This window comes from Perognathus longimembris, chromosome 2 (genome assembly GCF_023159225.1).
Source record: "Perognathus longimembris pacificus isolate PPM17 chromosome 2, ASM2315922v1, whole genome shotgun sequence".
Classification (NCBI taxonomy): Eukaryota; Metazoa; Chordata; class Mammalia; order Rodentia; family Heteromyidae; genus Perognathus; species Perognathus longimembris.
In genome coordinates, this window is record NC_063162.1 from 107,546,789 (window position 1) to 107,690,967 (window position 144,179).

Here is a 144,179-nt window from a genome sequence, read left to right on the forward strand (position 1 = left end):
CTTTCTCTCTTTCTTTCCTGGGCTGGCCTAGAACTGGAATCCTCCCAATCTCAGCCTCTCACATAGCTGGGATGAAAGACAGGCATAATCAACTATGCTCAGTGATTAGTTGTGATTGCTTCTTGGAAATGTGTTGCCCAGCCTAGCCTACCACTCTCTGTCAAAAGTAGGTTTGTAAAAGTAAAAAGAATAAAGAAATTTTAAGTGGCCACATTTTACAATTCATTGATCAGCCTCAATGATATTTTCATCAATAGAATGATTCGACACAAATTCATCTGTATGACCATCCCTTATTCTAAAACTATGGTCCCAAATTCCACTGTGGTTGTTCAGTCATTAAAGTTAGTGATTAAAAGAATATTTCTGATAATACTAGATTTAGCTTTGTTTCTTTTCTGTTTCAAAATCTGAAGCTCTGAGTTTTTATATTGCAGGTTTACTTTATCAGTACCTGAGAAGCAGCAGAGAGAAGTTCATTTTAAATTTTAAAAACATGAATAAAAGATTAGTTTATGTCTATCAAATCTCCAAACTGTTTCGGGGAGAATAGTTGTGACGGAATTAACACCCACCAAGGGCATTTGTGTCTGTAGTCTTTAATTCATCTCCAATGTTGGAGGTTGCCTACAAATTAAATTGAATGCATGGTTTCTGCCTTTTCAATTCCTGATGTGTCAGTGCTCTTCCTGCAAACCGTACCTTTATTGTCTTCATTTCAGCTATTTACTTTCTCTTTGTCTATTCCTTTTGTTAGGTTTATTTGTTATCTCTCCAGTAATCAATTGTGCCCTAAATCAAGAAATACAATTTGGTGGCTAACACAAATGGATTGTTTGGAGCAAAGAAATAGAAGATTGTCATCACCACCCACCAACTCCTAAATAGATTTTTCAGAAAAGACACCCATATGAAGTGTTTATATTATATGACTTAATCTTCTTAAGGATACTTTTAATATTCTCAGTAATTTGTGTATTCTAATTCACTTGTTTGATTGCTTTTTGTGCTCTTTGAGGAGGAACAATTCAGCCTGTTTTCTCTTAGTGTTTTCCGATAGCAATTTTATTTCTTTAGACCAGGCTCCCAAATATCTCCATTAACACAAAAAGCTCTATTCTTCCATTGAAAGTGAAAGAATGGTACAAATAACCACCCATTGCACATCACTAAATTGTGAAGAATAAATAGCACCATGAAATATCAAACACATTCTTTCAAATTATGCACATCAATCATTTAAAATCTATTGTCTCACTTCAAACTTTTGCCTTGGAAAATGTAAGCATTGACATTTAAAGAATAGTAATACCGTGCCCATCCTAGATGATTTTCCATCTTTGAAACATTACTTTTAGAGTCTACTGATTTCCAGAAAACTTGATATAATTTTCTAAAAATTTTAATTATTTTCGAAGTAGAAATTAGAAAGTGTCCACTGATATTATATCATATTTGTGAATTGATAACATCACTGCAAGAAGTAAATGAATTGTGCCCTGAAGAGATACCCAGTCATACATAATATTATAGTTCATTTATAAACTTCTTTACTCAGTCAGCAATAAGTTGGAAATAACATTGTACATATCTATCATGCATCTATTATATTTATATTTTAGTTAACATATAACTCAATTATTCTTAAAAGTATTCTGTTTGAGCATAATTGTATATTAATTTTTCAAATGAGCCAAGTTAGATTTAAATTTCTGTTAACAAAAATCTTGCATGTAAAGCAAATATTAGAGTAAGTACTAATTGTGTTTGCTTTTCAATTAGGAGCTGGATAATCTTTATGAATATCTCCATCATGTTATAAAGTGAATGGATTGTCCTTTAAGGTAAATCTCTTCTAAGAGACTGTAAGTTCCTCGATGTTCTGAGTTTGTGGCCTAGTGACTGAAAAATGGGAGATAGAGGCATATCGACTCCACCATATCTAATTAAATTTGTAATAAATATTTTTGAATATATTCTGAAAGGTCTTCTAAGTTGTCACAAAACCATAGATGTATTGTAATGTATATTCCTACAATCTTAATCTAGATCTCCAGGGAATAGGAATCAAATCTGTTTCCTGGTTTTACTGCTAGATTTCTGTAGATGAAATTAATAACTGCAGGAAACAGACAAAGTGTATTTGATAATGTGAACACATTCTGGTTTGTGTTGTATGTATTATGTTCTTGCCTGAGTCCCCCATTCAGAAACTGAGAAGTCAGTATACCTGAAGGAAGCCCATTTCCTCCATTGACAAGCATATTGCTTTGACAGAAATCACAAGATTCCCTGTGCTCAGGGTAGGCCTGCTTCACTTTGGTCAGGCAGTAGTTTCCAAAAGCAGAGGTCAAGTGAAATAGAATGCACTAGGACTTGACTGCAGAAATCTGTGCCTTCATCCATATAAGAGGAATGACAGCTCAGAATAAACCTTGCTCCCCATCAAAACTCCTGCCCCTAATTCTCACAGCTAAACTACCTTGTCTTCCTTGGAGACACCAAATCTGAATCATCATTCATCTTATACCAGTTAATGTCCATTGCCAAAAGAAATACATGTTTTTTCCTGGTGTGTCAGGCTATGTAGCACTGCCCACTGCCTTTCCTGACCCAATATCTCAATCTTCCCATCTTCTATCCCTGAATAGCATTACTGGGGTAAGTCTTTCAGGGGAAAGCATGGAAAACTCTATATATGAGAACCAGCCAATGGGAGTATGGATACAGATTTTTTTAAAAAAAATTCATGATATTTCTTACCAATCCTTGTTCAAATTGCACTCTAAGAACTTTCCTGTACATCTATATTGTTGTTAGGTCCCTATGAGAGCTTCCAGCAGACCAGATCACATGCTCAACAGCAATAGCTGTGTACGTGCAGGTAGATTTGATGGCCAGTGTCTCTTTAATTACCAATGGAACCTGTCTTCTCTCAGCAAGGAGTACTACCTATGCTTTATTTTAGCACTGTCTATGCTTTATTTTAGACTAGTATATATCTATTGTTTCTCAAATGAATATCAGCTTAATAATGGGCTTATAAAGTAAAATAGCCTCAAGATTACATAGGCATGCTGGTCCTTAAGCTAATCCTTTCACACATGTTTACAGCTAGAATTTCTGAGTCATTTCCTAAATTATTTCCCAAATTAGAAAGTGCCTAATACTATATTTCATTCTAATTGTACCTTTCAGTCTCTTTGATGTTTGGAATGTTGATGACTAAACTGAATTACTCATTTAAAAACAACATTTTTTCCTGCATTAAGATCCAGTTTGCACTCCTGCAGCAAAGATATTTCCATCATTTCTGATTCTACTATTTTAGTAAGGAATAAGTAGCATAATATTTTATGTAAATTACTTTGTGACTTCTATATGGATTTAAAAATCAATATCCATGTTAGAAAGCTTTTATTGGCATGAATTTTATTTCAGGCTATTACTTATTTGTAATGTTATCTCCCTTAATTACACCAAGAACAAATCAGTCTATCTTGAGTCACTAAAGCCCAGAAATAGTTACAACCAGTGTTAACAAAATGAGGAATTTTTAATTCTTGGATAGATAGATGACCAAAACAATTTCACAATTTGTCTTACATAAAAGTAATTGAATCATCTGTAATTAGAAAGGTATAAAATATGTAGTAAATCTCTAAGTCAGATGATGTGGTAATTTGACTATATTTTTTAAATATTTCAAAATTAATTCAATTTAAGATATTATTATTAGGCCTAGAAATTTCTAAAAGTGATTATGATGTCAAGAACTTTCTAAAAGCAAAATCTCAACTTTCCCTCCTTAGATTCTTAAATGTAAATTTTATTAATGTTTATATATCTGTGTATATATATACATTTACAAACTATGCATAGTGGTTATTCAAATTACAAGTTATATAAATCAGTGAATATATACAATGTGTAGTCAGCTTCTAGTCAAAGGACAAAAATAATACAGAAGACACTTCTTTTTAATTAAAAATATGGAAGTCAATATTCACATGAATATGTTTAATAAGAATAATATGCTTCTGAGTTCATTTTAAGTATCATCATTTAAAATCATTTTTATAGAGTACAGTGATAGGGTTATCTAAATTTCACATTTATTGCTCAGGAGTGAACAGAATGTTCTCAAACATAAACTAAATCCCTGTACTTGAAAGCTGTCTCATTTTTATAATCTTTTATATGCTAGATCAAAACTTATCATTTTGAAAGAAAAATTTATGTAATTGTTACTAGTTAACATGTTTAAATAAAACAGCAAATTTTCATTCCTCTTCCTTAAGCCAACCTGGAATATTCAATACTTATTAAGAGTAAGGTTTTTGTTTTTTTAATAGCGTAGGCATTCTTTTAAGAGAACAAGTGTCTCCCTGTACTCTAGGTTGGGTTTGAACGTTGATCTCCCTGCCTCCACCTCCTTAGTACTGAGATTGCAGACATACAACACAATATGGCTCAACATCTTTATTCTAATGAGAAGTATGTAAGAAAAATTTGGAGCAGCAAGTTGATAACATAATGGTCAGGTTTGTACACTATTACACAATGGTTTCAACTGAATCTTCATATACTATTATTAATAAGCAGCAATAAAATAGTTTATTTTATCCCATTCTGCTACAGAAATTAAAAGGCAAACCTTATTGCTTCCAAATCTGAGTCTCCTTTAATAGTTTTTTTGCTATAAGGCTTTAATAAATGCACAAAAAGCAATGTATCTATTTTTGTAGTAGTAGCTCATTATCACTATCTGCATACAAAGATCTATATTAGAATAACTGTAAAATTAAGAATGGGACTATAGACAATAGGCTACATTACTGAGAAATAAGTGCTCAACTTAATATTATAAAATATTAAGTCTGTAAAGCAAGAGATTGAAATAAACTTAAATATCAATTGAACTAGTTGTAGGCAACTAATGCAGATGCAAATAAAGCATATGAGAAAGTTTGCAAGATGGTTTGTGAGAACCACTAGGGGGCACTGTTTTGTGATAAACTCCTTTAATGAAATAATTGGTATCTCATTTATATTCTTTTATGTCTCTTTCATAGCCACATATTGAATTGGGATGCTACCTAATTATATTTATTAAGTTAATTATATTTTACCTGGAATAAGTTAAACTAACATAATAATGAAAGTAAAAGTATTTGAAAGAAGTGATAAAGCAGAATTGATTAATATCAATGTAAATTTGAGGCTGTTAAAACCAACCAATTATCGATCAACAATCAAGGGATTTATGAACTGAAACCTTCAGTAGTTCAAAGCATGCAGTAAAATTGTCTCCAAAAGCATGTTGAAAGTGTTTATTTACTTGATTCCAAAGTAACTTCTTTACCTGCAAGCGTTTATAGAAAGTGAGAAGTGCAAACACAAAGGGGATGATACAAGAGAACTTACTGAACAAAAATCTCCTTCATTTGTCATTTGTCATTAGGTATAAGTGGGTCTACATCAAAACTAAAGTATTAAATTTTCTTCAGATGCCACCAACTCATTGATGCATGATACAAAAGACACTTTTCTTCTTAAAAAGATAGGTTAAAGGTTGATTTTATTAGTTCCCTAAAATGAACCTAAACAAAAGTATTAATATAATCTTTTAGTGTCAGTGAGAGTTGATGCTCCATTGGACTTATATGTAACATTTTCTTAATACCAGTGGACATTTGGTAGAAAGTTGACAGTATATGAGGTTTTCTACTTTTTAACTAAACACCAAAGTTTTTAATAATTACTAAATAGTCCTTTGAATGCCTAATAAGACATTCAAAGGAGAAAGCTTTAAAGTCTAAGATAATTAATGCTAATAAACTATTGTAGTATTGAATCATGATTATAAGTTATCCTCTGATATCCACAATAATATATTGTCATAGCACAGGGTACTTGTATTTATTAGTTATCTCTTTCTGTATAATATCTTAAAATTTGGCAGCTTAACAATACGGACCATTTGTCTTTATCACTCCATTTCTGAATCTCAGGAATGAAGGAGTGGCCTAGTGGTGCAATTCTAGTACACATTTTCTCACAAGGTTGTTAAGCTGTCAGCCAGGGCTGCAGTCATTTTAAGTCTCAACTGGAACTAAAGGATCCACTTTCAAGTTCATTCACATGTTGTTGTTGTTGTTGTTGTTTTCAAGCATCTATTTTATAGCCATCTTTGGCTGTAATCCAAAGGCTTTCATTTCTCAACAGATAAGCTTCTCTATTTTGTTTGAGTACAATACAGGTAGCTTGCAGGCTTGAAAAGAAGCAACCTGAAAGGCGGTGAGCACCTGACAGAAGGTACAGGCTCTTCATAAGTGGCCTACCATTGTCACTCAAGGAAGATGCCTACACCCTGGTACAAATATCCATGGGTGTGGAATTTTGAAAGTCATCTTAGAAACTGCCAAGCACATCAACAACAAAGTCCTCATGTACATCCTAAAGTTAACAAGTGGTTTTCTGAAATGAATATTGTTTTATCAGCCTTCAACTGATAATGACACAACTGATTCAATTTTTTAAATTCATGTAATACTAGCATAGCACCAGGCTACTGATTTTGTGAACTATTAAAAGAACAATGAAGAGATTCTGTAGTATTTTATATCATTCAGGAAGATTTTCTGACTAATAGAAATGAATCACTAATAGAATAGTTCATTGACATGGTTTTCTAAAGTCATTTATTCCTTCTAATTATAATTGCATATGTTGTATAAAACATAACCTTGTCAAAGAGAGGGCCTATTGTGAATTTGTCTAAATGCTTTTCTTTCATAAAAAAATACTTTTCTTGATTTTGTTTTTCTTTCCTATGCTTTATCCCCTATTGTCACTGCATTAGATTTTGTTACCTTGGGTATTGTGTGTGTGTGTGTGTGTGTGTGTGTGTGTGTGTGTGTGTGTGTGTGTAACTGAATTAGAAAAGGGAAGGGGAACATGAAAATGATGAGACAAAGGATAAAGGGTGAACCAATGCAACAGCAACACTCACAAGGCAATATGTTGGAAATTAACTGTACAACTTGGGGTTGGGGGAGGACTGTGGGGGAGGGAAGGTGGGAGAAAAATGAGGGAGGGGTAACAAGTATGACAAGAAATGTACTCATTACCTTACATATGTAACTGTAACCCTTCTGTACATCATCTTGACAATAAAATTATATTAAAAAATAAAAATTCCCTGATGAGTCTTGTTAAAATAGGACTGTTTCAGTTTTACTTCTTAGTACACACTGAAATGTAAAAGAGATTTGGTTGCATTATTTATTGCCCCATGATTAGTTTTGCTGATAAAACTAGTGTGCTTTTTTAATGTCCCAAGTATGGACTTCTCCATATCATATACAATTGACACATATAATAAAATTCCAGATACTGCCAATTAAAATTTTCCCATTACAGTTTAATATCCTCTAGTGACTCAGAAAATAATTCCCCCAGAGCCATTTAATACCTGATAAATGATTTTGGTATCTAATTGATAAACAGTCATAAGTAAAATACTTGAATGTGCAAAGGGAAGGACTAATTTGACCACACATATCCTTTACTTTCCTTCCTTTTGTAGATCACTTACTGCCCTTTAGAAAGCACAGTATGCTTTTTTCTTTGTTGTTTCTTTGTTAGTTGCAATACATTGGGAGTATATTCTCCCAAAAGTAGTTGATTATTACATTAGACCCTGTCACATGCAACATGATTATGGTAGAATTTCTGTGGCTTCTTGGGGAAGTGTTTGGATTAGAAAGGTTGCAATCCAAACAAAGTGTCAGTGTTAGGATGTCATACCCTCAACCTGGTTATTACATCACAAAAACTAAAATTAGCAAAGTCAAAGGAGAAGCACCTTTTCCCTTGTCCTTACCTCTCTTACTTAAACTAGTTGTGGTATGTTTGCATCCAAAATTAGCAGAGTCTATTCAAGTTCAATCCAGAGCTATGATGACAAAATTCAAATTAAATCAGAGCTAAAGGAGACTTCTCCTATGCATGCAGAATTTACAAAAGCATTTATTTGCTTGTCACATAAACAAAGCTGTCATAATTTGAGAGGAAACTCTGTAAAGAGTTTCAATTCCCTTGAGAAGAAAGTAGAAATATGTGACTTCTTTCAGTCACAGGATATGAAGGTCTAACATATCCATGCTATAGTTAAGGAGCTGAAAGGTAAAATTATTTTACTCTGATTGGAACCCAACTGACGAACTAGAAATATTAGTTTTGAATAAAAAATAAGCAAGCCATAGAGCCTGAAAACATCCTTGAAATTTAAAGACAATCACAATGAGTAAAATCAAAGATCCAGGTTACCCTTGAAAATACACACACACACACACACACACACACACACACACACACACACACCCCTTATATTTCTAATCATTCCTTGGTTACCTATAAGAATATAAACATGTTACATAATCTTTTTCTTCCTCTTCAAAGAAAGAACACCAAATTAGTGTAAGTATTCTATTACATTTAGTGTTTCAGAGGTAAACTATTTACATGCCTCCCATAGCATTCCTTCTTCGGACTACCAAATGGTAGCCTTATTCCTCTTCTAGGAGCTATTTCAGAATCAGTAGGAAGCTCATCTATGAGTAAATTTTCCATGTCTGTTAATGATATAATTGACCTTCTCTTTTTGTGAGAAAGCTAGCTTTTTCTCTATTGAAATTTGTCTCAAAATCCCTTCATAACATAATGATTTATGAAGTTCTGTCTTTTCCTTTGAATCAATAGTAACATCTACCTGATATTTTCATACTTTATAAGAAAAACACTCATTACAATGAGTACAACAATACGTGCTTGTTTTTATATTTATGTGTTATAATTATACTTTTCCAAAAGTTAGCTTCTAATAATATAAGGAGTAAGGCCCATACTTCTAGAATTAGAAAGTCTAGAATATAAATTCCATTCCTGCTTTTATGCTCTCTTATTTTATTTTTAATTCTTAACATTATATTTTCATAAAATAATTTGTGAACATATTTTAATATAATATCATGGTATGCAATGTATATTAGTGAGTCACAGAAATATTCTGTCTCTCAAGTCCTCACCTCCCACAAGGCATGAGCCATATTTATAACTTTTTTTCCTAATATTTACCTCTGAAATTTGTGTGGCTATTTCATAGCATCAATTTTTTAGTTTCTATTGTGTTCATGCCATAATGAATTCAAATCCATAACTCTCCTATTGTTAGTTCATTTATCCTACCCAACTGATCATTATTAGTTCAATATTACTCAAATATTATTTAGGCCAATTTGGTATTTGTCATTGAAAGTTGTGTGAATGGTTCTCCTGTGGGTCTGTAAGGTAGGACTAGAAAATAAATCATTTTCTATCATACAAGCATTATTTATTTTTCTACCAAACAGTGCACTTCAATTATTGCGTCTTTATTCACATTGTATTTTGTTATCTATTACTGCTTAAAAAAATGACTTGGAGCAGCAGTAAACATTTATTACATTACATGACTTCTGTGGGTCAGGATTTCAGAAGTGACTAAACTTGCAAATGTGGTTTGGAATCTCTCATGGAGTGACCAGAGGCTGGTCAGGGCAGAAGTCACCTAAGGACTTAAAATGAGGCTAGCGGGTGTTACCTCACTTACGGGGCATCTTCATTGTCTGCTTGAGCATCTTTGTTACATGATGGTTAGCTTTTTGCAAAGTAAGAGAGCATTGTAAGAAGGAACAAGGTGGAAAGCAGAAGTTTTCATGATCTAAGTTCAGAAATTGCACTATCATATCTTTAGGAAGCAAGCAAATGGATGAAATTTCTTTTTTTTTTTTTTTGGCCAGTCCTGGGCCTTGGACTCAGGTCCTGAGCACCATCCCTGGCTTCTTCCCGCTCAAGGCTAGCACTCTGCCACCTGAGCCACAGTGGCACTTCTGGCCATTTTCCATATATGTGGTGCTGGGGAATCTAACTGAGAGCTTCATGTGTAGGAGGCAAGCACTCTTGCCACTAGGCCATATTCCCAGCCCCTGGATGAAATTTCTTGATATATACCACATAATCAACCTATTAAAATGATTTTTCTTAGAATGAGGTCTAACTCTGTAATTTTAGTCTGCCTTTAACTCATTGTCCTCCTTCCTTTGCCTTCCAGAACTAGCATTAAAATGTTCAGCACTATACCTGCTAACTCACCCTTCTACCACATGCAATTGAATGATTTTTTTAACATATTCAAAGATATTTGCCACAATCTTCCCAGCCACTCCCCACATATTTCTCTCTCCTTTTTATTTCCCTACCACAAGGCAAGTGGTTTGATGACATACTTCTAGGCATATCTATAACAAAATAAATAACTAGCATAGACTGCATGCACTTATGCACCATTAATATGGAATTTATATCCTTAAGTCATAAAATGTGTGTACTCTTGGTAATTTATTGTCTTTTGTCTTTCATCTATAATGTAATAAATAGTTGCTGAACCTCATTAATTTATTCACTAATTTTCTATTATTTATGTGTGTGTATTAATCTTTTGGCCCTTTATGTTTCAATTATTTTATTTCATTTATTTTTATATTTTTGATCTCTTGGATTTTTTCCTTTTTAGTTTTCTAATTTTGTTACATCTACTTGAGAATAGTAAATTTTTCACATTAAAATATTTTTTCTGTAGCTGGGCATCAGTTGGTGGCTCACCCTTGTAATCCTAGGTACTGAGGAATCTGAGATTTGAGGATTACAGTTTGAAGGAAAGCCCATGAGACTCTCATCTCCAATAAAAACTACTCAGAAAAAACTGGAAGTAGCACTGTGGCTCAAGTAGTAGAGTGCTAGCCTAGCAAAGAGGCTCAGGGGCAGCACCCAAGCCCTGAGTTCAAGCCCTAGAATGGGAAAAAAAAATCTGTAAATACTGTTTAATATTCTTAATATTATTTGATTAATCGGGTTTTTTACCTTTGCTATAGTATCACTTTTTTCTTGTCTTACTTTTTAAATTAATTTATTTTTAAGGCATTTTATTAGCTCACATTAGGAAGTTTCATTGTAACTTCTCCAAACATGCATAAAATGTAGCTCATCAACCTCATCCCCTCTATCCTCCTCCCTTACTATCTCCATCCCATCTTCAAAACAATTTCAACTGGTTTCATTATTCTATTTTCATACATCTATATAATGTGTATTGACCATAGTCACGCTATCCATTTACCTATTCCACTTCACATTGGCACTATTCCTTAACAAAGCCTGTTACATTTTCTTGTATTTTCTCCAAGGTCTTTAGGTAAGCCTATATTATGTTTTGATTAAAATAATCCCTTCTGTTATTATCTCTTGCTCTTTTCCTCTACCCCATTTTAAAGTTTTCAGTGTAATTTCTTACATAATTTTCATATATAGGAAAATGTATTTTGATACTATGTCCTGTTCATTGTTAAAATACAACAAAATGACAGGAAATATAACACTTAATATTAACACTAAAGTCAATAGTATCAACTCTCCAATCAAATGACATAGAATAGCTAGTTGAGTTAAAAAGTAAGACCCAGTGATTTGTTGTCTAATAGAAACACAGCTCACTGACAAAGGCAAATGTAAGCTTAAGTTTTAAGGATTAAATGAAAATGTCTAAGTTAATGAAATAGATAATAGGCAAGTGAGGCTACATTTATTGATTCTTTTGCTATAGCTAAGGAATAACAAGGATGTTGATGAACACTAGAACTTAAGAGACAAGGAAGTGATCTTCCCTTGAAGCTTCAGAGTGAGCCAGGTCCTGCTGACAACCTGATTTCAACTTCTGCCCTTCAGAACTGTGAGAGAATAGACTTCTAAGAAGTCAACCAGATTTGGTACATCATAAAAGCAGCCCTAGGAAACAAACACACCACTTGCACATGAAGATGAATGTAGACTTTAGCAGAGGCAGAAAGATTAACTTGCTTTTGAGTAAACTTGACTCTGATTGCTACTTCCTTCTTTAAAAAAAAAAAAAACTTGTTTGTTTTTGTTTTGTTTTGTTTTCTTTTGTTTTGTTTTTTTGAGTAACAAAAAACTCACACATTTCAGAGCCCAGCACCTCATCCCTGTGATCGTAACAGTTCCAACTGAAAAGGGCCTAAGTGACTCCATCTTAAAAATCTAAGCTTGCTCTCCCCTAAATCAGGAGGTTACACAGAAAGCGTGCACAAAACATTCTTTTGAAAAAAACTGCTGAATGTCTCAAATGGAGGATGTATGTGTTAGATATAAACAGAGATGGAAGTATAACTTTAGAAATGCGGTTTAGCCCTCTACTAACAAAGTTTTACTATAGCCCTCTGCTAACAGAGTTAACTATGACCCTCTGCTAACAAAGTTAACTATAGATAAGATTAGCCTATTTCCCTCTGCTTGCTTAGTGTGATGTATTGTTAATCAAACATATGCCTGGCTGTGTGGAAGTTTCCCCAGATTGCTTAAGAGTTGTTTGTTTCATGATATAAAAAGACTGCTAGATTGTGACTCGAGACCTCTGAGTGTCATCAACGGAGGTCCGAGCTAGCTCGCAATAAACGCCTCTTTGCTGTTTACATCGGTCTTGGTCTCTGGTGGTCTTTTCCGGGGTCCTGAACGCGAGCACTACATTGGGGGCTGTCTGGGATACCATCCAAGCCCACCCAGACTCCTGATCCAGAGGCGGTGAAAATCCAGCCGATAAGTGAAGGGAAGGCATTGCCTATCTGTGAGATTCTGTACTTTGGCCAATCTGTGAGATTCTGCACTCTGGTTCTGAGTGGATTGCCTCATTCTAAAGGCACCCGTATTTGTGATTGACAGATTCTCCGTCCACAACTGCCTTTAGTCTCAGGTTAGCAATCCACGCGCGCAGCGAGTTCTTTGTCACATTTGTGTTTTTGTGTGTGTGTGTTTGTGTTTGTTTTTGTTTTTGTTGTCTGGCTGTTTTGGTTGTCTCTGGCTGAGGGGGAAGTGGTCCCCTCAGAACTTAAGCAGGTCCCAAACTACCCGGAGAGCCTGGTGGCAGAAGCTTTTATTTTAATATAAGTATTGTATTGGGTGTTGCATATTTTGTGGTAAATGTTTTTTGGATTGATAGAAAGAACTGTTGAATGTTGGCTTGAAGGTGAGAGGAAGTAAAAAGGAAAGGTGAGGAGTTAGGATTAGCAGCAGAAAGTGGAAAGGATTGAGTGGATACTGTGAGAGCTGGTTTTGGGTGTTAAGTAAAAAGAGATAAATGCTGTCAGGTTGTATTACTGAGAAAATAAGCATAATGAGACACACTCAGAGCACCTCCCACCCTTCCAGCTAAATTCCTCCTAGGTATCGGGCCTGAACTGAGAACGTGAAACAGAAGACTTCCAGGAGTGACTCCAACTTCTCTTTCTCTTTAGGTCCCCAGCGGAATTCTCCTCCTTTCCTTTTCTTAGCTGTGTTGCTTCTCCAGATTTGTCAAACTGCTTGCCACTTTTGTATGTTTGTCTGGTTTAGGTCAAATGCTCTGAGTTGTCTGAATTATGTGGTTAATTGGTCTGTGATTTAAGAGAAAAAGTGAAATTGAAAAGAGATTGAGGAGATTAGGTTTGGTGGTAAATTAGAAAAGAAAGTAAAAGTGAATCCAATCAGATACTAGAAAAGATTGTGTTGCAGAAAAAAAAATTGCCTGTATTGTTATAGGACTGGTCTGGACTGTTCTTCTTTGTTTTCTGTATCTCCTGACTGTGATTGACGAAATGGGACAAACTCCCTTTACCCCCCTGGATTTATGTTTAGCTCACTGGAAAGATGTACAGGCGACAGCTCACAATCAGAGTGTGAGTGTCTGCAAAAAGAACTCTCTGGAACCCCCCACCCAGCCTTCTTCAGCAGAAAATTATTTGGTGTGCTAAAATGTTTTGCTAAAACTATCAAGCCCTGGAAAATGAGGCTGGAGAATGCTAAAAACCATTTGTTAAAAGTCTTGTCTTAAAATTTGGGAGTTGCAGGAGTAAGATTGGCAAAAATACATCTTGCCACTGGAAAATGTACAGCCGGTATTAATTTTGAGCACTTTTAAGTTGTTAAACAAATATTTGTGTATGAGTATGTATGCATGTGTGTGTGTGTGTGTACGCATGTGTGTGTATGTATGTGTATAAATGTGACTGGGTGATGCAAAAATGGGTGAGTTTAAGCTTAACCTGCAGAAAGCCATCAAGTTCGGGCATTATCAAATGTTTTAAAAGATTAATGCATTGTTTTTACAAAAAACAAACAGAAACTAGAGTAAAAAATGGAATTCTAAGGGTTCTTTAATTTGCAGTCAAAAAAGTGTGTATCTTGGCTGGGGATATGGCCTAGTGGCAAGAGAGCTCACCTTGTATACAGGAGGCCCTGGGTTTGATTCCCCAGTACCACATATACAGAAAACGGCCAGAAGTGGCGCTGTGGCTCAAGTGGCAGAGTGCTAGCCTTGAGCAAAAAGAAGCCAGGGACAGTGCTCACGGCCTGAGTCCAAGGCCCAGGACTGGCCAAAAAAAAAAAAAAAGAAAAAAAGAAGTGTGTATCTTAATGAATTAAGATGTTTGCACTGTCATCAAGTAAACCGATTTGGCAAAGGGAATTGGGAACTTAAAATTTATTTTCCTTCACTGCTAAATATCAGAAATGTGGATATAAAGGTTTGTCACTGTTAAAAAAACAACAACTGCTTGTGTAGCCACTCCACGTGGTGGGACCGTCATGGGGGTGGCCATTCATGGTGGAAGAGGGCAAGCTGGTATGAATTCATCAAGCCCCAAGGAGTCAGGATGGAGCCAATAGAGGGCTTTCTTTTGTCTCTTTGTTTTCAGATGAACATTGGAAACCTGGTGGTAAAAATAAATGATTTGACAGGAATTTCTAAAACTACCCCTTAAGAGGTACTAAGAATTGGAAAGGTTTTTTAAAATGGTTAATGTGATTTGATGTGATTTGATTCCCATGCTATTTTTGCAATTCGGATGTATTGAAAAAGCAAAGATGCTGAGACTGGATTTCTTGTGTTTGTAATTCTGGTGAACACTGTTAAAAGTACTTTTGTTACAATTGTTTTGGGTATTAGTTTAATGATTTAAGTACTGAATTTTATGTGTATACTGTGATGTAATAGTAAGACTTAACTATCTTAAGTTACATATAATCAGGCAAGTATTTTAAAGTATATATATTAAACTAATGGGGATAGAAGTAAACTCTCATTTACTCTCTGTATGTAGGAAGAAATGGCAAACGGGTTAATGTTTCTCACTAATTTATTGGAAAGCTGAATGGATAAGTATTTCTAATTTTGTAATTGTAATTCTTGCATTAAGGAAAAATTGTCTTTTGAGTTTAAAGGTCTTCATGCAGTAGCTGGGACTGAAGGAAAAAAAATGTCTCTTTTAAAACAGGCAGCCAGGAGGCTGGATGCCCCCTGGGTTTCAGAGTTTTTGGATGCAAATAAGGCTGAGGCAAAGGTGTAAAAGCCTCTATTTTAAAGGTTTTAAAATACATTTCTAGATAAAGAATTTGAGCAGCCAGAGTGCTAGAGAGTAAATGTTAAGGCTTTAAATTTTAAAAAATTGGATTTCTCAATATGAGATTTGGAAATAAAACTTGTCCTAAATGTCTGTTTTAAGTTGGATAAAGAAAAATTATGGTTACCAAATGTTTGTTTAATTGTTACTCCAGTTTACTTTGCAGGTTTTCTGTAAAAATTGTAGACAGGTTCATGGAAGACAGACGATTCCTACAGGTTCATCAGATGTAACTTTGTTCCTTAATAAGTTTCAGGTAAGATCATGCTTAAAAACTCTTTCTATGTGGACCACCTTGTTGCTTTAATTGGAGTATAAAATGGCCTTACAGACTCATGATCTGTGTTTCAAAGCCAGCCCAGGCAGAGAAAGGTCCCTGTGAGAGTCTAGTCTCTAATCAGTCAGCAGAGTGCTGGGAACAGAGTTGTGAGTTATGTTAGAGCTCAAAAGTGGCAGTGTTAGCCTTGAGCTGGAGAGCTGAGGGACAGCACTCAGGCCCTGAGCCCAAGTCCAGCAACTGACCAAGAAAAATGCCAAAGGTGCGTTTACCTCAGAATGGAAAAGTCACTCCTGGGACAAAAAGGATGGAGCATCCAGATGCAGTAAGCCACTGCTTAAATGGTAGAGATGGTGCCAGATCCTAAAGTCATGTGTACTTGGCCCTTCAAAAGTTAATCAGAGCCAGGAGGTCCTAGAAGAATAGTTTATAAGCATGCCTTTCTAATGCCCATGTTTGATACTGGGCAGGAACTTGCCATCCATCTGTAATAGTGAGTAGTAGTGATAAGATTGTCTCATGGGGGGATAGTTTAAAATCCCAAACCATCTACTAAAAGTTCTAATTGGCAACGAGAATTCTGAGCTAGCATATTTGTTCATGAAAGAAAACTTGTGGAACTAAAATTGTCTTTATTGAGATCTAGGCCTACAAAGGTAATTTAGGCATTGTTAGGTTTCCTCAGCCAGTCAAAAAATGCTTAAACAAATTAAAATGGTAAGAGGCTACAGTGCTGTAGCCCAAGAGAGGGTTTATATATATAATTGTTAAAAGTTAAATGATTAATAATTTCCAGTATGGAGTAAAGATCCTAAAGGACTTCTGATCCTGCTGCCCCTTGGCAAAGTAGTTTAAGGTAATAGGATCCTAACTAGGTAAGCAACATGAGTCAGCTTGAAGAAATTACAGAAGATGGATGATCTTCGTCCATCAGCTCCCCTTTGAGATCAAGGGATCAGAGTGACTAGGTAAATGGTAAACAGTGTGAAAACTGCACTTGTGAGAGATGATTGCAGGCCAAATCTTCAATGTTGGCCTATAAAAAATAATAATAATTTAAAAGGTTTAGTTACTGGAAGCAGTAAGTGGTTCAGTAAAATAGTTTAAGTTATTCAAGGAACATTATCTTCCTTGAAAGAATAATTTAAGCACATGGAAAAGATTCTGGATTTTTGTTTCCTGTAAAAACAGTGCTCTTTGCTGCTAAAAACTGTTTCCTGCTTACTGTCAATTTTATTGTGGCTTGAGCTCAGTGACTGTGTGTGGATGAAGCTGGACAGCTGCTGATCAGTGGCAAATAGTACATCATAATTAAACTGCTTTTCTTTTTCATATTATAAAAGATATCTAAGATTTCCTGTAGTGTCTTTCAGATAATGCCAGTTTAAAATGTCTTCTAACTTTTGGCCAAGGATTCAGGATTTTCCAGCTAACTTTGGAATTTACCACCAAAGACTCTATGCAGAGTTGCAGGCAGCCCAGCAGGAGGTGTGACATTCTGTTGGAGCCACTGGGAAACACTGCTGCCTGCTGCTGCCATGCCCCCTGCCTGACAATCATCTGACTCTATAACATGCAGCTGATTTCTTCTGGAAAATGCTTTGGATCTGCTGAAACTAAAATTTTGGAGGGACATTCTTGAGTTGACTGGAGTTAACTAGCTCTATTAAGAAAATTGGATATTGTAAGAGATTTTCAAATAGGCAATTCCATGGAATTGATGGCCTGCTGCTTAACCCAAAGCATGTATGACAGGCTGGAGAGTCACTTCCAGGCAATGTCTGGGGTGGGAGGCGTGTCCAAGTGTATTGGAGTGTGTCCAGATGGATTAAGGTGTGACCTCAGAGAAAAGAGGGAGGTAACTGCCATCAGTTGTGCCAGTTACCAAGGTAACTGGACAGAGATTTAAATTGCTGGGGCATCTTCATGGAGCCCTCCTGGGGGTGGATCTTACAGATGCCACTGGCCAACGTTAGGCACTTAGAGGCACTGGAAACTGGAGAAAATCCACTCTAAAATAGTAACTCATGATAATTGGGTCTGGTCTGGTTTCTTAGGAGCAGCAGTCCCATCAGGCTGACCCTGGCCCCATCTTTGTTTTCTGCAACAGTAAATTACCTTGGTGTAGTTGAGGTAAACCAGATTCTACAAACCAGAGGAAAAGAAAATGTAGACAGTTTAAAACTCTACCAGCTAAGAAGCCCCAGGAAATATAAAGAGGAAAGTTAGTATAGAAAGCCTTGGAAAAAGGGAGAGTGGAAACAAGATGGTTTCCTCTGGATAAGAAAGAGATTTGGAAAGTAAGGATTGTCAATTGTCACAGAATGTTCAAGTAAGTTGCTGATGGTCTGAGTGAGTAGAAGAGGGCATGAATGGGGATAAGGAAAGACTTGAAAAAGAAAGTTGGGGAAGACAAATGATTCCCTTTAGGATAGAAAAAGGAAGACATTCCCTAGAAAGTTTGAGTATGTAGCAAATAGTATCAATATGTCTTAAAATTAGAGCTTATGAGTAAAGTTGGTATGTAATCAAATTGGCTATAATATAAATAGGGTCAGAATTGGGGTTTTGGTGTGAAACTATGTTTATCTGTACCTGCATCTGCAGGGGTAAGGGACTTGTGTGATGTCATCTAAATGTAAACCAGAAAGATCTCATGTAAATATCTTTCACTGCTTGATTCCCTTGCTGAGATGGTTTTGCAAAGTAGGTGAAGCCTGGATTTACTCATTATGTGCGCAACTTCCCTTGGATACCTTAATTTTTACCCTTATGGGGCCCCTAATAATACTTATGCTTGTGCTTACTATTGGACCCTGTGTAATTAGCAAACTTATTGCCTTCGTACAAGATAGAGTTAATGCTGTTCAATTAATGGTGTTGCGGGCCCAATACCAACCTGTATGCTATGGTGAGGTAACATCTTATAAACCAACCCAAAGGATTGGTTTCCAAGGCTCATAAAAGATATGGGGGAATGAAAAGGGCCTAAGTGACTCCATCTTATAGATAAGATTAGCCTATTTCCCTCTGCTTGCTTAGTGTGATGTATTGTTAATCAAACATATGCCTGACTGTGTGGAAGTTTCCCCAGATTATTTAAGAGTTGTTTGTTTCATTATATAAAAAGACTGCTAGATTGGACCTCTGAGTGTCATCAGCAGAGGTCTGAGCTAGCTCACAATAAATGCCTCTTTGTTGTTTACATCAGTCTTGGTCTCTGGTGGTCTTTTCGGGGGTCTGCGAGCATAACACCAACAATGTTAGCAGCACCACCAACCTATACAGTGGTCTCTCCTGGCCAGGTCAGCTCAGGCAACAATAGCAACATATACTTCTTTTTCCTAGAAGAGAAGGATAAAGCAAAACTATTCTTCCAATGATGAAAACTAAAGATAAAATTACAGTTTTATATCTTTAGCTAATTAGTAGTGTAGATAATGACTGTTCTCATATATAATTTTGGAGCCTGGAAAGTTTAATGCCTTTTTCTCTGCAGCCAGATTGACATCTAGTTTTCTTCTATGCTTACAAATTTGTCTTGCTGTTCTTGTAATTTTACAGATTTTTCTTTTGTCTCAAGACTAGTGAATGGTAGAAGGAAATAAAGAAAACAAGAAGACAAGCCCAGAAAATGACTAGGTCAAGAAGAAAAGAGTCCACTCTATCAAATGTCATAGAGTCCAAATAAAACACTGGGTGGAGAGTGTTTTTTTTGTAAAGGGAGTCTTCGAGAGGGCAAATTGCTTCAGGCTTATAACTGAATTATAAGTCAGGAAACATGTAGGTGTGGAATTCTCTGCTCTGTCAAGTAGTTTGGTTTTGACAGGAAAGAAAAGGGTTGTTATAGTGTAGTATTTTTAGAACAAAAAACACTGGGAGTGTTTACATTCAGAAGGGAAAGAAACAGTCTGATAGGAAAGAGTCTGTGAAGATGAAGTGGAAGACATAGGAAACATGGAAATTAGATAGAGAAGAGGGAGTGATGGACTATACAAATGTAGAGAGTTGATAGAAGACAAAAAGGAGAGAGTAAAAATATAGACATGGATAAATGAGATAACAAATTGTTAGATATTTTCTGAACAAGAAAGACACCCATATGTGAAAAACTTGTAATGTTATTAGTTTTGTGCACAAACAAGCCTCTAAGACTAGAAATAGGAGTTGGTTAGATGCCAATTGGTATAGTGGGAGTGAAGTGCACAAGAACAAGAAAATGAGAACTCTTATAGGAAGAAATTAATTTAATAACCTGAAACTTTTATTTTATGTCAAAGTCAATATAGGAATAAAATTATCAAGTGAGCAAAAAACTCCAATAACTCTCTTTAAAGCAAAAAGAAGAATCACTGAGCAACACCAAGTGTCCTAAGCACATGGGTTCTTAGGGCACCATTGTCAGAAATTATAGATAGAGCCCAGCCCTCTTTTATTTTTAGTTCATTTACAGAAGACTTAATGACAGGTCCTGACTGTGGTTTCAGATGCTAAGAGATGAGGAGGTTCTGTTATTTAACTCTGAAGGCTTTAAGTATCCTGTTTCGATTGAAAAAATAAAAAGTGCTCTTCTAAAAGACATCCATTGAGGATGTGGCTTCAGAAGACAAAGTTTTACTATTTTTGCCTAAGTGCATGCTCTTAAGGATCTAAGAAAATGCTCATGAGAATTATATTTAACTTTCCATATAGAAGCATTGTTTTATTTCAGAATAAAAAAAAACTAGTAAAAGAATTTTATGGCATCTGTAGAAAAAATAAAACTTTGTAACATGAATTTCAAATATCAGTAAAAAGTTACTTAAAACTTCTTATGTGAAATTGCTTTCTGAGAAAAGGAAGTATAGTCATCAGTTAAGCTGATGATTTATTCAATCTTCTCAATTAAATGAACACATTTATAATTGAACATCACACAAATGTTCATCAGAACATCGAGACACATAACAAGAATGTTGTTTATGAAGAAAATTTTATAGAGATCTTTAGGAAGCCTAAAAATTGAAGAAACATTGTGGAGGTATTTTAACATTTGTGTTTACATTAATAAATTTCCTCTTTGATATTGTGATGTAGATAACAATATTTCGGATAGAAGTGGGAAGACATGGCACAGGTACTTTTTTTTTTTTTTTGTATTGACTACTGGCATATGACCGAGGTAACCAATTTCATTTCCAAGTGAAATTACAAAGTAATTTGTGCAAATCAATCCATCTTGAATGAAAACTCTGCCTTCTATAGCAGATTAAGAGATGGGTAATAATGAAAGAGCAAAGTTGCATTAAATGTGTTGCCTGATGTTTTGGCTTTTACTTTTTTCTATTGAGGATTATTTCTGAATGAAATTTAGTTGTGCAAATTAAAACATAATGTCAGGTTCAAGAATTCTTCAAAAATTAGATACAAATTGAGGGTTCTGATTGCCACAAAAAAAGAATTGGATTTTTAAATGCTGTTTTTTTTTTAATGTTACAAGGTAATATAAGGTGTCTCAAGACATAATAAGAAAGAAGTAGAGTGTGCGCAATGAAAGAACTGTGTTTCGATTCAATGCATTATTAATTTATATTGAACAATAGTAAGGTTTACAATAAAATTGAAAGTTACTTTACAGATCAGGAGAAGAGAAAAAGTTATGCACAGGGTTAACAAGAGTCTGCGTTACTATTAGGATTTTAGGATTAGGTCTATAGGTAAAATATAGGTAGGTAGATAGATATACTTATGGTTTACATTGTATTTCTATTGAATAACACCCATACATACATAATATATACATATGAATATATATATAACTATTTTAATAAACTATTTCTATGGCAAAGTTACTGAAAGTAAATCCTTCTAATTTTCCCTAGTATTCTATATGGAATATGCAACTAGTCACCTTATCATATCTATTGTCCGAAGCATAGAGTTATTCTCTATTTCCATTTTAAAATCTTTACTCTCACCTCTATCTTCACCACTTATTTTTCTTAATTTCTACTTATCTTCCCAGAAAAAGCCTTTTGCTTAATCTAACATAATTTCTCCAATTATTCCACCAAATCTTTCATATTTAAATCTGCTCTCTTTTATCCTCACTCTATTCTTTTCAAGGTCATCAAGCTCAGACTTGACAATTCCGTAGGATTTTCTCTGCCTTCTACTTGGCCTTTGGTCAGAATCCCACACTCTGTCAATGATGATCTTCTGGAAATATCTCCTCCTGGATGCCTGCACATATCTTTGGGACATTTTCTCTTACCTCATTATCACTTCAAACTCAATCTCTGATTTGTGTCCTCTTTTACTTTTTTCCAATTTAAGCTTTCATATTCATATTAATATTCATATTTCCTTCCTTCCTTTCTTTCCTGTGTCTTTAAAGCATTACTGTTCTCTCTTACCTGAATCTCTTCCTGAGTTAAGATCTACCCTCTCATGTGTTAAACTGCTTGTGTGACATCTTCAGATAGATACCTAGTAGGATTGAAATGCTTACTCTTTCCTCTTCTTTTGTTTTCTATATTACAATATGGCCTTGGCCAGTTACTCAAACAAAACAAAACAACAACAAAATTTTTTCACAATCATGCTTGATTGTTTTTTCCCCTCTAGACCATACAATTCCTGGCATCCAAACTGATCATCAGATCCTCCTCAATCTAACTCTAAGTGACCTCTGCCTTATTTTAAATTTCTTTCTGATCTTTTCTAAAATATAGCAAGAACATTTAATTTACTATCCTTGCTTCCTTGAGTGTCCTTATAAAATAATAATTTAGGTTCTGGTCAGGTGTTTGCTAAGATGTGCAATGTAATATTTCTCAGAGCAGCTACACGGAGGCCTTTACATCCTCTTATATCCACTCCACATGTTCATAATCTACTATAATATGCTCTACAACAGAGGAGATAGAGTAACACTTTCTCTCCTGATTCTTTCAGTGCTTTGAGTGTACTATATGCTCAATATTTCCATATTGAACATTAATATTTCAGACCTCAATATTCAGGATCTCATAGTACTATTTGGAAGTCTTTAGAGGAACATAGCACAGGATTTAAGTTAGTCTGAAGTAGAAAATAAACATACTTATTATTGCTAGGCAAAGTTGTTTTAGAATTTAAATAGGTCATTACTGGAAGGGAACAACCATAAAAACAGTCTTGGATTATGAAAACTGGCCAGCAGAGTTTGAAGGAGGCAATGAGACCCAGAATGACACATCCAGATGCAGGGTTACACAAACTGCAATTGGGGTCATATGGACAGAAGCTTGTCTTGAACAGCAGCAAGACTAATAATCCACAAATCTAGGAGAGAGAAAAGGATCTTGTATGCTGAGCTTGACAGCTCAACTTAAGACCTGAAAAATTATAAAACATGGGCAAATTTACTTAGAAACTGCTCGGTATGCCTGGCTGCTCAATTACCATACCACACTCATCTGACTATCTCACTGACTGCATTTGTCCTAAAGGGTTTAAGAAATGGGCCAATACAACATGAAGAGCAAAATAGTAATTATGACCAAGATGGCTAAATTCAATCAACTGGATTCTCCACATTTATGCTACTTCCCACATAAAACTAAACACTATGATTTTCTTGAGTTGTATAGTTCAGTAATTATCATATATTGGTTATTATTTCCCAGGTTCTTTATAAAAAAAGTTTTGTATAATGTTAACCAAGCTTAAATAAATAATAAGTGAAACCTAAACAATGTTCAAATTCTAGTGTTTGATCCTTTTTTTTATAACTTTGTCAGTTTAAAGACATCCTTTGTATGGCTAGTGAAGATCTTCTTCCAATCTGCAGACTCTCTATTTCTCTTGCAAGCTATGTGTTCTGCCATGCAGAAACTCAGCAGTTTAATGCAATCCCATTTGTCCAACCTTTCTTTGGTTTGTTGTGTTTCTGGGTCACAGGGCTCTCATATAAAAAATGTACTCAAGACATTAAGTTCCCCCAAAACAAACTGTCAAAGAAACAACTATCCATTTAATAACTAGGCTAAAGACTTAAATAGATAATTCTCTGAAGAGGAAATGAGAATGGACAAGAGGCACATGAAGAAATGCTCAACATCTCTGGCCATACAATAAATGCAAATCAAAACAACATTGAGATTCCACCTCACCCCAGATAGAATGGCCATTATCAGGAAAACTAATAACAACAGATGCTGACAAGAATGTGGGGAAAAAGGAACACTACTACACTGTTGGTGGGAGTAAACTTGTTCAACCAGTCTGGAAAGCAGCATGGAGGCTCCTCAAAAGACTAAACATAGAGCTCCCCTATGACCCAGCAATTCCACTTTTGAGCATTTATCCAAAAGAACACAAACAAGGCCACACTAAAGCTACCAGCACAACTGTGTTCATTGCAGCATTAGTTACCATAGCCAAGTTATGCAACCAGTTCAGGTTCCTCTCAGTATAGGAATTGATCAAGAAAATGTGGTATAGATACACAAAGGAATTTTATGTTTCCATGAAAAAGAATGACATTTCTTCATTCAAAGGAAATGGAAGGACGTGGGAAAAAATCATATTAAGTGAAGTGACCCAAAGAAACAAAGATTACATGATTTCTCTCATTGGTTATAATTTGTATATATCCAGGAGAGTCCTAGCAGAGGATTACAATAGCTTAATAACTATGCATGTATGATTATATAAGATGATGGTATATGAACTCCAAGATATGGAAACATGAGGTTTTTCTTTGTTGTTGTTGTTGTTTTTAATGAACTATGTAAATTTTTTTTCTTTCATTTTTTCTTTCCTATGCTTTATCCTCTGTTGTCATTGTATTTGATTTTGGTACCTTGGATATTGTATATACATTATCTGAATTAGGAAGGGAAGGGAAGGGAAACATTAAAATGGTAAGGCAGAGAATAAAAGGTGAACCACCCAACAGCAATATTCAGAAGACAATATGTTGAAATTTAACTGTAAAACTGGGAGTGGAGGGCTTAGGGGTGAGAGAAGGTGGGAGAAAAATGAGAGAAGGGGTAACAAGTATCACAAAAAAATGTACATACTACCTTATGCATGTAACTGTAGCTCCTCTGGATATGACCTTGACAACAACATTAAATAAAAAAGACCCCTACAATCTTTGATTCTTTTTCTTCCTTTTGCAATACTGATTATATTAAAAAAAAAGATATGCCAATTAATTCCTGCAAAAGACAATTTCATCACCTATAATTTTGGTTCAATAAATACTTTACTGTCTACTTCATGGAATTGTCATGAGAATCAAGACAAAACAACTAAATGCATTTTCTAAAAGTCAGGGAGAGAGGAGTCGAGAAGAGGAGAGCTAAAATATTAAGAGAGACAGAGAGAGAAAGAGAGAGAGAGAGAGGCAGAGAGAGAGACAGAGAAACCATTCTTGGAAGCCCAGAGAAATTTTAATAATAACAATTACAATACACTCTACAATTGATGCTGAACAACTATTACTTATATTAGTAATCTTATATTCTTATATTACGAGTCCTAAAATTGCAAACAGTAGAACTGAATTGAAATTATCTTAAAAGGAACAAAAGGTAGAGAAAGGATTGCATTGTAAAAACACAAAAGCCTTTCTAGGGACATATCAAGTTTTCCCAAAGAATGGAACTGATTATTTCTTCTTTCTTCCCTTTTATTTACTCTCTACACAAAACATTGTGTAAAGAAAGAAAATTAAAAATGGATTTTTTTTCTGTTTATTAGTAAATGAAATTTTGACTGCTCACAAAGTCGTAGTGTTTTACAGGTCTACCTAAAAACACTTGCCTTTATTTCTACCTACAAATTCATAGTTGATCAGGCTAAGCTAAATGTGAATAATCAATAATGATGAAATAACCATTGGTCAAATGTAGCTGTTCTCCCATGTATTAGAGAGACTTCCTCTCACCCTCCCCCAAATGGCTTTTTGAACATAAGCTCCCCTATGTATCCAGTACTTTTTTCATTCATATTCCCAAATATCTTTACATGGGAGTGAGATGAAAACAAATGTATTAACTCAACAGAGAGAAGGAAAATTTCTCTGAGGGATGGAGTTATTTAATTTAGAGGGGAAATGATACTTTGGCAAAGCATTTGAAAGAGAAGTGACATCTTGAGGGCATGGCTATCAACTGAGTTTCAAGTGGAAAGTAGTGCTTAAGTTGCTCTGTGGTAGAAAGTAAAAGGCACTGAATATTGCTCCTAAATGCATTGGGGAGGAAAGAAATGAGAAACAGTGGGAAAGAAAGGGACCAGACCTGCTGTGCATTAGATCTACATGGCACAAAGGACTCATACAATCTGCCTGGTGGTGCATTATTTCCCCAGTGCTTCCCATGTCCCAAGTTTAAGAACAACACTCTATAAGTAATTTTTAGTTTCATCTATATAATTTTTGTTATTTTTTTAACCTTACTTGTGGACAATATTTACAGACAACAGCTGAATGAGGCGAGTATCTGAATGATGACAGAGAGAGAGAGAGAGAGAGAGAGAGAGAGAGAGAGAGAGAGAGATGGACACAGAGACAGAGACAGAGACACACAGAGAGAGAAAAAGAGAGAGAGAAAGACAGAGAGAGAGGTGTAGAGGGGAGTTGACCTATCTGGACCACATCAGTAAGGAGTAGAGGGAATGTGTGTTAAAGCAGAAGCAGAGCATATAGCACTCAGGATCTCAGGATGTCAAAGGGCTGGTAGGCAGCAGCTGATCTGAATTGTAAATGCATTTCCTGCCCAACAATTAATCAGAAAATTACAATAGATATCATTACTGTTTGACAGATGAGGAAGATGAAGATAATCATTTACCCAAATTAGCATCAGAGCAGAAACAATGCCTATATTACTCTTTCCTCATAGACACATGTTTTTGCACTAAATTTCCTTCCTACATCTATTATGATAGTGACAGGGCAGTAGCAGAATAAGTTAGTGGCAAAAATCAAGAAAATATTTCTTTACATGAAATGAGTTCATGAAAACAACTAAGATTGCCTTTTAGTCATTTTTCCATTCATCAAATATCTAGTTGTTTAATTTTTACTCTGTAAGTAGTGAGAAGATAAGTGAAAATCCTTTGCTATGAGTAAGAGTAATTTGAACAAAGAAACCTTTAAGTCAGGAAATCAAAGAGTAAATACAAAGGAAGGACTTACAATTCACAGAATTCTGAAGGTTCTTTTAGTTTATTTTTCCTGAAGCTCCTGAAATTTTAGTAACAAACAAAGTCTGATTATGGTTTTAGCAGTCAAAGTGACTAAGGAAGAATTCAAGATTAGCTATATCACTCTCAGATAGTGAGAGTGGGAATGCAATGACCTATCAATCTTAAAAAATATCATGGCAGTGTCATGAAAATGTTAAAAAAAAAAGCAGAGTTAACATATGACCTAGCAGTTCCATTCCCAGTGATACGGTCAAGAGAAGTTACAGCTATTTAAACCACTACTGTTACATATTCACATCAGCACCACTCACAGTAGTCAAAAAGTAGAAACAATCCAACTGAGAACTAAACACATTGTAGCATATTAATATATAGAGAAACTCTATTAGGCAGTAAAAGGCTATTTTTCTGCCATGCTACAATAAGGTCACATATTGTATGACAACAATTATATGAACAATCCAGAATAGGCAAGTGTCGTGTTCAGGAGTTGATACCTATGAGGAATTGAGCATGATTAATATGGGGATAAGTATTGCTTGGAAGAGGATAAAATGTTTCAGGGTTAGTATAATGGGCATACTATATTATGTCTATATTTTAAAAATTCTAAATTCTTCATTTCATAATGGTGACATTTACCCCAATTGAATAAAACTAATCACTGTAATTAGTTTATAAACCTATAAGTAAGCATATTGAGTGGCATGCAAGACGTATTAACTGAAATATGGTAGATTCAATGGAGAATTGAGTGTAATTCTTTTAGAAAGGCAAAATCAAAGTTCAGCAAAATAAACCGTCAGGAAGCAAGTACTCAAACAGGGCCAGATGAATCAAGGGAAAAGGGGTGGACAGATGTTGAGAAGGCAAAGAATGCAGACAAGAATCCAATGTACATCTGATAAAATTAAGAAGACTGAATGGGTAAGAGAGGGATGGTGAGAATGTTGAAAAGGGTGGCATTGATCAAGAAGTGTTGCACTCATAAACTTCTTTGTTAAATGGTAACTTCATTGTACAACTACTTAAAGATAATTTTTTAAGTATAGAAAACCTAATGACATTGCATTTTTATTCATGTACAGATGTAGGACAATAAAACCTGTGTCAAACTAAGCACTAAACATGCTGCGATCACAGTACTTTCACTGCTGCATTTTCCTTTCAAATGTATCTCCATGTTTGCCAGCACCTGCCTCACTTGCTCCTTTACCACCCTAAGGAAGTTGATCTTCTAAGAAAGAACCATGCCTTGCTTTACTTTTCCCTTACCAATGTTCTTCTTCTACTTTGTGATCTTCCGGGCTAGTGTTCTCAAATTTTTTGTTTTTGAAAAAACAACAGAACTGTTAGCAGTGTCATTGCCCATGGTTGGCCCCTTTTTCCTTTGTGTTTCAAAATTATCAATGCAGTGGCGCTGTGGCTCAAATGGCCGAGTGCTAGCCTTGAGCTGAAAAACTCAGGGACAGCAAACAGCCAGGTCCACAGTTCAAGCCCCACGACCAACCAAAAAAAAAAAAAAAAAAAAAAAAAAAAAAAAAAAAAAAAACCCGCAAAAAATGATCAAGTGCTTAGAGTAAAACTTGGAGAATTTTTTTTATCTTTTCCTTCCTACGACCAAGAAAGTGCCCTCCCAATTAAAACCTTCTTTCTCTTCTCAGATTTTTGTAAAAGGGACAGAATAAGGATCACAAAGCCCTTTGTCAATCACTTCGCAGCCACAAACACCCTCACCCAGCCAGGTAAAGGGAAGAAGGTGACCCTCTCTGGCTGGAGTCGTTGAGCTAAGCAGCAGCTTCTAATATGAATCCATTCCAAGTGTGGGAATCAATGTGCTTGGATGAGCTTGTGGAACCCAGGCCAGTTCTGAGGTCAATTACCCACCAGGGCGCCTCAAATCAGAAACTCTCTCAGAAGACCTACCTGAGTCTGTGTCCTCATGGAACTCCAAAGCAGGATATGCAAGTAAAGCCAAGGGGCTTATAAGTCCACTTTCAAGAAAAAAAAAAAATCAGAATTCTGGGACCTATTTTCTGTCTAGGGCTCAGGCTGATAATAGAAGTGTTAGGATGATGCTAGACAAAGAAGACATGAAGACATAGTTCATTCTGTTACATTTATTTTTCTTTACTCAAATATCCTGCATGAGATTTAGGATCTGATCTCTTTCCAAGTTTGGCTGATTGACTCATTTTTTTATGCTGTGTGGTTGGGCATTGAAAACAAATACTTTCATGTCCCAGTGTTTGGCATCCATGATATTTTTTTTCCCATTTAGTGACCTGGAACTCTTAAAGACTTTTCCTCAAAAACTCAATGTAAAACATATTTTGTCCCTTTTAACCTCTAGTTCATATGTAGCCTAATAAAATATTGCTATTCAACAAATGTGTGCCAAATTCCTTGATACCAGTAGTTGGAACAATATGGCTACCAAGAGTAATTAGAACAGAAATGCTCTCTGATTTTTTCTGAATCCTGGTCTGGCTCCTACTCCCAGTTCTCCTGTCAGCCCTGCTGTCGAAATTCCTGCTGAGCTGAACAAGAGACACACATGTCAGCTTCACAGCTAGAACAGAGAACTGCAGTGAAAGAGAAACAGCTGAGCCAGCAGGAAGCATAAACAGAGGGGGAGGTGACAACAGAGCTATCTTTCAATCCAATGTAGTAAACAAACGTGTAGACTTTAATAAAACCAGGTAGCTCTTTCCTTGAGAAGCCAGGCTTTGCTCCAATGTTGGCTCAAAGTTTAGAGTGATCTTATACTACAGTAGCATTTTTGACATTTTCATGGAGTCCAACAAACATAGGAACATGTCCTTATTTTAAGCACATGCTCAGCCTCATGAAAACACAATGCATATGGGAATCACCAAAATATGTATAAAATTTTATTGTTGTTCATCAAGCTATAAGTAGATATTGCTTCATGAATTTTACTGTAAACTCATTTTATTATTTTGAATCTTATCCACTCCATTCATCTTTGCCCTGGAAGCCCTCAATTTCCCCTGCACCTTAACCTCTGTCACAGGCCTGTTTAGTTTTTATGCTTTCATCTCACAGAGCAGAAAGAAAGCTGTACTGTAATTATGGGAACACGATATGATAGAGACTGTATTTATTATGCATGTTATTTAATAAAATATTTTAGACATCTCCAATTTTAAGGAAGAAATGGACACATATATCAGTTTAGAAATAAATATGGAATAACTTAAGAATGAAAACTGATCATCAATCCAATATCAATGCTCAAGGATCTAGGATCTAGCCCTATCTACTTTGAAACCCTTTTCTGTCTTGTCTCCTACCTCTTACATATTATTACTTAAGTAAACCTAGCTTCTGATTATTTGGGTTACTTTGTTACTTTCTTCAGTCCAACATCAGTTCTACTCTAGAGACTTTGGATGTAACACTCTGCCAGTGAAAGAAACTGGAATCTATACCCTCTTCCCATAGAATCTGATGCTCAGCTCAAATACTTCATCGCCTTTGCATCATCTCCCTAAACATTCCACTGAAAGGAGCGAGCTCTTCCTCAGCTCCCTCGCTGTGGCTTTTGAGATGAATCCTTGAGATCACCATTTAAGAGAGAGTAGTTAACTGAGGGACTCCACTGTACTATATTTAGATCAACTGCAGTGTACACACCTTCATTTGAGGCCTCACTTTAATGCGGGTGTTCTCAGCATAACACTGAACAAGTTGGAGCAATAGACCCAAGCTATTGTCCTCATTTCTGCCCAATTTAGGACTCTTGAGCAGTATTTGCTCAAGGTGCTCAAAGCTGCACCATGGTTTAAGTTTCTTCCTGCAACAGATTTCCTCTCCATGTCTCCTTCTCAGGTTTGAGAACTGTGTTATATTCAAGTGTCTCCAAATCTACTACTGCTCATAGTCTCCCTTGTTCTTCACAGAAATTTCCCCCCAATAAATTAGAATAATATAATTCTGTCCTGCTACCGTCCTCTCATTATACTCAAGTGGTTCTTTGAAAATATTTTCATTATCTGCATAGCACATAGAGCTATTTTAATTTTTATTTCAGTTAACTGATATCCTTACATACTTATTTAATGTTTCTCTCTTATCACAACATCCATCTCTACCGCACCGTATAGCCTTTCTAATTCACTACTTTACTTCTAGTTGTTGTGAATAGTTTCTGGCTCATTATAAATCTCCAAATGGTATTACTGACTCTACTTCTCTAAATTCAGCTTCTCCTTTTGCTTCGTTTTATAAACAATAAAACAGGCAAAGTATCTTCTCTTTTGAATTATTTTCAAGTGAAGACAGGTAATAACCTCCACAAAAATATATGTGTTACATGATAAGTGTTATAAAGAAATTATAGTGTGTAGTAAAAGAATAAAGAGTGATGGTGGGTGGAAAAGACTTCCCTCTCTGATACAGTGACATTTGAACAGAGATTTGAATGAAATAAGGGAATGAGTCAAGCAGTTATGTGGCTGGTTAATGTTTCAGGTAGGTAGAATGCAAATGCAAAGGCCCAGTGTTGGCATATATTTGGAAACTTAACGAATAGCCTAGAAGTCAGTAATGCTGAACCACAGACATCAAGAGCAAAAGTGGTTGGAAATGATATAGGCATATATAAGTGGACATGGTGAACTGGGTAATTCCTTACATGAGATTCTAAGAAATTGAGATGAAATTTTTTAAAGATGGAAATTGTATGACATAAGAAATTTAGATGTAATTTTCCCAAGAGGGGAAACAAATAGATACCTCCAATTGACATTTCAAAAGCAAAACTGTGGTTACTATGTGAACAATAACACAGAATAAGGTGGAAGCAGAGGAAACAGAGAGCAAGCTATTACAATATTTCACAGGTATTTTGAACTAACCCAAGCCATACCCATGTTAGATGAGATGTGAAAGACTCTGGCTTCATTTGATGGTAGAGTTAATAGGAATTTGGGGGAAGATTAAATACATAGGTTTTGTGGGAAATAAAAAAATGAAGGATATTTCCAAGTTTGGGACCTGAATAAATGGAAGGGCAGAGTTGTTTAGTATTGCTCAAGGTAAATTTTGTTTCTGTACAGATAGAGTTGCAAGATAGGCAAAGAACAGATTCAACCAGATTTCATTTTTTTTTCCCTGTTGAATGGAATAGTGGATATTTAAAGGTATAAGAAAGGGAATGATGAGGCTGGGAATATGGCCTAGTCAGTAGAGTGCTTGCCTTGGGTACGTGACTAGGTTCGATTCCTCAGCACCACATATATAGAAAAGGCCAGAAGTGGCGCTGTGGCTCAAGTGGTAGAGTGCTAGCCTTGAGCAAAAAGAAGCCAGGGACAGTGATCAGGCTCTGAGTTCAAGCCCCAGACTGGTCAAAAAAAAGGGGGTGGGGAATGATTGTCCTGATGAAAGTGGAATGAAAGCTGAATAGACACTACCACATGACAGGGTATGAAAGACAAGAAGCTGACATAAGATGGGTGAACAGAAGATCTCTTTGGTATTGAAAACAATGATAATTATGTAATAGAAGGAATGTGAGGAAGCATTAGAGGTAAAGTAAGAAAGTGGGGTAGCTATACTCTTTCCTATGTACTATAAGAACCTACTTTGCTCTCCTGCCTAATGTTTAAGAAATCATGACAAAAATGAATAGTAAATTCTAAACCTACCTTTCCAACTGGTATCTCATGTGCCTACTATATTCTATGGTTAAATTTGTGGGTCTTCTCAGTCAACATCTTTATTCTCAGTGTTTGCTTACTTCTTGGTCCTAGATGGTAAGGCCTCTGTTCAAAATAGCATCTCAAAATACTTTGCTACATGTGTCCACCATCTGTCATTTAGAAATCCATTAGTACTGGAAGCTTTTGTATAATCTAATTCAATACAATTATGTTTATATCTTGATATTACATTAAATGCTGAAGGATTTTCAAATATGTTTGTAGTGAAAGACAGACATGTGAATTGCTCTAAGGCTACTTGATTATATGCCTAGAACTTATAATTGCTACTGAGAGCTATTTTTAATTATATCTTTCCCACTGCATTTTTTTATGTATGAGATAGTGGGGAGGGCGAGAAATACATATATATGTGTAGATCCTTTACTTATATATTATTGTTGTCAGTGGCCTCTTGAACTCATCAATAATAATCTCAACATTGACTTTAGCAGGAAATTACAACTCAAAAATTAATGTTAGTTAGGGGTAATTCAAATTTATATCTCTAAGTTGGCATTAAAATCACATGTGCTCACAAACTAGTTTGATTCCCAAAGTTGGAAGTGATCTTAAAAATTCATACTAATGGAGGTTGTGCCCAATATGAGATCAACTAAAATTGATTTTCACATTTTAATTAAAAATGAACAAGCTTTTGAACTTACCTATTTCCTTTTGTTGGAATTATATATATCTTTTCTTTACCCAAAGCAAAATTATACTTTCCATGGTGTTTAAAAAATTTTATTGTCAAGGTGAGGTACAGAGGGTTTACAGTTACATACATTAGATGGTGAGTACATTTCTTATCCGATTTATTTTTAATACTTCTAAGTTTGTGATATAAAAGTAAGACACAAAATGTCTATTGTTTCTGACTTCTGGCCTCTCAGTTATGTGGAAATAACTATGCGGTCACTTGTATCTTCCCATTCCTAAGTGAAATTTCACTAGTTTCTCCAATTGTACTTTCTGACAGTTTAGATTTCCTTTAAAATCTGATGCTCTCAGCTAAATATGTCCTAATTTGTGTCATAACATATGACTGTCTCTTGACATATGATGCTCAGAATTATTCAAAGAAAGAATGAGACACTACAACTTGGATTAGTTTGAAAATATGTTAAATGAAAAAGTCAGTTATACAAGACTGCATACTACATGGTTCTTTTATTAAAATGTACAGAACATGAAATTATGACAAAAAAATTAGACTAGTAATTGCCTTAAACTGGAAGAATGGAAGAATTGGTGATGATGACTGAGGGATATGGAATTGTTTTTGTGGATGCTGAAAATGTTTGACAACGGATTGTGACCACGATTGTATAACTCTTTGATATATTAAAAGACACCCATCTGTACACTTTAAATAGGTAAATTCTATGGAACACCATTTATATTTCAATAATGTTGTTATGACAAATATGACATTCAGAAGGTAAAACAGTACTCTGAATAGAGCACTTTAACCTCTGTAATTTAAATTGCACTCGTTCACTCTTTATAAAAGTGATGAGTTAATAATGTCTACTCCACCCCCTTGACAAGGTTATTGAATCATAGTTTGCAGCTCATAATTATGTAAGTTATTAGTCCTCGGAATTACCCTCTTACCACCTGATACTCTATCACCACCATCTCCTTTTTGCTACCTCATTTGTTTTACACATGATGATTAAGAGATTTTTCTAAACTGACTTCCTAACCTCTGGAGAACTAAGGTACAGTTAGTAATCACTATATTAAATCCAACTCTTCATTTTAACTTTTAAATCTCTCTTTTGATTTTGTTTCACATGTCATATCAGTATCAAAGTACATATCACTTTTAGCTGTTATCTTCTATCTATACATTACAATATGAATTCATTAGCTGGTTATTCCTCTGAACCAAAATATTTACTGGTTTAGATTGAATTCTTATGTCTCCACAAAACTCCTAACTTGATGTCCTAACACCCAATATGATGGTATTTGGAGAGATTTTTGGTATCTAAGTAGGTTTAGATGAGATTCTAAAAGTTGGACCCCTACCATGAGATTAGTGACCTGTAAGAGGAAGAGACCAAAGCAAATGTCTTTTTTCCCTCCGTGGCCTGAGGCTTGAACTCTGAGGCTTGGGCATTGTCCCTAGCACTTTACTATTTGGGCTGTAGCACCACTTCCAGATTTTTGTACTTAATTGGACATAAGATTCTTATGAGCTTTTCTTCTCAAGCTGGATTTGAACTGCAATTCTTAGATTTTAGCCTCACAGGTACGAGCCACTGGCACCTGCCCACAAGTGCCCTTTATTCTCTCTTTTTTCATCCTTTCTTCTCTCTCTGTTTTCTTCATCATGTGAAGACAAAGCAAGAAGATGACCATCTACAAGCCGGGAAGGTAGCCCTCCCTGGAAAACTCAATCAACTGGCATGTTAATCTCAGACTTACTGACCTCAAGAAATGTGAGAAGTTGTTTATGATAATTTGTTATAGCAGCCTGTAATGATAAGCTTGAAACCACACACAAATACTGTCGTCATTGTTTCCTTAAATTTTTTCCCAAACTCTTTTCTTCTATAATTTCTGTACATATTGGTAACTTTTACATCACATCTTTTTAGAAGTCTTACTTCATATAAGACAAACTGGCAGTTCTTATTCTTCTGTGTATTACATTTTAACTCCTCACTCACTTGGCAAGCTTTTCACTGGATATGGGTAATATGTATAATTTTGTCACATTTCCATTTCTCCAAAACACAACTTTAGTTTCTACCAGTACTCAGTTATAATTAATTCCATTTTGACTAACACTTTTAATGCTACACTCTTCTTGGTGAAGCTAGTAGCTTATTAACCCCCAATGCAACGACAGCAATGGTACTCACTAGACACTACGTTGGAAATGAGCTATACAGTTTGTGTGTGGGAACAGGAGGGGAGAGCTGGAGGGAAGAGATGACACTGTCCAAAGAGAAAGGTACTGTTTACCTGGTTTATGTAACCTCTCTGTACATCACCTTTGTTGTTAATATAACCAATTTAAAAAATAAAGATGTTCATTTTAAAATAGCCGTCTCCCTTTTACTATGATGTTTTTAAACACAGCTTAAAGTTGATTTTAAAACAAAGATTTTGCAACTAAAAAAACCACAAACCTCATGGCAATAGATAATCCTAAATAGCCAGTATACACCAGTGAATGATTATTTCATTACATTTAATTCTAGAGTTCCTCGTAAACATTCAATTTGCCAGGAGTTACAAAAAGGGTAGCAGTTGCCCAAACAGAACTAAAGATTGTTCCTTTTTGGTTGTTATTATATTACAAAAGTCCATCGTGTATGTTTTTAGCCCAACAGGGCTGATTATGTAGGAGAGCCAGAAAGGAACTGAAAAAGGTAGCTAACACATAGGTTTGTCTCAATGGTCCACCTTCAAGCTATTTTGCCTTGCATCACCAGTCCAGCTTAGGTTTAGAAAACTCAAGGCAGTTTTTCCAAAGTCGTTTTCTAGAAAATAAAAATTCAGGTGGAAACAGAGAAATTTCCTTTAATAAACAACAACATGTTTTTTGATACTAGTTTTGTCTAGTCAGTTAACATTTTTTGTGAATCTACAAGGCGTGCCAGTACAACTGGCAAAGAATGAATAGGCATTCATTGATTCCTTCATTCATTGCTTCTATTTCCCAGAGTCCCTTTCTGGAAAGGTTGGAGCAACAGTGTGGAGCAATGCCTCATTGCATGCCATAAATCATCCCATAAATTATATGCAAGGAAAGAAGGTAGCGCATGAAGGAACGACAAGCTCACTGGTATAGGAGGAGCTCCTTATATAGTCATCAATATGGATTTGATGGTGGGCAAGGGTGCTTACTTGTTTGTTCCAGGGGACCCGCTACAATTGGAGAGCAGGCTTGTTTGTGTGGGAACGTTTTATAGCGCTTGCCATTTAAAAATATACTTTGATTCTTTGTCTCACATTTTCTTACATTATGAAGTAATCCTTCAACATGGGCTCTGCTTATGAAAAGGAAGGTGAGAATCGATAGAGGACAGGAAAGCAAGGAAAACGAAGGAAGTTGACCTTGGTTTCCCCTGCGATTTCCCTCCCCAGCGTGTCTGTTCCCCAAGGGCCCCAACCTCTGCTTTCACCGCCTTTCCAAGCTCTTCTGGGCTCCCCCTGTTTTCCCTAAAGCCAGAGGTCTGGACCAACCCTAGCCAGCCCTAGAACCCTCCCGTGGCTGCGGGCGTTGGGCATGCTCCCGATGCCCGCCCAGCCCAGGACTGGCTTCTTTTCTTCCAACTTTGGCAGCTATCCCACCTCCGCCCATAGGAGCAGGCACAAACAGATCCCCAGGCTCGAGGACTCGGGAAGAAACCACCCCACGCACCCGCGGAGGGGACAGGCGAGGGGCAGCGCGAGGGCCAGGAGGCCACAACCCGGCCGGGCAGCTCTCGCTCTGGGGCAACTTGCAGGGCGCGCGCCTAGCGTTGCCAGGGTCGGGGGCCCGGCGGGTGGGCGGCGAGCGCGCTCCCCCCCGGGGGGGTGCGCTGTCCGAGGGCACGTGCGCGGGGCGGGCGGGTGCACGCGCTGGGAGTGGTCGCGGGTGGTGGGAGGGGCGGGCCGGGGCGGGGCCGCGGCGGCGGGCGCGCGCGGACGCTGAGCTCGCCCGGGCTTTGCGCGGCTGCGGCTCGGCCACCGGTGGGAGGTCTGTTAGCAATTGTACCCCGAATCTCAAAAATCCAGGACTTGCGGGGCGAGGGGAGGGGGGTTGCCGAGCAGCGCCGGGCTGTGGAGGTGAACGGCCGCCTTGGGCTGCTGGTTGGTTGACTGCTGGGTAGACTCTGGGTAGGAAGTTCCGGGAACGGTGTGACCACCGTCGGGAGGTGCCGGAACGCCCGCCCGCCCGCATTGAGCCCGGGCGGATTCACCTGTGCTCGGTCCCAGCCCCGGCGCTCTAGGCACCATGGGCTGCACGCTGAGCGCCGAGGACAAGGCGGCGGTGGAGCGGAGTAAGATGATCGACCGGAACCTCCGCGAGGATGGCGAGAAGGCTGCGAGGGAGGTCAAGCTGCTGCTGCTGGGTGAGGGCCGCGGCGGGGCCCGGGGCGATCGGGAGCCGGGAGGGCGGCGGGCGCGTCTGTCAGCGTCCGGGCGAAGGCTCGGAGCGGTCCCGGAGCCGGAGCCCCGGCTGTGCAAAGCCAAGGCGGGTACCCCCATCGCCCGCGTGGCTCCACGGGCGGAGAGAACTCTCCACCCCGGGGCCCTCGCCGCGTGGGGAGCCCGGCCGCGCGTGGAGGCGGCGGGTCGCGTGAGCAAAGACCCTTTTTATTTGAAGTTGAACTCAGCCTTGAGGAGGGGAAGGGACGATCGTGATACCAAGTCAAAGCATTCCCGGGGTTGTGGAATAATACCCTTCGTCTTGGATGTTTCACCGAGGTCATGTTCTTTTGTTTATTTATTTATTTTTTTTACTATTCTTCTATGCCGGGGGAGGGGGGCCGCCAAGCTTGATCAAGTCAGTGAACCTTTGTCGGTGCCTCAGTGGGGTTGGATGTTTCTCCTGTCAACTTCCGATGGCGACTCCGAGAGTCACAGTGCACTGAGTATATGGAGCCTGCGTGAAGGATGGGGCTGCGCTGGGTGCTTGGTTTTTAGATTGTGGGTGCTTGGAACATGCTGAACTTTGGGGTGACGGTTGATCCAGTAGTAAGAAACGGAAGATGTTCCCGGGAAGGAAACCTCCGGGAAAGGAGCGACGGGGGCACGGGACAGCAGGATTCCCGGTGCTCCTCAGCCTTGGGGTGGGGTGGGTTCTGATGAATGAGGTTTGCTAAATCTACGCTAGGCGTTCGTTTATTCCCAGCACCTTTGTCTTGCTGAAATCCCAGGCGGAAGTCTTCTCCAATTGCTTGGAGCACAGCACCGGGATTAGAAGGAGCCGAGATTTTGACTGTGGGTTACATTTAGGAAAGAGTCACCGCTTAAGATGTCCAGTTTCAGTGAGTGAGGATTTCCTTTTGTTTGCCTGTTTTCTGCCCTAATGTCATAGTTATTTTGGTGGGTGAAAGATTTCTAAGAATCTTCATTTGCACTTCCAAGCCTTTGCTTGCATTAAAAAAAATAATCGAATGAAAGAAATATTACTGCACAAACCTGTTTTCAGTAAGCTTCTGTTTCATTGGTTTAATGACTGCAGATAATTTTTTTTCTTCTATCCTTTACTAGTAGGTTTAGAAGAAGCAAACTTGACATGATTAAAACTAATAAGGATCTGAGTCATTTTGCAAGCTAACTAAAATAAGTTCACATTTTAAAGACCTGGGTCCTTGTTTTTTTGTTTATTTTTTTTCGCCCTCTTCAGCCTCTGACAGTTAACCCAAATTTTTATATTAATGAGAACGTTGCATTTTGACTAAGTCAGTAGATTTAAAGTACCAAGCATAGAAGAGACACAACCTGATACAGAACCATACTTTGCATAGAACGGAAGTAAAGGGGACGATTAAAAAGTTCTTGTCTGCAGTTTATGTACTCCGCTCTCATGAATTACCTCAGTGAGCTTGTGCGTGACTCTTAGCCTGAGCCAGTCATCCACCATAGTTATGGCAATTGGAAAATGAGTCCTGTGGTGGTGGTGGTTTATCCTCTGATTAGATAGATGACTTAGAATTTGGCTGCGGTAAAGGTCAGGAGAAGACTAAGGCTTTGCTTAGAGTTCAAAAGGGATGGTTTTCTTTCTTTTTTTTTTTTTTTGACAAAAGCACATATATTTGTTTGGTTTCTAATAATTATCTGACAGAAATGATTTTTCTATGTTCCCTATAAGGGGAAGAATAGTATATTAGATTAAAGAAGATAGTTTGAAGGTGATTTGAGCACTTTCACTAGTAACACACACACATTCTTTTAACTTTGCATCATGTAGTAGCTTGGCAATGACACTTTGTCAATTTACAATTACATTCAGCTCCTCAAAACTCAGTTTCAACAACAGGGACTTCAAATCCATATTGAAAGTGCAATAGAAGTAAACGGTGTAAACCATCGATTCAGCAAGTCAATATTAGTGTTAAACTGAGAGTCTCTTGACCTTTCACTTCAACAAAAGGATGGTTTTCTTACCCAGCACTATTGGCATGTTGGGCTTGCTAGTTCACTGTTGTGCAGGCCAGAATCATGCACTGTAGAATGTTCAGCATCTTTAGCTTCTTCTCTTTGGATGCTAATAGCAGCCCTTTAATCTATGACCCTCAATTATTGGCACATGTTCTCTGGGGACAGAATTTCACCTCCGAGGAGAACCACTGTGCTAGTTAACAATTAAATATACTTGGCTGTGTAATACAACCCAAAGTCAAGCCTCTGCAGCCCTCTCTGGTGAGTTATGAAAGAAATGTACGCTAGCTCTGATTTTCACAAGAACATAGGGAAATCTTATTTCTACACACCTGTGACATTAGAAAATTTCCCAAATGATATTTAAAGTATTTATGTAACTAAATTTCTTCCATGTCTTTTTCTAGCTTTTATTTTTCCATATATTTTCTTCTGTCTGTAAGATTATCTCTTCCTTGTTTTGCTGGCCTACCCTCCTCATGAGCCTTGTACCTACTCTGTTCTACTCTTCTTCCATAGTTCTAACACACTAGCTTCTTTAAATAGAATTCTGACTTATTTCACAAATTCATGGATTAATCGGAAACGTTTTTCACTCCCTAGTTTGACTTTGTCACTGGACTGTGACCTTTGGTTCATTTTGGGTGTTGAGTATGTCTATGGAGGCCTTCTCTCTAGATTATGACAACTGAATCAACTGGAGATGTAAAATGGTTTCTAGGTAACTTGTAATCAATGGCCGATTGTTTTTATCTTTTCCTATTCTGTTATTTTCCTTTCCTTATCACTTATATATTTAAGGCATAAAATCTCCAAAGTACATTAAAAAGTTTCTTAAATACCCTATTATATTTAAGGTATGAGATTACAATTCTATTATCATATATAGTTACACATGGTAATATAAGATCTTATTTTATTAAGAGGTTTGCATTTTATGAGTAAGGATTTTGGTACTGGATGTCTAATTCCAGTGATGTAAGTCAGAGATGTTTCACTGTTCTTATTAGTCTGAGTAAATTAAGACTGGGACCCAATAGAAATTAGATTAGAGTTTGGGTAGTTTTAATACTTTAAGGTTTAGTTTTCAGATTTCATAATCATAATATTAAATCACAAATGGAGAAACATTTTATGAAATAAATAATAACAAATTATACTTTATCTATAGCTAATAAATTCAAGAAAAATATCTCCTACTGTTATTCTTTGAGAAAGTTGTAACTTCTCATAGTTCTAGGGCTATTTTGTTAGGCCTACCTTGAATCCAATAAGACTGTTATACTACTTATACTTACTAAATCTTATTTTTAACCATGATTTTCAAAGATTTAAGGTACTAGTTGATGACACCATAGTGTTTGTGCATTAATTGTTCCTTAAATGAAATTTCTCTACGAGACTTTGGATTCAGTTTTCTTTTCTTCTACCTCACGCATGTCTTCCCTCCACTCACCCACTTGCACTAGTGAGTGACAGAATTCTGGATTTTCATCTTTAGCTTAGTTTAAATTTAACAGGGTTGAGAGAGAATAAGAGTGGACTTGGAATTTTTGAATGGATATTTTTTCATGGTTACCACCAGTCAGCTGTTTGGGATGTTACATCATTAATCTTTTCAGTTTCTTTGAACTTGCCCTAGGACTTTAGTTGAGAAATTCTGTCATTGCAGAAGTTGTAACTTTACATTCTTTAATTATTTCATCACCATTGGCTCAAGATCTTAGGTATCAGTAAGCATATTTCCTTGAATAAATGGACCAGGTATTTCAACATGGGCTGTGTGCTTGTCTCTTCCTGATTGTCTTGTATTAACACTTATTTTAGTAGAAGCTACAGGTAGTATGTTGAATGTACTGACTTTTCTAAACTTGACTTTTACTCTCACACTCATGGTAGAGCAAAAGCAGCTCAGGGACAGCACCCAGGGTTCAAGCGAGCCCAACGACTGACAAAAAACAAACAAAAAAGAAAAATTATTGACTTCATTGCCTACAGAATAAATTTTTCCTTATATCTGACTTTCTTTTTGTCTTTGCACTTTCCTCAGGCTTTCCTCTAGTTGTAGACTCTGAACAGAGAAAGTTATCTCTAATGTTTTCTAAGTTATTCTAATGTATTTTCTCTAGGCTTCTGGTGTTGTTTATTCTTTTGTTCTGCCTGTTTTCCTACTACTGTGGACAATTTAGGGGCAGAATCTTCACATTATCTTTGTCTTCCTAATAGGCTCTTTAGTCCCATTTTAAATAGTGTTAGAAATGTGTTCTAAATTATGGCTGTTGTATGGGCTTGAAACTCCGGCATCAGGGGTTGGACTGTGGTTGATGAGAAAGACCTGGTGTAACCCATGGAACCTGAATGTGTACCTGATATTCTAGTATTTAGTGCTTTTTGGCAATAAGCAACTACCTACTAGTACTCAACAAGTAAATGGTAAAAGTATATGGTGACCAAATAAGTGTAGGGCATCTAAAAGCAATTAGTTGAACTGAATGTTCTAGTTTGCATATTTATAAGAGAATGTTACGGATATGTTATTTGGTAATCTAGCTAAGTTTTAGAATACCATAGTGCATACTTATTGAAGGATGTCTGCTGTGTATTTTTCAGTGATGGTCTAATCCACTACATATTTTTGTAGGGTACATATCATTTTCTATTATTTACTTTTGACCTCTTTTCTATAAGTGCATGGATGAACATGGGAAATTTACCAAGATTAGTAAATATAATATCTACTTTGTAGGACATATTGAATGATATTAGGTAATATTATAATGACTACCTTGTAGTCATCCTTTAGAAGGTGTTTAAGCCTGGAAAGGACTTTCGTAAGCTTTTAAATAAAAAGTTGACTATCCAGTCACAATCTTAATTTTTGTTCTGTTATACACTTCTCATTGCCTTGGAAAATTCAAGTTATAGTACATTGACATGAAGTGACTTGAGTGTATTGGTTACGTTTCTAGGTCACAAATTTCTTGTCACATGTCCTGGCATGCATTTGCCCAGTGTTACTGCCCAGAGTATGCTATTGGTGAGCTATTTGAGCTTATGAAGTAAGTAAGTTTCATAGTACTTGATCTTGTAATGTTTCATTTGTTTTCTATCTCAATTTGTTGAATAATAATTAAACGCCTTAACAGAAATAGGGAAACCTAATTTTAAAATGACTATTTACTACATTTAAAAAAATTTTTATTGTCAAACTGATGTACAGAGAGGTTACAGTTTCATACCTTAGGCATTGGATACATTTATTGTACTGTTTGTTCCTCATTTCCCCCTCTCCCCTCCCCCTTTCCCTCCCCCCCCCCCCCATGAGTTGTTCAGTTCATTTACAGGAAAAAGTTTTGCAAGTTGTTTGTCTTTTTTACCCCGTGTCTCTCGATTTTGGCATTCCCTTTCAGTTTCCTAGTTCTAATACCAGTATACACGGTTTCCAATGTACTCAGATAAGATACAGAGATAGTGCAAGTACACCACAGGAAGGGGATACTAGAGGATCATCAGTAATAGAAGCTACGGTTACACATAGCATGATGAAAGTAGTTACAAGAGTGATATAACAGTCGTTTGCATAACGGAGTTCATTTCACTTAGCATTATCTTATGTGTTCATAAGGGTATAGCTATTGGGCTCTTGTGATCCTCTGCTGTGATTTGCCTAAACCTGTGCTAATTATTCCCTATGAGGGAGACCATAGAGTCCATGTTTCTTTGGGTCTGGCTTACTTCACTTAGTATAATATTTAGTAGACAAATAGAATTTGGAACCACCTCGAATTTTCTTATACAGTTCTGGAAGGTAGAAGTTCAAAAGTGATTTTTACTGGGTAAAATTAGGATGGCAACAGAGCTTCATTTTTTTCTGGAGTAACTGGAGCCACCCTTCCCTTGCCTTTTCCAGCCTGTCTAAAGGGTACCTACCTTCATTGTCTTATGGTTTGCTTTCCCCATCTTCAAAGACAGCGAGTAGTTCATCTTGTGTAGCTCTCTTTTCTGACTATTTAAATTATGAGGACCCTTGTGGTTACTGTAGGCCCACCAATGTCTTTCAGGTGAACAGCCCCATTTCATTATCTCCAATTATATTTCCAAAGTTCCTTGTATCTGTGATATATCACTCATGGGTTTCTGTGATATATCACTCATGGGTTTCAGTGATTTAAGCTATGTCTCTTTGGGAGCTCCTAGCCTACCCTACCTATCCGAATATGTGCTTTGACTCTCAAAGATTCAAGAATTCATTTATTTCCCTTAAACATCTATAGATATTCAGTTCATTATAGCACCAACACCAAAGCTAATGATTTAACTGAGGAATGAGATTCTGGTTGTAGTCAATACTGGGATGAGACTTTTATGTTTATGAATCTACAAAATGGAAAGACAATATAGGCATAGCACATTCCCATTCAAAGGGGAGAAAATGGGAATTAAAAAAGGGAGTTGTCAGTCTCAAGAACTCTCAAAACCCTTTTCGGTTTCAAGTCCTGGGAACATTTCTCTGTGACTCTGGCAATTTCTGGCTACTAGAATCTGTCCTATGATCATCTTTGTGTCTAATGAAAGGTAGTAAATGTTTGTAGCCTGCTTCTTCTTCATAGAAAGGCAAGTGCACATTGTTTAATTTTGTATTGCCACTATTTTTCTTTTTAGTTACCTCTTTTGTTGTAACCAGCTAGAAAATCAAAACCCTACCAGGTACTTAAAAATTTCATCTTATGAATATCTACCATCACAGCTCGTAAGGTTTGCTCTCAACGTCACTGCAGGACATTATTCTGCTAGGCTTTCTATTTCTCTACAATGTGTTCCCAGTCCTCTAGTTTCTATTGGAATAGTCTTTCATCCACAATTTCTCCAGCACCACATAAAATCCATGTATCTGTCAACAGTGTGTTCATGCTAACTTAGATGTTTTCCAAGATAAAATATGCTTTTAACTTCTTCATCTTGGCAGGAAATGTCTTAGCATTTTGTAGCCATTAGTATCATGTGAAAGCCATCTCAGCCTTTTCTAGCACAGTCCCCAGAATTCTTTTAGTCCCTGCCTATTAATCAATTCCAAATAGTGCCCCCCTTCAGAATATATTCATTGCTGTTTTGTGTATGGTGAGGGATTCAAAATAATTACAATTTCATAATTTTTATTCCTGTATAACATAAAAATGTTCATCGTAAAACTGCCAGTGTTTGACATTCACATATTAACCCCATGAAATTTTATACCTTTCATGTGAGACAGTGAGATTCATCATTCACCATCTTGTCAGTAAAGTTTTTCCTGTCTAAGTTAGTTTCTTCTCTCCATTTTTAGTTTCACTATGCTGAAACCATCCTGATCACTGGCTTTTTTTTTTTTTGTCCAACTGGTTTTTGCCTCCATCTATGTATATGGACCCTTTAGTGCTTGTTTATAATCTTGATGGAATAGAGCATAGTAACCTTGTAATAAATGTTGCTTAGAAGAATGGATAGATTAGTGAACAATAGATTTGATTAGTGATCCTTTATAAAGAAATAACTGAACATTTTCCTTGTACCTTCGGTAATTTGAATGAATTTTGGCCCAACATGTAGTCTTTGCATGGTTATATCTTGTTTATTATAGTAACTAAAACCTATAACATTATTGCTAACATGATTCTAAAACTTAATTTGGGGGACCAAATTCTTCTTTTTGCATGAAAACTATTGTGATTCTTGGTAAATGGAGTAAAAGAGTGAAATGGTGTGTGTGTGTGTGTGTGTGTGTGTGTGTGTGTGTGTGTGTGTGCCATTCTTGGACTTACACTCAGAGCCTGGATGCTTTCCTTGAGTTTTTTTGCTCAAGGTTGGCACTCTACTACTTAGTGCTTAATTGGAGATAAGAATCTCACAGACTTTTCTGCCAGAGCTAGCTTCGAACTGTTATCCTCAGATCTTAGCCTCCTGACTAGTGAGGGTTATAGGAGTAAGGCAGTGGTCCCTGGCAGAGAAGTGATGTTCATATATGTATATTCTGGATTTTTGTTTTCAACAAAATTGTTACATTGCTACTTCATACTTGACTACTTTCTTTAAATGCATACTTTTATGAGGAAGTTTAAAATATTTTCTCATGAGTATATATACCACATAGGATGATGTGATTATGTGTTGAAATTATTAGCATTGGAAAAGAATGCTCTATATTTTGGTATCGCTTTATGCTTATCAAAACTTTACTGTCTACATAAGGAAATTGTATATACACATATATATTCATAAAATAATTCCTCATAATGGTAAATAATGGTAAATAGGCAAGAAATAGAACAATGATAGATGCCAAGAGAGTTGAGATTCACTATGAGGAACTTCAGTGCTGTTTTTGCTGGGTGGAAATGGAATGCTTCTCAGAAATGCCTGTGGTTGTAAACCTGTCAGTTTCCTTCATGTATTTCCCAGCTTATTGTTTGATCCTAATTGGATCTTGGCTCTGCCTTGTCCAGAAACACAGAAGAGACTTTTCTTTCTATGAGCTAGGTTTTCTTCTATTCCCTACTCATAGGGAATTTTATCTTCCCAACGTTCATTTATCTCTGGAGACTGCAGATAGGACAGACAGGAACATCAACCAAAGACTCAGGAGCTAAAAGTTTTGTTTGAAATCTTGGATAAATTAGCTAAATTCTTTTTTCAATTTTTCTATAAATGCTGAATAATGAATATCTCTACCTCGGAAAGATGGGACAAGTAAAGTTAATGTACATAAGTACTTAGGATAGAATAGAATAAGTATCATTATTCTAAACACTTTCAAGACTGAAACTAGCACTCACAGTTTTGATCAATTAATGGTCTTTTTGTTGGCTTTTCTTAGCAAGCATGTGTGTTTAGTAGTGACTACAAGAAGTAAAATCAATTTTAGCTACTTACTTAATCCTACCATAGATTGCTTATAGAACATAGATTTCTTCCTGGGAATAGATCAGGCAAATATCTGTACTTAGGAGTTTGAAATAAAATGAATTTTAGGCAACCCAAAGGCTTAAAAAAATAATACTCCATTTTTATTTTTCCTTTTTAGAATAAATGCAGTGATTTCTTCCAGATTTTCATTTTAGTTTCCTTGGAAATAAAACAAAGCTGTTAGCATTAATTATGAAACATTTGAATGGATTCAGAAGAGTATGCTTTTTCTCAGGTAGTTTATGATTTCTTGGCACATAATTTCAAGTCTTTCTGTAATTTCTATATTTTTGATTCAAAGATTTTTAGTGAAATTTCACAAAATTGATTTTAAGTGAGAAGTATCTGTTGAAAAGTGGTAGTGACCTTGATTTAGAAATGATGAGGAATTAATCTGGAGTAGTACTTGTGCTTTGTAATAAATTGTAAAAGAAATCCCTTATGATCTAGCCTAGAATTGTTGCATTCTTTCTAATGTATGTACATTTCAGAGCATCTTTCAGTAATGCCTGCGTCTAACCTTTATCATATATACTTTTCCTGCTTGGATGCAGGTCTTTTTTAAGCACCCTTTTCTTAAGACTTATGAATTTTCTTCATGGTGTTTAAGAAGCATAAAACTTGTAGGCAAAGCTGCTGTTCAAGTAATTGTAAAGCAAGGACTTAGTAAAAAATTGCCTCGTAAGAGGCAAAGAGGCCAAAAGTGAGTCTAATTTCACCATTAGATTTATTGTATGGGTTGTAATTAAGACCATATATAGTAGCTCACTGAGATTTCAGGAATGGCACATATCATTTTAGTCATCGGTAAGATCAAAACATGTATACAAGGATAGATGGTTAACTGTGACTGAGGAGATGGTGCTCCCCTTATTCAGGGTGAATGCTCTTCACCTGCCTCTACACATTCCTCCTCTGGCTCCAAGAGAAGGAATTCTCCTCATTCTTGATTAATCTTCTGTAACTTCTTGACCTTGCCTGCAAGATTCCTACATCCTAGTTCATGTAAAACCAATACAATGCAAGCAAATCATAATTCTTAATTTCTCACTTCTTCATTTGAACATTTCAGAATATTAGTCTGCATTTTTGAGTATGTTTCTATTTATTCTTCAAATTCCTTTTCTTTAAATTACGAACTTTTTCACCGATATGAAAGTACTTTCAAGGAGCAGGTGGCTCACGTCAGTAATTCTACTACTCGGAGGAGGCTGAGCTCTGAGAATTATGACTCAAAGCCAGCCAGGGCAGAGAAGTTCCCTTGAGACTCTTGGGGTCTCCAATTAACCATTCAACAACTTGAAGTAGAGCTGTGGTTGAGAGTGATAAAGTACTACTCCTGAGCAAAAGAGCTCAGGAATGGCACCCAGGCCCTGAGTTCAAGCACCACAAAGGACCGCTCCCCTCCAAAAAAAGGAATTCATAGACTAGAAGTATTGAGAAATATAACACTCATCTAACCCCATATGTCTATGTTTATTTAGAGAGAGTATGTCTTATATCCATTCTCTCCTCTCCTTCTTGATGAGTACTTTTATACAAGTAGTTTGGGCATCTCTATCTTCTATATTTAATGGTGTCTATGCCCCTCTGCCTTTAATTCTACTCATGTTCGTTTGGTCTGTCTAGCAGCAACCTAATTTGCCATTTAATGCATTAATCTTTTCATTTTAATGGTGCTATTTTTCATTTCTAGAAACTATTTCTAATGTTTATTTAAAAATTAGTTTCCTGATCCTTTCTGGTTCATGAGCGCGAGTGATGATTGGGTTCTCATGCACTTGCGTGACATGTGCCTCCCTCCACACCTTGTTATGCTATGGGCACAGTACCCTTCTGACGTGAAAAAAAAAAATTAGTTTCCTATGTTTCTAGCTTTAAAAAAAATTACCATACTGATTTTATGGTTCGCAAAGTTCATTTGGAGTTCAGCTGTTCTTGTCCTGACTGGGTCTGGTGGTGGTGGGATGTATCCTGTTGACGTTCATGGTAAACATGAAATTCATGGTTCTCATTGGCTGTGTGATTTCCTCTGCAGACTATAGTTCAGGGTTGACTGCAGTGTTCAGATCATTCCTGTGCTAGGGAGTGTAGAGAAGAGATTTATTTCTAACTTACCTTAGCAAGGTATGGCGAAAACTGAATGTGTTACGTCTCATAATTTGTCAACTACTTGCTTCTTCCTCATTTGTTTTTCTCTCAGTGGTGCCACTAATTCTTGATACCTAATTTATTTTCCCACCCAATAAATCAAAAGCTCTAGATATTCTTAATATTTTACTTACTCTCCTGCCTTATATTTTGTGGTCCAGTAACGTGAAATCAATTGCTTCCCCAAAGTGTGTGTGTGTTTGTGGTGTATGTGTATGAGCATGTTCACATGCATACTTGCACATGTGGTTGGAAGGGTCCCCTTAGCACGGTGCTAAGGATTCTCATCTCTTATCAATCACAGCCAGGGCCATCTCTTATTATCTTGATCCTACCTTGTCTCTTGTGGTGCCTCTGGCCCTCCCAGGAAGCCCCTTTTCCCAGGCAGTCCTTTCTGCAGAGCCAGCTCTTTAGCTACCTTGAGAGCTCTGCCTTCTCTAGCCATGTCTAATGTTAGGAAAATCACACATATCTATTCACTGATGCTGAGAGAGGTAATATCAAGTGTTTCTTCACCACGCTTTACTCAGAATGTGTGGAGGCTTTCTTATCCCAAACAGGCTTCTCTGTTTTAGCACACTGTTTATTTCCTCTGGCTTGTCATTCATCTCTGGAACTTTGGCAAACAAGGATCAAGACAGACTTCTGGCTTGCTCCCTCTCTCAGCCCCATTTGCTCTCTGTGTTTGCTATTGGCTGATTTGCCCTCTGACACCAAGCTTGTAGGCACTGTCCAGGGTTACCTAGGAAAGTAAGCCACTTGTATATACCTGTTTCTACCTGTCTGTTTCCTCTCTTTAGTCAAAAATTCTAACACAGCATTCTTTATCCTCTGTTCTAAGTTGTTTTTTTTTTTTGTTTTTTTTTTTTTGGCCGTCCTGGGCCTTGGACTCAGGGCCTGAGCGCTGTCCCTGGCTTCTTCCCGCTCAAGGCTAGCACTCTGCCACCTGAGCCACAGCGCCCCTTCTGGCCGTTTTCCATATATGTGGTGCTGGGGAATCGAACCGAGAGCTTCATGTGTAGGCCATATTCCCAGCCCCCTGTTCTAAGTTTTTTAAAAATTAATTCTCACCCACAATTGTTCGTGTTATATATCCTTGCCTTGTTATTTTTCTTCTTGAGCCCCTATTCTTAACCTTTAATGTGTATAGAAATAATTTCAGATTATTTACTTATTTGATTTCCAGTGCTGGTAACCAAAAGTAGGCCATTGCACATAGTAGGCGAGTGGTTTACCGCTGAGCTCTTCCCAAGATGACAGATTCTGATTCAGGTCTAGGGTGTGGCCTGAGAGTCTGCATTACCCTCAAGTTCCCAGACAGGCTGAGCTGCTGGCACTCATCCAGTCCATACTTGAAGAAGCAGAGTTTCAGAGAAGATAAGCTTCTTGCCTTTTTTATAATCTTTAAAAGCATTTTTGAAGTCATACCTGATTTTCACCAGATTCATGAAAGCTACCATAATCCTTTTATTTTAGTTATATTTACATAATAGTACAAGGGTAGTTCAGTTCTGCAAGCCAGTTTATGAATACAATGCATCTCAATCAATGTCATCACTTCTACCTTTGTCCCTCATCTCCAGAGCCCCACCCATCCCATCAAATTACCTGGTTCCAGTTTCACATATGTACATTGAATATTATCACTGGAATTGTCAAACTTGATGTTATCAATAAAGTACTTACAGATGTGCCATGTGCAAAATAGGACAGCACTATATTTTTATACATTCACATATGTGAACACCTAAATATTGTCCCATAGACTTCTGATGTTCATCTGAAACCTTGCTTTTGTAGTGTGATTTGAACAGAATTAGTCAATATTTCCTTAAATGTAAAAATATACCTTCTGGACAATAGAAAGAGAATCAATGATAATCATTTCCATAAGTGTGCAAGAAAAATTTTAAGTGGAGTTCTTTTGATGATAGGATAATTCAGGTCAAGTTGAAAGTGTCCCCATAACATTTTTGATGACTGCTTTCTTCTGGCAGTTTTCATGAAGAAATTACTTTCGCAGAAGTAAATAAAAGTTTTATTGTTGTAGACTGAATGCTTGTGTCCATAAAAATTCATATTGAAGCCCTAATCCCCAATGTGATCATGGAAATAGGATCTTTGGGCAATCATTAAGGTTAGATTTGAACAGGATTGTTGGATTCATAGCAAGATTGAAATGGATCTTGAAGGTACCCTGATCCTGGAATTTTATTCTTTAGATATGTGAGAAATAAAGGCTTATTTTTTCTGTATATGTGATACTGAGGAATCGAATCTAGGGCTTCATGCATACTAAGCAAGTATTCTACCACTAAGCTTGATTCCCAGCCCCAATAAATGTACCACTAAGCTACATTCCCAGTCCCAATAAATGCTTATTTTTTTTATTATACCCAGGCTATAGATACTGTCAAAGCATCCCTAATGAACCAAGGCATTTGCAGCATGCAAAGTTGCTACAGTCATCTGATGAGGCATAGAGTAACTGAAGTTGAAATAACTCATTATGTTATTTTTGTATTGTCTCAGTTCTTCTTATCTAAAGGTACATCAAAGGTAATTTTCATTGCCTTTGGAAGACAGTTCTGATCTTAACAAACACAACTAACTTCACATTAATATTTAGTGATAACTCATTATAAGCTACCTTGTGATTAAGTAGACCCTAAGTATTTTCCAGCTTCTTTCTTTCTCATATATATTTTTTTTCTGGTTGGGCTTACTTGAAGTTAATCATCACATCTGGTTCTTATGAACCATTTGTGATTCATTCAACAGATAGATGTATAAAATAACAGTTCTATGGTCTAAATGTTCTAAATATCAGGAAGTGGGACAGTCTTTGGGAAGCTGCTATGAATTACAGAAAAGTTTCTTTGAACATTTGCAAGTAGGTCAAACAGTATGGTTATTTCATCTAATTTCATTATGAATTTAAGCATTAAAGGAATGTGTTCTTCATACTTTCTCTGAACCCTTGGTCATGTATTAGGTCCCTTTAAATGTTGTTTTGAATGATTGCAATTTACTGGTCAGATTGAATTTTGCTGCTTTTTACCAACTATTCTAAAATGTTCATTGCAAATACTGAGTAATGAGCTCTACCGTCATTCATACTGCACCTAAAATTTCAGAATTAATTTCCTGAACCATTATCAACTGACAAATGTAAACAAATCATTGTAGACTTTGAAGAGTCATCTGAAATGGCTTAAAGCGCTACTTTAAGAAGTAGTGTTGAGTTCTGTGTATATTTTAGATATGAGGCCTTGTTCTGTTGTATGACTGGTAAGGAACTTCTCCCAGTCTGTGGGCTTTCTGTTTATCTTGTAAGCTATGTCCTTTGCCCTGCAGAAGCTCTGAAGTTTGATGCAGTCCCACCCTTTCTTTGATTTGTTGCATTTCTGCGCCTTTATTAAGGAAGTTTCGTCCTGTACCCAGGAGCCCAAATGTTTCTCCTACTACTTCTTGTAGTGTTTTCAGGGTATCTGATTTTACTTCGAGGTCTTTGATCCATTTGGAATTGATTTTGGTGCAAGGTGATATATAAGGATCTAGTTTTAATTTGTTCCACGTGTTGAACCAGTTTTGCCAGCACCATTTGTTGAAGAGGCCATCTTTCTTCCATCCATTTTTTTTTTTTTTTAGCTCTTTTATCAAAGATTAAGTAGCCATAGTTCTGCGGGTTTGTTTTTGGGTCTTCAGTTCTGTTCCATTGGTCCTCAGGCCTGTTCTTGTGCCAATACCAAGCTGTTTTTATTACTATAGCTTTGTAATACAGCTAGAAGTTTGATATTGTAATCCTTCCAGCACTGTCCTTTCTACTTAGTGTTGTTTTTGCTATTCGGGGTCTTCTATTGTTCCATATGAATTTTTGGATTACTTCCTCTATTTCATTAAAGAATGATGTTGGCAGGATAAAAAGACAAACGACTACAAAAGCAATGCTTGCAAAAACTGTTTGGTTTAAACCAACTGAACAACTCATGGGGAGGGGGGGGGAGAGGGGAATGAGGGAGGGGGTAACAAACAGTACAAGAAATGTATCCAATGCCTAACATATAAAACCCTAACCTCTCTGTACATCACTTTGACAATAAATAAGAAAAATAAATAAATTGGTCCCAGATAAAAAACAACAACAAAGATGTTGGGATATTGATGGGATTGCATTGAATAAATTCCTTCAAAACAAATTCTCAAAGAACCAACGGCCCCCTGAACAAGTGCGCTAAAGACCTAAAAAGAGGCTTCTCTGCAGAGGAAATGAGAATGGCCAAGAGACATATGAAGAAGTGCTCTACATCACTGGTCATAAGAGAAATGCAAATCAAAACAACATTGAGATTCCATCTCACTCCAGTAAGATTGTCCATTATCAGGAAAACTAACAATAACAAATGTTGGGGGAGGGGGTGTGGCCAAAAGGGAACTCTAGTACATTGTTAGTGGGATAAAAAGACAAACGACTCCAAAAGCAATACTTACAAAACCATTTGGTGTAAATCAACTGCACAACTCTTGGGGGGAAGGGTGAAGGGGAGGGGAGTTGGGGGGAAATTAGGGAGGAGGTTACAAGTTGAACAAGAAATGTACTCACTGCCTTACATATGAAACTGTAACCCTTCTGTACTTCACTTTGACAATAAAGGGGAAAAAAAAAGAAAAAAGAGAAGTAGTGTTACACAGTAATTTTGAGTAAAATATAAAACTCTTAAGGTCTCCCTTAGAGAACCAGCAGGACTTGGGCTTTATGATGGAGATTTTTATCTGCTTTTAATTGTAATTTGCTACTTATGTATTCTTTAACCATCAGTGAATAAGTGTTTTAAAATTAAAACATGAAAATATCAAACTTTGTATTATTATGTATCTAAATACCAGATAGGGAATTTAATGTTAATTTTCTGAAGGTAAACAAAGTGCTCTTTGGATTTTCTAGACTATGTCCATATATATGAGTAAATATGTACAAATATGCTATACCTATATATCTTACTACAAATTACCATCAAACAAGCTGGTTGTACTGTGTATAATCTTATCCATTTAACATCTAATGATTAAAACTATGGTGAATGGGAATACATATCTTTCAAACATATACAAGCCTTTATGCTAAATCCTAAACATTTGAAATGCCACTACACTATTCTACAATATTAAAGTTTAGCTTTCAAATTATTTGCTTATGTGGGCTGGGAATATAGCCTAGTGGTAAAGTGCTCGCCTCATATACATGAATCCCTGGGTTCGATTTCTCAGCACCACATATATATAAAAAGCTGGAAGTGGTGCTGTGGCTAAAGTGGCAGAGTGCTACTCTTGAGCAAAAAGAAGCCAGGGACAGTGCTCAGGCCCTTAGTTCAAGCCCCAGGACTGGCAAAAAAACAAAACCAAACAAATTATTTGCTTATGTATATGAACATATTCCAGAAATTCCAAACAACGTCTGTATTTGAAGACTGGTTAATTCTTCAAATGATAAAATGTGTATCTCAGTGATACTATATGGCATTTTCAAGGATGCATTTATAGTAACTGAGTTTATAATAATACATGTGAGTGCTTTAAACTCTCAACCCTAGCACTTCTATCTCATAGGGATTTTTATGATATGGATTCAAAATTGATTCATACTTCACTAATATACTCTCACCATAGAGAAAAAGACACATTCTGAAATTTTCTTCTTTTCTTTTTTTTTTTTTTTTGGCCAGTCCTGGGCCTTGGACTCAGGACCTGAGCACTGTCCCTGGCTTCTTCCCGCTCAAGGCTAGCACTCTGCCACTTGAGCCACAGCGCCGCTTCTGGCCGTTTTCTGTATATGTGGTGCTGGGGAATCGAACCCAGGGCCTCATGTATACGAGGCAAGCTCTCTTGCCACTAGGCCATATCCCCAGCCCTCTGAAATTTTCTTAGGCATCAAGTAATTACAAAGTATTTTGCCTATCTCGATTTCCCTAATTTTGTAGTTAATACCTATACAGTCTCTAAATTGATACGTTTAATGACGGATAAGTTAAAGGTTTGGCATGATGTCTAATGAACAATTTTGATTTCAGGTTGGGTTCTTTATATGCTAGGAAGACATACTCCCTAAGCTAGCTCTAGCAAAAGGAATATCATAAGAAGATTTCAAGTATCACAAAGCTGAATCTCTGTTATCTCCTTAGTCAGACACCAGGACTCTTGCCATAGACTTTCGATTGATGTGACATCACCAAAACGATTTCTGTACTTTCTTCTAATTCCTACCTTCATGAGTTCTAAGCTCAGTTCATATCACTCACTGCCCTAAGCTCTTAATTGACTTTCAAAAAGCAGATCTGAACTTCCACTCCTGCTTCTGCCCCATGACATGGAGTCATAGCCTTTGACAGGTTAATATGGGGTCTAGCAGTCCACTCTGTTCCTCAGAATAGTGGTAGGGTGTATAGAAGTCCCTGCCCACTTCTCTGCAAAGTCAAATTAAGTGCTGCAGAAAGTGAAAATTGGGATCCTGCCTCCAAATCCTGTATATCCACTTAAAAACAAGAAATGAATAGTTTTAATCAAGCACTTCTCTTTGTGATATTTATATTAAAGTCATCTTTCATGTTTTAGAGAGCAGAGTCTTCAGAGAAATATATTACCAAGTGAAATGTCAGTGTGATTTGGATACTATGGTGGTATGAAGTAGCAGTAATTTAGTGTAGAAGAAATTAATGTCTATCAGTCATTGGTTCTGGTATTTAGGAATTTTAAATATTTATTTTCTAAAAGTATGTATACCTATTCACATTTGGGAAAATACACATGTGAACAAGCTTATTTTTCTCTGGATTTCCACTTATACTGTATACATATCTACATTTTTGTTCTTTTACTTATCCATCATTTAACATTTTAAAAAACTTTAGTTAATAGCTATATGTATATAGTCCACACTATAGCTCTTTCATAATTTTTAATGTTGAAAAATTAGCTCTTCCAATGTGTAGTCATATTTTACAGAGATGGTCATATCTTCTGAATATATCCTTAATCCTGTTCCTGATTATTTTTTTTAATTTCCTGGGTTAAACATGTTTTTGAGCTGTTTTAAGACTTCTGTTTATAGGAAGACCAGAAGATGGATCCAGATTGCAGTCATGTTTCAGTTCTTAAGGAAGAGACTGGATGCCTAGATGTTTATTATATAATTTTCTACATGTTTTTATATGACAAAAACATTACATCAATAGGCAGAAATTTTATAATTGTAGATCAGTTCATATTAGTTTTGTCATATTTTTTCTGTGCTTCCATATCCTGTTATTTCCTAAGCTTTGTTTATTCTTCATTTATATTTTGTGGTACATCACCTTTTTTTATATTTCATCTTCACGCAAGTTGGCCTGTTATAATATCCTCCAACCTACTGGTCCGACCTATATAATTTCCATTTAGAATGACAGCTTTGATCTCATCAGTGATTGCTCAGAAGTCTCCGATTATTTATAGAAGGCCACCCTGTTTATTAATATGGTATTGAAAAGTTTCTACCTTCCTTTTAGTATTTTCCTTGACTCTCTTTTACCATCCTGTCTGTCCTTCTCAGTTTCCTGTCTTCAATCACGTTTGTTGCTGCTGCTGTTCTTCTTCCTTAGAATGCTTCTCTCTGCCTTTATCTGTTTCCACTTTTGTCCATCTCTGTTCGTGGACAGAGTTTAGTACATTTTTTTTTCTCACAATCGAGTATCGGGATCCTTACTATAATATTTTTTCAGTATTGCCAATACGAATTTAAATGTCTTTCAACATCACTTAAGTGTATACTATTATGAAAACATAATTAGGTATGCATGCAATTCATGTTTCTCAGGCTTAAGTAGACCCAATTCTGAAAAATTGCACACGAAGGGACAGACTACTAGAATTTTCATTGAACATACCTTGTTCCGTGCTGGATGTGATGTCATTCAGGAGGAGGCCGCCTTTATATTCAGCGTGCCTACTACCAGATGTCCGAGATGCTTCAGTTTCCCTACCTTTTTCTCTCATTGTAAAACCTCATCCTGGAATGGATCCCACTTTAGTCAATAAATTTTTCAGTGAGACATCTATGAGATTATGAATCACAAGGCTAATTAGTATTCTCATCAAGGGCTGCTTCTATACATGAGAAAAATGCATCTGTACCCAACTTTAAATTGCGAATGTGCAGATAATTATTCAATAAATACTTAATTAGCTACTTTCAGCTATTGATTGTGTTATGGAGGTCCTTCCTTCCAGAAGTTTAGTGGTAGAAGAAAAGGCAAACCCTCGTATGATGAATGCTGGAAAGTGGGACTTAACCTTCTACAGGGCACTTCAGATAGAGAACTGAGAGTTCTTCAGATATTAAAGGCTTAGTTCTTTCCTGAATACGAAGAGAGCTTGAATATTTACATTATTTCATGGACATCTGCAATAAGGACCAATCAAGTGAGTATTGATTAATATAATATGCTGAATGAGCAAAATATCTATGATTTATACTAGTAACAACTAATATGCCTAACCAAGTGTTCTAATCAAATACTTTTAAAGGTGAGACCAAATGTTAAATATATGTTTTAGAAAATAGTGTGCTTTTCTTTATTTGATTTTTTAAAAATTATTTTATTATCATATTGATGTACAGAGGAGTTGAGGTTTCATGTGTAAGGCAGTGAATACATTTCTTATCAAACTTGTTAACTCTTCCCCCGTTTTTTCTCCTGCTCTCCCTACCCCCTGAGTTGTACAGCTGGTTTACAGCATATTGTCTTGTAAGTATTGCTGTTGCATTGGTGTTTACTTTTTGTCCTTTGTCTCTCCGGTTTTTTGATGTTCCCATCCCCTTCCCTGTCTTTCTTCCCCATGGTTTTACTCCTGATGTCACTGTTACTGATTTAGGTACCCTGGGTATTGTATATACCTTTATTTGATTGTTTTGAGTAGAAGTTGGTTTCTGGATATAGTCTGGAGTTAGTATAAATTCAGACTTCTTTCTTCTTTCTTCTGTCTTCAGTATCTAGGACTGAAATACTTCAAATGGACTTTATTAAAAAAACAACACTAAACCCGAGGCAATTGAGTGTCCTTAATCTTTGAAGAGTTAATTATACTTATACACTATATTTACTGAAGAATAAATGTGGACTGTTCTGTTTTGGAAACTTAAACAAAATGACTTTTCCATTAACCAAGAACACTAAAATATTAAATATGTGAAAATATACCCCAGTGGAATAGGTTTCTTACGTCAACATGTTGGTTGTGAACAGAACAGATAAATTAAGTTTGACATGTCTAAAATAGTCTTAAAGAAGACTCAAACTAAGTTTTAACATTGCACTGACTTCCCTCTTTCTTCTCTCTTCTTCCCTCCCTTTGTCTTTTCTTCTCTCCCTTTGTTCCTTTCTTTATTGGCAATACTGAGGATTTAACTCAATATTCCCTTGTGCTTCCTAGGCAAGCATACCCCACCCAGTCTCTCCCTTTGATATGGTTTTACATATTTTTACACTCCAAGTTTCAAGTTATCATTGTAAAATAAGTATTTTTAAAATTCTTAAGCTAAAGAAGAAATTTTAAATGTTGCTAAGAAACTAAGTCTACTGTACATATCCTAAGAACACAAAATCACATAACCAGTAATTTATTTTTATAGATCAAATATGATATTGATGTTTTGGCTTATTTCTAAAAGTTCATTTGCAAGTTAGACTCTGGGAATACATTGTAATTGTTTTCATATTCTCCAATGTAATTAGTTTGTTTCTATTTTTATTATCATTGTCAGTTAATTATATGTTAAGTCTCAGGAAAAAAGCAGTAATCTAAGTTAATATTTTCCTTGAATGTTGATTTGTCTCATATTTTATATTGAAATTAAAACCATTTGGGCTTTGTGGGCTAACTAGGATTATGGTGAGGCTATTTTTTTCTATGATACTGTAGAAGAAAAATGAGTCAATAAATAAACATCAGAGGAGGTTAAGATAGAGTACTTGTTCTATCTAAAATGCTAAAATAGTAAAAAAATATATTAAAGGACTGTTTCTAGTCAATTTATTTTGAGAGATCTTATTTGTTAATGGCCTTAACATATTGTAACCTAGATGCTTTTCTCCAAAAGCCACATGAAGAGACTTTTCCTTTGTACCATGGTTAAGAAGAAGTAGAAAAGATTGGTAGGAAAAGAAACTTACTGCCTTTATTATTATTTCTTATTTTCTTGTTTCTAAGACATCACCTCCTATTTCTACCCTTAGTCTTACCTTCTATGTTGTCAATTTTATTTACCTTTGTATATTGTTATACCTAATAGTAAGTTAAGTATCCAGTCTACCTAAGATTTAGTGGAAGATGGGTTTGTATAGTTACTCAGCTGGGTTGTTGTTTTTAAGAACTTGAAGGTATACTTTTATTTTTGTTGCTATTTTTATACTTACAATGCATTTGAGTCCTGAGATGTATTTTGTTACGGGCATATTTTGCGGCATCTGTGCGAATTTGGTGGATTTTGTACTGTTGCAGTTATGAAAATTAGGATTTCACTGGGACTTGAGAAAGAAAAGTTTACATTTCTCCAAATTGTATGAAGTGAGTGTCACAGACTGGTGACCATGAGATGCTGCAAATGCTTTGTGTATGCTAATTTCCAGACAGAAGTTATTGGGCACTTACAGTATTCTGCTTCTTATTTGAATGTCTTAGATAAATTATATCCTAGGGTATCTTATATTCTTTTTTAGAATCACTTTATGTAGCTTTATGATTTGCAAATAACAGTTTAATTAGTGTACCTTTTCAGAATTTTCTTTATCCATTCTAAAGGAAATAGTGAATATATTTTATGACTAAGAGAAAACCGTAAGGTATCACTTAAAATAGTGTTTTTCTCAAGTTGCAAGACTTTAGAGCGGTTTTATAAATGAAGGTTTGGGACTAGCAATATCTGTCTGCACCATGGTTCAGAATTACCAGAAGGGTATAATTGTGAAAGACTTGGAATTATAATTTACAGATAACATTGTTTCCTTGCTTATATTTTTCTACAAAGTATACGTTCTTCTTTAATGAGATGGACTATTGCAGGGCAGATGGATTGTTAAGCAGTACAAAACAAATAATACATAGACCATTCTTCCCTTTTAGTCTGCTCTTGAACTGATTTTATTTTTTATTTTATTTTATTTTTTTTGCCAGTCCTGGACCTTGGACTCAGGGCCTGAGCACTGTCCCTGGCTTCTCTTTGCTCAAGGCTAGTACTCTGCCACTTGAGCCACGGCGCCACTTCTGGCCATTTTCTATATATGTGGTGCTGGGGAATCGAACCCAGGGCTTCATGTATACGAGTCAAGCACTCTTGCCACTAGGCTATATTCCCAGCCCTTGAACTCATTTTAAAATGTACTGTTTATGTTATCAATATGTCTCTAAGTACAGTGCAGAGATTTATCAGTTATTGACTCAGTATGTGGGATGGTGCAACCTTTGAATTATTGAGCTCTTCTTGGTATAAGTAAATGTCTCATGTTTTTATAGTCTTCAATCAGGAATGCCAAGAACCACTGGGTAGTTATAACACCATGGACTATACAAAACTATCAATGCAGGCAGTTGGGCTTGTGCAGCAGATGAAAAATTCCAGTGTCTGTCTAGTGACGTACCAAATGACTTCTAAGGCCTTGTATGCCTAGGTAGTCCTCAACTATGTCTGACATGAATAAGAGCAAAAGATTCTTAGTTGGTATTAATCTTTTTTTGATATTTTCATCATAGTGAATTTTTCCCTTGCATACATAACTATTTTTTTTGTTTTAGTAACAATTTCAAATGACTTATTTCTTTGTTTTGCCATTACTGGGGCTTGAACACAGAGTCTGGGTGCTGCCCCTTTGGTTTTACACTCAAGCCTGGTACTCTGCCACTACAGTTCTGGCTTCTTGGTGGTTACTTGAAGACCTGAGTTTCACAAACTCTCCTGTCCAGGCTGATTTGAACACTCACCCTCATATTTCAGCTTCCTAATATCTAGAATTATAAGCATAAGCCACCATCACTCTGCTAAGTAATTTATTAATTCTTCATTTCTCTCAGATTTTTTGATATGCAAGGTCTATATTAAGTTTTAATTATCACAGAGTTTTGTTAGAGGTTTTATTTTTATTTATTCTGAAATTTTATAATTGCATGAGGATTAATAAAAACGATGTTCTTACTTTCTTTAAATATTTTATGTAGTCTATCTTTCAAGACTGCACTCGTAGTTATTAAGGTGTCAGAGTCACTGAGTAGGCTGGTGTCTTTATTATTAAAGATCAGTGAATATAATTGAGGTTTTGAAATCTTAAGTAGCGATGGTATTCCAGGAGGAATGATAGCAGAGTTATGCAGTTAGATGTTTTAAGAAAAAAAATCACTGTCACTGAACAGACTATTAGGACGCTAATGTAAGTATCAGCAGGCAAAGCTGCCTCTCTTCCCTTGACATTAAGAGTATGAACTATTGGAGCAAGCCTTGGTTATCTCAGGATGCTCTGTTCATTTGCATAATCCTCCCAAACACTTTTCCTTATCTTAAAACACTATGTTGTGTTTATATTCACCAAACATTTATTGCGCACTTACCCTGTGCTGTGTGTCCTGACAGAAGTAAAGGAAAACCAAGAACAAAAGAGTCTTCTCGTCTGGTTCTAGCAGTGAGTAATACACCATCCTCTGTATGGTGAAACAAAACTCTCAGCCCCTATATGCTATGTGTCTACTTTCTCCAAAGGATGGGCTTGTGAATATGAAATGGAACTGTTGCTTTCTAAATCCATGCCTTTAAACCCCTAGCATTACTTTTTAGAGCGGTTCTAGATTTATAACCATATTAACCAGAGCAGAGATTTTTCAAGTTCAAGCAAGGCATTTCTAGTTTCTGTTGATTCTTTCAGCCAGATGTTAACACATTAAAACAAATACTACTTGTTTTCTCTTGTATGGTGGAGGATACTGACTTGAGATTGTTTCTGGGTGAATTTTCTTCATTTTACTTTATTTGTATGTTCGGAGTCTAGTCTTTAAGCAGACTGAACTCTGTTCAAATCTTGTTGTCCTTGCTTTAGTTGGTGGGTGATTATGGTATATTTCTTACATATTGGAGGAATTCAGTGACTTCATTTGTGAAGTTGTGAAGCAGCTACATATGGGAACTGTGTGTTGATTAGAGAGTAAGTCTTAGGTGGGTGTTAGAAGCTCATTTTACATTGCTGATTCTGACTTCTCTCAGAAGAGGAAGTCCCTCTTCTTATTTTCCTTCATAGATCATTGCTTAGAGGCAGTTGTCTTGTCCTTCAGTTCCCTTCAGCAGCTCTGGGAAGTTGGATGCTCTTTTAAATGATTACATTAATATCATTCAAGTGACCTTTCTATACTGTAGGTTTCTCTGTTTTGAGTTAAAGTAATTGCAGACATTTCTCCTTAGAAACTGAGAGGGAAGCAGAGCTCTTACCATATGTAATCATGCAATTGTCAGCAGGGTGGAGATTAAAATATAGCACCCCACCGAGCAAAGTGCCTACATTCTCTGGACAGTACTTTGGTAACCACAAAATCAGGCAGAATGAGTGAACCAAGAGATCTTGTAAGAACTTTTCAGTTAAATAAATAAATAGATAGATAGATAAATGTATATGTATAAATGTGTATATGTATGTGTGTGTATATATATATATGTAAGCCAAACATACAGAGACATATATATGTATACATATACACACATATATGTATATATCTCTATCTCTATCTACACATATACGTATATATCTCTATCTCTATCTGTCTGTCTATCTGTCTGTCTGTATCTATCTATCTAAGCCAAACACTTAATTACCATAAATTAAGCAAAATAGCTCTTTGGTTACAAAGTTGCTTCCTAGTTATAACCAAGAGGTATTAAATTAGAAAGAGTTTAACCTTAGACTTTGGAAAACCCTGTAGTGCTTTTTAGAATCTTAATCTGTGAATATGAATTGTAAATTCTCAAAAAGAAATAATACACACCTCATTTAACTGTGTAGCTTTGTATCCACCAAACACACATTGATGTGCTTCATATAGAGTTTATCAGCTTGCTGTGGCCTTATTCCCTCATTTGATTCTGGGTGTGGTTTTACCAGTCAGGCAAGTGAGCATCTGAGAAGGTGTAGGTGCTTTGTGAAGGCACATGCTAATTTGCGGGGGGGGGGGGGGGGGATTAGTTTGTGTTGTGAAGGAAACTCAATCTTAAATCAGCAACCTCATGTTACTTTGAGAAATATTTAAGAGAATAATTGAATATAGCTTTAGTGATTAAAGGGAAATTTGTGAAAAGTTAGTTTGGAGATGAGAGATTTTGAGTGTGGAACTCTGATCATGTGAGTGAATATTTCCACTTATTAATTGTGTTTGTAAGAGCAAGAAAGGCTTTCTTTGGCTATATATTTTTAGAAGTTCATTTTAGCTCTGTGACATGAACTCAGTAGGTTCTCATTAAATTTAATTCAAATATACCTTCATCTATAATGTTATTGCTGCTTAAGATGAGTTGGTCTCTAAAGTGGAAGCCTAGCAGTCTAAACCATCTTGAGTCATAGACTCAAGAAAAGTTGAATCCAGAGATTGTTTCCATTGCTTGTCTGTTTTCCTACTGAGATAGCTTGAGTTATCCCTGCATCTATTGGCTGCTGGAATTGTGTAGCATAAGCCAAGTCACCGGAAATGTGTGCTCAATTGTTCCACTTATTAGCTCACTTTAATATTTGCCTGTCAGTGTTCCAAGGGTTCTGTAATACTAAATTTTTTAATTCAAGTAAAGGCACCTTGAGCTGAATTTTTATGGCCTCTCAAATTATGCTAAAGCCCTACCTCACAATGTGGAGGTATTTTGAAGTGGGGATTTGGTGAGATAACTAGCTAGGGTCATGGAATTGATACTCCACCCCAAAAAGTCACAGAACTCTACCGTGAGAGAATACAGTAAGGAAAGTAGCCATCTGTAATCAGAAGGATGCTGGCAATCCTACTTTAGTCTGGCAGCCTCCAGAACTGTGAGAAATCGCTGCTTGTTCCTTCAGCCTAATCTGTGGTATTCTGTTGTAGCATTTCCAGTGGATCAAGACAATTTGCCTGGTTCTTTCTCTAAGGCATTTGTTTTAAATGCTGCTTTAACTCACTGTGGAAGTTTGTATGACACTCATTTTGTAGATGAGGAGACATCTACTCATCTTATCTCATGGTTCTCAAGCTGAAGGTGTACCAGGACACAGACAGGCACAGGAAAATAGCAATCTTTGCTTCTTCACCATTTGTTTTTTGTTGAGGCACAGGGAAAGTTAGCTGGGTTCTTTTCAAATTTAGGTCTTTCTGAAATTTTTACTCTTGGGGATATCACTTAAGGAGCCATAGAAAAATCTCTCCACCTAGAAGACAAATTTGGGTTGTATGAATACTTTGCAGTTAGGGGAGAAGCATCTGAGACACTTGCCTGGGAAAAGTGATAAATAGTCCTTGTTTAGTGCTCACTCCCTTTCTCTCTCTCTCTCTCTCTCTCTCTCTCTCTCTCTCTCTCTCTCTCTCTGTGTGTGTGTGTGTGTGTGTGTGTGTGTGTGTGTGTGTGTAAAATTCCATTTTATTCGTCCATTAGAAGGGATGCTATTGCACCTGATGGAAAAACCTGGATTAAAGTACAGTAAAGTAGGCTCAAAATTAGAAAGGATGTAAGTTTTCCTTTATATGTGGAAGTCAGATTTACTTTATAAATTTGTAAATGGATCTGTTGGATTGTATGCAAGTGTTTACAAATGTATTAAGTGAAATATGGCAAATTGAAGGGAGAATTCAAACAGTGTAATTCTTTAGCAAGGAAACCCCTAAATTTCCACAAAATAAGTAATAAGAAGCTGGTATTTAAAAGGGGTGGGGTAGGGTCAAGGAGAAAGGGTGGAAAAATGAAGAGGAAAAGAGGGGAAGAATGTCAAGAATTCAGTATATATGCTACACAATTAGAAGAATGAGGGAAGGGGTGCAATATTGTGAGAGTGAATGGGACCAACACCACTGAAAAAGGTAACATAAAGATGCTTTGCATCACAGATTGGGTTGTTAAATGCCAATTTATTTGTTCAACTACTTCGATTTGTTTTGAAAAAAGAATTTTTTTTGTACAATTGTGCACCAGAATTTGGCTCAGCTGGGTGTGATGGATGGGTTTTGAGAAACCACAAGAAGAGACAGAAAGAGAATTGAAGTGCTTTACAGTGGAGAAAAATGGGAAGAAAGAGTGGATGTGTGGAGGTTATATTGCTAGGTTTCTGATCATCACTGTGTGTTTTTCCTGATCTCTCTACAATGTCTTCATTATATGTTTATTTAAAATAGTAACTAGCAAACTAGCAAAGTTGAATTCATGGCCAAGTACTCATTACAGTCACGAAGATTTGGGAGACTCAGCGGGGTAATCTGAATGTGGTCTAAGCATCTAGGTTTCACTGGTCTCCACAGGACTTGGTTTCTTCCTCTGCCGATGTATGTGTCAGTTGTGCTTATTACAACATCTGAAAGGATTTAGTTGTTAGTACACAATGGCCCCTGTCCCATTCCTCCTCACAATTATGGCTTAAATAATTTTATTCCCATCATAATCTTCACTACATTACACCAGAAGCTCAGCATCGGCTGGATTCTGTGGGCACCCTGTGGGTTTTGCAGAGCCAGGCTGCATCTTGAGCAATTATATTACACCATGCTGGACTTGTGTGCATCCTCTTAGTGATATGGTATATTTGCATAGAGTCTCTATCCCTGAATGTAGTCTAGCTTTTTTTTTTTTAATTCTACCTTTAAAGGGATTTTGTTTCTGGGGCTGGGGATATGGCCTAGTGGCAAGAGTGCTTGCCTCCTATCCATGAGGCCCTGGGTTCAATTCCCCAGCACCACATATACAGAAAACGGCCAGAAGTAGCACTGTGGCTCAAGTGGCAGAGTGCTAGCCTTGAGCAAAAAGAAGCCATGGACAGTGCTCAGGCCCTGAGTCCAAGACCCAGGACTGGCAAAAAAATAAATAAATAAATAAAATAAAATAAAATAAAAAGATTTTGTTTCTAATCTTTATTTTTGTTTCACTTTCCCTTTTTTGAAGTTATTTTATTAACATACATTGATTGTTGACATTTCCACAAATTGACATTTCCACAGATTTTTTTTACTCCCAGTTTTACCAGGATTGTTTTTATCTTTATTTATTTATTTTTGTTCTTTTAAAATGTATTTCTATTAACGTACATTAATTGTTGACATCCATTAGTTATTCACACGTTTCATTGTTTGGTTTTCATGCATTCAATTATACTACCTTCATTCACTCTTCAGTTAACCCTTTCTCCCAGTGCTCATCCCCTCCCCAGATCAGAGGCATTTTTTGTTGTTGTTTTTTGTTTTCCTTTCATTCCTCTCTCTCTCTCTCTCATTCCTCTCCCTCTCTTTCTCCTCCTCTCCCTCTCTCCCCCTCTCTCTTTCTGTATCTATCTATCTATCTATCTATCTATCTATCTATCTATCTATCTATCTACCTATCTATCTGTGTGTATGTGTAAATAATAGCATTATATTTTTGTATTGAGCCCAAGAATAGCATGGGACATTCAATACAGCCTTGCAGAAATGAGGCCACTCTTGGTTTCAGATGCAGCTATTCTGTGGCTTCTACCTGGTGATCCTACATAGGAAACTGGGATACCTCTGGCTGGGATACTTCTGGTGTTGGCTTTACAATCTTTTTGTTAATGATGTGGCTTTAAAAGAATTGGAAATTGGCTCTGGGCCATATCCATTTCCCACTTCCTACTTTAATTTGGGATGTTTGTCCAGTTCTCTTTTTCTCTAACATGCTTGATGAGTTCTTAGATTAAGTTTGATGGGTTTGTAAAGGTACCAGCTCTGGGAGAAGTGAGAAGGATGACTTGTAAATTGCTGGTTGGAATTTCAGAGCACCAGAGCACTACCTACCTCTTTATTCGGCCTGTAGGCAGTAAGGATAGGCATGAGAGACAAGTGTTTATGGAAGTTTAGAAGACAATGCTCATGAGAAAAAGCTGAGGAGGGTGTTATATCTGCCCAGTGAAGACTGGGGACACTGATGGCTCCTGTGAGTGAAGATGTATTTTGATGGCCAGCTGCTTCTTACAACCCACAGAGACCAAGCAAAAGGAAATGGATTTAAGATGTGTTAGTTAAGCATTTCTACTGAGTATGAATGGAATTTTATGATTCTAAATATTGTGTCTCTGGAATGACTTTTGGAATAAGTTATGATTTCTCTCTTCTCTAAATTCTAAAAATAATGAATTTTCATCTGACAGAACATTGGAGTCTTAGTGCTTCTAAAAGCTAACAGATAGCTCATGACCTTCGCAAGTCCTTTCTTGCTCAGGGACTGTCTTTTCACATATCTGTCTTCCCATCTAGACGTCTGTTACATTAGATGCAGCTTTGTTCTTTCTGTCATTTAAAGTACTATTAGTACTTCATTTTGAACCTGCTAATGGAAAAGTGGTTGTGTAGTTAGTGTGCTATTCTTGGTGTAAAAATAAAACTCTAGTCCATGTCTATAGCCAACACATAAATACTTCATGCAGTATTTCAGTTGTTTCAAAACCATGAACAACTTGGTGAGTTACAGATAGAAACAAAATATTAAAATAAGTGTTTTCCAACAGTTATTTATCTTGGCAAGCACTCTTTCTCCCCTTTCACCATACTTTGCATTTCAGTGGGAATTAAAAACAGCAAAATGTAAACTAATAGGAATTTTGACTCCTGAATTTCTGCTTGCTTATGAATGGTGTGACACTGGACAGAACGGGTCATTTAAAATCATTGTTAGCCTCAGTTACCATTGATCATATAGCATCATAATGTTATTATTGCTGTTAAAAACTTATGGGGGCTGGGGATATAGCCTAGTGGCAAGGATGCCTGCCTTGGATACACGAGGCCCTAGGTTCGATTCCCCAGCACCACATATACAGAAAACGGCCAGAAGCGGCGCTGTGGCTCAAGTGGCAGAGTGCTAGCCTTGAGCGGGAAGAAGCCAGGGACGGTGCTCAGGCCCTGAGTCCGAGGCCCAGGACTGGCCAAAAAAAAAAAACTTTAATGGATTGCAAAAGAGGTTGTAGCTCATACCTGTAATCATAGCTACTCAGGGGGTTGAGATCTAGAGATTATAGTTCTAAGCCAACTCAGGCAGGAGAGGTCATGAGACTCTTATCTCTACCTAACCACAAAAAATAAGGAAGTGGAGCTGTAGCTCACTTGATATTTAGCCACGAGAGAGAAAAGCTAAGGGATAGTGTCTAAGCCTTGAGTTCAGTCTGGGACCCACATGAGCCACCCCCTACACACACACACACACACACACACACACACATACACACACACACTACTCTAGTGGAAAATGAATGCAAAATGCTTAGTGCATTGCATATTTCATTTTATTTATTTATTTATTTAGTTAGTTAGTTAGTTATTGCCAGGACTTAGCCCTGGCTTCTTTTTGCTCAAGGCTAGCACTCTGCCACTTGAGCCACAGCATCACCTCTGGCCGTTTCTATATATGTGGTGCTGAGGAATCAAACCCATTGCTTCATGTATATGAAGCAAGCACTCTTGCCACTGGGCCATATTCCCAGTCCTTGCATATTTCATAATCAGAACTTAATGAGTTTTTTGCACCAACAAAAACAATGTCATGTGCCCATCACTGTTCACTGGGCATTATGTTAAGCCCTGATTATGGAAAGAGGAAAACATTCATTGTTTACTCTGGAAAAATGTCATCTTTATGTGAGAAATGTACAAACAAATAATGGTAATAAAAGAAGTATCATAGAAATAGAAACTTCTAGAAAGTGCAATTGGATTAATTTTAAACTTGATCATTTGGGAAAACATAACTTCCAAACTGTGCAAAACAAAACAAAAGGTTTAAAGTTATTTTCTTCATGAAAAATAGTTTGAAATGTCTTTATAAACATTTTTAAGGTAGAGGAGTAGAAATCCAGGTTTTGCTTGCTTGAGAATGATGAATACAGAGCAGGGTTGGAGGCAGGGCAGAATCATTTTCAATGTGCATATTTACATGTTATTAATTTAATGTTCTATGTCATGAGTCTTCTCTGTGTGCACTGTTTGATATAGTAAAGCTAGTGACTCAAAAGTGACTTATTTCAGTTCCCTAAACAGGTAACAGGTTAACAAGTTTGCTTTGCTTTTGGTTTTTATTTTATTAGCATCAATTAATTATATGAGGGAGTTTCATTTGAACATGTCCATTATTGCATACCCTGATCAGACTCACCCCTCCATTAGTCTCCCTCAGCTGTCCTCCCCATGCCCATACCAACCTTGGTTCTTTATTGTTCCATTTTTACACACATACATAAAATATTTTGACCATATTCACCTGTTTTGCCTTCTTTATTTGCTCTTTCTCTCCCATTGGTACTGCTACTTTGGATAGGAACAATTTTCCATTCTCATCTTCCCTTCTCATCCCTTTCTTTGTCTTTTCTCTTTTCTTTTGTATTTGTTATTTGTTCAAAGAGATTTCATCATGGTGTTTCAAACATGCATATATAGTGTTATAATAAGACTTAAGCCCTGGTTTACTCTTATTTCCCCTGGAGCTGCAACCCCTTACTTACCAACAGGTTACTATCTTCATTCATAGTTGCCATATCTATTGTTCATGCTCTAACATTCTCCCTTCCATCCCTTCAAAGAGTTCTGCAGTTACAAACATGTTTGTATATGTTGTACATATACAAGTGCATGGACATGTGTATATGTTTGTATGAGCTTTTATATGTATGTTTATCATTTTAGTCTTCAGAGATATAAGTCTTGAAGACCTAAAAATCTACATAATCTACAGAATGTTTTTGTAAACACAGATTTCTTACTTCTAAGGTATGTTTTCTTGGTTTTTATGTTGCTTTTGAGAACTGATGGGAGTGGATGGTAGTGTCAGTGAGGATGTTAATGGATGGCACACTCCTGGTTCTCTTTCGTAACTGAACTCATCTGAGAATCATTGGTGGTGTCATGGACTTATAGATTTGGGAAGAAATCTTGGAGTTAATCCTAGTCTAGACTCCCAGTTACTATGAAAATTTATCTAATGTGTATTCAATCTCTGAGTAGTTCTACATGGATTGTTTTGTTTTTCATGGAAATGCTTAGCATTCAGTGAGAAATAGTTATTTACAGTGCCCACGACATCTATCAACAGGCATATGTACTGTTCTATAATTAAGATAGTTATAACCAGATATGGTGGTGCACATTTATAATCGCAGCTACCTGGGGGGTTGAGAGAGGAAGAAGAGAAGGTCATGGCTAGCTTGGGCTAGATATTGAGACCCATTCTCAAAAATGGACAAAAGTTAACAAAATTGTTTGGGTTTCTGATGCCTAAGTGTGATTGGTAATGTAATTGCTTTGATGGGGGCCCAGATTGGTAAAAACATACCTGTATGTCTGTCTGTGAGGGAATCTATGAAGAGTGGATTAACTAAGGGGAAAGACTTGTCTTCAATGTGAGTGGTACTCTCCCATAGACTAGGGACCTGGAGAGAAGGAAAAGGAATGGATGAAAGTACATTTTGCATAGGCATTCTGTTTCTCTCTACTTTCTGGCCACAAGATGAGCTGCTCTTCCATACACATATCCTCCCCACCATAGTGAACTGGGGCACCTGAAACTGGGAGGCAAAATGCATGTTCCTCTCTTAAGTTGTTTTGCTAAGGTGTGTAAAGTCCTAGTGACACAATACTAAACACAGTGTTCATGTGGATAGCAGAGTCTGATGCTATGAGTATTTTCCTTTTACCAGTAGGGATATCCAGGCCATCATGAAAACATTGTGCAGAGCACAGGACAATTTGTCATTAATAGAATTGTTCTGTAGAATGCAGCTAACAATGTGTCTGTCCACTCTAGTCACCCAAAGATGCTCTTAAAAATTTCCATTACATGGCCCTCAGCCCACTCCATGGGCTCTTCAGCGAGCTTCATGAGAGCTGCCGCATGCCAGAGAGCACATGGACCTGTGCATTTGAAAAGTGCTCTAGACATCCCCACTCTGCAGTTAACTCCGAGTGTTTTTGTTTTTTTTCCGGGATTCTTTTTCGGCAGAGGAGGATTATGTTGATATTTAAATTCAAGGCTTTGCACTTCAGCTTCACTTTCAGCAGTTTTTGCTTTAATTATTTTTCACATATGATCTCATGCCTTTTTCTCAGAGCTTGATCCTCTTGCCTGCATCTCTCGAAAGCTAGGCAGTAGCTATATATGTCTCATGAAGACGAACTCTGATTTTTGCTCCTTGACTTTTTTTTTTGCCAGTCCTGGGCCTTGGACTCAGGGCCTAAGCACTGTCCCTGGCGTCTTCCCGCTCAAGGCTAGCACTCTGCCACTTGAGCCACAGCGCCGAGGCAGGCACTCTTGCCCCTAGGCTATATCCCCAGCCCCTGCTCCTTGACTTTTGATCCTTGTGATCTTTGTTCCTTGAGTAGCTGGGATTACAGGAGTGAGCCAGTATGCCTGGCCCCTTTACTTTTTGGTAATGTAATAGAATTTTTTTTTTGTGTAATATCACTGTGAAATTTGCTAAGTATAAAGGCCTGAAACGCCAAACTAGTGTGTTTGTTTAAGTACTTATCACATAAAATTCATCATTTTAACTATTTTAAAGTGGAATTAATTATCACAACATTATCATTCAGTCATCACATCCATATATAAAATTTCTTCATGATTGGAAACTGTACTTGCACACTTATTAAACAATAACTCTGTCTCCTCTTCCTCCCTGTTTCTAACAAACCACTGTTTTGCTTGTGCTCTTTGAACTTAGCCTGTGGAAATATATTAAAAAAATTGTTCCTAAATCAAGCATTTTCACTTACCACAATGTCTTCATGATGCATCCATGTTGTTTCATAAGTTTGAATTTACTTCTTTTTAAGGGCTAAATAATATTCCCTTTACCAATTTTTAGAATCGTTTGTATGTATATAAATATAGAAGAAATATATAGGTATAAGTTGATATATACATTGAGTGATGAATCAGTCATCTTTCCAGTCATGTTTCCTGGTGTGCTCCTTTTAAATCTTACAAATGTGTACTCAGAAATAGAAAGGCTTGATCAAATAGTGATGCTAGTTAAAAATGTTTTAGATGTTGGGTGTTGGTGGCTTATACTTGTAATCCTAGCTACTCAAGAAGCTGAGATCTGAGCATCATGTGTTTTTTTTGTTTGTTTGTTTTTTTGCCAGTCCTAGGCGGTGAACTCAGGGCCTGAGCGCTGTCCCTGGCTTCTTTATTGCTCAAGGCTAGCACTCTGCCACTTGAGCCACAGCGCCACTTCTGGCCATTTTCTGTATATGTGGTACTGAGGAATCAAACCCAGGGCCTCATGTATACGAGGCAAGCACTCTTGCCACTAGGCCATATTCCCAGCCCTGAGCATCATGGTTTGAAGCCAGCCTGAGCAGGAAAGTCCTTGAGGCTCTTTTTTGTTTGTTTTCTTTTTCCAGTCCTGGAGCTTGAACTCAGGGCCTTCGCACTGACCCTGGCTTCCTTTTGTTCAAGGCTAGCACTCTATCACATGAGCCACAGCACCATTTCCAGCTCTTTTCTTTTTATGTGGTGCTGAGGAATCAAACCCAGAGCTTCATGCATGCTAGGCAAGCACTCTACCACTAAGCCACATTCTCAGCCCTCCTTGAGACCCTTATCTCCAGTTAACCACCTGAAAACTGGAAGTAAAATTGTGGCTCAAAATGGTGGACACTAGCTTTGAGCAAAAAAGCTCAGGGACAGCACTCAGATGCTGAGTTCAAGCCCCACAGTTGATTTTTTAAAAAGTTTTTGAATACAAAGCAGCTTTTTATTTTAAACTGCTTTACTGTTTTCCACAACCCCATGCCCTTTTACATTCCCACTTATAGAGTATGTGTCTTCCATTTTCTTCACATCCTGACTTGCCAGCATATTGTTTGAGAGCATCCCTACCAGTGGTATGAATTAGGAGGTAATAGTGGTTTTGATTTTTCATTTGTCTAATGTTAAAATGTACACATTGGTCATTTATATATCTTGTTTGGAGAACTCTGCTATTCAGATCATTTGCCGTTTTTTGTTAATGCTGTGCTGGTGATCAAATCCACGTACTCAGTATGGTGAGTTATTAATGCTCTACCATTGAACGACACTTCTAAGCCTCTCTGATTTTTACTTGGTTTGTCACTTGCTGTTCAATTATAGGAATTCTGCATATTCTGGATATTAATCTCTTACTAGGTAAATGATTTGCACATATTTTCTTATTACTGTGGATCACCTTTCAATTTTTGATATCTTGTACGTAGTTTTGTTTTTTAATTTCTGTATCTAATTTACTACTTTTGTTTCTTTTCTTGCTATACTTTTGATGTGATTCCCAGTAACTCATTGCCAAACACTGACTTTGTCATGAAAGTTTTCCCATGTATTTTTCTTCTGTTAAGTTCTATTTCTTATATCTATGTCTTTGGTCCATTTTCAGTTAGAATTTTGGGTTGTTCAGGTTTTCCTTTGTCAGTTGGCCATTTGCAATGTTATAGCATCTCTGATTCCAGCAATATATGAGCCCACTTCTCCAGTCACTTATTTTAAATGTTTGGCTTACCTTTTTACTTTTACTATGAGTATTTTTAAGGTAACTGAGATTATCTGATCATTATGGCCATGTCTCCTGTGCATTTTCTCTCTTGTCACTCTTGTCTCTTGTCTCTTGTCTGTCATGGGGCTTGAACTCAGGGCCTGGGCCTGACCCTGGGCTGTGTTGCTCGAGGCTGGTGTTCTACCATTCGGAGGCGCAGTATCATTTCCAGTTTTCTGTTGGTTAATTGGAGATAAGAGTCTCTGGACTTTCTTTTCCTACTGGGGCTGGCTTTGACCACAATTTTCAGATCCCAGCCTCCTGAGTAGCTAGGATTACAGGCATGAGCCACCAGTGCCCCTCTGTTTCATTTTTCTTATTGTTGCTTATTGTCATCATATTTATATTGAAGTAGTGGTGTCATCTGTTTTAAATGTAATGATACTTTCCTCATTATTATTTATTCTTTTAATTTTCATCACTTTGAGAAAATTAAAAATGAATGACTTACCTTTTGAAATATCTTCTGATGCTGACAAGGTAATAGGAACCCTGTCTTGCAAGGTTACGATTGTGGGGAGTTCCCATAGCCTTCAAAGAGCTCATGGCTGGCATGGCTTTCTTTGTGCTTTCCCAGTGGTAGTCTTCCTGGATTTCTTTATTAGAGTTCTCTCATGACTTAAAGTTCTCTAGATGACTTAAAGACTTTGAACATTTGAAATCAGTAGATTTACTACCTATGATTTTTTTTTCCCCTGAGGGAATACTCAAGTAAAGGAAGTATATCATGCTTCAGTCTGTTTTCAGATAAGGTCTTGTGCTTTTGTTCAGCCCACATTCAAACCACAGTCCTTGTATGTCTACCCCCCCAGTAGCTGGAATTATCATGTATACTACCACTCCCTGCCCCTACATTTTATTTATTTGTTTGTTTATTCATTCACTCATTCTTTTATTCATTTATTTTTGCCAATCCTGAGACTTGGACTTAGGGCCTCATGAGCACTGTCCCCGGTTTATATAGTGCTGAGGAATCGAAACCAGGGCTTCATGCATGCTAGGCAAGCAGTCTACCACTAAGCTACATTCCCAACTCTACCCCTACTTTTATTGATTTTTAAAACCTACATTTTCTGAATTACTAATAGCATACTAAATCTAGCCTCAAACCTGATAGACCTAGAGGATGTTATTTGTATAGTTCTGAATAAATGCTTTTGTTTTGGGGTTTTTTTTTTTCAACTCACCCCAGTCCTCATATTTTACAGTATTACGGCATTGCTTAAAGGTATTTTGAGAAGGGAAATCTGCATTGCTGTTAAAAAATATCGGTTATGATTCTGTAGTCCTCAAACAATTGGGAAATTTAGACACAAAAATGTCGTTAAATTATCAGACTAAAACTTTTAAATTCTCTACCTACATAAACTTTCCTAATTAGCAAACATTTTACCAAGTGTGAGCCAGAAAGAGAAAATTCCTTGTTTGTTATAGAGAAAAAAGTTCCTAACTTTTTGCTTCTTGAACATTGTTATGTATATTCTTTGAGCTGTAGGTTTCTGCTCTTATTATTCAAAAGGACTAGGTTTATGCTCTCTTTTGTTTGGTGGAGACAGAGGAAAAGCAGGAAGGCTTATCTTATGTTGATTCAGTTTGGACTTTGACAGTCTTCAAATGGCTATAACCAGATGAATGAGCTCATACAGTAGTCACTTACTGATGTTTATGTAAAACTTTAATTTTAACATAACTGCATGAGTCAAATAATGTTAATGATTCCCAGAACTGTAAACAGTAATCTAGTAGTTCTAGTAGTTTTCAGTTTTTGCTCTATTTCTTTTTAACTTATATGACTTTGGGTGAAATTTTCTCTCTCTCTCTCTCTCTCTCTGTCTGTATCACGTGAAGAAGGTGACATTCATATTGACACAGGATACAAGTTTATAGATTTGGGTATCAAACTATTAATAGATTATTCTTTTACTGGAGACAAATTTGCTTCCATACAAGGTTTGTTATTAATCTTAATTCTAGTCTCTTTAATATCACATAGTATAACTTCTTTCCACCTAAGAGCTCTTCAGCTATTGATCAAAGGCATTTCCTTTGGTCTTCATTCCCTCTAAGCATTCTTTTCTACACCCTTTCCTGTGTATAGTCTTACCGGTGTCCTTCCTAGAAGATTAATGATAATTGAGATGTTAGTAAACTGAGGAAAGGTATAATGAGAAATAGTTTGTATATTTTAATATTATATATACTCTTTTTTTAAATTTTTTTTTATTTTATTTTTTGGCCAGTCCTGGGCCTTGGACTCAGGGCCTGAGCACTGTCCCTGGCTTCTTCCCGCTCAAGGCTAGCACTCTGCCACTTGAGCCACAGCGCCGCTTCTGGCCGTTTTCTGTATATGTGGTGCTGGGGAATCGAACCTAGGGCCTCGTGTATCCGAGGCAGGCACTCTTGCCACTAGGCTATATCCCCAGCCCTATATATACTCTTAACATATTTTATTTCCTTTCATTTTTCTATAAGTTTCTATTGTCATTTTCTTACTTTTCATCAACTTCTCCCAAGGAGCTACACTCTACACTCTAAATGAACTCTTGTTGAGATATATTAGTGGGAGGTGCTGGTATTTTAGGAAAGCCATCCTCATGTGCTAATCCTTCTCAGCCTTTCTTTACTACACAGTCTGAATTGTTTCTGCCATTTGTTCTCCATGTCCTGTGAGCAGAGACCACAACTCCTATTCTGCTGATGGTCCACTATGTCCAACACAATGCCTGTCATATAGAAAGCCCTTAGTCCAGTTTTGTAAACTTCTTTTGTAGGACTATCTCCTTGTAGTTTGGGTTGGACTTTAGATAATTAGAGGATCTATGCTTTAGTCAACTTTAGCTTAATTTTCCCATATAGTGTTTGATATGAGGGGCAGAAATCCTTGCTGTATGAATTATTTTACATGACTATAAACTTCTTGGATATATGAGAAAAGATGAAAAGTATTTAGGTCCTGTTCTAGAATGATTAGATACCTTGCTAAGAAGTTTGCAGTAGGATTGATACATTTCAGGCTTCAACATCCTAGGAAAATAGTTCTGAGGAGAAATGTAGGTAATTAAATTTTGAATTGATATACTGGGGCAAGTTTCCTCTGTGCTGAATTCATCTGTTAAAAATGACCTGTCTTAAGAGGAAATCTTAAAAATAAGATAAAATAAAAATTACAACAGAGCCTTGAATATTTTTTTTCAGTTGAAAGCATATTAGTAAAAAAAAAAAAAAAGCATATTAATATAATTTGCTTCCAGCAAGTTTGTGATTGCACCATCATGGCTTTATTTTTCTTTTTTCGACAATGATTCTCTGATTAGAGTTCTTCTTTCCCCCCTGACCTACCAAAAATGGAGACATCATAATATGTTTTTCAAATGAGTGAAATTTAAAGCATTCTTTGAAGAGTTCTTATTTTAAAGCTTCTTTCCCTCCCTATTTTTCTCTGCCCTTACCCAATGCAGTAGCATTTTTTTAGTTAATTTCCTTATTCCTTGTCTTTCTAAGGCATTCAGCTGAATTATCAGGAGGAAAACAAATTAAGAAAAAAATAAACTCATTTTTGCATGTGTTGAAAACAGTGCTATTTAATTAAAAATGAACTTAAAAGTGGGATAGACAGAAAGGAAAGGAAAGAATAGACTCAGGAAATTCATCGGAGACTTCTGACTGCCTTTAGAGTACCTCAATATTTTTTGTACATTCCCACAGAGCTAAGGAATATGTTTCTCAGTCTTATATGGAACCAGGTAAGGCCAAAAGACTAGTTTCTGGCCCATGGGTTCAAGTGGACTTGATTGGAATTTCTGGATTTTTTTTTTTTAAATGAGGAAAGGTCATTCCTCTAATTGTATGATTGCTTGTGATCACTAACACCACCACCACCCCCATTAGCAGTAGGGCTCTTCTTGCACAGTTGGGATCATGAACAGCTATAGAAGTCATGCCAGCAAGGTAGTACAGCAAAATATACATGTTTCTTTCTAAATATGCTTCAAAACCTATTACTTATGTATTAACACTCAGGGTTACAAGAGTTGGTTCACATGGAAACGTTATTTTAATTTAGTCTCAAATCAGGCAGTCTCCTGCTGATTAGTAGTGAAAAGGTACAAATTGTTCAAAAATTTTTAAAGTTGTCGTGTGTGTGTGTGTGTGTGTGTGTGTGTGTGTGTGTGTGTGTGTGTGCCAGTACTACTGGGGATTGAACCTAGAGCCTCACACTCTCACTTGGCTTTTATGCTCACAGCTGATGCTGTACTACTGGAGCCACAGTGCCATTTCTGGCTCTGTTTTTCCATGGTTAACTGGAAGTAAGAGTCCCAGAATTTCCCCCCCCCCCCCCCCCCAGCCTGGTTTTGAGTTGTGATCCTCAGATATCAGCTTCCCGAATAGCTGGAATTACAAGGGTGAGCCACAATGCCTGGCTTCAAGTCTGATCATTTGAACCAGATCATTTTAAGTCATGTTTGGATAAAAATGTTTCATCACCTGATATTTATTTCCTACTCTGCTCACTAACTCCTGTGAGGGACAAAAGTCAGGTAGGTGGGGAGAAAAGGGTGGTTTTCTTGAGCTCATTTTAGCAGGGAGAGTCTGAATCCTAAGATGTGATAAACTCTGCTTCCTCTGATGGCATCAGCCAGAGGCCATTGGCTAGAGGATCAGAAATCTTGGTACTTGCTTGAGGTTCTCTCCTTTTTTTTTCTTATTTATTGTCAAAGTGATGTACAGAGAGGTTACAGTTTCATACGTTAGGTAGTCCTTGGGTACATTTCTTATACTGTTTGCTACCTCCTCCCTCGTTCTCTCTCCCCCCCTCCCCCTTTCCCTCTCCCCTCATGAGTTGTTCAGTTGGTTTACACCAAATGGTTTTGCAAGTATTACTTTTGTAGTCGTTTGTCTTTTTTTTCCTTTGTCTCTCGATTTTGATATTCCCTTTCACGTTCCTAGTTCTAATACCAGTATATACAGTTTCCAATGTACTCAGATACACTAATAGTTCAGGTACAACCACAGGAAGGAGATACAAGAGGATCATCAACAATAGAAGCTACGGTTTCACAAGGCATGTTGAAAGTAATTACAACAGTTATATAGCAGTCATTTCCATAACATGGAGTTCATTTCACTTAGCATAAGATATTGCTTGAGGTTCTCTACCTAACTTCCCTGTAAGTACAGGCCTTGGAGCACTGGCTTACCTAGGTCTTTGATAGTGTTATGATCTTGGTGTTTGTCCATTCTCTTGCCATATTGAGCCATGTAACAGCCTGATGTCTAACAGCTTATTACTAGTATTTGGAAATTGGAGGTGCCTAGGTTGGGAAAATCACTTCATAGGCTTCTGTGATTGAACAGGCTATGATCAGCTTTAGGAAACAGGCAATAAGGGGAGAAAGTCAGGGAGAAAGTTTAGGGGGCAAATGGAGGCAGGGATGTTCAGGAAACTTTTAAGAGTAAAAGTAATTTGCTGTGACTGGAGTGTGAGATTTATGTGCATGAGTGATGAGAGAGGAAGGTGGGTAGATGCAAATGAGTCTAAAGGAGATGATTTTATTCAAGTTTCGTCATGAGAGAAATGCAACTGAATTTTTGAGATAAATTACATAATTTTGATTCAGTCTTAGGCACGATGTAAAAACTTGGAAATTGCAGAAACATTTGTGAAATTATGTCACATTACTCAAATATAAACATTTATCTTTTCCATGTATTTCTTTTCTTGCACATTTCTGGTTGTATGAATGTATATGTATTTATAGATCATCTACAGTTCTAAGTGTATTGGTCATTCTTCATAGCTTTTATGACTTTTGCTGTATTCTTTTAGAAAATCTGTAGCTCTAGAGCCTGGCATGTAGTAGTTTATGAATAATTGAATTATTTTTCAACTTGAAATGTCCCTGGGAAAAAAATTCCAAAACTAGCCCAGGACTCCTTACCAACTCATGCTTCTTGTCAATCCTATTGCTTTTCTTTTCTTTTTTTGGCCAGTCCTGGGCCTTGGACTCAGGGTCTGAGCACTGTCCCTGGCTTCCTTTTGCTCAAGGCTAGCACTCTGCCACTTGAGCCACAGCGCCACTTCTGGCCGTTTTCTGTATATGGGGTGCTGGGGAATCGAACCCAGGGCCTCATGTATATGAGGCAGGCACTCTTGCCACTAGGCCATATCCCCAGCCCCTCATTTACATATCAAAGAGTTGATTCAGAGGTCTTCTGGAATATACTTTAAGTCTTCAGGCTGTCAGAAGACCTATTTGTTTTTAAGAGATATATATGTGCATTTCAAAGGAAAAGAAAAGTACTTGTAATTATAAATTTACTAAGTAAATGCTCCAGGGAAAAGGCGGGAAGGGAATGGAATTCCTTTTAACTTGGAGAAATAAGCCTTTAATTTGAAAGTTTATGCTCACTACTTTTCTTACATTCTTAGGAACAGGTTCATCTTTCTAATCTGATGGTAGCAATGTGATAACAGAGAGACCTAAGTGCACTAATAGTTTAGTTTTATTCCTGTTAAATAAATAATTTGGTTTGTCCTAGTCAGTGCAAACATTTAGACTGGCTAGAGCCTACATAAGTAACTAGGATTTCTGCAAAGGAGACCAGCCTGCTTTGGTACCTACTCAGCCAGGAAGAGGTGGGGTTGTGACAAAGAATTGCATGAGAGACTAATACAAGCATTTGTTTTCTGGAGTCAGATGTTTTTTATTTGGTTTTGTTTTGAAATTTTGCCAATATTAAAACTTTAAAGTTGCACTTCAGCAGAACTGGGGGCAGTGACACGTATTTGATTATAATTTTCTTATAGCATCTTTCATGATTCTGATGGAGTTATGAAGATCTAGCCAGCAATTACCTGGGTAAAATCTTGATGTGTTTCCAGTTTTCCCTCATCTCTTTCATTTCCCACTGCCTTCTAGCTATAAACATTTCCCTTTCATGGATCCCATTAGTGAACTCCTATGCCTTTGAAGGGCCCCAAAGACCCAAATGCCTTTCCTGTAAGTATGACCTTAGGTGTTCTTTCACCATTACAGCATCTCTGTGCACTTTCCTTCCTGTTAAGCTCCACTTCACACACCTACTGGGCTCTGCCTTTGCTCTCTGAGATGGAATTTTCCATCAGCCACTTCCTCCTTGAAGGGAACAGGAGGGAGGGCTCCCCTCGGTACACCCACTTTGGACATAATTGTCACAAGTCTAACATGACCACATGTAAGCATTCTCAGTAGGCAAAGGTAACAGACCCTCCTTCCCTGCTCTGGTCTCCTTCACTTCACCTTAACCAAGGGATTAACAGATATTTACAGGCCACTTGGTCACCATAACCTGCCAGCCTGTGACCTAAATGACCACACACTTAGATCTTTCTGACTGCTACATGCTGTGTATGGATTTCTTTTGAGTTTGCTGTTGGTAGAGTGAGAGGTTTGGGTTTTTTTTTTTTAATTTAAAATCTCACTCTGAGTTTAAGTGAAAAGTAATAACTGCCTGGGTGAACATTTATAGGAAAATATGCTTTACTCCTTGCTCCATCCCCTTACCTACCTCTTGTGGCTTGTGTTGTTGTTTTTATTTTAATATTATTTTTGCTTCTAGCCATCCTCTTCAACTTGACTGTTCTGAGATTACTGTTGGAACAACCTTTGACCCTTTCCTGTATAGCTATATGGAAAGAGAGTGTCAATATTTAGAATACTGAAGCCATCATTATACAGAATTTGTGATTTTCTTGTTGGAAGTATCTCTGTAAAAGCAAGGATTGAAGTTAATTACATAAATTACTAAGCTTTGAAAGATACTTGCTGGATTTCTACTTCTAGATATCTGTTGCACAAAGAGTGCCTTGCCTCTAGTAAAGAGAAGAGAAATCCAATTAATAAGATTGTCATCTCCACTCTGTAATGTGAAATAGACTTCACAATTTCAAAAGCCGTAGGCTACCTGCTTCTTACTAAATAAGCAGTGTCCCCTCTCACCCAATATTTTAAGAAATATAAAATGATTTTGAATTAAAATACCCTCCTCCCCCTTCTCATTACGTTTTAAAAATTCTGTTACTTTCTATGGTGTGGCTCTCAGTTCTTTTCAGCATTTATCACTTGAACCTTCTTGGTCATTGAGTTATTTTCATCACAGAATGGAGCATGGGTGGTTGGTTATACATGTAAGCTCTGTGTATGGACAAAGATTGGACATATCCCATCACTTATATAGCAGCTCCTGATTCAACTGGTCCCTATCTAGACACCCAGGGAGGCGTCTACTGGAAACTGACTACCCCAAACCCTGCCCTATGTAGTCTGAGTAGATGTGCCTGGCTGGATTAGAGAAGTGTGTGACGGCCATAATGTCTTCAATTGTGCTATTGATTAATGAATAATGGGTTGTTTATCTTGGAATTATCTTAACTGGCAGATGCCCTAAAAGATTCAAAGGCTGTCTGTGAATGAGAATGAACAGCCTTATTGTTTCCTTAGTACCTGTTTTTCTGTTTAATGTGAGGGTATCTCAGAAAAATTTCTTGACTGTCAAGTAATGAGTAACTCTACACAAGTTGTCTCTGTAGATTTTTCAGATAGGCGCTTTAACTAGAACCCTGTCTCAGATACCTCCAATGATTTGTGTGTAGTGGTGTGTCTGTCTAATATGGTGTTTATTTGTGCCTGCAAAGGGAAAGTTGAAGTCTGGAAGTTTATCACCGAATTGTATAGTACCTTAAATAAATAGCTTTAATAAATATAACTTCATGTCTTGTTAACTGTGTGTATCACCAAGGAAATGCTGTGAATTCAAGTAGAAATTTGTGCACTGAGAAAGGCAGTAGGAATCACATGTGTAGTGGGCCAGAAGATAGAGATGGGTGATAGAGAATTGCCAGGGTGTTAAGAGGAAGCAGAAGGAATTGTGTTTTGGTGGAGGAAACAGTGTATTTGATGGTTTGAGGCATGAACAACAGTGGGATTCTTAGAACTTTACATTGTACAGTAAGGCTGACATAAGTACTGTAGGAAGGTTGAGACAATGAACATCCCAGGCGCTTTCTCTCAAACAGAAATAAATGCCTCCAGGATATGTGATTGTGACCAAAGAGAATGTGATGGATTTGTTATATTTTCTTCTTTCTGTGTTCTGTGCTCAGATGTCCTCTACCTCACACAGAATGTCAAAAGAGCCTGAATCAATTGTTGTGATTGGGTGTAAAGATAGCTGCTCTGGTTATGTGGGAAGGGTAGGGTATTAAAGCAGGCTCTACCTCTGTAAGTGGTCGTTGTTAGTAATATTTTCATTTAGTATGTATAATAATAGGATTCATCATGAAAAGACCCTGAATTTGAAAAGAGTAAAGGAAAGTTTTGACAATAGTTCCTGTTCTTATGACTCCTAGGAAAAGAAGATTATAAAGCCAAGAGACTTTGGTCCTGCATCCTTTTGGTCTATCACTTCCCCAGTACTGGCACATAATGTTTGCTCTGTGCTGAGTTTAATAATAGTGATTGTACATATACTGCACAAAACATTATATTAAAATTTTACATTTTTACTTTGGTTATTTTGTTATTTATGACAATATTTCACTATGTAGCTCAGGCTGGCCTCAAACTCACTTTGTAGGACAGGCTGGACTCCACCTCCTGAATACTGGGAAATACAGGCATGTCTACTTTGCTTGTGTTTTTAATTTTTTCATGTAGATTTCTGATACCACTGCCATTTTGACTTACCTAAGTCAAAAGTTAAGCTAATTGGTCAAGCAGTTAAATCTTGTAAAGCGGAGCAAAGTCTTGAATCAGTCTTATACTGTTTATACTTATAAAAGAAAATTGAATTTTTAATGTTGTAGAGAATTTACAATCAAGGCCTTTTTTCAATTGAGTTTATTGAGCTTAGATATTATGAAGTGGCAGACAAGCGATATGTTTGGAAACCAAAAAAATGCATCTTTTGTGTTTTTCTTAATTTTTATTGTGAAGTTTAAAGATTAACATGGTATTAGGAGATTCATATAGATATATAATAAAGCAGTTACTATTGTAAAAATCCAAAGTATATGGCTGGTGGTAGCTTAGTGGCTGAATATGGCCCCAAGTTCAATCTCTAGTACCATAAAAAGCAAAGAATAAGAACAAAAAGAAATATAGTCCATGCAATATGCTATAATTAGCTGTAGTACTCTTGTTGTACATTAAATAGTTATTCTTGGTCATCTTACAAATTAGCTGCATTGTATCTCATTTTACTATAGAACAGAATTCAACTATAAGAAATGTGTGTTTCTCCTATATACACCTCTGAGGTGTAGGGGAAAGTAAGTATGTACATTGCAAGCTGCATATATCTAAACTGTACCTTAAATTGGGAATCCCTTATTTTATTTTTTAGGTGCTGGTGAATCTGGGAAAAGTACAATTGTGAAACAGATGAAGTAAGTCAGTTTAAACTATTGATTTTTTTTTTTTTTATCTAATTGTGCCCTCTGTCAAAGAAGTGAGTGATTTTTTTTTTCTTTCATCTCCTTAGAATTATCCACGAGTCTGGTTATTCAGAAGAGGAATGTAAACAGTATAAAGCAGTGGTCTACAGCAACACCATCCAGTCAATTATTGCTATCATTAGGGCTATGGGAAGGTTGAAGATAGACTTTGGTGACTCAGCTCGAGCGGTAAGTTATTAAAGTTGTTGGAGTAGTCTTGAATAATAAAAAGAATTACTCATGTGGTAAATACCATACAACACAGTGTAAGATTGTCAACAATTAGGAATGTTTCATACAAGGAGTCAAAAGGAGAGAAGTGAGTCAAGATCCTTAGATGATAGTGAAATCAGAATATACAGAACTGTGTATTCTCATTTATACTTACCCAGCCCATCAGGTGATTTGGATAACTTAGTAATCATTGCCATATTTTCTGTGACAACATGTTTTATTGATGTCATAATAACTTCTCTTTATGGTGACACATCTAATCAAAGCAATCTACAAGGAGGAGAGGGTTAGATTCGTAGTTTCAGGGGTTGCAGTCCATGGTCATCTGACCATTGCTGTGAGCCAGAGGCAAGGCTGTGGAGTAAAGTGGCTCACTTTATGGTGAACAGGAGACAGAGAGAAAGAGTGGAAAGGGAGCAAGTTAAGATATACCCTTCAAAGACAACCCCCTAATTTCATATTTCCCTCAGCCAGACATACACACTATAAACTCATTGGTAAGGTTAAGTATCCTATGGTCCATGTACCAGTGCTGCTAGATGGTAGATGGAGGGACTAAGACATTAACAGATGTGCTTTTGATATTATCTTGTAGCCAAACCATATAGCCAAACCATATATATGTATGTATGTGTTCACACATGTTGGCCTGTTGCTTTGGGGCCTGAGTAGAGATAGTATTCTATGTTCAGAGCATAAATCATGGGAATCTGCTTACCTTATGGTCTCTGGGAAGTATTATGAGAGAAGAGAGAGACTACTATAATCCCCTTGCAGGGCATGTCCTCAATGACCTGTGTCCTCTTACTCACCACTTCCCCAATGTTCTGCCGGTGGTCAGTAGTTTGCTCCCTCATCCAAGATCCAAACTGTGGCAATCCCCATGCTTTTTTTTTTTTTTTTTAAAGTACTGAGTAAACTCCATGCAGTAACACTCTTTAAAATTTGCTTTTAAAATTGGGAACACTGACATAATCCAATTATTTGTATTCCTGCCCAGACTTAAATGCAATCTTATATGAAAGTGGTTTTAAAATGTCCTTGGAATAGCGAAGTATTGGTTATTCAAAACACATGTAGACAGGCATCAGTCCTCACACCCATAACCTAGCTACTATGGAGTTTGGGATTTGAGAATTTCTATTCAAAGCCACCTGGGCAGACAGATTCTTGAGGCACTTTTCTCCATGTAATCAGCCAAAAAAAAATAAAAAAGCTTGGTTCAAATGGTAAGGTGGCCAGCTATTAGTAAAAAAAACTAATAAGTAAGAACTCCAAGCCTCAGTACCAGCACAATTTTTTTCTTTTAAATAAAAAACGTATAAATCAGGGGCTCTTTGGAGAAAGCCTGGTTCCATTCTTTATTTTCCTGGTAAAGAAATTGGACCCCCCAGATTTCACAGTGGGAAGAGTACAGTCCAATTAATCAAGACTCTATGCCTGTGATTTATTAGTTGTCCCAGTGATGTGCTTTTAGTTTGAGTGGAAGCCTTCCTGGTTGTAAGATGCTTTGTTTTTCTTCATTTTCTTAAGCCCTTGTTTGATTGTGTAATCTGTTTATTCCACATTTGTTATTCATGTCTGGGCCTCTTACTCTCTTTTAGTAACCAACTAAAACTCAAGAAATACTTTTAACTGAACTCTAGCATAAATTTTATTTTTTTGGTACAGGTTAGATGTTCTATTATATTACTGCTGTTCATTTTGATCATTTCCTAATGCTTTGTGTTTAATATGCGCATGTCATCTTCCTACTAATACTGTCAAGATTTTCTGTTAGTTGACTTACATTTTCCATTTAACCAAATGTTTAAAGCAGAGTGAATAAAATTTCTACCGCTTCAAGTTCTCTTTTAAAGTAAATTTAATTATGCAAATTTGAGGTTTACAACATGATATTGTGGGACACATATAATGAAACTAACATCTCATAAAGGGTTTCACCTTTGACTAGGGCAGCTAAAGTCTTTTTTATAAAAATTTCTAATGCAGGATTGTGGGTATAACTCTGTGGTAGATTGTCTGCCAAGCATGCAGAAGTTCCTGAGTTTGATTGCCAGTACTAAAAATGCATACATTCACATCCCTAATGCAGTTTTATCTTAACAACAATCTTTAGCTTATCAAAAAGTCAAAGTAGCAAATCTTGCTAAGGGCACAAAGAAAAAAGAAGAAAAGGAACCCTACTAAACTGTTGGTTATAATATAGATTGTTCCTTCCATTATGGAAAACAGTAGAGAGATTCCTAAAGAAACTGAAAAGAGTCCATGGTTTCCCTCATAGGGAATAATTAGTACAGGTTTAGGCTAATCATAGCGAAGATCACAATAGCCCAATAGCTATATACCCCTATGATCACATAAGATGATGCTAAGTGAAATGAACTCCATGTTATGGAAATAAGTGTTATATCATTATTGTAATTATTTTCAACATGCCATGTGAAACCGTAGCTTTTGTTTGTTTGTTTCTCTTATATTTCCTTCCTTCCTTTCCTCCCCACTATCACTGTATCTCATCTGAGAACCCTGGATACTGTATATATGTGTATTAGAACTAGGGAAGGGAAATAGAATATTAAAATAAAGATACAAAGGATAAAAAGACAAACAATTCCAAAAGCAATACTTACAAAACCATTTGGTGTAAACTAACTGCACAACTCATGGTGGGGGGAGAGGGAAAAGGGGAGGGAGTTGGCGGGGGGAAAAATGAGTGAGGAGGTAACAAGTTGCATAAGAAATGTACTCACTGCTTTACATATGAAAATGTAACCCCTCTGTACATCACTTTAACAATAAATAAGTAAATATTTTTAAAAATTAAAAAAGAAACTGAAAAGAGATCTAATAAATGAACCAGCAATCAGGCCCAAAGAGTTTGAAGTCAACACCTTATGAATACATCCACACCTCCATATCCATTACTTCTGCAGATAGGGAAACAGTGAGACTAAATCTCAGCCACTGGATGAATACTTTCCTGTCATGCTTTTTTTGTTGTTTGTTTGTTTTCTATTAGTCGTGGGGCTGGACCTCAGGTCTTGAGCTAATTTGCTCAAAGTTAGCACTCTACCACTTGAGCCAGAGCTCCATTTCTGGCTCTTTTGGTGGTTAATTGAATATAAGAGTCTCAAGGGCTTTCTTGCTCAGGCTGTGTTTGAACTGTGTAAGCCTCTGTTCTTGGCCTGTCATTCATTTGTTTAATCATATGTTTCTGTCTTTTTTGACAGAGGTCCTATTGTACTTACAAAGAAAATATAATTATCAATATTTCTTGATTATATTAGCATTATATATATGGTTCATAAGCATGAAAGTTGTATTTGTGGTTAATACATATTTCAGTAGTTTCTGTTTGTGATATAATGGAATTTATGACTCATGTTAAAGTTATTGAAATTTAGTTAAAAATAACTTATTTTTAAGTCTCCCTTCTTTTTTTTTTTAAAGTAATCCTATGGGAAAGAGAGAAAAATAACTGCCAGTTTTCTTGTCTCAAGCCATGTTTGTTTGTTGATTTGTGATTTTATAGAAGATCGTGTTTCATAATTGTACCTTTTCTAAAGCAACCCTTCATTGTGTAAGTTTTGCTTCATGAGCTGTGGATGGAGTGTTGATGCCATTAAAGTTGCTAAGGAATTCCTTCAGAGTAAATTGACTTCCATCAGAGCAGTGTAGGGGTCTGAAATGTGTATAAATGTATTCTGTAGAATGTGGGAGATAGTCCTTGTGTTACTTCTCTTTCCCTATTCTTCTCCCACTGTTTTTCTTCTTCTCTTTATTTGACCTGTGTGTGTGTGTGTCTGTGTTATTTTTTTCCCCAGTGGTGGGGGAGGTTTGGAGAGGGGACCTGGAGGAGATTATGTTAAGAGAAATAAACCAAACACAGGGGAAGGAAAAATATCTTATGATCTCACTTACATGTGAGTTCTAAAAAAAAAAAAACCACGACATTTTTGAATGCCACAAAAGTGTACACATTGTAAATCAACTCTATAAAGTCTTTTTGGCTTATTTTTAGACTGCTTCCTAGAAAGTTTGAAGATATTATGATTTGATGACCTCTAATGAAGAATATTAGTCTTCACTGTCAGGAAGTTATTGGATGTTCACTTAAAAATTTATTTAAGTGAAAAGTATTTTTTAATGGAGGAGTTATGTTTGATATAGTTTAAGAAAAGTAGTCAACCTTAGAAATTTCTCTTGGGTAGGTAATTATCTGCAAAATTGAATAATTGTTTACTGCAATCATGTTAATGATGCTAAGAAGGACGCATGAACATGAGATATGGGGTTTGTTAAGGATATTGTGCACGTGTTACTGGCTTGCATGCATTTCTCTTGTGATTTACTAAAAAGGGAAACATATGCTTGAATAATATGTTCTCATGCTGAGAGACTTAATTATTTTTCCTGATGAGTTCCAGCTGAAAAGAAAACGTTTCACAAATTGGTGACAAGTTGAATTCATATTGTCAGCTAGTGCATTCAGCTTGCCAGTGTCACCAAATGCAAGGTCTCTTCTAGACACTTAATCATAATATGTTTCATCACTACAAGAATCTACTGCTATTCTTGGGGGATTGGTTCCAGATAACCAAATTCAGAAAATGCACAAGTCTATTCTATAAATTGGCATAGCATTTGCATATGATCTACACATAGCACATCTTCCCATACCCTTTAAATTCTTTAAATATACCTAAATACAATGTAAATGGCATGCAAGTAGTTATCATTCTGTATAATTTAAAGAAAATTGACAAGAACTTATTCTATACTTCTTCAGTTTATATGCATTTTCCCCCAAATATCTTTGATATGAGGAGTACATAGATGCAAACCCCACAGACATCAAAAGAGCAACTGTATTTTGGAAAAGTGTCCTTTGAGTAACTAGGGATTAGCCATTCAATTAACATAAAGCTACAGATAGCATGATAAGGAGACATAGCTTTATGTTAATTGAGTGGAACTGTTCCATCTGTGAAAGGAACACCTTTTCACCTCCTTAACCTCTCTCCCCCTCCATCTTTCCCCCCTTTCTTCCTTCCCTTCTTTTCTCCCTCCTCTCCTTTCTCTGGCTCTCTGTTTATCTTTCTGTCTGTCTGTCTTATCTGTTATTCTCTGGAGGATATAGAGTTGCTTCATCATGAAAAAGTAGCTAGCTGCTATCCACATGTCGCTTTTGAGTACTTAAAATGGGTATAGTCCAAATGAAGATGTACTTTCAGTATTAATTACACAGTTTGGAAATTATATATATATATATGTACACATATTTGTATATATACATATATAGTGAATTAGAATTATCTCATATTAAGTTTATATTGATTCCAATGTTAAAATAATATTTTATCTTGGTTAAATAAAGTATGATATTAAACTTAATTTCACCTGAGTTTTCATTTTTACTACCTTTTCATACGGCTGTCTGAAAATTGGGATTGCCTTTAGTGACACATATTTCTACCTGACAAAACTGATGAAGAATAGTTGATCACTGTGAATCAGAATAGCCAAATGTTAGAAGCTTCAACAGAAAGAAAAATTGAATTAAGTTTATTCATAGTACTTTGTCATTTAGAAATGTTTACAAGTTATCTTTGCTGCATATCATGACTATGTCGGCCCCTAAGCTGTGCTTATTTTGTTCTCTATGCCTGAGTTAGTAAATACCTGCTCCTGTCATAAGTTTACTATGTATATTCTTCAAGTTCTTCAAATGATTTATCATAATTCTGTAAGTCTACTTATTCCACATTGACTTCTCCCATTTTTAATATATTTTACATCTATAAAGCATATCAGAAAGCCAACACTTAATTACATTCTACAACATTTCCTTCATTCTACCTTTAAAAAAGCTTTTATGGTATTTATTATCTGTTTCACGTATTAAAAACATTTTGAGGATGGAAGTCTTTTGTTTTCTCCAAACTGCCGATCACTAGTTTCAGTCCCTCGGCATGATGCAATTTAGTCATTCTTCCAGCTTCCTAATGATGTAAAACATACATAAAATGCTTATGATGGATGATAATGCATATTTTTGGTTTAGCCAGTTTTCAAGTGGTGCTTTATTAAAAGTAAAGCTATGACCCTTCTCCAAAACACATAAAGGAACTTCCCTTTTACTTATTGGTTTTCTCTCTAACCTTTCCCTCTTTCTTCTTCTTTTTTTTTATCTCTAATCTCTTCCTTTTCCTCTCTACATATTTGGTTTTCACATGTTCAGGATGATGCCCGTCAACTCTTTGTGCTTGCTGGAGCTGCTGAAGAAGGCTTTATGACTGCAGAACTTGCTGGAGTTATAAAGAGATTGTGGAAAGACAGTGGTGTGCAAGCCTGTTTCAACAGGTCCCGAGAGTACCAGCTTAATGATTCTGCAGCATAGTAAGTAATCATAATTCAGAACCAAACGACTGTGAATAATGACTCCAAAGTCAAACAGACCTCCAAGTCAATTTTATTGCAGAATTGGCTGACATATTCTTGTTACAACTCAGGATATTAAGGCTGACACTATTTGAAAGCTATTGTGTGTGTGTGTGTGTGTGTGTGTGTGTGTGTGTGTAGATGGCAAAGTTGTTATTACCTTTGTGTTCAGTAGTATCTCAAGAGACTTGTGCTTAGGTAAACTCTGTTTGAAACATGCAGAATAGGGTTGTTTCCAGGGTATGTGTGTAACATAGTCTTAGTGAATATAGGTGTATTTCTCTAACTGGTATCTTTAAGTAGATTCCAGCTTCCTCTTTTTAGGTGTACATAATGCCACATAGCTTTCCCATCACCTTGACATTTATTTTGAGCTTGCCTGACTTACTTATATTTATCATGTAACTATTTGATTATTTTTCTCTTTGCCACTACAATGTAAATTCAAATTCAATTCAAAATTTTACCATAGCCAGACAAAGTAGCTGTTACTCAGTGTGATCTTGTTTAATGATAAATAAATGAATTAACCAGACTTGACCCAGACTAGACAGCAAATTAAAAAAAGTATACATTCCTTTAGAAAGATTTAAATGAAATTTGCTGTTACAAGTCAGAATATTGCTGTGAATTAAACCTATCACACACGGAGCCATTTCAATAATTGAGGAATGAGTTCTACTTGGGAACAGTTGGTTGAAGTCCTGTTCCTTGCCATGTGGGGGATTCCCAGACTCTTGAGTGTTTGACTTAAGATCCTCTCTCCTGTCTAATGGTCTTGGCATTCTACATGAAAAGAATATACTCCTTTACACTCTCATTATTTTATTTCTAATGTCTCTGACCATAAGATGGCTCAAGACCTGTTTGCGTTATTCCTTCATGATGAAGGAAGTCATGGAAACTTTCCTCTGTAGGTTCTTTGAAGAGAATTTTGGTTTCTGAATTCTTTACTAAATATAGTATCCTTCCAAGGGGCTCATTATGACTGTCTAGAAATTTATAGTTTGGACTTGTTGTCACTTAAAATAATGTTTTCCCCCATAATTCCTGTTGTTTTGTTTTGTGTCTGCTTGAAATATAAATGTAGATTATTTTAGAGACTGCTAGAACTATAGCAGATTTAATATAAATGTATTTGTGAGTGATTGGAGCACATTTTGAAAAAGTGAGTGACACTGGTTTAAAGACAAAGTAAAGTCTTGCTTGCACTTTATTGTGTCAATGAGATTTTTTTTCTTATGATATGACATCATACATATGGAATTTACAGCACGGATGAAAGTACTGGAGGATTATATTATTATCAACAGAATAAAAAGTTTTCTTAAATTTGATTAATTCAATACACAGAGAGCATTCCTAGTCTAAAACTCCAGAATATGCAAAAAATTTATGACCCTTCCGATTCCGAGCATTTCAGAAAAGTTATACTCATCCTGTAGAGGTGACACAGGCCACAATATTTCTACAGTATAGCATCATACCACATACTCATACTCTGTAACTCAACTCTGTAACTAACAAATAATCAGGGACTGTGGAACATATAATCATAGCATGATTTTATTTTCAGAGATACTGCATTTGCTTTAGTATTACAAAACGCTGCAATGATGCTCACCTTGCTCTGACTTTGGATTCATTCTAGTCTTCTCATGTGAGATGATATCTACTCCATTGGGTTTAGTCTCCCAAGAATTACGGCATGACCATTCTTGTCTCCATTCAGTTTTATAGTTTCTAATGTGATTGACATTCCCTATCTCTCATCAAATTATTTTGTGTTTCCATTTATACTGCTCATTCATGAATCTTTCTTTGGTCACTCTGGTCCACATTTTTCTCTACATAACTGCTGTGGACTTTATGTGATTACCACTTCCATAATTTGGCATAGTCATTGATTTTCTTACATGCATGGTGTGGTGCTATTGCATTTTTATATTACAACGTAGTTGACAGCATTGTCAGAGTATTACATAAGTGACTAAGATCTGTCCCTAGAACGTAAACTGTGGATGTTAATTTCTAGAGCAGTAGTAGATGAACAACAGAAGCATGTGTAACCTAAGACACAACATAGCACTTATATTTTTACCTGAGACTTCTTTGTTCTTCCTCCAAAGCTAAGACTTTTAAAACTCTTAACAGAGGCCAGGTGCTGGTGACTCATGCCTGTTATCCTAGCTACTCAGGAGGCCGAGATCGGAGGACCACAGTTCAAAGCCAGCAGCAGGAAAGTCTGTGAGATTCTTATCTTCAATAAACTAGTTAGAAAAAGCCAAAAGTGGCTCTGTGGCTCAATTGGTAGAGCACTAGCCTTGAGCCAAAGAAACTCAGGAACAGTGCCCAGACCCTAAGTTTTAAGCCCCAAGACTGGAAAAAAATAAAAATAAAAACTAAATAAATTTCTTAACCAAGAGGGAATATGTACAAATAAGCAGAGTTACATCAAAAATATTATGAAATAGATTTTATGTTTGTTTGAACTCAAGGTTTCTCACTTTTTAGGCATGTGCTCTGTATCCTCAAGGTAAGCCACCTGTGCATGTTTGCTCTATTTTTCAGATAGGGTCTGGCATTATTTGCGTAGAGGTAGCCTTAGTCTGTCATTGTTTCACCTACACCTTTCAGTCTAATTGGGATAGGATTTAGAGTCATGAGCTACCAGACTCAACCTAGCAGTGAAGAATTTTAAGAAATGAACACATGGTATTCCTTTGCTTGGGAGTTGTTTATAAAGTTATTGTCCTTCAAATTACTGTACTTACAAACAAATGTGCACAAATTAAAAAACACTAAAAGATTTGTGGCTGGGAAAATGTAAACACTGTCATTTCCCTAGGTAGTATATGATGTGAAAGCTTTACTTGACTGTTTACACCAATCCACAAAATGAATGTAAAACCCTTCCAATGTGTTCAGCATACCTCATGCATTGACAAAGGTTTTCATCTTTGCTTTGGTGATCTTTATTGGTTATACTAATTAGCATCCTATTTTGGTGTTTTCTTCAGCTATCTGAATGACTTGGACAGAATAGCACAAAACAATTATATCCCAACTCAGCAAGATGTACTCAGAACTAGAGTGAAAACTACAGGAATTGTGGAAACCCATTTCACTTTCAAAGAACTTCACTTTAAGTGAGTATCTTTCAAATAGGATTTACAAATTCCTACTTATAGCATTGCTTTAGATGTAAAAGCCATAATAATAAGCACTTGGAACATTTTAGGAGCTAGCAAACTTTCATTAAATGATTGAGCAACAAAAAACAATTTGGGACACAAGCAAAAGGAAGGACTTTGGAGAAAGCATATTTTATTTTTCTTAAGAGAAAAAAGGGGGCTGGGGCTATGGCCTAGTGGCAAGAGTGCTTGCCTCTTATACATGAGGCCCTGGGTTTGATTCCCCAGCACCACATATACAAAAAATGGCCAGAAGTGGCGCTGTGGCTCAAGTGGCAGAGTGCTAGCCTTGAGCAAGAAGAAGCCAGGGACAGTGCTCAGGCCCTGAGTCCAAGCCCCAGGACCGGCCCCCCCCCCCCAAAAAAAAGAATTAAATTTAAGGGCTGGGAATATGGCCTAGTGGCAAGAATGCTTGCCTCTTATACATGAAGCCCTGGGTTCAAGTCCCCAGCACCACATATATAGAAAACAGCCAGAAGTGGCGCTGTGGCTCAAGTGGCAGAGTGCTAGCCTTGAGCAAAAAGAAGCCAGGGACAGTGCTCAGGCCCTGAGTCCAAGCCCAGGACTGGCAAAAAAAAACAAAACCACAAAACTTTAGGGCTGGGGATATGGCCTAGTGGCGAGAGAGCTTGCCTCATATACATGAGGCCCTGGGTTCGATTCCCCAGCACCACATATACAGAAAACGGCCAGAAGTGGCCCTGTGGCTCAAGTGGCAGAGTGCTAGCCTTGAGCAAAAAGGAAGCCAGGGACAGTGCTCAGGCCCTGAGTCCAAGGGCCAGGACTGGCCAAAAAAAAAAAAAAAAAAAAAAAAAAAAGAGAGAGAGAGAGAGAGAAAAAGTAGGCAAATGCCTTTAAAAAAAAAATCCCTAATTTTTACAGTGATTTAATAGAAAATAATTCAGGGTTTTTTGGTTTGGTTGTTTTTTTGTTTGCTTGCTTTTATGTCTAAATGGAAAATGTTTCTCTGTACCATAGCATCCTTGGTTATGGAAAAAAGAGAACAATTCTTATTTACAAACTATATAGTTATTTATAGAAATATTGACAGAGAGGGTAGGTTTTTTAAGTTTTTCATGGAAATTTGTATTCCTAGCAAGCTGATATTTGCAATGTTTCATGATGATAAATGTGTATTTGAAGTGTACGGAATATGAGCTTTTTTAATTCTCCAGAGAGAACACTGAGTTTTAGCCAGTAGGATAGGAAAAATCTTGGAGTTCATGTTGCCCTCATCTTATAATAAACCAAGCTCATGATTTATCAGTAAATTATTAGATTAAAATTTACAAAATTGTGTTTCTCTTTTTCCAATACATGCCAATTCTCAAGAAATGAGAAAAACTAGTAGACTTATTAAACACAACTACATCTAATGTGCTAATTTGCAGATTCTTGTTTTCTTTTCTTTCTTTACTTTTTTGGAGGTGGTGGGTAATGAGGTTTGAACCTAGAGCTAGCATTTTTACCCAAGGCTAGTGCTCTCCTTCACTTAAGCTTTTCTCTCGAGAGATAAGCTTCTCATGGACTTTCCTGCTTGCGCTGGCTTCAAATATCAATTTTTGTATCTCAGCCTTCTGAGTAGCCAGGGTTGCAGGCAGGAGCCACCAGTGCTCAGTTAGATTCTTGGTTTAGACATAGCCATTCTCATCAGGAACTTCCTGCTAACCCCAGAGCTCACTGGGTCAGGAGGGTCACTGTCCCTTATCCTTTTTCTTTATCTTATTCTCACTGGCACAGTAGCACTAGAGAAGCCAAGTGAGAGTGTGAGGCTGAGTTCAAGCCACAGTGTTCTCTCTGTGTGTCTCTGTGTCTCTCTATGTCTCTCTCCCTCCCTCTCTTCCTCTCATGCACACAGATACACACACACACACACACACACGCACACACACAAACATCAATCAGTGACATTTTCCATGTGCCAATTAAATGTCCCGCAGAAGGCACACTGAACACAAAGAGCTTGAACAGTGTGTGAATTCCCATAAGATACAATGCTGATTGACTCATTCCCCTCAATTAGATGTATTTTCATTCCCCATGTTAAAGCCCACCCATTCTCTACAATGTATACATACTAATTAATATGCATTATTGAAAACAAAAAGAAAAAACATCCTAGAAACAAATGTGTCATATATGTGCAATGTTTCTTTTTTATTTGTCTGGCTTTAACAAGCTTTTCTTTACATTTTGTCTTGTTTTGTTTTAAGCCAACATGTTTAAGGTTGCTTTTAAAGGAAATTACAGCTGCAGGCATGTGTCAGATGCAGGCAGATCCCTTCACAGACCTGTGCAGATAGGTTGATTGAAATTGAGCACCCCCCAGGTAACTAGACCTACTGAAAATTGGATTAAGAAAGAAGTACAAGATCTACTCTTTACCTTATGAAAATGCTTGTAATACTTACACTCCATCTTTTTCTAAGGTTTCATTTTTTAATGTCATGAGGGATTGAGTAAATCGTTTTTACCTCCCCCTGATGTATTTTTTTTCATCCTGTATTCAGTGGTATTTTTGTTTCTGTAGTTCCAACTTTTTGGTTTGTTTTGACATAAAGTCTTACTGTGTAGGACTTGAACTTCTGATCCTACTTCCTCAGCATCCTTAGTACTGAAATTATAGATGCATCACAGCCGGTAGGAATTTTCTTCTGAGAAGTGGCTTAAGTAGTGAAACACCTGTCTAGCAAGCAAAAGGCCTTAAGTTCAGATCCCAGTTCAACCCTCTACCCAAACTGTATTTTTCTGCATTCAGGTTTTAAACTAAATTTCCCTTGGTTTATTATAAAGACTATTTCATTTTAATCTTTTATTTTGATTTAAAATGTCATGATTCAAGATAATCATTACAAATAATGCTTTAACATTGAATTATGGGTTAGATTTTGCTTCAGGTATTTCCAATACTCTAAATGATAATGCTAATAAAAGTAGAATTTCTAAAAGCATGTTAATAAGAGGTTGCTAGTCAGAGATAAAAAACTAATAATTATCAAATCATTTCCTAAAGAAAGCTCAATAACAATAAATACAGTTAAATAGCTTCAGCTATACATACTCTGATTGCTCCCATAAATGTTTTTAAATATAATACATGTATTACTGGTATTTATCACTGATTTATCAGTAGCTTACATAATTGAGTTTTCCAAAGGACAGAAGTTCAGTCTCAAATTTTCCATGATTTCTTTTCCCACACATACAAGAAATTTTCTAGCTTTTTAAAAGGAAGGTACAGATCATTATTAGTTTATCCGGCAATATTTAGTTAGTAATTTAATACATAATATGGTTTATGGTTTTGCCCATGCTTTTACTTTTTTAAGAATTCTTTTTTAAGGGCTGGGGATATGGCCTACTGGTAAGAGTGCTTGCCTCGTATAGATGAAGCCCTGGATTCAATTCCCCAGCACCATCTATACAGAAAAAGGCAGAAGTTGCACTGTGGTTCTAGTGGCAGAGTGTTAGCTCTGAGCAAAAAAACGAAGCCCGGGACAGTGCTCAGGCCCTGAGTCCAAGCTCCAGGCCTGGCAAAAAAAAAAAAGTTCTTTTAAAATCTCTCAGTGGACAATTTCTGCTGCCAAAGTTACTCATCAAATCATTTCTTTTATTGTGCTTATTATACTTCTGTAATATTAAATGACAATGTTGTCACTAGGACCACTTTCATTTATCCTTAAATCATGAAATTATTTTTAATTGTAAGGAAGTTCACCATTAGAATAAGTCTATGGAATTCACTTGTGTACCTTAGAATTTTTATTTTTGTTTTTGCTTTTTTTTTTTTTTTTTTTTTCTTTTGCCAGTCCTGGGGCTTGAGCTCAGGGCCTGAGCACTGTACAGTCCTTGGCTTCTTTTTGCTCAAGGCTAGCTCTCTACCACTTGAGCCACAGAGCTACTTCTGGCATTTTCTATGTATGTGGTGCTGAGGAATTGAACCCAGGCCTTCATGTATGGTAAGCAAGCTCTCTACCACTAGGCCACATTCCCAACCCGGAATTTTTATTTTTGGATTACTTAATTTTTTAATGATTATGTTCTGAAAAACAAAACAAAACTTTTTTTTTTTTTTTTTTTTTTGGCCAGTCCTGGGCCTTGGACTCAGGGCCTCAGCACTGTCCCTAGCTTCCTTTTGCTCAAGGCTAGCACTCTGCCACTTGAGCCACAGCGCCACTTCTGGCCGTTTTCTGTATATGTGGTGCTGGGGAATCGAACCCAGGGCCTCATGTATACGAGGCAAGCTCTCTTGCCACTAGGCCATATCCCCAGCCCACAAAACTTTTATTTTAGTGATATTATGCTCCACTGTAGACTGAGGAGGGAATATGTAGTGGGGAAGTTAGATGTAAGGATTTTGAGCTTTTATTTCCCTACTAAGAAGCTATGGAAACTCCACGAGGATTCTTGACAGTCTTGCCCTTCATTGGCACTTATTAACAAAATGAGTTATTGCCCACTTAAGACTCTACATAGTGACAGATGCAAGTGACATGTGTTAAATCAATTATTTTCTATTTAAAGCAATTATTTACTTCTATATGAAATTGCTCCTAATTTGATTCTTTGCACTCCTAAAATATTACTTACAGATTGTACTTATAGCCTGCAAATATAGCTAAGCATCACTAGATTCTTTTTTAGAATTGTCATTTTAACATCAGCAAACCTTAAGATTCAGGAATTTGACTGATCCACAATCCTTCTAGGAAACCCATTTATCCAACTCACTCCATTTTGACTCCCTGAGTGTGGCACAATGTTACAGAATGTATTTTTTTTTTTTTTTGGCCAGTCCTGGGCCTTGGACTCAGGGCCTGAGCACTGTCCCTGGCTTCTTCCAGCTCAAGGCTAGCACTCTGCCACTTGAGCCACAGCGCCGCTTCTGGCCGTTTTCTGTATATGTGGTGCTGGGGAATCGAACCTAGGGCCTCGTGTATCCGAGGCAGGCACTCTTGCCACTAGGCTATATCCCCAGCCCACAGAATGTATTTTAATAACTGTTTTCTAATAGCATACTTAAAAGATAACCACAAGTATGTATAGAATTTTAAATAAACTGTTCCGTGTGGGATCTATGCTTCTTCTTTTTTTTTTTTGTTTTTAATTTTTTGGCTAGTCCTGGGCCTTGAACTCAGGGCCTGAGCACTGTCCCTGGCTTCTTCCCACTCAAGGCTAGCAGCACTCTGCCACCTGAGCCACAGCGCCCCTTCTGGCCATTTTCCATATATGTGACACTGGGGAATGGAACCAAGAGCTTCATGTGTAGGAGGCAAGCACTCTTGCCACTAGGCCATATTCCCAGCCCAGATCTATGCTTCTTAAATCACTATCTTTGCTAATACTATGGTTCCAGCTTTGCATTTTATACATTAAATGAGCCTGAATGATAGAAGAAATGCATTTAGAATCATTCCACAGGAGACCCTTGAATATGTTCTGCACTTTTGATCTCTCTGTGTATTTCATGTTGTAATTCTACCTCTGATTTTAACTGTGACATACATTTTTTACATCTGTAATGTCTGATTGTGCTAACAAATTCAAAATGACACAATAAGGAATTTATTATAATGAAAAAATTATGAACTAAGGGCATGCTTCAAGTGGCAGAGTGACTGCCTCCTCAAGCAGGAGTTCCATGAAGTAGTTTGTCAAATGTTATAAAATGAACAAAAAGAGACAAGGCCCATTGTATTTACCATCTTGGAGTAGAGTTGGAGAGGAGGTAAATAAATGAGAGTTTAATGTTTGGGAGATGGTAATTGATGTGGAGGAAAGTAGAGAGTATAGAGAAATGTAAGAAATAGTTAAGGAAAGAATTACCATAGAAATCATAGAAATTTCTTCTGTCACCGATGTGAAGGTTAGGAAATTAAATCCAAATGTCAGCAAGGCCAGCGTCCCTCTGACAACTCGGAAGGAGAATCTTCCTTGCCATGTCCTAGATTGTCGTGGTTGCTGGCAATTCACAGCATTCTTTGCCTTGTGTTTGTTATCAATCTAAAATGTGCATTGTCATATGTTATTTCATGCAGGGGTGGGATGAGGGGTAGGCTCGTAGGCTTAGAAGTTCATTCCTTTCATTTCCTCTCTGAACTCCTTTTATTGTAAGCATCAAAGATATTCACATTGCTTGAAAATTCCTTCAGCTAAATATCTAATTCTATAAATTCTACCTTCCATCCATCAGTAGAAGGTAATTTAGCCAACTGATTGTGACTTGTAACAAGTATTGCCTTTCCTGCAGTGTGTAATACCGTTTTTCATTTCCTTGTGGCCTTATTGAAAGTATCTCTAAATGTTAAATTATCTACAATTATATACATGCATGTCAATGTATGCATGTATATTATATGTGGATATTTTGTATATATAGTATACATGTATATTATCAAAGTGACCAAAGTGATATATAAATAACTTTTCCTCTAAAAATATATTAAGGAAAACTTTACTACTTTCCCCTATTATCAGAGCTTGTACCAGAGGCAACTTTAATATTTATATTTTTATTAACCTTTTCTTTTGAAGATAATTTAGATTTTTTTCCTGTGAAGTGCTTTAAGATTTTTCCAGCTATTACTTTTTACTTAATTCCAAAGCTGAAAAATTTATAGTTTTAGGTATTTGTTAGAAGAGCAACTGTCTCTTGTTGTTATCATCTGCACCAGTCAGTATTCTCCTGGGAAACAGAAGAATGGAGCTACATTATTTGAAGGAAGTGACTTACATGACAGAAGCTGACAAATCTGAAATTGATAGGGCAAGCCTTCATACTTAGACACAAGCTTTGGCATGTACTTGAGCAAGAGTTTCATTTTCCCTTGAAAAATCTCCATATTTTTTCCTTAAAGGTTTTTGACTGAGTGAAGCCTTGTCTACATTATTGAAAAGGATCTTCTTTACTTAAATTAAGCAGGCCTATTGTAGATATTAACCACATCAATAATGCAGAAGCATTTAGTAAGTATGTCAATGAATAACTGCGTTGGCATGCAGAAGTAACTCTCTCAGAAAATGTAGGATGACATGTTTGGGGTGTTATTGAGTAGACAGAGCATATGAGAAATTCAGTTAGGTTATCTGTTGGTAAATTTGCTTTCAAGCTATGTTCCTGGGCAATTTAACAAATGGCTACTGAATTAAAACCTAGTTATTTTTTATTTTGGTTGCTTTATCTTTATTGCCACATTTTCTATCTTGCTTATTTTGCATTCTATCCTTTTTTGTATCTTCTAATTTTGATATTATGAGGCAAAGTCATTTTGTGATGATAGCATACTTTAGTGAACAGTTTCTGGCAATACCAAAATGAAAGCTGCTTAAATGGTAACAGAAGTAGCCAATCCTCGGTGATATACTCAGAGTTAGTTTATAGGCCAAGACTGCTCTGTAGGGAAAATTCTTTTTTTTGCCTGGAAATTAAATAGGGACTATTTTAATTAGTGCCCCTTTAGATAAATGAAGGCTTTGAAATGCACCAGTTTCGCATGTTGTTTCCATTATATAAGTGGTTATTTCTAGGTTGCATAATGTAGTCTATGCAAATTTAAACTTTTGCTTAACTTTATAAACTCTTGCCAGGAGACAGAGGAAAAGGCCATTGCCATTCTGCTGTTGGAGTGTGCTACTTACTGTATACTAACATACAATGATCATTATTGCCTATTAAATGAAGGTATTTTTTACTCCAGATTTCCAAACTTCAGTGTGATTATCATATTTTAATTTCTCCCCCCCCCTTCCATGGTTTTACTACATAATCTAAGCAAATCTCTTTGCTTCTTTCTAGATTTGGTTTGCTTCCACTGCATTATCTTACTGGAATTGTTTCGCCTTCACTTCAAAATCCTAGCGACTCTGAGAAAACTCACTTCTCAATAGCAGAAGGGCAGCCATGTCCTTTGCGTGTAATATTCTGTGACTGGCAAATTGAATATGTTCTCTGTGATCCCTGGATTCCTCATGCTTCATGTGACTCAGTGTTTACAAGCAGTGTGCAGTCCATTAATTTATGTTTGCCTTAATGTTCTAAATGTTTTCATGTGTGAATGCATGACTTATGTGACTTAATTTCAGAGTCATTTTGTTTTTGCTTTAGAGATACCCTCCTTGCAATTAAAACAAAAATATTTTTTTCTTCCTTTGAGAATCTATTGGTGACATTGTTTTCTTCCTACTAAAGCCTTTCCTCCCGCCTTCCCATCTCCTTCTCCCAGTTCTTGAAATGTATTTTTTTGTCAGCATACCAGAGCTCAGAGCTTTTAAAGATTTAGTATAATGTCAACTCACGTTTTTTGTGCTTACAGGATGTTTGATGTGGGAGGTCAGAGGTCTGAACGGAAGAAGTGGATCCACTGTTTTGAGGGAGTGACTGCCATCATCTTCTGTGTGGCACTGAGCGACTATGACCTGGTTCTAGCTGAAGATGAAGAAATGGCAAGTAGAACCATTTCAAAGGGTTGAGCATGAAATATGAATAGTTGGGGATGCCGCCAAGAACTTTTCTGAGAAAAATTCTTGAGCAATTCTTGCTTATGCCTGAATTATTTGAAAGTTCGGGCTCTTTCCTTCAGCTTTTCTGTTTGTGTTATGAAAGAGAAGTATGCCTGAAAAAATACAGACATAACTTGAGGAAAAGACTGAGACTCAAGCTCATCTCAGCCCTACATACTTAACTGAATTTCAGGTCCTTACTTGCTGAAAGGAAATCAAGTTATTTCTTTAGTAGTCCAAAGCTCCTTTCTCTTCACTTGTTATTTCTGCCTGTGTAGTAATCGTTGGTATCTATTACATTCTGCTACTTCCATGTCATTTTCAGACGTGTCGCAGGGTGCCATTAATTTTAAATACAAAGTTAAAGCTCTTGCATTTGCAATTAATTTTAATTGAAATCCCAAAGGGTTAGAGATTCAGTTGTATATTTTTAAAATCAAGTATCTATAATTGCAGTGCAGTAGGTCTAATAATACAACACATGAATTTCAGAACTGTAAAATATGATGGCTCTTTTTGAGCAAAGTTAGTGTAATTGTAAGCAACAGGAATTGGAAGTCACTTCCCTTAGATTTAGTGTTGGAATCATTGATTTCACCTGTTCAGTGTGTCTATGTGCAAGACTCTATTTAGCTTTTATTGAAAAATAGAGTGGCCTTTGCAACAGTGACATTTGCCTTCAGATATTCATGCTTGAGTATCACTTGCCCCCAAAACATTGTGCATCAGAAGCTTCCCTGGGCACATGCCCTATGCTGGGCACTGAGCAAGGTGTGATGAGGTGTGAACAGTGATGAGGGGTGATGGTAGAGCCTCATCTCCTTGCAACCAAAGTTGTCATTTTCTGAAATGAAAAAAGTACATTCTTTGTGGAATCATTAACTAGAGTCTTTGACCAGAGGATTGATTCTGGAGGTACCAACACATCAGACTGATCTACTAACCACCATTAGAGTCTAGTTAGAGGTTCTAGTGGTGGTGAAACAGGCAAGGAATTTAGTCAGTTTGGTCATTACTGGGAAAAACTAGGCAATCATCCCCCTAAGTCTTTTTTCTGTTTGTGTTTGTTTGTTTGTTTACCAGTCCTGGGGCTTGGATTCAGGGCCTGAGCACTGTCCTTGGCTTCTTTTTGCTCAAGGCTAGCACTCTACCTCTTGAGCCACGGCACCACTTCTGGCTTTTTCTGTGTATGTGGTGCTGAGGAATCAAACCCAGGGTTTCATGCATTCTAGTCAAGCACTAAGCTACATTCCCAACCCTCCCTCTAAGTCTTGACTTTGGATTACTCAGAAGAGATAAAGAATTAGATCTAGAAGGACAAAAGTGAGGGAAGGGATGGCACTGTTCAAAAAGAAATGTACTCTTTACCTAACTTATGTAACTGAAACCCCTCTGTACACCATATATGTAATAACAATAAGAAGGTGTTGGTTTTTTTTAACGGAAGGATAAAAGCAGGGGCTAGAAGTGTGCATAGTCAAGGAGTCTTGGTCAAACTAGAGTTTATTTGAACATTGTTTCAGGTCTGATTCTACTTCTGACTCCCAACCTGTCTGGGAGTGATTTTTCTCAGTGAGGGTTCTCTTCAGTTCTGCCATAGGATGTAAGCAAACAGAACCCACCTTTCTTCACCTATCTAGATGGACTCAGAGAGAACAAGTTACAGACTAAACATGGAGTTAATTGGGGTAATAATAGGACTTAATTGGGACAACAATGAGGCTGTTCCTTAAGAATATTTTTTTGTATTTCAACTGAATTCTACCTTCTTGCAGTGTGCATTTTCAAAATATTCCTCAGTCATTGCTATTAAATGAAAACTTGTTTTTATTTTCTATTACAGAATCGAATGCATGAAAGCATGAAATTGTTTGACAGCATATGTAACAACAAATGGTTTACAGATACATCTATTATACTTTTTCTAAACAAGAAGGATCTCTTTGAAGAAAAAATAAAAAAGAGTCCTCTCACTATATGCTATCCAGAATATGCAGGTATATTTACCTTTTTTTGAATAACTTATTGAAACCCTATATTTCCAAGTGAAACATTCTCTAAGCTTCTTATACTGTGAAGGGAAATACTTATCCAGTTGCCTTTGAGCACAGATAGTTCATTAAAACACAGATGAGATTACTGAAAATACCATGCTCATTTTACAAAAAAGCTACTACATCATTTCCAATGATGACTCCAAGACTTCATGAATTAATCCAGTGAACAGGTGAATCCAGGTGTCTGGTGGTACATTGCCAAATAGGACATGTCTCTCCTTGCCATCTATTCTCAGAAGCAGACCTGCTAGTAAACAGTTAACAAACAATGGCAGTGCAATGTGTTACCAAGACAGAATGCATGTGAACATTGGTGTAAGGGGGAAAAGACGAAGGAATTATAAGGCAGCTAATTTTCCTAAGTGTCAGGGAAGGATTTAGAAGAAATCTAACCCTTGAAGTGCTTTGCTTTTCCAACTGTGGAAAATGTACTGCAGTGACGAAAACCAATTTATTGTACAGTCATAGCTTTTTAAATTAGCTCTTTGCTCTTGAATAAGACAGTTGATTTGTGTAGCTTTCTGTACCCCATGTATAGTCAGGAATTGGGCTGTGTTCACTCAGTTCCTTCAAGCACCTTTCTCTACTTCATGTTTTGGGAAGAGAACTACCTACCACACACACACACACACACACACACACACACACACACACACACACACTTTCTGCATAGTGACTCAGCTTCAGCTTTCATCTATTTTACGCATTATATTTCTGAATAAGATTTTATTTTAGTGAAGAGAATTCTGTGCCTGTTTTAAAAGGAAAAGTATGAGTACCACTAGTTAGTAAAACCTCCAAATCTAAATAATCTGAAGAGAGAATTTACTTACCCTTATCCCATCCTTCCTGTTTAAAAAGAAAAACAAAACAACTGTTTCAAGACTGTCTCACTATTGGTGTCATAATAAACAGCATTTCAGTCTGTTCTGAGCTGACTGACTTGTACCATGGGTACTGCCTGCTCCTTCTCAATCATGGGAGAGCCAGCTCAAATTGCCCCACTCACACTGGTGAGAATGTGAGTTTCCTGAGCCCATAGTCCAGTTCCAGATCCATGTCCTGTACCCACACCATTACAAGTCATCAACATTAATTATATTCCCCTTAGGACCCAAGGGAAAAAATTCTTTGATAAATCATGCTATCCTGATTTTATCCCTTTTTATGCACCATGAAGTTATACTTAGGTTCAAAATAATTTCATTACTGTTTTCAAAACTTTGTGCTTTCTTACTGAAAGTCATACTATCCAAAGTCACCTTCTTCCAGAATATTTTAGTGCTCCTTAGGAATAAAAATCACTTGCCGTTCTAAATCCAAGATTGCATTTACCCAGAATCAAAGTGGATCAGCTTCTCCTCTGTGTGGGTTTCTTTATCATTTTTATGATGAAGTAGCCATTTTGTGATATTTCATAATACCAGAGTCTCCAAATTAATCTGTGAATACTGTATAACTAGGGATTTCAGAACAACCAAGCTTGTACTTGTTAACCCCATCCTTTCCAGAAGTGTAAGGTTAGGAACTTTCACTTATCAAGTTAGTAAAGAATCTCTAATCTTGGAGTCTGCAAAGAAAAAATACCATTTAATACTTTCACATCCCCTGTGTTACAGCTATAGTTTAAATTCTGCACTACCCTGAGTAGGTAATTCGATTGCCTTCTGTTTCAACTTTCAGCTCTCAATTCCTAATCTTTTCCTGTCACTGGGATTTGAATTGTGTCTTGCTCTTCTTATGCAAGAACTCTACATCAGACAGGACTCCAGGTCTTTCTGTTTCTGGTGGATTTTCAGATAGGGTCTCCTATGTTTTGCCCCAGGCCAGCCTTAGACTGTCATCCCACTTCCCATATCCTTCCATAGTAATAAAACTACCATACCCCACCTGTTTTGTTGAGATGAGGATATCACTAACTTTTGCCCCAGGCTGGCCTGTAGTCACCATCCTTCCCATCTCAGCTTCTTTAGTATCTGGGATTACAGGATGAACCACAACACACTGAAGATATTTTTTCTGTGGCCATATCCAATGGCTATGACTCTGGCTCTACCAAACCCAGATCCCCCTGCTACTGCTACTGTACAATTCCACCTTACTACTTTGTGTTTCTATTTCGCTGAACCCCATCGCACTCTTTTTACCTTTAGATACTCTATCCTCTCATAGTCAAACTCATTCTTACTATGTTAAATTCTGAGTTTCTCTCTAGAGCCTCAGGCTCTAGAGCTTCACATAATGTGCTTTATAGTACCCAAAACTCAAACAAAAATGAATGCTTTGTTCATTCCTCAAATCTTTTCCTCTTGGTCTTTTGTCTTATACAATCAAAAGATTATATAGTTTTTCAGTTGTCAAGTATCGATTGTGGGTTTCCTTTATACTGGTCCTTATTCTAGACAGTTTCATCACATATCAGAAAATACCATACACAAACCCCTGAACACACACTCTGCTATTGTTTTCTTAAGATAGTAAGTTAGATTGAGGAATGTGTTCATTGGTTCATTCATATATCTGGTAGCTGTTGGGGTATAATAATTTGCTAACTCCCTAGAAACACACACACACACACACACACACACACATCTGTGTATCTATAGATATGCCTATATATAGATATATAGCAAGTGAGCTAAGTTATTTCTAAAATATATACATACATACATACATACATACACACACATACACAGGTATAGATAGAGCTAGAGGCAGACAGTACTTGAATTTGAACTCAGAGCCTCATTATTAGTTATCTTGCTTTCTCAGCTGATGCCCTACCAGTTAATCCACTCCAGCAGCCCAGCTTTGGGCTAGCTGTTTTGGAAATAGAGTCTCATGGTTTTTACTACCTAGTAACTTGGCTTCAAACTAGAATCCTCCAGACCTCAGCCTTCCAAGTAGCTAAATTACAGAAGTGAGTTTTCAGAACCTAGTTTCCAACACCTATTTTTAATTAAGTCATTATGACTTAATAAAACAAAGTTTGATTTGTAAAACAGTATGATTATATGCTCTCAATATAAAGCATGAAAATGTAAACCTCTTCAAGGCCCATAGTTTTTATTACCTTTTCTCCTTTCATAATGAGTTCCATAATTGAGGCAGTCATAAAACACATAAAACATTTTCTTATAGGCATCTGTCTTATTGCATTTTGCTTTGGTATTACAGGTATTATGTAAGATTTAAAAGGAGATAGGAGGGCTATGGGGTGTGGTCAGTAAAGGAATGTCACAAAAACTGAAGTGACATGCTCTGTAGTTTGTAGGAGTTTTGAAAAGACATAAAGCCCATCTGGATCCAATTTTGAGCAAATGTAAAAGCAAATCAGAGATTCCAGCTGCTGCAGATCAGTGGACAGGAAATGATGAGAATGAATGACAGTTTGCCTATCGGATCCTATGATGTGCAGTGACCCCAGCACATTCCAGATCAGGCTGGCTGGCAGAGGACCTAAAATGAAGACAAGTAATTTTGGTTTACTTTACAAAAAGAAGGATCGAAACAAGTTTTTTATTTTTTCAAATGCACATTTTATTGAATCATTTTATATCATACATTAATGCCTTTTACCATAATATCCTTTTATCTATACAATGTATTATACTCAATATATATATACACTCAAATGGGTTTTAAAAGGAAGCACACAAAAAGCATTTCAGGTTATTTCCTGAAGTAGAATATAGTGCTACTGCTAACATTCTCTCTGTCTTCTAGAAAACATAAAGCATGCAGTTCTTTAAGTGTACACCCAAAAACTGAAGTTGGGTCAGAGTCACAGTATGTGCCTGATTATGTTTAAATACCTCCAGTTTCTGACATGCTCTAGCTCAGAGGTAGTCAGTAGTAGTTTCACTTTTGTAGTTCACTTTTTTATAACCTCATAGCCTTAAGTCACACGGTAGACCCTTGTTCAGTTTTTTTTTTTAATGAATGCATTACTATTAATATGTAAATAGGAAGAGAAATAATAACAGTACTCTAGATGCAACCAGCATTGCTGATGGGCCATTGGGCTTGAAATGTAGTAGTTACAACCACCAGGAAACAAAATAGTTCAGTGTTGGGATCCTAATAATAGATGGTAAGAACAAGATGTGACACTTGGAAGCTTAGACATAAACAAAAACCATGGCAAACACAGAATTCCATAAAAGGCAGTTTTCTTTTTAAATTTTAGGAACATTTCCAGTCCTTAAAATGTAGTGAATATGGAGTGTTTCATTGAGAAGATTTCATTGTCTTCTAGAAGGGCATATACAAGATACTATGACTGTAACTGACCTCAGTGTTTCAAGGTCCATCTTGCTCAGTGCTATACATATTTTTAACTTTTCCCATTGTTTCTTTCCTATCCCCATCCCAGGATCCAACACTTATGAAGAGGCCGCGGCCTATATTCTGTATCAGTTTGAAGACCTCAATAAAAGAAAGGACACAAAGGAAATATACACCCACTTCACATGTGCAACAGATACGAAGAATGTGCAATTTGTTTTTGATGCTGTAACAGATGTCATCATAAAAAATAATCTAAAAGATTGTGGTCTCTTCTGAGTTTTGCAGATAGTGATGAAACCCATTTTCAAACCAAATGAGTACTTATATATGGATCTCTCTAGACTAGAGTCTTGCAGTGACACAGAGTATAGTCCACAGCAAATGCATCTGAACCTGACCAAAGTTGTTCTGTTTTGTGTGTTTAACTGAAAACAATGCAGGGACCTTTTTAAAGGTGAATAAAAATGGTCCTAGAGAGAAGGTTGGTGTTAAAGCTGGGCTCTAGTGTATTGATTTCTGTGTAAGTGTAAATATGCAAATGTATTTATAACTTTAATTTTCCATATGACTTTTAGGAGTGGCAAATTTGACTCTAGTGTGACAGCTTTGGAAGTAACATAAATATTAAGTACCTTGTACTGAATGACAGATGATTCATGAGTTTGCCAGTTTTAAACAGCTTTATTTATGTTCCTGTTCTGTACATTTTTAGGTGTAGTAATTAATATTAGGAAATGTCATAACCTATATGTATACTTGTATTCATAAAAATGTTATTTGTACAAACATTGCACAGAATATTTTAATAACATGATTTGTTCTTTAAATTTAATGTGTTTTATTGAAATGTTTTAAAGAGGATGAGTATACATGTCTTGGGGTCAGTTATTCAAGCACTAAGAGCATTTTAATTTTTTTTCCTTTAAAGAGTGCATGCTCTTCTGTAAATTTGAGAAATGAACATTTCAGATTTTTTGAGGATATACTATCTTCTTAGATCACCGGTACTTAATTTTTATTCAGTTGTTTGAATTTTAATATCTGGATGGTATTCGTGCATTTCCATAAGAGTAATGCCTGATTAATTTTATACACTTTAAATAATTACATTTTTATTTATAGCTAAATTTTAGGTGGACATTGAGAGCATTTTTGTGGGCAAAAAAATTTTTAGCATAATGAATTTTGAGACATTCATTTGTGTATTTCCTTTGGGAAATCCCTTAGTACTTCGAGTATATGAGAGTTCCTTATTGGGAAGGTAAGGAGAAAGATCTTTGAATACTCTATTGCCAATATTATGTAAGCTCTAAATTCATGTATGTAATAAATTTCACCCTGTCACATTACTTTTTATCCTAGTTAAATTTACTTCACTTGCTTAAAGTTATATTTCTTTAAAAATTATGCTATTATTCCTGAGGATTATTTGGACAATTGCATTTAGAAAATGAGTAAAAGTATTTAACAAAACCAGTGATTAGATGTATGCTTTAGTAAGTATTACATATCAGCTAGATATTGAAACTTCGTAGTATCGATTTTCTTTTTATTATTAACAATGTGTCTCTATGATCTTATTTGGGCAAAATGAACACCATTCCCTGCCCATTTCCTGCTTCTTTTTAAACTCATCCTGAAATCAGTCTTTTAGTAAACTATGCTAGTAAGTAGTGACTAAGTTTGGTTATGTGTTGTCATTTTGTTAGAAAAAAAGAAGTATGTTTGTTGAAGTATGTGCCTCTATGTATATGTGGATAACCATGAAGTACTTGCACATTTGTTTCGTTAAAGAGATTTGTTTCCTTGTAATGTAAAGACGTTCCAAGTTATCAAAATTCCTTCAGTTTAGATTTTTTATGTGCCTTTCATGAAAGACATGTTTTCATTCATTTTACTCATGGAAGACCTGTAAGATCCACATCGTGTAGCTGTGTGTGAAATTTAACTATAATGCATAAATTTGAGTGATGAGAAATAAGGTTTAAAAGCCACAAAGAAGCACATATTTGTGACCATCATTGATGAATTCTTCAACTCTATTATGTGTAATTGTGTTACTAACAAATCCTAATAAATTTAAATTTTTAAAATTTTACAAACCTGTTTACTAAGCCATTCAAATGTTAACTATTCGTGTGTTGCATCTTCATTTCTTCTTCCACAATGATCTCTTGTCTTACAGTTATATCTGTTTCATAAGCTTGAGATTTTCTTGCCTGCGTTTTCCTGCCCAAAATAGGAGACCTCATTTTCAATCATGTGGCCTGACTCCCCTTCAAATAGAAAAAGTCATCTAGCTCCAACTCAGCATGCTCCAAACAAATTCACCTATCATTTTCCCAGCAACCAATTCTCACTTTGGACTTTGCCATTGTAGTGACTGCTGTGGTTTGGATGGTGAATGTTTCTCAAAGTTCCCTGTATTAGAGATGTGGGCCTAGGGTGGTACTGTTGGGAGGCGGTGGAGTCTGAGAGATGGAGCAATGTGGAGTTTATGGAATTCTGGTGTCTTCCTCTTAATTTCTCTGCTGCGTAACAGGTAAGTGCTTTTGCTCTTTTACATGCTCCCACTCTGGCCACATCACTAACACAAAGAGGCCAGTTGATCACAGCCTGGAATCCACAATTGAGTCAAAACCAACTTTTTCTCTTGTAGGATAATCCTCTATAGGATAATAAGGATGTTGTTATACTAAGAGAAAGTTGGCTAACAAAGCTATTGAAGTAGCAGCCTGCTGTTGAACTATATAGACCTCTTCATATCCTTTGTCTATCACTGTTTACTTACAGTTCTACTTTTCCAATTTCTCTCACCTGTTTGTTGAAGACTTTTTGGTGGAAGGCTTTTTCTGTTGTTGTTTGTTTTTTTTTTCTTCTTTGAATTCAAGTCTAGTGAACGTCCACTTAATGCAGTTATTAACTAATTCTTCCCTTAACTTTCCCTCTTGCAGTTATCTCGGTTCCTTTTCCTCATGGAACTATGACTGTGTTGCTGCCTTCTGTGCTCTGACCTGCATTGGCTCATAACTTTTCAGTAAATTAGTAACTTAGCCTTACGTTCAAAGCTTGGCTTTCCTCTTAGCATTATACTATACTGTAAGTTCTATTCTTTGAAATAATGCCTGAGAAATAAAACATCTTCATTTATATGTGGTTTTTTGTTTGTCTGTTTGTTTTTTTGCCAGTCCTGGGCCTTGAACTCAGGGCCTGAGCCCTGTCCCTGGCCTCTTTTTGCTCAAGGCTAGCACTCTGCCACTTGAGCCACAGCACCACTCCTGGCCATTTTCTACGTATGTGGTGCTGAGGAATCGAACCCAGGGCTTCATGTATACGAGGCAATCACTCTTGCCACTAGGCCATATTCCCAGCCCCTATTTTTTTTTGTTTTTTGTTTTTTGTTTTTTTTCATTAGCACTATTGTTTGTGAGACTTCTTTTAGATTCCACTGTAACTACTCTGCAGTCTCCTCTTTTGAGAACTACCAATCATGTTCTTTCCTTTCTGTAGCCTCAATGCCTAACTTGCTAATTCCTCCTTGAGCAAACCATCCAAAACTGAGCCAATAATAGTTTATCTCCATTCCTAGAGTGGCTAAGCCCTTGGTAGCTTCTAGAATCCCCTTCTGAAAAAAAACAACAATTTTTATGCTTAATCAGATTCAATCATGCTCAATCTCTTAGGAAAAAGAACTGAGTCAATAAAATGTTTTCTTACTGAATTCTGACAATAATTATGAGATAGGTGAATCTCAAAGATTCTTCGAAGTTACTTTGATCATGGCCAAATCAAAGTTTCAGACCTGAAATTTATGACTCCATGACCCCACAGAATGGTGCCTCACTACTAGAAATTTATTAGGTGCCTTCTACCTACCCACTAACCCTATCTTAGTATCTTTTGAACAATGCTACTTCTTAGAAATAAAAAGATGCTGCTGCTTATGTTTTGCATGGAAGCTACCTATGCTATCCCTGCATCAACAGGATTAGGCACTACTTAAGGGAGCTTAACAGTTCTGTGCATTTCAAAATCATTATTTTGTCTACAGAATCATACCTGGTCCCTTGGGAGATTAATTTATTTAATCAATATTACACATGGTAGCATGGTAGTGGAATGAGATGGTGCAGATTCCATACACCAGCGTCCAATGTGGATCCAAGATCTCCCTCACTTATTGATTAGTTAACGAGGCAAGTTACTTAATCTTGCTTTGCCTCCTTTTATCATATGGAGAAAAGTACGACCCTAGTAGACATAAATTCTTCAATCTTAAGTTCTCAGTGCATGTGGAATACTAAAAAATATCTTTAAAATTTTAAGTACTGTTGAACAGTTATTGGCATGAACTTTGGATGAAATATCTCAAAACAAAATAACTATCATAATTCATCTTGATAGTCAAAACAGTTGATACTGATGCCAGAAAATATGAATGGGAGAAAACATGGCTCACCTTTGGGGTACTTCTGTGTCATTCATAGTGTAGTGAAAACTATGGCAGGTATGCTATGTTAAAGTTACTTTAGGGAAAATATTCAGTTGCTTTTCAAAACACCATCATAAGAGTAAAAGTGCATTTATATCAAGTTTTGTATTTCACAACTCTACTGGCCGGTTTCCCTGGCATTTCTTCCAAAACCAGTAACTGCTTGCTTTGCCATATATTGTGATTTATTTTATTTAGTTGAATTCTTTTAGTTACATTAAAAGTTATGAAATACATTTGATCAAGTCTAGAGACCACAAATATGCATACAGTGATTGGATTCAGTTGTTCAGGCCAGAGTTGATGAGGCTTGATCCAGAATAGCCCCACTAAATATAATAAATCTCTGAGTGCTGTGTACAAAATAAAGCAAAATGAAGTATTTTCATCTTCTTTAACTTTGATTTTAGTGCCCTTCTTAGGGAATCTTCTATAAAGTGAGTGGAAGTTTTCCTCTCGTTGTAAAGAGATGCTTCTTAAGGTCAATAGTCCTTAATGTTAGCAAATTGCGATGAACTGTGATTGGTTAGAAAAGGCAGTGAGAATTTTTTAACAAAGCAAGTGTAGAAGATAGTTTGAATCAAGGACTGCTTTAGCTAGTATATGTAAATGGAGATGTTATTTGATTCTTGAATGTTGTAGAGCATCACTAAAATGGAATGTGCAGATTGGACTTGGAGAACTGAGGACCAAAAATGATTTTTTTTCCCCCAAGCAGTCTCTATGAAAGGTGTTGTGGTTGGAATGTGTCCACCTATGGTTCATGTTTGGTAAACTGAATCCACAAATTCATGTGTTATAATATTTGGAAGGATAATAAATAACATGGGGGGTAATAAAGATAGGATGAAGTCAGGAGGGTGGTCCCCATTAATTGGATTAATGGTGGTATAAGAAGAAAGACAAGCTCCAGCATTTAGAGTCTCTCAATGTGTTCTTACTGTATCTCATCAGCACTCTGATACTAGACTTGCAGCTTCTAAACATATGAGGAATAAATCTCCATTCCATGTCAATTTCTCATTGTCATGTACTCTGTGAAAGCAGAAGCAAACACAGATAAAGGACATGGACCTCCATTTACTTGAATTTTCTGGTTTTCTTAGATATACAATTTGCAGTTATTTCTTTTTACGAAATTAACAATTTCATCATAAAGCTCATCTTTGATGTAAATTACTGCGAAGATGAGATATTACCTGGAATTTTCTATTTTGCTCCTTTACTCACAACGTGGAAAACACTGAATGTCATCCTGCCCTAGTTTAAATAATCAGGAGCGAGTGAAGCCAAATCTATTTCCAAACAACTCTGTTTTCATGAAATTAAATAGTATTGGCTTGTCAGTGTTGTCACCTGGGAATGTGGACAGTCCCAGCAGCAAATCTATTATCTGTGTTTTTCACAGGACTTTATTTGCAGCAACATGGTATCTTATAACCTGGTTCTCTTGCTTCAATGTAATTGCCTTCCTTTAGGGGCCGAGATCTAGTAATCTTCATAATACAATCAACTTCTAATATATGTCATTCTTTAGATCTGGAGGTATATACATTTCCATTTTTAAAAATTCTCTATTAGAGTATATAACAAATGAATTATAACTGTATATTATTCTTCAAAAGGAAATTGCTCTAAAGACTCTCAAAATGTTTCTTTGGTGTCAAAGTGGAAATATTAGAGTCTATAGCATAAAGTGCCCTCCTCTCTGATAGCACCCTCAATTCCCTTTCACCAAAGGCATCTTGGTAAAGCATTTGAAACAAACACATTTGAAGATTTTGCTAAGGCATAGGATTTCAAATACAATACAGGCATTCTGTCCTTTTTGATGCTATAAAATATAAAGAATATGCCTATGTAGAACATTACTGAGTGCCTGCCAGGTGCTACACAGGCACTTCTGAGTGCCTCAGTAATACTTGGATTTTGTTATCAGAACATTTTCTAGGTATTGAAGCAAATACAAGAGATATTATTTTTCACAGTGTTTGCTCCCCTAGTCAGTGGGAGAGCCAGGAAGATATGATTGATTAATCATATCTTCGAAATCCAGTGCCAGGAAGATATTGCCAAGGATGCTTCAAGCTGTACTACAACCTGAGCATGCTACTTGAGTAGCTGTTAAGTACACATGATGCAGGCTGGCCTGGCTAATCAATAGGTATGGAAAGCCCAATGATATAGAAATCAATATGTGTTATCTCTCTGTTGCACTAACACTGGAGCTGTGTGAACACAACAGCCATTTGTACAGAGGTGATTCTACAGCACTTGAAAAGAAGCTAGTCCAAATCGAGATGCACCATTTTTTTTGGAAAATACAAATTATATTTAAGAGACTTAAAAGAAAATTAGGGGGCTGGGAATATGGCCTAGTGGCAAGAGTGCTTGCCTCGTATACATGAGGCCCTGGGTTCGATTCCTCAGCACCACATATACAGAAAATGGCCAGAAGTGGCGCTGTGGCTCAAGTGGCAGAGTGCTAGCCTTGAGCAAAAAAGAATCCAGGGACAATGCTCAGGCCCTGAGTTCATGGCCTAGGACTGGCCAAAAAAAAGAAAAAAAAAAGAAATGCATGCGAGTCCTTTTCTTGGAACTCCAATCTCCAGTTAACAACCATAAAGCTAGAGGTGGAGCTATGGATTAAACACTAGAGGACTAGTCTTCAGCAACTAAGCTCATGGGCAGCACCAAGGCCCTGAGTTCAAGTCCTCGGCCAGAAGAAAAACAAAAGCCCTACCTCCAATTCTATCGTTCTCTAATATTTGATTCCTATCACTTTATTTGGAAATTTTAATTACTGAGGCTTTGTAAATCACCAATGAAAAAGAAAATTGTGAACTTTAGGCATGGATCTGACAGAGGAATGGCTCCTGGAAGCTGAGACAATGTCAGTACTAAGGCCTAGCAGAGGATGTAGGGACTAGACAAACAAGGTGTGCTGGTGATTGTGTCTCATGTGCACTTAAAGATGTGGGAAGAGAGATTTCAGCCTACAGTTTGTCATGTGTGAGGAAGCAGCCTGACATTGGGCCCTGAGAGATGACCCTGCCTGCTTCACAATGGAATAGAACATGGAACCCTGACAGCCAGGCAACTGTAACTGACTCCACTCAAGTCAGCTTACTTGACCTGTGACACAGGATCAAGAAAGATGTTCTCGTGCTGCTTTCGAAGGCCAGGAGACTCAAATCTCAGGCAAGAGCACTTGGGTGCTTCACAAAAAAATGCAGAAAATGGATCAACGCCAAGCCATAAGTGCAACATCTCAGGCCTGTTTCCAAGAACAAAGCAAGACATGTCCAAGGCGACTGGGGCAAATGTAAAAATTATTCAGCCCTGAGCCTGAATGTGCCCTACAATATATGGAGCCCTGAAGCAAGCCTGCTAGAGATGCTGGTGTTGAACCTGGTCCCTGCCCATCAGAAAGGCGATCTCTTCTTTGTAAGAAACGTGCTCCATAACTACAGACAGTAGGGGACAATGGATAAAGTACTGGACATTTTATTTAAAAAGTACAGATCCTTCCACCAAAACTATGAGGAAGATGAACAATTAAAGAACACCCTTTGCTCCATTTTCACCTTGTGGTTGGACTTCTACCCTGCTGATTTCCATGCTCGCAAGAACAGAGACAGCGTCAAAGAACTATTGCACTATGCCACACTCCATATGCCCTCCTCAGACCTGCTCCTCCGCCTACAAGTTCTTTTGGATGAACTGCAGGAAACTGTGAGGAAGGAAAGGATGAAAAAGAGGAAGCAGTCCTTGTGTAGGGGCCTGATAGCTTGTTTTGGCCACAGAAGAGCAGGTCCTCCTGACCTCCCAATAAAGAACACATCGGTGATGTCAAGGATGGTGATGGATGGAGATCTGGAGCCAGCCCTGGACTCCAGGAAGCATATGCAGGTTTTGAGCCATGTGGACCTCCCAGTAGCACCCAGTGTCACCCCTTGTGACACAGGTGAACCTGCAGGTACCCAGCAGGAAGAAGAAAATGATCTAGAATATCCTCCTGTGACTTCCAGTCAGTGTAGAGCAGCTCCCATGTATGGAAGTCAGCACTCCTCTTGGTCTGCTGGATCAACTAGCATCTGTGGGGCTACTGGAAAATGTGCCCAGTCTGGGCTCAGGAGAACCCATAAGGGAGGTCAAAATATTAGATTCCACTGAGGAAAGTAAATCTGTCTTCACAGATTATCTGGACAAATCTGTCCTGCAGCAAGAGAAGCAATCTCCTATTGACAAAGTTGAATCTGCCCCTTCTCGTCAGGAAGGAAATGCTGACTTTAAGGAAGAGGTAGATCCCTGGGAGCACTTTGAACAGGAGTTTCTTCCTGAAGGAAACTTGGAGGCCCATGTTGACTTACAGATTCCCTCCCCTATCCCTGGGAAAATCTCTGTTTTCCTTTTTACCCTGATTGTTTTAAAATGTTCATTGTATTTATTCTTCTAAGTTAATAAAATGTTAATGTTTTTTTTTTTAAAAGAAAATTACACTGAACTGGTAGGGCATCAAATATACCTACTTCTATATTGGGTTAAGTGTCCTTTACTTGTAACTGTTCAATTGACATTATTAATGACTATGAGAAGCCATGTAATTACTCATGTGTGTTGTATTTATATTTCTCTGGAAAGCAGAACATTCCATCATCCCAAACATTTTATGTGTGTTCTGTGGATCCGTTTCTAGGTTTTTACAGAGAGTAATGGAAAACACTGCTTTGGATATGAAAGATCTGAGTCTTAGTGTCTTGAATAAATAACTAGTGACACCCTTAGAAAATGTGGGTCTCAGTAAAGCATTAGACTATTCCAATTCTAAAGCACTTGTCTTCTTGGGTGGGAGAATCCATTTTCAAATATGTTAAGAGGCAAACAGGCATTTGAAAATACATACTCAAGAAGTGAGCTTTGAAATTATTAGTATTCTCATTTTCTATTGTCAGATATGAGGCTTGAACTCAAGGCCTAATGCTGTCCCTGATCTTTTTTGCTCAAGGCTAGTGCTCTATCACTTTGGGCCAGAGGGCTACTTCTGATTTTCTTAATGGAGATAAGAGTCTGGTGAAAAGAGATAAGACTATCATGGACTTTGCTGCCCAGGCTAGGTTTGAACTGTGATCCTCAGGTCTCAGCTTCCTGAATAACTAGGATTACAAGCTTGAGCCACCGTCACCCAACTGACATTATTTTTGCTTCTAATACTAATAGTAGAATTAGACCTATAGGGTACAGGAAAACTACCACTTTGTAAACTACCACTTTGTACCATCTTTGTAAAATAAAGTTATCTCTTCTTGCTTTTCAGGCAAATAACATGATTAGATTATTTCATATGTTGCTCTTACTTTGTAGATGATGAGGTGGGGTGGGGGTGGTTTGGTTTTTTAACGTTTAAATTGCCCCAGCCAAATTCCTTTTTTCTTCCACATCTCCCGCAGGAGTAGACTGAAAGAACACAGTCATGCATGAAAGAAGTGTCCTAAACTTTTCCAGCTAAAGTAGCTCCAGGGAGCTGTGAAAGAAGACAGAAATTACTCAGTAGGACCTAACTTAGGACAGAATATCAAATATCCATAGGCCTTAGATGAATAGGTTTTTGTTTATTTGCTTGCTTTTAGTGCAGAGAACTGCAAATAGCTTTCTCCTTAAGGGTCAATAAAACTGTATCTGCTAATCTCTGAAAAGGAAGTTTAAGAGATTCTCAAACTTCTCCAATAATTTGCATCATTGGTTGAATGAGAAGAGTTACTGTTTATATATGTTGTCTTGAGAGCATGTAAGACATGGACATTTATTTAGGACTGTAATGATTTTGCACTTGACACAATGAATGCATCGAGTATAGTCTAACTATATGAATGATTTAATTGGCTACCAGTTGAAATAGTTGTGAGATTTTAGAAAAATGTGTACATTTTTAAAATTTTGAAGTGCCTAAATGATTTAGCTTTGATAGCATTCTCATAACTGTGAGAGTAATTCTTAAAACCATTCAATTGCCATGTGATTAAGCAATTACATATCCAATAAAGGCATTTAGATTCAAGTGAATTAATCCTGAGAAGGTTTTATATCAATAAATCTAATGTTTGAGAAATAATTTCTTCTTTATCAAATCATGATGCTCTTACATTTACATGTAAGACCTACTGTCATTTAGGTATATCTAATTTTTACCTGTATTTCATTAAGTGAGTTGGATAAACTTACCTTTTCTGAACTGCATCATGATTCTCACGGAAAGTAAAGCTTTTCATGGAAAAGATCAACATCACCACTGCTATGTTTACTTTTTAGGTTTATGGTTTCTCTGGGCATATTAAGTGTGTGCAAAACAAAATCAATGGTTGTTCTGTTTACTAAGCATTAAAAGATTTCATGTGCTTGGCTGGCAATCCCTGCTCAGGGCTATTTTTTCAATTTGACTTGTCTCCAGTTTAGCAAAATTTCTAAAGCCCTGGGAATGCTGTCCTTTGTGATGAAATGTTATCCCTGTTTTCCATGAATCTTTCATGTCCTTAATGTCCAGTTACTGTCAAAGGAAGTTGAAAAGCATTTGACTTGTTAAGAAAAAGACAGCTACCAGTTTCATTTACATGCACTGTGGTTAAGCTCTCATCATAAACCAACTTTAATATTGTATATACTTTTTTTCAATAACTAATTTCCTTGAATCAATTTTAGTAAATGAATTTAATTTTGAGGCAACCAAGGAAACCATTTTTTGTGTCTCAAAAGTTTGGATCGGGGGCTCGGGATATAGCCTAGTGGCAAGAGTGCCTGACTCGGATACACGAGGCCCTAGGTTCGATTCCCCAGCACCACATATACAGAAAACGGCCAGAAGCGGCGCTGTGGCTCAAGTGGCAGAGTGCTAGCCTTGAGCGGGAAGAAGCCAGGGACAGTGCTCAGGCCCTGAGTCCAAGGCCCAGGACTGGCCAAAAAAAAAAAAAAAAAAAAAAAAAGTTTGGATCGAATGCAAACTATTGACATTATTGCTTGCATCCTAAACCCTATTTTTCTCTTTTGCACTAATATTTAGAATGAGGTATCTCAGTGTCTCACGTAAGTTACATTTGCTTTTCACATGCATCTTACTTGCATCTTACTTGGAAAAGAGAAATAGAGAGTCGTGAAGAAACAAAATGGGATAAAACAAAATTCTAGCCTTGTATCTCCTATCATATTACCTTGAACAAGTTATTTAACCTCTCTATGCCTCCATAATTTCTCTCAAAACTGAGCACAGCATTAATGTAATTCTCCTGTATTGCTGAAAATAATAAATGTGTTAATGATGTCAGACATATGGTTTTGCTTAATACTAAGAAAGATGGAAATCTTAGCTTCTGTCACTTTCCTGGTAGTTTTAGTGATGGTGATGAATGTACTACCAAGAGAGTTGACAAAGGAAATGGGGTGGGGAGTGCAAATACTGTAGGCAATCAATAGCAAATTTAAAGCATAATGACATGGGGGTCATCTTTCCCAGCTCAGATCAAGTATGTCCTGGTTCTATTTTTTCACCCACTGCACTCTTGATATGTACCCATAGTCATCGTAAATAAAAGCAGTTTGCCATGAGCCAGGAAGTAGATTTTAGGTTCCATGTGGGAAAAGATGTGAACTGAGTTATGAAAAGAAAGGGTAGAGAAGGAAAGTCATTTCCTTCCGGAAGGTAACAGACCGGGTGAAAACTAATATTTACTTGAGTTTTCAGGCAATCAGGAAACACTAACAGTAGTAGCAACAGCTACAAAGTCCAAATAAGCTTTTATTGGTTTCCTATTGCTGGAAAAAGTTACCACAAAATTAGTGGTTTAAAATAATACAAATTTATTCTTTTAAATTCTGGCAGTCAACAGTCTAAAATAGGTTCACTGTATGTGTTCTGACCTACTACCTCCATATAGTAAAGACCTTCTTTGTGATTGTCTTGCACTTACCTTATTATTAGTTCATGATTGTCTCCTCAAACGTCTTTAATTTCAATTGTATTTGCAAAGTATTATTTGTGATGTAAATAACAGAGAGTTGTTCCAAGGATGAGAAAGTGGATATCTCTAGTGTATCATTATAGGAGACTCCCTGTTTTCCTTTCTCTGGTATTAGAATCAGAAAAGGTGCAATATTTAACACTAGCACATAGACACAGTCAGCTAACTACAATGTTCAAAACCAGAATCAGAACCAGAGTTAACTGAGAAAATACCGCTCAAAACTTTAATATATGACTTTTTACACCTATGATTCAACTAAGAGAATACAGTTCAGGAAATTCTTATTATTGGAAAATAATTGAAAACCAGAAAAAAATATTATCCAAGTTCTTTTAGGATACCATTATTTAAAAACTCATACTAAATAATGATAAAGAAGATCAGGACTTTTTGAATAAGTAAAACTTAAAGTTTTAAAAGTGGGTTATTTATTGCTTACCAAAATTTAGTTCATCACTTCAAATGTGCTCTATTTTTTTTTTATTTTTATTTATCTTTTTTTTTTGCCAGTCCTGGGGCTTGGACACAGGGCCTGAGCATCATTGTCCCTAGTTTCTCTTTGCTCAAGGCTAGCACTCTGCCACTTGAGCCACAGCGCCACTTCTGGCCATTTTCTTTTAGCATCATCTTATGTGATCATAAGGGTATAGCTATTGGGCTCTTGTGATCCTCTGCTGTGACTTGCCTAAACCTGTGCTAATTATTCCCAATAAGGGAGACCATAGAGTCCATGTTTCTTTGGGTCTGGCTCACTTCACTTAGTATAACTTTTTTCCAAGTCCTTCCATTTCCTTACAAATGGGGCTATGTCATTCTTTCTGATAGAGGCTTAAAATTCCATTGTGTATATGTACCACATTTTCCTGATCCATTCATCTACGGAGGGGCATCTGGGTTGGTTCCAGATTCTCGCTATGACAAATTGCGCTGCAATGAACATTGTTGTGCTGGTGGCTTTCCTGTGATTTTGTTTGTGGTTTTTTGGATAAATACCCAAAAGTGGGGTTGCTGGGTCATAGGGGAGTTCTACATTTAGCCTTCTGAGGAATCTCCATACTGCTTGCCAGAGTGGCTGAACCAGTTTACATTCCCACCAACAATGAAGTAGGGTTCCCTTTTGGCCACATCCCCTCCAACAACTGTTATTGTTAGTTTTCTTGATATATGACATTCTTACTGGGGTGAGATGGAATCTCAATGTTGTTTTGATTTGCATTTCTTTTATAACCAGTGATGTAGAGCACTTTTTCATATGTCTCTTGGCCATTCTCATTTCCTCATCAGAGAAGTCTCTTTGTAGGTCGTTAGCCCACTTGATGAGTGGGCTATTAGTTCTTTGCGGTTTTGTTTTAGAGGAAGGTAATTTTTTTAGTTCTGCATATATTTTAGATATGAGGCCTTTGTCCGTTGAATGGCCGGTAAAGATCTTCTCCCAGTCTGTGGGCTTTCTGTTTATCTTGCAAGCTATGTCCTTTGCCGTGCAGAAGCTCTGCAGTTTGATGCAGTCCCATTTGTCCAACCTTTCTTTGATTTGTAGCCTTTCTGGGTCTTTGTTAAGGAAGTTCCGTCCTGCGCCAAGGAGTCCAAGTGTTTCTCCTACTTCTTCCTTTAGTGTTTTCAGGGTGTCTGTTTTGATTTCGAGATCTTTGATCCATTTGGAATTGATTTTGGTGCAGGGTGATATATAAGGATCTAGTTTTAATTTGTTGCATGTGTTGAGCCCGTTTTTCCAGCACAATTTGTTAAAGAGGCTATCTTCCAAACTATTGTTTTAGCCCCTTTATCAAAGATTAAGTAGGCATAGTTCTGTGGGTTCATTCCCAGGTCTTCAATTCTGTTCCATTGGTCTTCAGGCCTGTTCTGGTGCCAATACCAAGCTGTTTTTATTACTATAGCTTTATAATACAACTTGAAGTTGGGTATTGTAATTCCTCCAGCACTGTTCTTTCTGCTTAGGATTGTTTTTGCTATTCTAGGTCTTTTATTATTCCATATGAATTTCTGGATTGCTTCCTCTATTTCATCAAAAAATGGTGTTGGGATATTAATGGGTATTGCATTGAATTTGTAGATAGCCTTTGGCAATATTGCCATTTTGATTATATTAATCCTCCCAATCCAGGAGCATGGGAGGTTTTTCCATTTCCTTAGTTCTGACGTAATTTCGTTTTTCAAGGTTTTAAAGTTCTCCTCAAAGAGGTCTTTCACTTCTTTGGTTAAGGTTATTCCTAGGTATTTTATGTTTTGGGGGGCTATTGCAAAGGGCGTGGCTTTCCTGATATCAGCCTCGGTCTTTGGGTCGTTAGCATAGAGAAAGGCCATTGATTTTTGAAGGTTTATTTCATATCCTGCAACTTTGCCAAAGTTTTGAATCAGCTCTAGTAGCTTGGGGGTAGAGTCTATGGGATTCTTTAGGTATAGGATCATATCATCTGCGAAGAGAGGAAGTTTAACTTCATCTTTACTTACTTGGATCCCCTTTATAGTTTCTTCTTGCCTGATTGCTCTGGGTAGTAATTCTAGTACTATGTTGAAGAGCAGGGGAGAGAGTGGACATCCCTGCCTTGTTCCTGATTTTAAAGGGAATGGCTTTAGTTTTTCACCATTTAGAGTTATGCTTGCTGTTGGTTTGTCATAAACTGCCTTGATTATATTCAGGAATGTTCCCTGGAATCCCAGTTTTTCCAGGGCTTTTAGCATAAATGGGTGCTGGATTTTATCAAATGCTTTTTCCGCACCCAGAGATAAAACCATGTGGTTCTTTAGCTTGCTCCGGTTGATGTGGTGGATTACATTAATTGACTTGCGTATATTAAACCAACTTTGCATCCCTGGGATGAATCCAGTTTGATCGTGGTGTATGATTTTTTTGATGACCTGTTGAAGTCGATTGGCCAGAATTTTGTTGAGAATTTTTGCGTCTATGTACATCAGGGAGATCGGTCTATGATCCACTTTCCGTGATGAGTCCCTGCCTGGTTTTGGGATGAGGGTTATACGGGCTTCATAGAATGAGTCTGGAAGTGAACATTCTCTTTCAATTTCATTGAAGAGTTTGAGAAATATTGGTGTGAGTTCTGTTGTGAAGGCCTTGTAAAATTCTGCAGTAAATCCGTCTGGACCTGGGCTTTTCTTGGATGGGAGATAATTTATTGCCGTTTCTATTTCAATACTGGATATGGGTCTGTTTAGGAGGTTTAAATCTTCATGGTTCAGTTTCGGGATATGAATTTTTTCTAGGAAATCACCCATTTCTTCCAAGTTCTCGAATTTGTTGGCATAAAGGTTTGCAAAATAGTCCCTTATTATTTTCTGAATTTTGGTTATTTCTGTGGTGATGTTACCTGTTTTTATCTCTTATCTTGTTTATTTGAGTGTGCTGCCTTTGTTTTTTGGTCAGGTTTGCCAGGGGTCTGTCTATCTTGTTGATTTTTTCAAAGAACCAACTCTTTGTTTTGTTGATTCTTTCGATGGTTTTTTTCGACTCTAATTGATTTAATTCTGATTTGATTTTAATTATTTGCTTCCATCTATTGATTTGGGGTTTGGCTTGTTGTTCTCTCGAAGGAAATTAAGGTGCTTCCTTAAATTATTGAGTTGCTGTTTCTCCAGTTTGTTGAGTATGCACTCAGAGATATAAATTTTCCTCTGAGTACTGCCTTTGCTGTGTCCCAAAGGAGCTGGTACTTTGTGTCCTCAACTTGGTTGAATTCCATAAACATTTGAATTTCCATTTTAATTTCTTCAATGACCCTCTGATGGTTCAGCAGTGTGTTCTTTAGTCTCCATGAATTGTAGCAATTTCTGTGGTGGCTCTTTGAGTTGAGCTCTAATTTTATTCCATTGCGGTCTGAGAGAATGCAGAGAATGGTTTTGATACTTCTGAATTTGTACAGATTTTCTTTGTGTCCTAAGATGTGATCTATTTTGGAGAATGTTCCATGTGCTGCTGAAAAGAATGTGTATTCTGTCCTTGCTGGGTGGAATATTCTGTAGATGTCGATTAAGTCTAGTTGGTCTACACAATTGTTTAGTTCTGTGGTTTCTTTGTTCAGTTTTTTGCGTGTTGATCTGTCCAGAGGTGATAGTGGAGTGTTAAAGTCCCCAACTATCAATGTGTTTGGGTCTATGAGTGTTTTTAGAGTCAGTAGTGTTTGTTTGATGAAGTTGGGTGCTCCTGCATTTGGTGTGTAGATATTTAGAATGGTTATTTCTTCCTGTTGGAGAGATCCTTTTACTAGTATGTAGTAACCTTCTTTGTCTCTTCTTACCTTTTTTAATTTGAAGTCAATTTTGTCTGATACTAGGATTGCAACTCCAGCCTGCTTATGGGGGCCATTTGCTTGATTTGTTTCCAGCCTTTCACTTTTAGAAGATGTATACTTTTGCTGGATAGATGTGTCTCTTGGAGGAAGCAGAAAGATGGATCTTGATTTTTGATCCAACTTATGAGCCTATGTCGTTTGATTGGAGAATTAAATCCATTAATGTTGACAGTTAGGATTGAGAGATAATCGTTTGTTCCTTTCATTATCACTATCTTGTTTAAAGCTGTGTCTTCCCATTTCTTGATCTGATGTTTACTAATTAGGGTTCATTTCTCTGTCTGTATTGGGATCTTGATTATTATCCCTGCATAGTACATCTTTGAAGACTTTCTGTAAAGCTGGTTTGGTGGAGATATATTGTTTCAGTTTTTCCTTACTGTGGAAGACTTTTATTTGACCTTCAGCTATGAAGGAGAGTTTGGCTGGGTACAGAATTCTTGGTTGATAGTTATTTTTAGTTAGAGTTTGGTATACTTCATTCCAGGCTCTCCTTGCTTTCATGGACTCTGCTGAGAAGTCTGGGGTAATTCTGATTGCTTTTCCTTTATATATGATTGTTTTCTTTGCCCTAACAGCTTTGAGTATTTTTTCCTTGCACTCTACTGAACCTGTTTTGATCACAATGTGTCGGTGGGATGTCCTATTCTGGTCTGGTCGATTTGGGGTTCTAAATGCTTCTTGTATCTGTATAGGCCTTTCCTTCTGGATATTTGGGAAGTTCTCCGCTAATATTATGTTAAATAGGTTGCCTATCCCATTAACCTCTTTCTCCAAGTTTTCCTCAATACCTATTATCCTTAAATTGGGCTTCCTGATCGTGTCTTGAATCTCCTGTAGCGATCTGTTTTGTTGATTGGTCTGGATTTGTATTGATTTTTGATCTTTCTCCATAGAATCTAAGGAATCTTCAGCTCCTGAAATTCGATCCTCTGCTTCAGTTAGTCGGGCCTGTAGGCTAGTTACTTGATTTCGAATCTCTTTTGCTTCTGACTGGTCTTTCCTGATAATTTCCATGTCATTTCTTAGGTCTTGTATGGACTTCTTTACTTCATTAACTTCATTACTTTGGTTTTGAGAGTTGTCTCTCAAATCTTTAAGCTGGGTAGCTATCTTTTCATTTGACTCTTGAAGTTCATTTATCTTTCTATTTGTGGATGCCATGAAATTCTCCATTAATTTTTGCTTTGCCTCCTCATGCTCTAACATAATTGACTGAAGAGATTCAAACTTTTCATTTATCATGTTTGTCAGTAGACTTTGTAGAGCATTTTGAGCGTTCTCTTCTATGTCTTTGATTGACTGTTCTGCTTCCTGCTTGTTTTGAGTGGGGGATAAGACTTCATTGTTTGCCATCTTTTTTGTGTTTCTTCTGCCCATTTGAATTGGGGATGCCAGTCTACCATCACCTGTGAGCACCATTTAAGACCCAAAGCAGCCCTTACCAAGCACTGTTGTGTAAATCTTACAAGTTCACAATTATGTACAGATACCCTGTATACCTGTCTATAAAATTAGATTTGGTGTTCCTAAAGAACACAATATCAATATAACAACTGATCCTGGGCCCTGTATTCAGTAGTTACTTATTTACTGTTACAACCCTATATGCAGTTCTTGTTTTTATATTAAGTTCTTTTAGGACTGGCTTTCTCTATGAATCCCTTTGATTCACTCGGATTAAGCTGGGATACCCTCTATCCAATAACCAGGAGTCATTGGAGACTGGAGGTCCAGGCAGTAAGTCAGGAGGGTAAGTTGGAGGTAGTAAAGAGAATAGAGTAAAATGTATTGGGGAGGGGAGGTGGTGATTTTGGTTTAGTTTCAGTGACGTGGAAGTATCGAGAAGAGTAGAATCAGTAGAGTGAATAAGGTTGCAATAATAGATAATGGAGAGTTAGCAGAACAGAGTGGAGGTGTTCTTCATAGGAAAGTAAGTTTTAAAGAAAGAGAACGCAAAGAGAGAAATAAAGTAAAAATAGTGGGAGACAGATGCACACAACAGAGAAAAATTATTTTAAAAAGAAAATAAAATAAAAAAGAAAAAAAAATCAGCAAAGTAACAACCCAAACAAACAGAAAAGAAAAAAAAAACTTGATAAAACAAACAGGTAAAAATAGAAAACATGGAAAAAAAAAACAAAACCGATGACGTTTCCGAATTGAAATTTTTTTTTTTTTTAAGTTTAAGAAATGTTGAAAAGATAAAGAAAAAAAAATGGAGTCTTTCTTGTTTGGGTGGTCTTTCCAGAGTCTCTGGTTTCCTTGTGATGGTCTGCAGTCTATATTCCTGATTGTCTGGGTTTGGCAGAATTCAGCTTGCTCCTCTGTTTGCTGCAGGGCCGCAGCTTTTAACGCCTGCCTTTGAATAGGCTGTGGACTGAGCAGGGCAGGGCGCCTCTGGCCTGTTTTACCTGGCTGAGAGGTGCTTGCTGTGCAAGGCTTCTGCCTCCTGGGCGAGCCGGCCTCCTTGGCGGAGGTGGCTATGGAAAGCAGCTCCATTTGGGGCTAGGAATTGGGCTTCCTCTGTGATGGGACTGTTTAACTGTCGCAGGTTCCTCTGTCTGGTGTTTCCCTGCCGCTGGGAGCTGGTGGCTGTTTTCGCGTTAAATTTAGAAGTTCTGGCAGGCAGGGCGGGGCACCTCTGGGTAAGCCGAGGCCCAGGGCACGCCTCCCGCCTGGGCAGGGGGCATTCTCCTGGGCAGAGCTGGCTCTCACTGTTCGGTCCCTCTTGCCCTTTTCAAAGATGGCTAATTTGACCTCGCTTTTCCCAGGCCCGCTTTAGTTCCAATCTGGTCTGACCCTATGCCAGTGGCAAAGAAGGCGCTTTGCTCTGGCGGTGGGGGAAGGGCTGCCTTGCAGAAGTTGCTCTGTGGGCGCAAGTGAGAATATCTTTCATGGGGTACTCACGCTTTCTCTGCGATTTCAGGTCGTCCGTGCTCAGCCGCCTCCTGGTCTCTGCTGTGTGCTTTACCTGCGTGGAGTGTGGGTTGCTGTGATGGGCACTGTGCCAGCGCCGCCAACACTGGAGTGGCGGTGGGATAGCGCCCAGAGCTTGAATCTGTGTTTTCAGACGTGCAAAGTCGATTTTTCCTTCCTGGCCAGAATCCCTGTACTGTTACAACTTACGCTGGTTGTATTTCTAGTGGTAAAAGTTTCTATGGGGTGAGAAAACTGCGGTGCTGGAGGGAGCTGAGCTAGTGCACTGCAGCTCCTCTGCTGTCTTCCTGGAAGTCCTCCGAGACTCCCCGTTTTCTATATATGTGGTGCTGGGGAATCGAACCCAGGGATTCATGTATATGAGGCAAACACTCTTGCCACTAGGCCATATTCCCAGCCCTCTATTTTTCTTTTTCTTTTTTTTTCTTCTTCTTTTTTTGTTTATTAATTGAACACAAATTTTTTGACAAGGTGTTGTGCAAAAAGGGTACAGTTACATAGTAGGGCAGTGTGTACATTTCTTGTGATATCTTACATCCAGTTTTTCTATCTCTTCTCTAGGTCAGGTAGACATATATACAATATACAATGTATCGAGAACATATACAGTAGCCATGTGGCCACACCCAAGAAAGTTCACCTAGGGCTTTAAATGTAATGTCGATATTAGACCATATGTCCACAGTAGTCTTATACCTAGGTTTTGAGCTATTGTATTCCCCTGAGAGGTCAATTTTTGACCTTTATATGTTGAGTAATTGTTTGGTTTTAGTTACATACTGTTGGGTCGCTGCCCCAATCCTGTGGGGAATACTACTTGACAAGCAGTTTTTGGTTTCCCATACTTGGTCTCTACTGTCTCTCCGTCTCCCTTCGTTAACAGTCATATATCAGGGAGATCATGCCCCTTTTTTTTCTGTGTTCTAGGCTTGTCTCACTCAACATTATTTGTTCAAGTTCTGACCATTTCCCTGCGAATAACAATATTTCACCATTCCTAATTGCCATGTAGTATTCCATTGTGTATAAGTACCATATTTTTTGGATCCATTCGTCTGTGGAGGGGCATCTGGGTTATTTCCATATTTTGGTTATTGTGAATTGTGCCCCGATAAACATGGAAGTACAAATGTCTTCTTGATATCTTGGGGTTTGCTGTTTAGGATAGATGCCTAGGAGTGGTATGGCTGGGTCATAGGGTAGGTCTATATTGAGCTTTTTGAGAAACCTCCATACTGTTCTCCAAAGTGGTTGTACTAATTTGCACTCCCACCAAGAATGGAGAAGGGTTCCTCTTTCCCCGCACCCCCTCCAGCATTTGTTGTTGCCTGAGTTCAGAGTATAGGCCATTCTAACTGGGGTGAGGTGGTATCTCAGGGTTGTTTTTATTTGCATTTCCTTTACTAGCAGGGATGTTGAGCATTTCCTCATGTGTTTCTTTGCCATTTTTATCTCTTCTCTTGTGAAGTCTCTCTTTAGCTCCTTTGCCCATTTCCTAATAGGCTTGGAGGGGCTTAGCTTTTGAGTTCTCTGTAGATGATAGATATCAGGCCTTTGTCTGTTGCTGTGCTGGTAAATATCCTTTCCCATATCATTGACTGTCTTTCTATTTTGGTGGCTATATCCTTAGCTGTGCAGAAACTTTTTAATTTGTAGTAGTCCCATTTGTCGAGTCTCTTCCCCTATTTGTTCCCCTGGGACTATATTCAGGAAGTTCCTTCCTGTGCCTATAAGGTTCTAGCGTCTTTCCTACTGTGTCCTTCAGTAGTTTCAAGGATTCAGGTCTGATATTGAGGTCTTTGATCCATTTTGAGTTGATCTTGGTGCATGGTGATAGGCTTGGGTCTACTTTGAGTTTTCTGCATACGGTTGCCTAGTTCTCCCAGCACCAGTAATTGAAGAGGCTATGTTTATTCCATTGTATGTCTTTAGCTCCTTTGTCGAATATCAGTTGGCTGTAAGAGTGAGGTTTTATTTCTGGGTCTTCAATTGTAATCCACTGGTCTTCCGATCTGTTTTTATACCAATACCATGCTGTTTTTGTTATGATGGCCTTGTAGTAGAGCTTGTAGTCTGGTATTGTGATACCTCCTGCACTGCTTTTTTTTGCCTAGAATTGCTTTGGCTATTCTAGGGTTTTGCTATTCCATGTGAATTTATGGATTAGTTTCTCTATTTCAGTGAAGAATGTGGCTGGGATTTTGATAGGTATTGCATTGAATTTGTATAACAATTTGGGAAATATGGCCATTTTCACTATATTGATTCTGCCTACCCATGAGCATGGGAGGTCTTTCCATCTCCTTGTGTCTTCTTTGATTTCCCTTATTAGATTTTTATAGTTTTCATTAAATAGGTCCATCACATCCTTGGTTAGTTTGATCCCTAGGTACTTTATTCTTTTTTTGGCTACTGTAAATGGAATTGTTTCCATAATTTCCTTTTCTGTTTGTATATTGCTGGTGTACAGAAAAGCTGCTGACTTTTGTGGATTGATTTTGTATCCTGCTACTTTGCCAAATTGTTTTATTAGGTGTGGAAGTTTGGGGACTGAGTTTTTTGGGTCCTTCAGATATAAGGTCATGTCGTCTGTGAATAGGGATAACTTGATTTCTTCCTTGCCGATGTGGATCCCTTTGATGTCCTCCTCTTGCCTTATTGCTATGGCTAGGCATTCCAGAACTATGTTGAACAGAAGTGGGGAGAGTGGGCATCCTTGTCTTGTTCCTGAGTTTAGGGGGAATGATTTAAGTTTCTCTCCATTTAATATGATATTAGCAGTTGGTCTGTTGTATATGGCTCTTATTGTTTTGAGGAATGTTCCATCTATTCCTGTTCTCTCCAAAGCTTTTAATAGGTATGGATGTTGTATTTTGTCAAAGGCTTTTTGGGCATCTACTGAGATAACAATGTAATTCTTAATTTTAGATCTGTTTATGTGGTGAATTACGTTGATTGATTTACGGATGTTGAACCATCCTTGTGACTGTGGGATGAAGCCTACTTGGTCATGATGTATGATTTTCTTGATTAGTTTCTGGATCCTGTTAGCTAATATTTTATTGATGAGCTTTGCGTCTGTGTTCATTAGTGATATTGGTCTGTAGTTCTCTTTTTTTGTTGGGTCTTTGCCTGGTTTGGGAATGAGTATGATATTAGCTTCGTAGAATGAGTTTGGGATTTCTCCCTCTGTTTCTATTTCGCGGAAGAGTTTGAGGAGTATTGGTATTAGCTCCTCACTAAAGGTTTTATAGAATTCGTTGGTGAATCCATCTGGGCCTGGGCTTTTCTTTGTTGGGAGGCTCTTGATTACCCCCTTCTATTTTTCTTTTTCAAAAAGTAGTATACACAAATTGTTATAGTATTTTTCAAAAGCAGAAATGATAGGTCATGGCTGCCTTTCCTTTGAATTCCATGAAATGATCAGAAACAGTTATTTCTGAAAATATTCTGCGGTCTTATTGGTCTTCTGAGTCACCTCTCAATAATCTATTTTATCTTGTGAATGTCTTGCTTATTTAACTTTTAGCAGTTCTATCAGTTCCTTGTTTCCATATGTGACTGGGTCCAACATGATTTGTAGCATCACTTTAAGTTCTATCTGCACAATAACAGTTCTAATTTTGCTTCATAGCTTGTAATATATACATATATATATATATATATATACACACACATATATAAGTATTTCTCTTTTTCTTACTCTGTCTTTGTTAAACTCCATATTTGTTACTTTGTGATTTGAGGATTTGGCATCTAAACAATAAAGGAGAAAGAAAGTAGGAAAGTAAGTGAAGCAGAAATGTTAGAAAAGCAGAAAGCATTCAACAAATGTAGAGCTGTGGTTGAGTAAGAATATCTGCTCTAGACCCATAGTAGCAGTGAGAGAAAATCTGGATTCCACAGTGATGACGGTGACTGCCCTCTGTCGAAGGCTCACAGGAGGAGTTGAGGAAGGGCAGGCAAATATAGTCATTATGTGTAATACATAAGTGTAAAATGGTACTAGTAATTTGAAGGTGTGACTGGGACTAGGAAAGATGGGGGAGAATGATGGTAGGGGTGACATTGCTGAAGATGTACTGTACTCATATTCTGACTGGTTGAAATGAAATACCTTTGTACAATTATAAGAACACTTGGTTTGGTTCAACTTGTGGCCAATTTGCGCCAGGGCAGCACAGTTTGCTCTGATGAGCTGCTGAGAGAAATAATTCATGGAGTTCTGAGTTACCCACTAGGAAAATGTCAGTGCTTCTTCCTCAAAAGTAGGCATGAATTCAGTCCTACCTAATCAGATAGAACACCCTGGAGAAAGATGAATATTTCCTTACAGGAATATTTCCCTATATTTACAGCTGAAAGACACTGACCATTCCATTGTGTGCAGGTAGCTGGACTGGCCAGGGCAGCCACGCATACCCTCTCACAGGAAGAGAGGGAGAGCGTGAGATACCAGCAATCAATGCAGTAGTGGGGGTAGATTATTTGTTTCTGGTATTGGAAGCAGAAAGAGTATTTTGTATTAAGTTAGCTTTGTATTGAGTAAGTCCCTTTCTTTTTGGATAACTCAGGTAAGGATTAAGATAGCACAGTAGATAAGGATCTGATACAGAGAAATATAAGACTTCATACTTTCTGTGTATAAGGAAACTTGAAAGCTCAAATGAATTCATGGAATGAAAAAAATAATGTGGTTTTATTTATACAACAAGTAAGTTAAATAAGCACTGCTACATTTATTTCATTAGGTAATGTAAAAATCCTATTTCTGGTTTCTATTGCAGATTTAATGAACATGACCTAACCTTCTCTGTTAAGAAACATTCTAACTAAACAACTGAGGCTTAATTCTCACAATCCTCTTCGAAATTGCAGTTTGCGCTGCCAGTCTGGTCTTTACCAAGCCTTGCGAATCAGCCATGGTGCCCTGAATATTTTTCTCTCCCTGGAATGACCTCTTCTCAGTTTCTCCTTTGATATAAGTAGTTTGTAGTTATTAGCACCTTTACGTTAAATCACCAGAGTTGGAAGCTTCCACCAACATTGCTGACAGACTTCCTTTTTCTAGAAATTTTCAGCACATTCTTGTGGTGACCCAAAGGGAACAACATTTTCAATAAACTCTAAAAGTTCCTTGTACAGCCCTTTCCTTCCAAGAGTTGAACAGAGTGGTACAATAAGACATAAAATGCCACTGCCAACTGTACTTGAATCCCCCAAATTCTGCAACTCTAGCTCACCAGATCATTATCTACCAGTTCCTAAAAGGGTCACTGGGGTCTCAGTGGTACCCAAAGATCTGAGTGAATCATTTGTCAGTATCTCCATGGCTCCTTCGTGAATCCATGGCTCCTTCTTGTTCAAAAGGAGGATGGCCTATCCTTTAGTCAAAGTTTGTAAAAGAAACTAAATACAGTGGCTGGGAAAATAGCCTAGTGGCAAGAGTGCTTGCTTGTATACATGAAGCCCTGCGTTCGATTCCCCAGCACCACATATATGGAAAATGGCCAGAAGTGGTGCTGTGGCTCAAGTGGCAGAGTGCTAGCCTTGAGCAAAAAAGAAGTCAGGGACAGTGCTCAGGCCCTGAGTCCAAGGCCCAGGACTGGCCAAAAAAAAAAAAAAAAGAAACTAAATACAAATTCATTTAGCTTCAATAATTCATAAAAAATATGAACAAATAGACACACTAGATACTCAGTCACTTAACTGACAAATCTAGACATGGGATTTTGTTTCTGGATTACTCGCAAAGCAAATTAATTAAGTTTCTTTGTATCCCTGACCCCTGTTTCTCTAAGTTATGACTTCATTCTCAAAACAGTCTTCTTGTAGATTTGTAAGAAGGATGGTCCCTCAGAATCTTAGGGCAACATTTTCCTACCTTAGGAACCAAAGTAAAGTGGGTTCCTCTTTTTTGGTGTTTCATCTCATGAGTGCTTCAAGTACTGCTTGGGTCACATATAGACCACTCACTCTCTTATACTCATTGACTAAGTAGACAGGTTATTTTGATGAGCTTTGGTGGGTCTGAGGCTTGGGGTTAGAAGATGATAAGATTTTGTGATTGGAAAGTTCCATCTGAAGAGGAGGGTAATGGTAAAACATGTATTGCATGTATGTACTTGCAGGCCTGAATAGACATGTACACACACGTGCACATGCACACACACATGCATGTACACACACACCAATAATTTTCTAGATTAAATTCTACAGAAAAGCCTTCTATGACCAGGTAGAAGAGCTTTATAATGGTATAAGCTTCTTTCTTCAAGTGAAAAGTTTTCCTTCTGTGCCAGTATAATTGCTTACAAAGAGTGGGAATTGAGTGCCCAAGATTTCTGCTAGTCCCTTTATCTCAGATAACATAAGCTTGACACTTAGCACAGTGTGGTTCACCAGCAGAGCCTCTCTTCTGAGGTGAAATGGTTTTTGAGGAACTGAAGCTTGAAAGGCAAATTACATTTAGGTTCACTCTGGTCAAGCAGAAAGGTTTGTGTACAAAGTCTCGGTGATCAAGCCCTCAGGCTCCTAACTACAAATGCATACATGCTGAGTGAGCCAATGAAATCTACCTTCTAATGTCCAAATTCTAATGCTGGAAATGAATGATGTCTCACTCCATCTGAGCCCCAAGTTCCAAGACTCCAGCAATGTCCCATATTATTTTCCCTCAGGACCTATTAGGGACACTGTGAAATGTTTACCTTTCCCATGTTTATTTCAGCTGACTTCACTGAAATTGTTCCCTGATTTGTTATTCATTTATGAGCTGCACAGATCAAAAGACATAGGTACCAAAGTTTATTATATGTTCAATATGGAATAGCATAGAAAGAGAATATATGTGCTACATGCAGTGTGTGTTTAGTACATATTGATAAATTTATCATTAGTATTATATATACATTTTCTGATAAGCTCACAAAGTCTACATAGTTGAGAAAATTCTGAACCATCAGTTTTCTGAGACACAAAGAAGAAGCCTTTGTGAAGACACTCTGTTTTCTGGAAGTGAGAAATTTACTTACTCATTTAAAGTCCTTCTCATTTAAACTTACTCATTTAAAATTTTAAATTGTTTCACTCACAATTCTGTAACATGTCTCCCAAAAATAATTCAAAGAAATGCTTACTACTTTTCCCTTTTGGAGAATTACAAAGCATTATCAGTACACTGAAGATTCTGAATGTGTTTGCACTAAAGAAAGTTGCTTAATTGAAACCAGTACACCCTAAGTTTGTTTGATCAGACAGAACTCTTATATAAAACATGAATCAAAATCTTGTAGAGGATGAGGAGGAAGATGGCGCTGCCACAGTAGGGAGGCACCCCAACTCGCTCCAATTGAATAGCGAGCTGGGAACTCCAGCACCCAACAGTTCATCAAGAACCCAGCAAAACCAGCAGCCAGAAGCAGTGGAGAAATGCAGGAAATGAAAAAGAACAAAAAAAGAAGAGCCTATAACCTGCACAAAGCCAGAAAATCTCCGTAGTACCCTCCCCCCCACCCGCCGACCCTGGCCCTGACAGGGCCAGGCTGGGAAAGGGGACCCAGCGCCGGCAAACCGACTGCCAAAAAGTCACACCAGGAGCGCAGAGTCCAGACAGCAGGACTCCATGGAACCCAGGAGAGCGAGGACCGATCAAGACAGATGGCGGCAGTGATGGGAAGTTCGGGACCACACAGCCAGGTTCAGACATGAGCTGGAGGGGAACCAAGCGGGAGCCGGGGCCGCCATCACCAAACAACCGCCCAACACCCCACCCCTGAAAGGCCAACAGCAGCTCAGGACACACACACACAATCCAGGACCAGTAAGTTCCCCATTTCCCCCTCCCCCAATGGGAGACCAGCTGTCAGAGACCCAAGCCCTGCAGAGAAGCTGGAACTCCCTCCCTCCCCCTCCCCACCCTGAGGGAACAAAGAACCCCCAAATCAGGCTGCAAAAGGTCCCTTCAGACTCTGGGAAGACACAGGAGCTAGCATGGGAGGGGCGGAGCAGCACCAAGGCAGCAGAGGAGCCTGAACTGGCCGCACCAGCCCTGCCCCCCTTCCCAACAGGGGCCTGGAGACCAGTAGACATTGGAAGCCCCACCTGAGGCACCTGGGCCTCTCAGACTCTTTCAACAAAAGTCACAGGCACGCTGGTGGGTAATACCAGCCCAGCAGGGACACCTGGGCCTGAGCACACACCACCCTCACAGTGGAGGCGCAGTCTGTGGGTGCTAACCCATGCCCAGACACTTGATCCTACTGGGGCTCACACATACCTCCCCCCACAGCAAACTTGCGGGAGGGCACAAGCACATCCCAACAACCTGGGGCCCGCTCTGGTAGGCGTACCCCACACAGGTGGGCAGGGCCCCCCTGTGGCAGTACCTGCTCTGATAGGCGCACCCACACAAGAGGACAGAGCCCCCCCCAGTGGCAGCGCCCACTCAGTTTGGCGCATTTCGCCTAAGTGGGTGGGCCGCCCCTCAACAATACTGGCCCCCAGAGCAATCCACACAGGAGGACGAACCGCCTGAGAGGTGAGCTCCTCTGACCAAGATACAGAGTGGGGAAAAAAGAACCAAAGAAGAGAAAAACCTCCACGCCACGCTGAATCGGTGACCAGCAAACCCCCACCAGGGACATGCTAGGGTCAGCACAACACAGCAGCAGGACACTATTACACAGAGAAAGACACAGAACCTACCCACCCCCAAGTGCAGGGAGGGTGACCACCCCGGCAACAACCGAGAAGGTCATGCTCACCCATTGGGCAGTAAGGATCAACAACCAAACTCAAACCCAGAGCCAGGACACAAGTCTCCCACTGACAGACCAGCGGGAACCAGCACAAAGCCAAACCAGGGAAGCCACCCACAGATCTCCAGATGCGCAAATCACAAAGAAATATAACACAGTTCATCAAAGGGCAAGCCAACTCGCCAGCTCCAAAAAGCATCACGACTGAAGAGGAGATGGAGAATAAAAAATCAACTGAGGCTATGTTAGCAGAAATGATGGAAAGTCTCAGAAACAAAATCAGAAAACAATTCCAGGAGTTTAGAGTAGAAGTCTCAAAGGACATCCAGGAAGCTAAGAAAGAAATGGAAGCAAAAATGGATACAGTGCAAACCTCCGTTAAAGAAGATCTTAACATCCTGAGAAGTGAAATGCATGAAAAAATAGATTTAAAATACAACTCTTTAAAGGAAGAAATTTCCACGATCAGAGCTGATCTGGTAACGATAAATAGCTCTCTGACATCCATATACTCCGCAATTGAATCCACAGCACAAAGAATTGACCATATGGAAGCCAGAATCTCTCTCTTGGATGATGATGCAGCCGATAAGAACCAGAAAATTACCACATTCCAAGAAACGGTAAAGTTCCAGGGCAGACTAATCCAGGAGCTAGTGGACAAAGACAACAGATATAATCTGCACATAATTGGAATAGAAGAAGGAGCCGAATACCAGAGCAGAGGGCTTCAACATATTTTCAATAAAGTTATTGCAGAAAACTTCCCCAATCTCACAAGGGACCCCATCCAGGTAACCGAAGCCTATAGGACACCTGGCAGACCACACCCCAAAAAAGCCACTCCAAGGCACATAATATTCAAGACTTCAGATCTCAGGAATAAAGAGCAAATTTTGAATTCAGCCAAAGTGAAGAAAGAAATCTATTACAATGGGAAGAGGATCCGAATAACAGCAGACCTCTCCACACAAACCTACCATGCGTGAAGAGAATGGAAGAACACCATCCAAGTTCTACAGGCCAACAAGTGCCAACCTAGAATAAAATATCCAGCGAAGCTGGAGTTCATATTTGAGGGGAAAACCAGATCTTTCCATAGCAAAGAGGACCTAAGGAAGTATGTGAATATAAAACCAGCCCTACAGCGAATTCTAAGAGGGGAATCCCACCCAACAGAAATCGTACAGGACACACAGCAGAAACAGAAAGAAACTACAATAGCCAGAGCCCAACAGAAAGAGCAGCTCACTAAAGACAAGAAAAAAAAAAAAGAGGAAAAACAGACTAACAAGAAAATAGAAGGAGAAAAAAACACTCATATCCTTGATCTCTTTTAATATAAATGGTATAAACTCTCTGATAAAGAGGAGCAGACTGGCAGAATGGATCCACAAACAAAAAGTTGCCATCTGTTGTCTACAAGAGACCCACCTTACAGCAAGGGATAAAAACGGGCTCTGAATGAAAGGATGGAGCAAGATCTTCCAAGAAAACACACCTACCAAAACGGCAGGAGTAGCCATCCTGATCTCAGACAAGCTGGACTTCTCATTAAAATCAACTCAAAAAGACAAAGAAGGTCACTACATTTTAATACAAGGAAAAATCCAGAATCAAGACATCACGGTGATAAATGTATACTCACCAAACAAAAGAGGCCCTATATGTGTCAAGCAAATTCTCACAGAACTACAGAACAAGATAGACCCAAACACAATCATAGTGGGTGACTTTAATACCCCACTCTCTCCAAGAGACAGATCCAACACCCAGAGGATTAGCAAGGGAGCTGAGGACCTAAGTAACACCATATCCCAAATGGATCTGACAGATCTATACAGAATCTTCCACCCTACAGAGACCCAATACACCTTCTTCTCAGCAGCCCATGGGTCATACTCCAAAACAGACCATGTCATAGCCCACACAAAGAACCTCAGCAAATACAAAAGTATTGACGTCATCCCATGCATTATATCTGACCACAGTGGATTAAAGGTAACCCTCAAAACAACGGTTACCACAGAGGCTATACACATTCTTGGGGGCTAAACCCCACACTGTTATGCAACACTTGGGCCACAGACCAAATCAAAGATGAAATCAACGAATTCATAAGCCACAATGACAATGAAAATACATCACAAAGAAACCTATGGGATACAGCTAAGGCAGTAATGAGGGGCAAGATCATTGCCCTCAGCACTCACATTAAAAGAATGGAAGCAGAGCGGGTGAGTAACCTCACGATGAAACTAAAACAACTGGAGAAACAAGAAATGATCAAACCTAAAATGACTAGGAGGGGAGAGATCACAAAGATTAAAGAAGAGATAAATCTGATTGAAAATAGAAAGACCATTCAACAAATAAATAAGACTAAAAGCTGGTTCTTTGAAAAAATAAATAAAATTGGCAGACCTCTCGCAAGACTTACAAAAAAAAGAAGAGAAGAGACTCATATACGTAAAATCAGGGACTCCACCGGAAAAATTACAAGTACACATGATATTCAAACAATCATAAGGAGCTATTTCCAGAACCTCTATGCAGTAAAAAACAATAATTTTACAGAAATAGATAAATTCTTAGAGAAGTATAAACTGCCCAAACTGAACCAAGAAGAAATAAATCAACTAAATAAACCAATAACTTACAGTGAGATACAGGGGGTAATCAAGAACCTCCCAACAAAGAAAAAGCCCAGGCCCAGATGGATTCACCAACGAATTCTATAAAACCTTTAGTGAGGAACTAATACCAATACTCCTCAAACTCTTCTGTGAAATAGAAACAGAAGGAGAAATCCCAAACTCATTCTATGAAGCAAATATCATACTCATTCCCAAACCAGGCAAAGACCCAACAAAAAAAGAGAACTACAGACCAATATCACTAATGAACACAGATGCAAAGCTCCTCAATAAAATATTAGCTAACAGGATCCAGAAACTGATCAAGAAAATTATACATCATGACCAACTAGGCTTCATCCCACAGTCACAAGGATGGTTCAACATCTGTAAATCAATCAATGTAATTCACCACATAAGTAGAGCTAAAATCAAGAATCACATTGTTATCTCAGTCGATGCCCAAAAAGCCTTTGACAAAATACAACATCCATACTTATTAAAAGCTCTGGAGAGAAGAGGAATAGATGGAACATTCCTCAAAACAATAAGAGCGATTTACAGCAGACCTACTGCTAACATCATATTTAATGAAGAGAAACTTAAATCATTCCCCCTAAACTCAGGAACAAGATAAGGATGCCCACTCTCCCCACTTCTTTTCTACGTAGTTCTGGAATCTCTAGCTATAGCAATAAGGCAAGAAGAGGACATCAAAGGATCCACATCAGCAAGTAAGAAATCAAGCTATCCCTATTCGCAGACGACATGATCATATATCTGAAGGACCCAAAAAACTCAGTCCCCAAACTCCTACATCTAATAAACCATTTTGGCAAAGTAGCAGGATACAAAATCAATCCACAAAAGTCAGCAGCTTTTCTGTACACCAGCAATGTACAAACAGAAAAAGAAATTATGGAAACAATTCCATTTACAGTAGCCAAAAAAAGAATAAAGTACCTAGGGATCAACCTAACCAAGGATGTGACGAACCTATTTAATGAGAACTATAAAAATCTAATAAGGGAAATCAAAGAAGACACAAGGAGATGGAAAGATCTCCCATGCTCATGGGTAGGCAGAATCAATATAGTGAAAATTGCTGTATTGCCCAAATTGTTATACAAATTCAATGCAATCCCTATCAAAATCCCAGTTACATTCTTCACTGAAATAGAGAAAGCAATTTGTAAATTCATATGGAACAGCAAAAGACCTAGAATAGCCAAAGCAATTCTAGGCAAAAAAAGCAGTGCAAGAGGTATCACAATACCAGACTTCAAGCTCTACTATAGGGCCTTCATAACAAAAACAGCCTGGTATTGGTATAAAAACCGACCAGAAGACCAATAGATCAGAATCAAAGATCCAGAAATAAAACTGCACTCTTACAGTCAGCTGATATTCGACAAAGGAGCTAAAGACATACAATGGAATAAACATAGCCTCTTCAATTACTGGTGTTGGGAGTACTGGGCAGCCATATGCAGAAAACTCAAAGTAGACCCAAGCCTATTACCATGCACCAAGATCAACTCAAAATGGATCAAAGACCTCAATATCAAACCTGAATCCTTGAAACTACTGAAGGACAGAGTAGGAAAGATGCTAGAACCTTATAGGCACAGGAAGGAACTTCCTGAATATAGTCCCAGGAGCACAACGAATAGGGGAAGACAAATGGGACTACTACAAATTAAAAAGTTTCTGCACAGCTAAGGACATAGCCACCAAAATAGAAAGACACCCAACCATATGGGAAAGGATCTTCACCTGCACAGCAACAGACAAAGACCTAATATCTGTCATGTACAGACAACCAAAAAAACTAAGCCCCTCCAAGCCCAATAAACCAATTAGGAAATGGGCAAAGGAGCTAAAGAGAGACTTCACAAGAGAAGAGATAAAAATAGCAAAGAAATATATGAGGAAATGTTCAACATCCCTGGTAGTAAAGGAAATGCAAATAAAAAAAAACCCTGAGATACCACCTCACTCAAGTTAGAATGGCCTATACTCTGAACTCAGGCAACAGCAAATGCTGGCGGTGGTGCAGGGAAAGAGGAACACTTCTCCATTGTTGGTGGGAGTGCAAATTAGTACAACCACTTTGGAGAACAGTATGGAGGTTTCTCAAAAAGCTCAATATAGACCTACCCTATGACCCAGCCATTCCACTCCTAGGCATCTACCTTAACAGCAGGCCCCATGATATCAAAAACACATTTGCACTTCCATGTTTATTGCTGCACAATTTACAATAGCCAAAGTATGGAAACAACCCAGATGCCCCTCCACAGATGAATGGATCCAAAAAATATGGTACCTATACACAATGGAATACAACATAGCGATTAGGAATGGTGAAATATTGTTATTCGCAGGGAAATGGCCAGAACTTGAACAAATAATGTTGAGCAAGACAAGCCTAGAACACAGAAAACAAAGGGGCATGATCTCCCTGATATATGACTGTTAAGATGGGGTGATGGAGAGACAGTAGAGACCAGGTCTGTGAAACCAAAAACTGCTTGTCAAATGGAATTTCCCACAGGATTGGGTCAGTGACCCAACATTATGTAACTAAAACCAAACAACTACTCAACATATAAAGGTCAAAAATTGACCTCTCAGTGGAATACAATAGCTCAAAAGCTATGTATGTATGGTCATATAAGACTACTGTCGACATATTATCTAATGTCGACATTTCATTTAAAGCCCTAGGAGAATTTTCTTGGGCATAGGCCACATGGCTACTGTATATGTTCTTGGTACATTGTGTATTGTATATATTTCTACCTGACCTAGGGAAGGGAAAGAAAAACAGGGTGTAAGATATCACAAGAAATGTACACCCTGTCCTACTATGTAACTGTACCCTTTTTGCACAACACCTTGTCAAAAAATTTTTCTTTAACTAATAAATAAATTACAAAAAAAAAAGATGAGGCTAATCAAAATGAACTCCAAGAGATGGAAACAGGAGGATTTTATTGTTGTCATTATGTTGAATGTACTAGGTGAATTTCCTTAGGTGTACCTTCTGTGGTCACTGTATATGATTTTGGTACACTGGATATTGTATATATGTTTATCTGAGCTAGGAAAAGGAAAGAAAAATGAGGGAGGTTGTAACAAAAATGACAAGAAATGTACTCACTACCTTATTATGTGACTGTAACTCCTCTGTACATCACTTTGACATAAAATTTTAAAAAAATAAAAAGAATGGCATGGTTTATGGAACAGTTAGAAAAAAAAAATCTTGTAGACCTAGTGCTTTAGCAGCACAGTGTATAAATTCTTACTTTAAAATAATTTTATGGGCTTTCTTCATAAGAGCTATGGACCTTTGCTTTAATTAATTAATTACTTAATTTGTGCCAGTACCGGGGTTTGAACAGCCTCACATTTGCTAGGCTTGCTTGCACAGGTAGGTTTTTTTTTTCTTTCTTCCATCTGCAAACACCTCCATTTTGGCATTTTGGTGATTATTTTAGATATAAATCTTGTAGACTTACTAGATGGTTTTGAATGACCATCCTCCAAACCTCAGCCTCCTGGGTAGCTAGGATTACACACGTGAGCTATCAATTTCTGCTTGAGAAGAGGATCTTTTCTGAGTAATATAATGGCATCTCTGAATTGCTTTTCCAGAGGAAAGCTACATCATGAATGATAAAAAGCCAAGGATTGAAGTGTCAGGATGGTGTGAGTAAAAGCACTCTCAGTGTGTAGCTTTCACTCAACTTTCTATTATCTTATTTTTCCTTTGATTTGTTTCATTATGACATTCACATTTTATGTGGTTTCATTGCTTGTTTTTAAATTGTTAGAAATTTATTTGTATTTATTTATTCAATGTTGAAAACATAGTATGGACAAGTTCTCTGCTAGTTGTAGGAATAAAAATGAACAATCAATATTAGAAATATTTCTTCTTTAATTTTCCAGTCTTCTGGAAAGATAAGAAACCATAATAAAGTTTCTCCAGGGCTGGGTACAAGTGGCTCATGTCTGTCATCCTAGCTACTCACAAAGCTGAGGTCTGAGGTTCACAGTTCGAAGCCAGCCTGGGGAGGAAATCT

The 144,179-nt window shown here is 37.3% G+C and overlaps 1 protein-coding gene and 1 non-coding gene across 2 annotated transcripts; both read left to right on the forward strand.

Annotated features, from left to right (window-relative positions):
* Positions 1–37,398: 37,398 nt before the first annotated feature.
* Positions 37,399–111,023, forward strand: Gnai1 (G protein subunit alpha i1). The gene is made up of 8 exons (XM_048339906.1): positions 37,399–37,813; positions 84,113–84,155; positions 84,251–84,392; positions 90,682–90,839; positions 93,902–94,030; positions 102,388–102,517; positions 104,418–104,571; positions 109,007–111,023. The coding sequence occupies exons 1-8, from the start codon at positions 37,696–37,698 to the stop codon at positions 109,195–109,197; spliced, it is 1,065 nt and encodes a 354-aa protein (XP_048195863.1). The 5' UTR covers positions 37,399–37,695; the 3' UTR covers positions 109,198–111,023.
* Positions 48,522–48,629, forward strand: LOC125347475. The gene has a single exon (XR_007210241.1). It is a non-coding gene; the product is annotated as a small nucleolar RNA U13 (small nucleolar RNA).
* Positions 111,024–144,179: the final 33,156 nt, after the last annotated feature.

Coding starts and splice junctions, on each gene's coding strand:
- Gnai1 (XM_048339906.1), top strand. CDS start 37,696: ATGGGCTGCACGCTGAGCGCCGAGGACAAGGCGGCGGTGGAGCGGAGT. Junction 90,840..93,901: donor CTTAATGATTCTGCAGCATA/GTAAGTAATCAT, acceptor TGTTTTCTTCAG/CTATCTGAATGACTTGGACA. Junction 102,518..104,417: donor TAGCTGAAGATGAAGAAATG/GCAAGTAGAACC, acceptor TTTCTATTACAG/AATCGAATGCATGAAAGCAT.